This window comes from Mustelus asterias, unplaced genomic scaffold (assembly GCF_964213995.1).
Source record: "Mustelus asterias unplaced genomic scaffold, sMusAst1.hap1.1 HAP1_SCAFFOLD_318, whole genome shotgun sequence".
In the NCBI taxonomy this organism is placed as follows: domain Eukaryota; kingdom Metazoa; phylum Chordata; class Chondrichthyes; order Carcharhiniformes; family Triakidae; genus Mustelus; species Mustelus asterias.
This window is the reverse complement of record NW_027590280.1, coordinates 337,339-481,517: the sequence shown is the minus strand read 5'-3', so window position 1 is coordinate 481,517 and position 144,179 is coordinate 337,339. Positions and strand designations below refer to the sequence as shown.

The following is a 144,179-nucleotide window of genomic DNA, read 5'->3' as shown; positions in this document are numbered from 1 at the left end:
ACTGGGGATTTCCACGTCTTACAGACAAATTCCATGCAAGAGCACCACGTGGGAGATTACTGGTAAAGACTTAAGATGTGTGGAATTAGGAGAAAGATGGCAAGTGATTAGAAACTGATTCCAAGGGGAAGGAAACAGCAGGAGTTTAGTTATGTTTAGAAATTGGTAGTGATTGCCACAGATTTATTCTGGGGCTACTTCTGTTCATGGTCCATCAATGATTTTAAAATGTGCCTAGAAGGAGATTGAACATTGCAAGTGATATCAAGATAGCTACTTTAAACTAAGAAAAGTTCCAGCAAGATGTGTAATGGGCATAAAGGGTCATTAAGCCTATTCAAGGCTTAGTTAGACAGATTTATAACGAGTAAAGGAATCGAGGGCTATGGGGATAAGGCAAGAAAATGGAGTTGGGGATTATCGGATCAGTCATGATCTCACTGAATAGTGGAGCAGACTGGCCAAATGGCCTACTTCTCCTGCGTCTTATGGTCTTATAATACTAACAGGTAGAATTCACTGTCCATAAGTCTGAGGTGATCTATTTTGGTTTGTTCTGGTACTGCAGTTGCAGCAATGGGAATCATATTTCACGTAGAGCAGTTGGAGTTTAAATATGCCGCATAGAAAATTGACCAAAGAACAGGAAACAAGGTCACATTTGCCAGCTACTACAGGGCACATATTGCCCTTATTAGAATATTATCCACCAAAGGGGTGGATAATCTAATAAGGCTCTCAATTTTTGAGTTGTGTGCGCAGTTCTGGTCCCCTCATTACAGAAAGGATGTAATCACATTAGAGAGGGTTCAGAGGAGATTTATGAGGATGTTGCCAGGACTGGAATATTGCAGCTATGAGGAAAGATTGGAGAGACTGGGGTTCTCTTTGGAACAGAGGAGACTGAGGAGAGATTTATTTGAGATGCAGAAGATTGTGAGGGGCCTGGATAGAGTGGATGGGAAGGGCTATTTACATTGGCAGGGAGATCAGTAAGTAGGAGGCAGAGATTCAGAGTGATTGGTAGATTAGAGAGGTGAGGAAACAGCTTTCACCCAGAGGGGTTTGGGGGGGGGGGGGGTCTGGAACTCGCTGTCTGAAAGGGTAGTAGAGGCAGAAATCTTCAACTAATTGTAAAAATGTCTGCACCTGAAGTCCTGTCATTTTGAGGGCTATGAACCCAATGCTGGAAAATGGAACAGGCTGCCTGGTTCCTCTTTTGGTCAGTGCGCACGATGGACAAGTGGCCTCTTATGCTCTAAACATTTCTACGTTTTCTAAATATTGGAATGGGAGGAGTGTGGGGAGTGGCAATCCATTAATTGATCCTTCAGAGAGCCAGCACAGGCTCATTGGGCTGAATGATCACCACCTGTGCTGTAACAATTCTGAATACGAGTCCGACATCCTGTAACATTTCTGTCACCGTGGCAGTAAATTTCTCAGTAACTGAAAATGTAACGTCCAAAATCGACCATCAAAAACAACCAAATGTAATCTCTCTCAATTGAATTGTTTTGGATCTTTACTGAAGGTTTTACTTGAAAGCCTCAGCGTCTGAGGAAAATCTGCTCATGTCCCTGGATCTGTGCATCCAGACCGTGACTGATAGGCTGCATGCTAAGCATGTGTGTTCAAATCCCCTGAATGGAAAAGGAGCACTGCTTCAGCCTCAGTATTGGGGCATGTTTCTTCCAGTTCAAACAGGATTTTGTTTTTATGTAATATATAATAATGTGTAATACATTGGTAAATTTTTACCTGAATGAGAATTAATTTAGCTAAAATTTATACTTAGCTGACTACTGGTTTCACATCTGTAATGGCTTTTGATTTTTGTTGGAAAATTCATAGATTGTGTATTTGAGCGATAACTGGATTTTAAATAAAGCTGTTTTTACTTTGCTTGGTTTTCTTGATTCTGTTTTTTTAACAGATGCACTGTGTTTTGAAAGGTTCTTAACTGCGGTAAGCAGCACCGTGGTTATGTTACTGAACTAGTAATTCCAAGATCAGGATTAATGAAATAACCAGAAAATGCTGCAAAAGCTCAGCAGGTCTGGCAGCATCCACGGACTGAGAAACAGAAGTTCATCTTCTGTGTTCAAGTGATTCTTCAGAGCAGGATTAATGATCTGGAGCATCTGTTCAAGTCTGGTGCAGGACCTGTTCAAACATCAGGGTTTTACAGTGGTAAACCAGTTTATAATGGGAGTCAGATGACACAGACCCAGCTCTGCAGGGTGGTAAGGCTGTGCTTTTGGGGTTGTGATAACCAAGGTGCCTGCTAAATTCACACTCAGCCCCAGACTTCTGAGGGCCAACAGTTGCGGGAAATTGAACTATTCAATTTTTCAATTTCAGTATTTACATGTGAGCTTAGTTACACAGCATGTTCTAAAACCTGAAGAGAGACCCTGTTCTAGTCTCCAATGGGATTGTTTGGTATTGTCACTCGTGTAGAAGACAACCCCTCTCCAATTTTTTTGAGATAGAACAGCCCAAGCAGAAATACCATCTTCAATTTAGAAACTATTACTGCTTCAATCATCTGATGGTAGGGATTTAACTAAGAATTCAATCTGTTTTATTGCCTAATCACCCTCTGCTCATTGAGCCACTGAACTAAACCATCAGTATGTATCTGGAAACTCAACAAAGGCAAACTCAGAGGCTGATGACTGACAGGTAAGGAGAATGTAAAACCTCCATCAATTAAACCTATATCAGTTCAACTTGCTGTCTGCATTTCGGAACAAGGAAGGCTTTAGTGAGGTGAGAATTGATCAGTAATTGAAGTAGGATTGATTATGCTCTGAGACCATCATCTGATTCAACTGTCCCAAAAGTAAAAGTGCAATTAATTTGTTAGGGGGTTGTAACACACGCTGAGGTACTTCCACTGCGAGGTTCAGATGTAACTATAGATTCTGTACCTGAAGTCATGGGGCAAATGGTCATGCAGCCTGAGTTGAAGTACAGTTAGATTTATTGCAGTGCATATAGAATCACTACAGTGCAGAAGGATGCCATTAGGCCCATCAAAGTCTGCACCGACCACAATCCCACCCAGACGTTATCCCCATAACCCCATGCATTTACCCTAGCTAGTCCCCCGACACTAAGGGGCAATTTAGCATAGCCAATTCACCTAACCTGCACATCTTTGGATTGTGGGAGGAAACCGGAGCACCCGAGTAAACTCACGCAGTCACGGGGAGAACAAGCAAACTCCACACAGTTGACCTGGAAGCTGGAATTGAACCCGTATCCCTGGTGCTGTGAGGCAGCAGTGCTAACTACTGTGCTGCCCATAAACCCACCCATGTGCATAATGTTGCACAATTGCCACTTTGTTTAGATTTTCTACACTTGCACCCCTTTTGGGGGGTGATGGAATCACTGTGCCATTCCCAATAGTGTAACTAGCCAGGTGTACCACTTTCAATTTGGTGTGGGCAGCTGACGCCCATGTGATTCATACGTAAATATAAAAGTGGATGTGTGAAACATGTATATAGCGGGGGTGGCTCTCTATTGGAGGACTCCCATCAGGTAACAATTAAGCAGGTGCAATGGGCAATTCAATAGCTGGGCAAGCAGGGAGCGCCGCACTAAGAAACATAGAAAAAACTACAGCACAATACATAGAACAATACAGGCCCTTCAGCCCACAAAGTTGTGCCGAACATGTCCCAACCTTAGCAATTACTAGGCTTACCTATAATCCTCTATCTTACTAAGTTCCATGTACTTACCTAAATGTCGCTTAAAAGATCGTTTCAAATCCGCCTCCACCACCGTTGCTGGCAGCCCATTCCACGCACCCTCTGAGTGAAAAACCTACCCCTGACATCTCTGTACCTACTCCCCAGCACTTTAAACCTGTGTCCTCTTCTGGCAACCATTTCAGCCCTAGGAAAAAGCCTCTGACTATCCACTCTATCAATACCTCTCAACATCTTATACACCTCTATCAGGTCACCCCTCATCCTTCGTCTCTCCAAGGAGAAAAGGCCGAGCTCACTCAACCTATCCTCATAAGGCATGCTCCTCAACCCAGGCAACATCCTTGTAAATCTCCTCTGCACCCTTTCTATGGCTTCCACATCCTGTAATGAGGCGACCAGAACTGAGCACAGTACTCCAAGTGTGGTCTGACCAGGGTCCTATATAGCTGCAACATTATCTCACGACTCCTAAACTCAATTCCTCGATTGATGAAGGCCAGCACACCATATGCCGCCTTAACCACAGCTTCAACCTGCACAGCTGCTTTGAGCGTCCTATGAACTCAGACCCCAAGATCCTTCTGATCTTCCACACTGCCAAGAGTCCTACCATTAATATATTCTGCCATCCTATTTGACCTGCCAAAATGAACCACCTCACTCCACTGGTGACTGACCTCCATGCAGAGGTTGCAAGTGCATCTTTTGCAGTTTGGTCAGTTTGTTTTTCCAATCATTCGTAATTCTCAGCCTCCCTCAAACCTCCCCCTCCATCATTCTCCCCATTCATTAAAATCTATTTTAGACTCAACCCCCAAATCCTATCAACTTTTACTCTGAGGGCAGATTAAAGACATGGACCAGATCCATGGTTCGGGCACACGTTCCTGCAGATTTTTATGGTGTTTGGGGGGGGGGGGGGAGTTTTTCCCAATCAATGGTCACAAGAGAGACCTTGGTGGCCTAGACAGCAATCACAGAGCAGGTTTGCAACTGTGGGGTTCACCCAAGATGGCAAGTGCAGGGACAGAAAAGGGTCATTGACTTCCTTTGGCACAGTGGCATGGGATTGTCTCATGGGCATCAGGTTATAAATCTGAGTGTGTAATTAGGCTGGTAAATGTGTGATCAGCATTTGGACCCCATGATAGTGGAGGCCAAAGCATGTGACAGTTTGGCTTCTGTTAGTGATTGGATGTTGGCACATTGGGCCAACGTGTGTGATGGGGAAGCATGTAGACAATGGGTCAGCTGGCATTTGTTAAGTCATCACATCCTCCTGAAGGATAAACAGGTCCATAAATGGTAAGGTAGCAGCATTAGAATACATCCAACCTGCTGCTACCATAACCAACTCAGTACCACGAGAAGAATTGTGCTGAGCTCAGCAAATCTGTGGAACCTACCTCAATGTGTTTCTTTTCATCCTCCCTCACAGGTACCCACAATCCAGACTTCAGCCACAGGAAACTGATCCTCTGGTACAATGAAACCAGTGACCCAGAGGATGCACCTCGCCTGGCAGCTTGTGGAGCAGTTCAGTTCAGTTTCGAAACAGGGTCACATTCTGGTGGGCACAGCACAGACACCTGAGAGCAGCTAAAGGGGGCTGTGCCAGCTGAGGGCCCAGACCGAACCGAGTGAGGTGTACTTTGTGGGTCAGGTCTCTGCTGAGCCCCACAGTGATGAGGGGGGCACTAAAGGGCAATTTAGTATAGCCAATCCACCCAACATGCATGTCTTTCTGACTGTGGGAGGAAACCCACGCAGACATGGGGAGAACATGCAAACTCCACACAGACAATAACCCAAGACCAGAATTGAACCCAGGTCCCTGGCGCTGTGAGGCAGAAGCGCTAACCACTGTGCCACCCTATCTCTGCACTTACATTTATACTCAGCTGCGTTGAATCTTTTTTGCCACCTGCATGCCACTGTCCAGATCTCTCTGGATGCATGTCAGTTAATTAGTTGCATAGTTGGCCACTGCACTATGTATGACACAGCCCAATTTATCATTTATATTAATTATGTTAATTATATAATTATATGCATTTATATTAATGATTTGGATGAGAATATAGGAGGTATGGTTAGTGAGTTTGCAAATGGCACCAAGATTGGCGGCATAGTGGACAGTGAAGAAAGTTATCTAGGATTGCAACAGGATCTTGATCAATTGGGCCAGTGGGCTGACGAATTGCAGATGGAGTTTAATTTAGATAAATGTGAGATGATGCATTTTGGTAGATTGAACCAGGGCAGGACTTACTCAGTTAATGGTAGGGTGTTGGGGAGAGTTACAGAACAAAGAGATCTAGGGGTACAAATTCATAGCTCCTTGAAAGTGGAGTCACAGGTGCACAGAGTGGTGAAGCAGGCATTTGGCATGCTTGGTTTCATTGGTCAGAACATTGAATACAGGTTCACTAATGTCCTTTAGGGAAGGAAATCTACCGTCCTTATACCGTCTGGCCTACATGTGACTCCAGAGCCACAGCAATGTGGTTGACTCTCAACTGCCCTCTGAAATGGCCTAGCAAGCCACTCAGTTGTAATAATCGCTGCAAAGCCTCAACAAAGAAATGAAACCAGATGGACCAACTCTGGCATCGACCTAGGCACTGGAAAAGACAACAGCAAAAAAACAAACAGCCCTGTCGACTCTTTACTAAAGTCCTCCTTACAAACATCTGGGGGCTAGTGCCAAAATTGGGAGAGCTGTCTCACAGATTAGTCAAGCAACAGCCTGACATAATCATTCTCACGGAATCATACCTTACAGATAACATCCCAGACACCACCATTACCATCCCTGGATATGTCCTGTCCTACCGGCAGGACAGACCCAGCAGAGGTGGCGGCACAGTGATATACAGTCAGGAGGGAGTTACCCTGGGAGTCTTCAACATCGACTCTGGACCCCATGAAATCTCATGGCTTCAGGTTAAACATGGGCAAGGAAACTTTTTACTGGTTACCACGTTCCGTCCTCCTTCGGCTGATGAATCAGTATTCCTCCATGTTGAACAACTCTTGGAGGAAGCACTGAGAGTGGCAAGGGTGCAAAATGTACTCTGGATGGGGGATTTCAACGTCTACCACCAAGAGTGGCTCGGCAGCAACACTACTGATCAAGCTGGTCGGGTCCGAAAGGATATAACTGCCAGACTGGGTCTGCAGCAGGTGGTGAAGGAACCAACAAGAGGAAATAAGATACTTGATCTCATCCTTACCAATCTGCCGGCTGCAAATGCATCTGTCCATGGCAGTATCGGTAAGAGTGACCACCGCACAGTCCTTCTGGAGATGGAAATCCCACCTTCACATTGAGAATACCCTCCATCGTGTTGAGTGGCACTATCACCGTGCTAAATGGGACAGACTTCGAACCGATCTAGCAACTCAAGACTGGGTATCCATGAGGCGCTGTGGGCCATCAACAGCAGCGGAATTGTACTCCAGCACAATCTGGAACCTCATGGCCCGGCATATCCCCCACTCAACCATTACCATCAAACCAGGGGATCAACCCTGGTTCAATGGAGAATGCAGGAGGGCGTGCCAGGAGCAGCACCAGGCATACCTAAAAATGAGGTGTCAACCTGGTGAAGCTACAACACAGGACTACTTGCATGCCAAATGGCAAAAACAGCATGTGATAGACAGAGCTAAGCGATCCCACAACCAACGGATCAGTTCCAAGCTCTGCAGTCCTTCCATATCCAGTCATGAATGGTGGTGGACAATTAAACAACTCCCTGGAGGAGGAGGCTCCACAAATATCCCCATCCTCAATGATGGAGGAGTCCAGCACATCAGTGCAAAAGATAAGGCTGAAGTATTCGCAACAATCTTCAGCCCGATGTGCCAAGTGGATGATCCATCTCGGCCTCCTCCAGTGGTCTCCAGAATCTCAGATGCCAATCTCCAGACAATTCGATTCACTCCATGTGACATGAAGAAACAGTTGGAGGCACTGGATACTGCAAAGGCAATGGGCCCTAATAACATTCCGGCAATAGTACTGAAGACCTGTGCTCCAGAACTTGCTGCTCCCCCAGCCAAGCTCTTCCAGTACAGTTACAACACTTGGGTTTCGCCAGGATCACTCAGCTCCTGAACTCATTACAACCACGGTTCAAACATAGACAAAAGCACTGAATTCCAGAGGTGAGGTGAGAGTGACAGCCCTTGACATTAAGGCCGCATTTGACCGAGTGTGGCAACGAGGAGCCCTAGCAAAACTGGAATCAATGGGTATCAGGGGGCAAACTCTCTGCTGGTTGGAATCATACCTGGTACATTGGAAGATGGTTGTGGTTGTGGAGGGTCAGTCATCTCAGCTCCAGGACATCTCTGCAGGAGTCCCTCAGGGAAGTGTCCTCGGCCCAACCATCTTCAGCTGCTTCATCAATGACCTTCCCTCCGTCATAAGGTCAGAAGTGGGGATGTTCGCCGATGATTGCACAATGTTCAGCACCATTCGCGACTCAGATACTGAAGCAGTTCATGTTCAAATGCAACAAGATCTGGACAATATCCAGGCCTGGACTGACAAGTGGCAAATAACATTCGTGCCACACAAATGCCAGACAATGACCATTACCAATAAGAGACACTCTAACCACCGCCCCTTAACATTCAATGGTGTTACCATCACTGAATCCCCCACTGTCAACATCCTTGGGGTTACCATTGACCAGAAACTCAACTGTACTCACCACATAAACACAGTGGCTACAAGAGTAGGTCAGAGGCTAGGAATATTGCGGCAGAGGCTAGGAATATTGCATCTTCTGACTCCCCAAAGCCTATCCACCATCTACAAGGCACAAGTCAGGAGTGTGATGGAATACTCTCCACTTGCCTGGATGGGTGCAGCTCCAACAACACTCAAGAAGCTCAACACCATCCAGGACAAAGCAGCCCGATTGATTGGCACCACATCTGCAATCATTCAATCCCTCCACCACCGACGCTCAGTAGCAGCAGTGTGTACTATCTACAAGATGCACTGCAGCAATTCACCAAAGATCCTTAGACAGCACCTTCCAAACCCACGACCAGTTCCATCCAGAAGGACAAGGGCAGCAGATACATGGGAACACCACCATCTGCAAGTTCCCCTCCAAGCCACTCACCATCCTGACTTGGAAATAGATCGCCGTTCCTTCGCAGTCGCTGGGTCAAAATCCTGGAGTTCCCTCCCTAACGGCATTGTGGGTCAATCCGCAGAACGTGGACTGCAGCGATTCAAGAAGGCAGCTCACCACCACCTTCTCAAGGGCAACTAGGGATGGGCAATAAATGCTGTCCTAGCCAGCGGCACCCGTGTCCCATGAATGAATTTTAAAAAAAGTTGGGACATCTTGTTGAAGTTGTACAAGACATTGGTAAGGCCACACTTGGAATACTGTGTACAGTTCTGGTCACCCTATTATAGAAAGGATATTATTAAACTAGAAAGAGTGCAGAAAAGATTTACTAGGATGCTACCAGGACTTAATGGTTTGAAATCATAGAAATCCTACAGTACAGAAAGAGGCCATTCGGCCCATCGAGTCTGCACCGACCACAATCCCACCCAGGCCCTACCCCCATATCCACCCACTAATCCCCCTAATCTATGCATCCCAGAACACTAAGGGACAATTTTAGCATGGCCAATCAACCTAACCCGCACATCTTTGGACTGTGGGAGGAAACCGGAGCACCCGGAGGAAACCCACGCAGACACGAGGAGAATGTGCAAACTCCACACAGACAGTGACCCAAGCCGGGAATCGAACCCAGGTCCCTGGAGCTGTGAAGCAGCAGTGCTAACCACTGTGCTACCGTGCCGCCGTTTCCGTTATAAGGAGAGGCTGGATAGACTGGGACTTTTTTCGCTGGATCGTAGGAGGTGATCTTATAGAGGTCCATAAAATAATGAGGGGCATAGATCAGCTAGATAGTCAATATCTTTTCCCAAAGATAGGGGAGTCTAAAACTAAAGGGCATAGGTTTAATGTGAGGGGGGAGAGATACAAAAGGGTCCCGAGGGGCAATTGTTTCACACAGAGGGTGGTGAGTGTCTGGAACAAGCTGCCAGAGGTGGTAGTAGAGGTGGGTACAATTTTGTCATTTAAAAAGCATTTAGACAGTTACATGGGTAAGATGGGTATAGAGGGATATGGGACAAATGTGGGCAATTGGGACTAGTTAAGAGTTAAAAAAGGGGTGGCATGGATAAGTTAGGCCAAAGGGCCTGTTTCCATGCTGTAAACCTCTATGACTCTATGACCCATCTGCCTCCGTAAGAAGTTTAACAACACCAGGTTAAAGTTCAACAGGTTTATTTGGTAGCAAAAGCCACACAAGCTTTCGGAGCCCCAAGCCCCTTCTTCACTACCACCTCTTGTCCCACTCACCTGAAGAAGGGGCTTGGGGCTCCGAAAGCTTGTGTGGCTTTTGCTACCAAATAAACCTGTTGAACTTTAACCTGGTGTTGTTAAACTTCTTACTGTGTTTACCCCAGTCCAATGCCGGCATCTCCACATCATGACTACCATCTGCCTCCACCCTTGAATGTGCGGTTGGTGAGTTATGAGTGAATTGGTCAATGGTGGTATGGTAACTTGGCCACAGAAAGGTTGTTGAACACGTTGTGATATTCAATCTTCTTATAAAGATGTTGAAATCCAGTTACATGGACACAGTTACACAGTTCCCTTGTGGTGAGACTAAACCCTTGAAAGTCCACACTATGATGACATCACTCGCGCATATTCGTACCCACTAAAGACATCAGTAAATACATTACATTGGGAAGATACTGACTCTGTAACAATGGAAAACCAACATTTCTATGCAGCTTCTGCCAGCAACATCACACGTATTGATTCCACTCGACTGCCTCCATCTACTAAAGCTGCAGCTTGCACTGAGGGAAAATTTAGCATGGCCAATGTGCCTAACCACACGTCTTTCTTAGGTGTAGGTGTAATGAGCTGCCTGGTGTATTTGATAGGATTCATTTTCATGGTCCACCGTGTCTACATATGGACAGGCCACCCAAGACACACAAATGTGATGCTCCATCATGCTCTATAGAACATAGAACATAGAAAGCCACAGCACAAACAGGCCCTTCGGCCCACAAGTTGCGCTGATCATATCCCTACCTCTAGGCCTATCTATAGCCCTCAATCCCATTAAATCCCATGTACTCATCCAGAAGTCTCTTAAAAGACCCCAACGAGTTTGCCTCCACCACCACCGACGTCAGCCGATTCCACTCACCCACCACCCTCTGAGTGAAAAACTTACCCCTGACATCTCCTCTGTACCTACCCCCCAGCACCTTAAACCTGTGTCCTCTCGTAGCAACCATTTCAGCCCTTGGAAATAGCCTCTGAGAGTCTACCCTATCCAGACCTCTCAACATCTTGTAAACCTCTATCAGGTCACCTCTCATCCTTCGTCTCTCCAGGGAGAAGAGACCAAACTCCCTCAACCTATCCTCATAAGGCATGCCCCCCAATCCAGGCAACATCCTTGTAAATCTCCTCTGCACCCTTTCAATGGCTTCAACATCTTTCCTGTAATGAGGTGACCAGAACTGCGCACAGTACTCCAAGTGGGGTCTAACCAGGGTCCCATAAAGCTGCAGCATTATCTCCCGACTCCTAAACTCAATCCCTCGATTAATGAAGGCTAGTACGCCATACGCCTTCTTGACCGCATCCTCCACCTGCGAGGCCGATTTAAGAGTCCTATGGACCCGGACCCCAAGGTCCTTCTGATCCTCTACACTGCTAAGAATGGTACCCTTCATATTATACTGCTGCTCCATCCCATTGGATCTGCCAAAATGGATCACTACACACTTATCCGGGTTGAAGTCCATCTGCCACTTCTCCGCCCAGTCTTGCATTCTATCTATGTCTCGCTGCAACTTCTGACATCCCTCCAAACTATCCACAACACCACCTACCTTGGTGTCGTCAGCAAACTTACCAACCCATCCCTCCACTTCCTCATCTATCTTATTCATGACTGCTTCTGAACAACATGAATTGGTCAAATGAATATTGAGTGAGCTGCTTCAACCAGTTTGTGAGCGTATTCTACATACACAGAGGATTCCTTCACTCTCGTGATGATTATACGTGACCTGCATATCAACAGCAATATTATGTCTATGTGCTCCTCCAAGTTCCGCACACATGAGGACGGCCTCAACCGGGATCTTGGGTTCATGTCACACTATCTGTAATCCACGACTTGCCTGGGCTTGCAAAATCTCACTAACTGTCCTGTCTGGAGACAATACACATCTCTTTAACCTGTGCTTGGCCCTCTCTTCACTCACATTGTCTGTACCTTTGAGACTTGATTACCTGTAAAGATTCGCATTCCAACCATTATTTTGTAAATTGAGTTTGTGTCTTTATATGCCCTGTTTGTGAACTGAACTCCCACTCACCTGACGAAGGAGCAGTGCTTCGAAAGCTAGCGGCTTTTGCTACCAAATAAACCTGTTGGACTTTAACCTGGTGTCGTGAGACTTCTTACTGTGTTTACTCCTTCAACAATGCAAGCCTATTTATCAATGTGCCACTCACAGAAGACAGGAACATTTGTTGCATGTCACTATATGATGGTAATCTAGATTCACTGGCATGTTCTGAATCTGTATTCCTTGAACTTTTGAACTTAGTAATGGCACAGTTGAATTCAGCTTTCATGGTGCCATGTATGCCCAAATAGACGCTCAGGAATCTCCTCTGGGCCCAGCTTTCATAGAATCATAGAAGCCCTACAGTACAGAAAGAGGCCGTTTGGCCCATCGAGTCTGCACCGACCACAATCCCACCCAGGCCCTACCCCCACATCCCTACATATTTTACCCACTAATCCCTCTAATCTACGCATCCCAGGACACTAAGGGGCAATTTTAGCATGGCCAATCGGCCTAATCCGCACATCTTTGGACTGTGGGAGGAAACCGGAGCACCCGGAGGAAACCCACGCAGACACGAGGAGAATGTGCAAACTCCACACAGACAGTGACCCAAGCCGGGAATCGAACCCAGGTCCCTGGAGCTGTGAAGCAGCAGTGCTAACCACTGTGCTACCGTGCCAGTGACTGACCATGCTTTCATTAACATTTACGTTGGTTTCCACTGTTTTTGCTGGAATGGCCCTCAACCGCCTAACCTCTTGCATATTTCCCACACTTAGATGGTATTAGATGTTGGAATTTCTTCAAACACCTTAACATTCTGGGCTCAAATTCACCTTTCAAACGGAGCAGCCCAATGAGCTCCCTTCCCTCGATGTGCTGCTTGAGAAATCTGCCAACGGGGCCCCAGTAACATCTACTGTAAGCCCCCTTCACTGGGTGTGTATACATTGGGATGTAACAGTAAGATTAGCTGTATCAGCTTGAGCCAATTGTTCATCGTGTAAACGTGATACTGAAGTGGCGTGGATCAAATTCATCCTGCCAGATAATGCTCATCCTGATCAAATCATTGCCCACAATTGGGCCCAACGCTACCACTTTATCTCTGAAAGGTGCCAAATTAGATTAGCCCGAAAGGGTAAGGTATCTCACAAATCCGAGCACCAGGCTGTTACTGTGTAATTTTGGCCACTAACAGGATAGTACACCAAGCCAGAAAGATGCATCGTAGTATATGAATATAAGAATAATGAAGTACGTGAATTTCAATGCCAAGTCAGTCAGTACCCAGTCATTGCCAGATATGTTGGCCATTTGACCCAATGACTGCAGATTGTAACAATCAGCACACCTGTTTAGCTGTTTGCAACAGGCAGAATACTGACTGTCGTCAAGCAGTCCATGCTTACAAAATTCAGAACATAAAGCCAATGTGATTGGACAGCATTTACTGAACAATCCTAAGTGTGCTGAGAATTACACTAACAACCAATGCAAGAGTATTGCTCACTTACAGTGGACAGTGAGGGAGTGGATATTGAGGGAGTAGACAGTGCGGGACTGATGTATGAGGAGAGATTGACTTGGTTAGGATTGTTTTCGCTGGAGTTCAGACGAATGAGGGTCATAGAGACTTATAAAATTCTAACAGGACTAGACAGGATAGATGCAGGGAAGATATTCCCGATGGTGGGAGAGCCCAGAACCAGGGGTCACAGTCTGAGGATTCAGGGTAGACCATTTAGGACGGAGGTGAGGCGACATTTCTTCACCCAAAGAGTGGTGAGCCTGTGGAATTCATGACCACAGGAAGTAGTTGATGCCAAAACATTGAATGTATTCAAGAGGCGGCTGGATATAGCACTTGGGGCGAATGGGATCAAAGGTTATGGGGAAAAAGCAGGATTAGGCTATTGAGTTGGACGATCAGCCAGGATCATAATGAACAGTGGAACAGGCTCGAAGGGCCAAATGGCCTCCTCCTGCTCCTATCTTCCATATGTTTCTATATCGAGGGAGTAGATACCAAAGGAGTGGATACCGAGGGAGTGGATATCGAGGGAGTGGATACCGAGGGAGTGGATACCGAGGGAGAGGTTACCGAGGGAGTGGATACCGAGGGAGTGGGTATCAAGGAGTGGATACTGAGGGAGTGGATACCGAAGGAGTGGATACTGAGGGAGTGGATACCGAAGGAGTGGATACCCAAGGAGTGGATACCGAAGGAGAGGATACCGAGGGAGAGGATACCGAGGGAGTGGATATCAAGGAGTGGATACCGAGGGAGAGGATATCAAGGAGTGGATACCGAGGGAGTGGATACCGAGGGAGTGGATATCAAGGAGTGGATACCGAGGGAGAGGATACTGAGGGAGAGGATATCAAGGAGTGGATACCAAGGTAGTGGATACCGAGGGAGTGGATACCGAGGGAGTGGATATCAAGGAGTGGATACCGAGGGAGAGGATACTGAGGGAGAGGATATCAAGGAGTGGATACCAAGGTAGTGGATACCGAGGGAGAGGATACCGAGGGAATGGATATCGAGGGAGAAGATACTAAGGGAGTGGATATCGAGGGAGTGGATACCGAGGGAGTGGAAGTGAGGGCATGAATGAACATATGAACATGGAGCAGGATTAGGCCATTCAGCCCCTCGAGCCTGCTCCCTTGGTTATTAAGATCATTTTGATAGTAACCACAAACCCGCAGCCCACCTGTACTCGATAACCTTTCACCCCCTTGCTCTGTCAGCAGGGAATAGAGTCAGAGTAACGGCACACCAACTTTCTACAGTGCCAGCTGCCAAATGGTGAGTTCAAAGGTCGGTCTGAATGTTAATGAATGGGTGAAAGAGTGAATGGAAAGGTGAATTGATAGGTGAGTGGGTGCATGAGTGAGGGAATAGCTGAGGGAATGAGCAAGTGAGTGAGGGATTGGGTGAGGGAATGAGTGAATGCGCGAGTAATGGGTGGGTAGGCAAATGATTGGGCGGATGGGTGGGCAAGCGGGCAAACGAGCGAGTGAATGAATGGGTGAGGGAATGGGGGAGTGGGGCAGTGGAGAGTGGGGCAGTGGAAGAATGGGGGAGTGAGGCAGTGGGTGAATGGGGCAGTGGGGGAACGGGGCAGTGGGGAAGTGAGGCAGTGGGTGAATGGGGCAGTGGGGGAACGGGGCAGTGGTTGAATGGACAAGCAAGTGAATGAGTGACTGAACAGGGAAGCGACAATCCTGCCATCCCAGGAATCAGTCTGGTGAACAAATATTACTCTCCCTCATTGGCAAATATATTATTTCTTAGATAAGGGACCACAATTGCTAACAATAGTCCAGGTGTGGTCTCACCAACACTCTATACAATTGCAGCAAGACATCTTTATTTCTGTACCCCAATCCTCTTGCAATAAAAACCAACATAGCTACCCCATGCCTTCCCAATAGCTTGTTGCATCTGTATGTTAGCTTGCAGTAATTCATGAACATGGGCACCCACAAGAAGTTGGAGCAGATGTAGGCTGTTTGGCCCATTGAGTCCCACATTCAATGAGATTGTGATTGATCTGATGTGATAATCCTCAACTCCACTTTCTTGCTTTATTGCCATAACCAGGGGAGGTGATGGCCTAGTGATATTACCGCTAGACCATTAATCCGGAAACTCAACCAATGTTCTGGGGACTCGGGTTCGAAACCACCCCCGCCCCCCATGGCAGATGGTGAAATTTGAATTTAATAAACAATATCTGGAATTAAGAAACCATAAAACCATTGTTGATTGTCAAAAAAACCCATCTGGATCACCAGTATATTTAGGAAAGGAAATCTGGAGTCACATTTTGGTCTGGCCCAAATGTGACTCAAGCAATGTGGTTGACTGTCAACTGCTTTTGAACAACTCGGGATGGGCAATAAGTGCCAGCCAGCAATGCCTGTGTCCTATGAATAAAAAAAACTTTCATTCCCTTACTGATTAGAACATAAGAGCTAGGAGCAGGAGTAGGCCATCTGGCCCCTCGATCCTGCTCTGCCATTCAATAAGGTCATGGCTGATCTTTTTGTGGACTCAGCTCCACTTACCCGCCCGCTCATCATAACCCTTAATTCCTTTTCTGTTCAAATATTTATTTATCCTTGTCTTAAAAACATTCAACAAGGTAGCCTCAACTGCTTCACTGGACAGGGAATTCCACAGATTCACAACCTGAGGTCGGTGAAGAAGTTCCTCCTCAACTCAGTCTTAAATAGTGGACTCGTCAACATTAAGAGCATTCAAATGGTTATTGGATAAACATATGGATGATATTGGAATAGTGTAGATTAGAGGGGCTATAGATTGGTTCCACTGGTTGGCGCAACATCGAGGGCCGAAGGGCCTGTCCTGCGCTGTAATGTTCTATGTTCTATAAATCTGCTTCCCCTTATTTTGAGGCCATGCCCCCTAGTTCTAGTTTCACCTGCCAGTGGAAACAACTTCCCTGCTTCTATCTTATTTAGTCCCTTCATAATCCTATATGTTTCTATAAAATCTCCCTCATTCTTCTTTTCCAGATGCCCTTTCACCTCCTCCTCAATGATTCATAGAAATCATAGAAACCCTACAGTGCAGAAGGAGGCCATTCGGCCCATCGAGTCTGCACCGACCACAATCCCACCCAGGCCCTACCCCCACATATTTACCCGCTAATCCCTCTAACCTACACATCTCAGGACTCTAAGGGGCAATTTTTAACCTGGCCAATCAACCTAACCCGCACATCTTTGGACTGTGGGAGGAAACCGGAGCACCCGGAGGAAACCCACGCAGACACGAGGAGAATGTGCAAACTCCACACAGACAGTGACCCGAGCCGGGAATCGAACCCGGGACCCTGGAGCTGTGAAGCAGCAGTGCTAACCACTGTGCTACCGTGCCGCCCTATTCTTATTTCCAATGAGTATAGTCCCAGTCTACTCAGTCTCTCCTCATAAGCCAACCCTCTCAACTCCGGAATCAACCGAGTAAAACCAGTCTATCTCAGCCTTGAACATATTTAATGACCCAGCCGCTACAGGCCTCTGGTAAAGAATTCCACAGATTCACTACCTTCAGAAAGAAGAAATTCCTCCTAATCTCTGTCTTAAATGGGCACCCCCTTACTCTGGTCCTAGATTCTCCCACAAGGGGAAAACAACCTCTCAGCATCTACCCTGTCAAGCCCCCTGAGAATTCTATATGTCTCAATAAGATTGCCTCTCATTCTTCTAAACTCCAATGAGTACAATCCCCAACCTACTCAACCTCTCCTCATAAAAAAATCCTTCCATGCCCAGGATCAACCCAGTGAACCTTCTCTGGACTGTTTCCAATGACAGTATATCTTTCCTCAGATAAGGGGACCAAAACTGTTCACAGTATTCCAGGTGTGGTTTAACTAGCGTCTTGTATAGTTTTAACAATACTTCCCTATTTTTATACTCCATTCCCTTTGAAATAAAGGCCAACATTCCATGTGCCTTCCCTATTACCTGCTGAACTTGCTGCTAGCTTTTTGTGATTTATGCACGAGGACCCCCAATCCCTCTGAGCTGCAGCTTTCTGCAGTATTTCTCCATTTAAATAATATTCAGCTCCTTTATTCTTCCTACCAAAGTACACAACTTCACATTTTCCTACATTATATTCCATCTACCAAGTTTTTGCCCATTCACTTAACATGTCTATATCCCTCTATAGACTCTGTTTCACCCTCACCACTTCCTTTCCCACCTATTTTTGTGCCATCCACAAACTTGGCAATAGTACATTCACTTCCCTCATCCAAGTCATTAATATATATTGTCAATAATTGTGGCTCCAGCCACTGATCCTAGTGATACTCCACTAGTTACAGGTTGTTAACCTGAAAATGCCCCTCTTATCCTAACCCTCCCTTCGGACAATAACACTTGCCAATCTCACAGTTTAAAAATTACTCTGCATTTCTGTTGTCCCTACTGTGAGATTACTAAAGGAAGGGGTTTTGGTAAGTGTTAACAATAATGTGGCTTTGGAGGTTACAGTGTTTGGACAGAGACTGCTAATATTTATGAAGAATGTTTAACTTTGGATTGATTTTATGAGCACCTGTTATATTCCAGGCAGCAGCTAATTGTAAACTGCTGTATGAGTGAGTGATTCAGGCTGCACTATATGTCGATATAATCTGTTGCGTGACAATAGGGAGTGAGTGCCTTAATGAGTGATCAGGTGTTGCAGTGTTGGTGCTGAACATTATATTAAAGCAATGCTGTCTCAGAGTGCTTCTCTCAGAGTGTCACAGCAAGCTGCTTCCAGGGTGAAATCTCCATTTTGCTGCTGAATCATTGGCTTTATCCCAGTCTGTAGTCCGCTGCACACACAGCACAAAACGGACGCAGCTATAAGCTGATGCCCCGGGATCACAAGGTATGTTCAGCACTTGCCAATTCCTGACCATTTGTAGAAGAAATCCTTTCTTGGTGCTGAACCAGATGGGGTCTGTGTGAGGTGGAACGTGTACACCTAACCTTGGCATAGGCTGGTAAAGCACCGAGGATGGAGGTGGGAAGGAAGTCTTTTTGATTGTGTTAACAACAAGAAAACAAGAACATGAGAAAAAGCCAATTCTCCTGTAACTCATATGGAGTTACCCCATTCTTCCTCTCTTCCACCATTTGTTGCACTGTGTCACCATCTCTACACCATCCCTCAATCAATGTAAATTTGACAATCATAGAATCTAAACATAGAATCCCTACAGTGCAGAAGGAGGCCATTCAGCCCATCAAGCCTGCACTGACAACAATCCCACCCAGGCCCTATCACCGTAACCCCGTAGATTTACCCTGCCAATCCCCCTGACACTAAGGGGCAATTTAGCATGGCCAATCCACATAACCTGCACATCTTTAGACTGTGGGAGGAAACTGGAACACCCGGAGTAAACTCATGCAGACATGGGGAGAACGTACAAACTCCACAGTCACCCAAGCCGGGAATCAAACCCGGGTCCCTGGCACAGGTTTCTGAGGGAAGGAAGAAACAGTTTTGATCACTGGTTTTGTTTTAAGTTGACTTTAACCAGTCTCCTTTGGTTTAATGTGTCCAGCCCAAGACAAATAACTTGTTTTCATTTATCTTTCTTGATCATTTTCTTCATTCTTTCTCCAGTAATTATATTCTCATCAAGTGATCAGTCAGGACAAGGATTTTCTGCTGTTTGAATAACTCTGGGCACGAAGACTAATCTGACCAGGGATTTTGGGGATTATATAATGTCACTGAGAGAAGGGACTGAGATATTTGATAATCTCTCTCTCTGCGTACCAGGCCTTATAAGGACATTGATGCTGACAGGTCTCCATGTTAATCTTCCTCTGCTGCTGCAGATAATGGTGCTTTCATCCAGTTTGTGAGGTCCACTAAGAAGATGTTCTTTGTCTACCTCGATTTCCCTTCCCATTGACCTTTGATCTCAGTATCAGACTCCCTAAATTGTGACATTACATGTCCAGGAAATCCCAACCATCTCTTCCCCATCTTAGTAGGCTGAATTCTATTGGTCTCAGACTTTACCAGCACCTCTTCATTCACCCAGTGCGACATGTCCAAGATATCCTCATTATTCATCTCAAAAACTGGATTTCTCCGGCGTCGCACACCCTGCGATCACTGCCGGCGAGAATGGAGAATTTGGTGCTCAGCCAAATCTCCATTCGCAGCAGCAGGAGTGGAGAATCCCAGCCGGGGACAAGGTCGGGGAATCCCAGCCGCGGGGCGAGGTTGGAGAATCCCAGCCGGGGACAAGGTCGGGGAATCCCAGCCGCGGGGCGAGGTTGGAGAATCCCAGCCGGGGGCGAGGTCGGAGAATCCCAGCCGGGGGCGAGGTTGGAGAATCCCAGCCGGGGGCGAGGTCGGAGAATCCCAGCCGGGGACAAGGTCGGGGAATTCCAGCCACGGGGCGAGGTCGGAGAATCCCAGCCGCGGGGCGAGGTCGGGGAATTCCAGCCGCGGGGCGAGGTCGGAGAATCCCAGCCGCGGGGCGAGGTTGGAGAATCCCAGCCAGGGGCGAGGTTGGAGAATCCCAGCCAGGGGCGAGGTTGGAGAATCCCAGCCGGGGGCGAGGTTGGAGAATCCCAGCCAGGGGCGAGGTTGGAGAATCCCAGCCGGGGGTGAGGTTGGAGAATCCCAGCCGGGGGCGAGGTTGGAGAATCCCAGCCGGGGGCGAGGTTGGAGAATCCCAGCCGGGGACAAGGTCGGGGAATTCCAGCCACGGGGCGAGGTCGGAGAATCCCAGCCGCGGGGCGAGGTCGGAGAATCCCAGCCGGGGGCGAGGTTGGAGAATCCCAGCCGAGGACAAGGTCGGGGAATTCCAGCCACGGGGCGAGGTCGGAGAATCCCAGCCGCGGGGCGAGGTCGGAGAATCCCAGCCGGGGGCGAGGTTGGAGAATCCCAGCCGAGGACAAGGTCGGGGAATTCCAGCCACGGGGCGAGGTCGGAGAATCCCAGCCGCGGGGCGAGGTCGGAGAATCCCAGCCGGGGGCGAGGTTGGAGAATCCCAGCCGAGGACAAGGTCGGGGAATTCCAGCCACGGGGCGAGGTCGGAGAATCCCAGCCGCGGGGCGAGGTCGGGGAATTCCAGCCGCGGGGCGAGGTCGGGGAATTCCAGCCGCGGGGCGAGGTTGGAGAATCCCAGCCGGGGGCGAGGTCGGAGAATCCCAGCCGGGGACAAGGTCGGGGAATTCCAGCCACGGGGCGAGGTCGGAGAATCCCAGCCGCGGGGCGAGGTCGGGGAATTCCAGCCGCGGGGCGAGGTCGGAGAATCCCAGCCGGGGGCGAGGTTGGAGAATCTCAGCCGGGGGCGAGGTCGGAGAATCCCAGCCGGGGGCGAGGTTGGAGAATCCCAGCCGGGGACAAGGTCGGGGAATTCCAGCCACGGGGCGAGGTCGGAGAATCCCAGCCGCGGGGCGAGGTTGGAGAATCTCAGCCGGGGGCGAGGTTGGAGAATCCCAGCCGGGGGCGAGGTCGGAGAATCCCAGCCGGGGGCGAGGTTGGAGAATCCCAGCCGGGGGCGAGGTTGGAGAATCCCAGCCGGGGGCGAGGTTGGAGAATCCCAGCCGGGGACAAGGTCGGGGAATCCCAGCCGCGGGGCGAGGTCGGAGAATCCCAGCCGGGGGCGAGGTCGGAGAATCCCAGCCGGGGGCGAGGTTGGAGAATCCCAGCCGGGGGCGAGGTCGGAGAATCCCAGCCGGGGACAAGGTCGGGGAATTCCAGCCACGGGGTGAGGTCGGAGAATCCCAGCCGCGGGGCGAGGTCGGAGAATCCCAGCCGGGGGCGAGGTTGGAGAATCCCAGCCGAGGACAAGGTCGGGGAATTCCAGCCACGGGGCGAGGTCGGAGAATCCCAGCCGCGGGGCGAGGTCGGAGAATCCCAGCCGGGGGCGAGGTTGGAGAATCCCAGCCGAGGACAAGGTCGGGGAATTCCAGCCACGGGGCGAGGTCGGAGAATCCCAGCCGCGGGGCGAGGTCGGGGAATTCCAGCCGCGGGGCGAGGTCGGGGAATTCCAGCCGCGGGGCGAGGTTGGAGAATCCCAGCCACAGGGGCGAGGTTGGAGAATTCTGGCCCACAACTCTACAACCTGAATTGCTCTGGGAATTATTCACTGGTTGCCCAACACTTGTTTCCGTGTGTGACGATTGTTCTGAAGTAGCAATCAAGGATTCTCAGCTTGGTTTCATGGCTCACTTTGAGTTGATCTTAACATTCAGGGCTCTGGGCCAAGTGCTGGTAAATGGGATTAAGTGGGAGGTCAGGTGTTTCTCGCGTGTCGGTGCAGACTCGATGGGCTGAAGGGCCTCTTCTGCACTGTATGATGCTATGTTCTCATTGTGCTGATAATGGTGGGGATTGAGAAACCGGACAAAGCTCTTTCTGAAGTCAGAGCCCAAGGATTGAATCGTGTAAAGACCCATCTGAATGGGAATGTTAGACTGTGCGGTTGGAGGGACAGCAGGGACCAGGCTCCTCGCACAGTCTGTATTCACATTGTGTGAATTATTTCCTGTTGCATTAAAAGGGACTCAGCCTGAGCCAGTGTAAAACCACAGCCGGATCAAAACTCTGCGTCATTGCAATTTCAGAAGCTGATAACATTGAGAATCTAATCTCGCTCGAGTGAATGTGTGGAATTAAATAAAAGCTCTTTGAGCAGGCCTACATTTCCAACAATTTCACTTGGACTATTTCTGTCTGCAGCTTTTTCAAAGGTTTTTTGCCTCATTTGTTTTTTTGGAATTCTCTCTGTTGTGTTTTTGAAATGATTACCGCAACATTTCAGTTTGTAAATGGTGTTTAAAATGTCAGATTGTGCAGAGTGTGATCGTGTGTGTCTATCACCACCTGCGGGGAGAGGAGCAGCTGACACTCAAACTGGAGATATCAGTCACATGACTCTCTAATTGGAGAGATAGAGAATCATTGTCAATCCAGGGATTACAGCTAAGTATGATAGCCAGGTAAATGGGTGCTAATGGATTACTGTTAATCATTCTTAGATATGTGAAAACCCAGCTAGAGTAGTTATTGATAAGGAGCGATGATAGGCCATTCTCTTGTCTGGCACAGGATGTGAAGAAAGCATTTCTAAACCCTTTCTCAACACAAACTGTCTTAAATATTAACCCCTTATTAACAAGTTCAGGTTCTGTAGAGAGGCTGACATTGTTAATCACAATCCTCTACTGCTTTCTGTGGTAGAGAATTCCACAGGTTCACCAAGTGAAGCAGTTTCTCTTCATCTCAGTCCTCAATGGCCAACCCTGTCTCCTGAGACTGTGACCCCCTTGTTCCAGACCTCTCCCCGCCACCTCCCCCCCCCACCATCAGTATTCTGTTGGAGAGTTGGCGCAGACCTGATGGGCTGGATGGCCTCTTTCTGCACTGTAGGGATCCTATGATATTAATTCATTCACTATTTCCGTGGCCACCTCCTTTGGGAGGCTGGAATGTGGACTATCAGGCCCTAGAAATGTTATTTTGTGTTAATAATACTAATTTCCTTCAATTCTTCCTTCTCACCAGACCCTTGGTCCTAATTAGGGACAGGCAACAAATACTGACCCAGCCATGGATGCACACATCCCATGAAAGAATAAAGAAAGAAAAGAATTAAAGATTAGCTAATTGTTCTTTTGCAGTTGAGATCATTGTTTTTCCCATTGATATAATTCCAATGTCTGTTCTCGGTGACTTCCCATTTCCATTTCTCAAACCCTTCCACTCTCTGAAGGTGAATTTCTGATCCATTCTAATGACATTTCTTTCTCTTTAGTCTCTCTTTCACTCTCCTACTGTTAATAATTCCTTCATAAATTTCAAGCTTTGTTCTTTGAATAATAGAACAAAGCAAATGGAAATGTCATTTCAACAATACATTAATAGTTTGTAACTTACAAACAATGAACAAGCAGGTATTGGTGATATAAAAACATTGACATATTTATGGCCTAGGCAACCACGCCCGCATCCCATAAAAGCATTAAAAAATATATACAGGAGGACCAACCCTCCCCTCAGGCTTCCTGTTTTTCCTGAAATGTGTTATAGACAGTAAGGAGCTAAAGGCAAAATGAATTGTTTATTGGAAGCACCAACCAGAGCACACTTAAAGTAGCAAAATGCAAACTCTGAGCAGACAATGCTCAGGAAGAAGGAGGAATAGTTTACTGTAAAGATTCTTCCACATTTCATATCACCAGAAGTCAGCTAGAATCTCAGGAATCCCAGGAATGTACAAGAATATGGATCCCCCTTCCCACCACTCCGCACTCTCTAGAACGGATTTAACAGCCCCAGCAAAATAACCACCCAGAGAAGAATTAATGGTTCCATATACTTCCCTCAACAATTTTCAATGTTTTGGCTAAGGCCAAGGAGGCGATCTTACGAAACAAATTCTAAGTCTGGTACAAGCGTGACAATGGGAGAGTTTCTGATCTGTTTTTTGGGGCGAGTCTAAATCTGTTATATCCACTTAGAGTAAAAGAATCAAAAACAGTTCCTCACCTGCAGAGGGAGGGGCGGGGCTTAAATCACCTGAAGCTGTCTGAGAGCAGCAGGGGGCGCCATTTCACATGCCCCTCTGCTGTGACAACAGGCAGTCTGTCACTAAGCATCTGCTGCTCTCAGCCAGTCTCAAACACAGGACCCCCCTCCCCAGCTACTAGGGAGGCCCGCTGCCTATCATGAGCCCCCCCCCCCCCCCCCCCGCCACCTACCTGGACAGATCTACCCCCATGACCTCCCCACCCACTCAGACCAATACCCCCCTCCATTCCCCTACCAATTGTAATGCAGAGTGGCAATGGGCCCTCTCCCCTCCCGATAGCCAGCCCCAACTACTCCCAATGGCCAGCCCAACCCCCTCAAATGGACAGACCGACCCCCCCCCCCCTCCCCGCCAAAGAAAACCAGGCCCCCACCAATGGCCAGGCCAACTCCCCCCATAGCTGGCCCCAAACATTCCCCCTCCCTCCCCCACCAATCCCTAACGCAGAGTGGCAGTGGGTCCCCCCTGCCAATGTCTGGCCCCCTCCAGCAGGCCCACCTCCTCAAGCCCCACCCCATGGCACTGCCACAGTGCCAGACTGGCACTGTCATGGTGTCAGGCTGGCAGTGCCCAACCCCCCCTTGTCCCAAACCTCCCGGGGGACTCAATGGCCTTTGGTTCTACCGGCGATGCCACCATGTCTGGTCCCCGTTGCTGGGGACCAGCTGTGACTCTCACCAGAGAGAACTTCCCCCGGCAAGGTCACACAGGCCAGTGAGCCTGGAGTCGCTAAACACATGTTAATAATATGCAAATTAAATTAATTTATTCAGCCTCACGCCAAAATGGGCACGAGGCTGATCTCGCTGGATATCTGGTACTGATAAGATTGCAAGAGTGAGTCATCAGCATGATGACACAGTGGTTAGCACTGCTGCCTCACAGCGCCAGGGATCCGGGTTTGATTCCCAGCTTGGGTCACTGTCTGTGTGGAGTTTGCACATTCTCCCCGTGTCTGCGTGGGTTTCCTCTGGGTGCTCCAGTTTCCTCCTACCGTCTGAAAGATGTGCTGGTTTGGGTGCATTGGCCATCTTAAATTCCCCCTCAGTACCCGAACAGGCACCGGAGTGTGGTGACTAGGGGATTTTCACAGTAACTTCATTGCAGTGTTAATGAAAACCTACTTGTGACACTAATAATCAATAAATAAAGCAGGTGTGAACCTGATATCTCGGCTTTCATGTGATCTTACCAGCTTGCCCTGCCCATTAGCCAGCAGGGTGCGATGGTAAGATCGCCCCCAAGTATCAGATCAAGCACAAGTTGGGTTGCAATGCCTCATCTTATCAGCTTGGATCTTATTTGGCTCTCTTGGATTCACTTCGAAATAGAATTTGGTTTTTGGAGCAAGCAAGGAGATGGATTAAGGAGTCCATCTAGTCCACTGTACGCATTGGCATTGTAATTTTAAGAATGTAGTAATTTTTATTTTAAATATATATGTTAAAGCTGTCAGCAGGTTAGGGTTAGCAGTCAGCAGACTGAAGTCCAGAAAAGCTGAACTCAAGAGGCAAGGAGAGGAAGTTCAGGAACAAAAGAAGCAGAAACTCAACACAGAACAATGAGCAGAAGGCAAATAGCCAGATGAATTAGTGCTAAATGTTCAGAAACATTAGTCCAACTAGATGGGTGAGAAAGGGACAGAGGGAGAACAGGAAATCGAGAAAAGAGAGGAGGAAATTAGAAGTGTGAAGAGATTGGAAGAGTGAGCAGGAAAGGGAGGGAGAAAGGAAAGGTCAGCGAAGAAGCAAGAAAACAGATGAAAGGAAAATAGAAAAAGGAGAGGAACAGAAAAGATAGTGAATAGAGAGAAAAAATGTTTGAAATAAATGCATGAGCTTCGGAACGTGACAGGGAGGAGAAAATGAAGAGGAATGAGATAAATGTAGGACAGGTGAACAGAAAAACAGTAAAATCAGAGGTGAGAATGAAGTGAAGGTGAAGAGTTTGAGGAGAGGAGGGGTCAGTGGTAGACAGAGGGATCTTGGGGTCATTATTCAGATCCCTGAAGGAGGCAGAGCAGGTGAATGGATAGTTAAGAAGGTATATGGCTCATTTGCTTTTATCAGACGTGGCATAGAGTGTAAGAGCAAGGAGGTAATGTTGGAGCTGTACGGATCATTACGGGCAGCACGGTGGCACAGTGGTTAGCATGGCTGCCTCACAGCGCCAGGGACCCGAGTTTGATTCTCGGCTTGGGTTACTGTCTGTGTGGAGTTTGCACATTCTCCCCGTGTCTGCGTGGGTTTCCTCCGGGTGCTCCAGTTTCCTCCCACAAAAAGAGGCCATTCAGCCCATCATGTCAGCCATCGGCTCTCTAAATCATCATGATGACGGCAGCAATTCTGTGATTCTGTAACGATGTTGGTGAGATAAGTGTTGTACTCAGATCTCTCCAACATTGTTGTTTGGTGTAAAATAGTTAATTTTTCACATTGAATGAATATTTTATTCTTTGTGTTAAAAGTTATCAGCGTACTCCTGTGAATTTGTTCAGTAATGTTTCTCCACAGTTTCTAAAAAAAAGTTAGGATCTTTCAAGCCAGGTTTCACTTTGAGATCTGACATGCTCGGTATTAGCATTGTAACACTGAGAGTCTTTATTTATCTTCTAGTTCAAGAGAGTTTATCAGACTTCTATCTTGCATCAGTCTTTCATTGTAAATGATTTGCTATCATACGGCAGTCCTGATGTCTAATTTGGATTAGCAGCAGTCCTGCACTTTCTGTCTCACTTCATTCATGATCATGTCCAAGGTAAAGATTTGATTTTGATTTGATTTATTATTGTCACATGTATTAGTATAATGAAAAGTATTGTTTCTTTCGCGCTATACAGACAAAGCATACCGTTCATAGAGAAGGAAACAAGAGAGTGCAGAATGTAGTGTTACAGTCACAGCTAGGGTGTAGAGAAAGATCAACTTAATGCGAGGTAGTGTATTCAAAAGTCGGATTGCAGCAGGGAAGAAGCTGTTCTTGAATCGGTTGGTACGTGTCCTCAGACTTTTGTATCTTTTTCCGACGGAAGAAGGTGGGAGAGAATGTCTGGGGTGCGTGTAGTCCTTAATTATGCTGGCTGCTTTGTGAGGCAGCGGGAAGTGTGGACAGAGTCAATGGATGGGAGGTTGGTTTGTGTGATGGATTGGGCTACATTCTTGTCCTTTTGTAGTTCCTTGAGGTCTTGGACAGAGCAGGAGCCATACCAAGCTGTGATACAACCAGAAAGAATGCTTTCTATGGTGCATCTGTAAAAATTGGTGAGAGTCGTAGCTGACATGTCAAATTTCCTCAGTCTTCTGAAAAAGTAGAGGCATTGGTGGGTTTTTTTAACTATAGTGTCGGCATGGGGGGATCAGGACAAGTTGTTGGTGATCTGGACACCTAAAAACTTGAAGCTCTCAACAACCTTTTCTACTTTGTACCCATTGATGTAGACAGGGACATTCTCTCTACTACACTTCCTGAAGTCGATGACAATCTCCTTTGTTTTGTTGACATTGAGGGAGAGATTATTGTCATCGCTCCAGTTCACCAGATTCTCTATCTCATTCCTATACTCTGTCTCGTCATTGTTTGAGATCCAATTCACTACGGTGGTGTCGTCAGCAAACTTGAAAATTGAGTTGGAGGGGAATTTGGAACACTGGGTGACCGAATCCCTCATAACAGTGACTCTGGGAGTGGGAGAGTAAGAGTTGGAGTTGGGTAATTACAGAAATGCAACATAAATAGTTAAAATCTGGCTAAATTGTTGTTAAAAAGTTGACAGGGGAAGGTGTAGTGAGTGTAGTGTGATAGGTTAATAGAATAGATATGTTAATGAGTGATGTATTAGTGACATCAGGCAGTCATGTGTTAGACTTTCTCTTGAGAGGTTAGGACACACTGTTCAGGAGTAACGTACCTGTTTATAAACTAATTTCAAACAAGTACCAGAGTAAAACTACAGTCTGTCTGAGGAAGGTAGGTCACATCTACCCGTAAGCAAGAACCACACCATGAGTCCACACATCATCTGGCTGTACAGTTAATTGTCACCACATTCCTGTAGCGCGATGAGAGCTGGACTGTATCAGCAAATCCTGAGTGTGAAAGTGAGATTCCACGAACAATTCCTCCACCCCATCCTCCAGGTTCAATGGGAGGATGGTCAAACAAACTGGTGTTCTTCTTGAAGCCAATCCCACAAACATTCAGGCAGAACTCCCACCAAAAACTTCCTCTCCATAAGGTCCCATTCTCAACTCCCAGAAGGCCATCTTTCTGGGGAGGACAAAGAAAACATTTCAAAGATTCTCTGAAACTCCCCTTGAAGCGCAGTAGCATTGGTATTAATGATTGGGAGGAGCTTGCTAGCAATCGTTCAAAGTGACGACAATATGTCCATTCTGAAGCATTATGCTTTGAATCACAATGTGTTAACAAAGAGGCAGAATGGAGGCAGAGCAGGAAAGAAAAGGAAGCAAATCCTGCACTCCGGATCCCAATCTCCCGTGGGAAATCCTGTCCCGTGTCCAAAGACCTGTGGATTGAGAATTGGCCTGTTCAGTCACATGAAGACCCATGGCAGCAACAGACAATGCTGAGCAGATGCAACCCTCGAATCGTGGGTCAGCTCTCAATGGTGATCCCCTGGCTTGATGGCAATGGGAGAGTGGGGGATATGCTGAGCCATGAGGTACAGATTGTGGCTGACAAAAGATTCTGCTGCTGCTGGCCCACAGCGCCTCCTGGAGGCCCAGTCTTGAGCTGTGAGATTTGTTTGAAATTTATCCCATTTAACAGAGCCGAACAGTATGATGCACGGTATCCTCAATATAAAGATGGGATTTTGTCTCCTCAAGGACTGTGGTCACTCTTACTGATAGTGTTATGGACAGGTACATCTGCAGCAGGATGTGGACGAGGTCAAATAGGTTTCCCCTCTTTAGGTTCCTCACCATTTGCCACAGGCCCAGCCTGACAGATAGTTCTGTGGCTGCCAAGCCACTCTTGGTGATGGATATTGAAGTCCCCACCCAGAGTACATTCTGCATTCTTGCCACCCTCAGCACTTCTTCCAAATGGTGTTCAACATGGAGGAGTACTGATTCAGCAGCTGAGGGAGGATGGGACATGGTCATCAGCAGGAGGTTTCCTTGCCCGTGTTTGACCTGATGCCATGAAACTTCATGGGGTCCAGAGTCAATGTTGAGGGCTCCCAGGGAAATTCCCTCACGCTGGTATATCACTGTGCCACCACCTTTGCTGGGTCTGTCCTGCCAGTGGACGGGACATACCCAGGGATGGTCATGGTGGTCTCTGCGATTTTATTTGTAAGCTTTGATTCCTTGAGAGTAACTATGTCAGGCTGTTGTTTGATTAATCTGTGAGACAGCTCTCATAATTTTGGCACTAGCCCCCAAATGTTAGTAAAGTCTTTATAGTTTAAAGTTTATTTATTGGTGTCACAAATAGGTTTACATTAACACTGCAATTGAGTTACTGTGAACATCCCTACAGTGCAGGAGGCCATTCTGCCCATCAAGTCTGCACCGACTCTCCGAAAGAGCATCTTAACCAGGCCTAACCCCTTGTCTTATCCCCGTAACCCCATTCATTTGCCATGGTTAACCTACCTCACCATCTTGGGAGACTAAGGGGCAATTTAGCATAGCCAATCCACCTAACCTGCACATCTTTGAACTGTGGGAGCACCGGGAGGGAACCCAAGAAGGCATGGGCAAACGTCAAACTCCACACAGACAGTCACCCAAGACTGGAATCGAACCCAGTGTTGTCATCCAATGCAATTCCTTGACTACTTTCTGCTTCTGTTCTTGGAGCAGAGACTGTTAGTGACACAGAATCATCTTGTCTCATGTGGTAGCTTACCAGTGATGTAACAGTTGAAAAGGTCTTTGTTAGGTTTCACCTCTGGATTCTCAAATCACTGGCAGCGCCGACTTTCAACAAAGTCCTTTATTCACCAGCTATTTCAACACGTGCGCTCAGCCTGTGCTCCCCCGGGAGGGAGGGGGGAAACATTCCCGCGCTCCCTGGGGTGAGGGCGGTGTGTATCACTCCCACGCTCCTGCCACATGACCTTTTTCCTTAAAAGACTGCCACATACCAGATGTGGATTTACCCTCAAACAGCCTCTCCCAATCAAGAGCTGCCAATTTCTGCCTGATCCCAATAAAGTTAGCCTTCCCCCAATCCAACACCTTACCCTTGGGACACCACTCATCCTTTTCCATCACTATCCTAAAGCTAACAGAATTGTGGTCACTATTTGCCACATGTTCCCCAACCAAAACTTTGAAGACCTGACCGGGCTCATTCCCCAGTACCAGGTCCAGTATAGCCCCCTCTCTAGTTGGGCTGTCCACATATTGTTCCAACGAACCCTCCTGTACACATTTTACAAATTCCTCCCCATCCAGAGTCCCTGCCCTCAGCGATTTCCAGTCTATACCAGGGAAATTGAAGTCTCCCACTACAACAACCCTATATTTCCTGCACCTATCCAGTATCTCCTGACATATCCATTCTTCCACTTCCCTTGGGCTGTTGGGGGGCCTGTAGTACACCCCCAACATAGTGACTGCGCCTTTCCTGTTTCTAAGCTCCACCCAGAGTGACTCGCTACACGACTCCTCCGAGTTATCCTCCCTCTGCACCGCTGTAATATGCTCTCCAACCAATACCGCTACTCCCCCACCTCTTTTGGCCCCTCCTCTGTCTCGCCTAAAACACTTGTACCCTGGAATATTCAGCTGCCAGTCCTGTCCCTCTTTCAACCAAGTCTCTGTCACCGCAACCACATCCAAATTCCTCGTGCGCATTAAGGCCCCAAGTTCGTCTGTTTTACCTGCTACGCTCCTTGCATTGAAGTATAAGCACTCCAGACCCCCAGGCTCAGTGAGGTTATCCTCCCCCAGAGTGCTCTCCTTCTTTGCCAGCCTTGTCCCAGCCCCAAGCTCGTCCCCAGCCACCACACTTATAGACCTAATAGTTTGATCCCCACCCCCCTGCCATACTAGTTTAAACCCCCCCGAACTGCATTAGCAAAGCTCCCAGCCAGGATATTTGTGCCCTTCCAACTTAGTTGTGACCCCTCCCTCTTGTACAGGGAAAAATTGGACCTCTCAGGGACAAAAGTGGGGACTTATGCTTGGAGCCCAAAGAGGTAGGGGAGATCCTAAATGAATACTTTGCGTCGGTATTCACAAAGGAGAGGGATGTGTTGACTGGGAGTGTCTCGGAGGGGAGTGTTGAACCGTTGGAGAAAATCTCCATTACAAAGGAGGAAGTGTTAGGTTTGTTAGAGAATATAAAGACTGACAAATCCCCAGGGCCTGATGGAATCTATCCAAGGCTGCTCAGGGAGACGAGAGGTGAAATCGTTGGGCCTCTGACGCAAATCTTTGTCTCGTCACTGGACACAGGTGAGGTCCCAGAGGATTGGAGGATAGCCAATGTGGTCCCGTTATTTAAGAAGGGTAGGAAGGATAACCCGGGTAATTATAGGCCGGTGAGCTTGACGTCCGTGGTGGGGAAGTTGTTGGAGAAGATTCTTAAAGATAGGATGTATGCGCATTTAGAAAGGAATAAACTCATTAACGATAGTCAACATGGTTTTGTGAGAGGGAGGTCATGCCTCACTAACCTGGTGGTGTTTTTTGAAGAAGTGACCAAAATGGTTGACGAAGGAAGGGCCGTGGATGTTGTCTATATGGACTTTAGTAAAGCGTTTGACAAAGTCCCTCATGGTAGGCTAGTGAAAAAGGTTGGATCCCATGGGATAAAGGGGGAGGTGGCTAGATGGGTGGAGAACTGGCTTGGTCATAGAAGACAGAGGGTGGTAGTGGAAGGGTCTTTTTCCGGCTGGAGGCCTGTGACTAGTGGTGTACCGCAGGGCTCTGTATTGGGACCTCTGCTGTTTGTGATTTATATAAATGATCTGGAAGAAGGAGTAACTGGGGTGATCAGTAAGTTTGCGGACGACACAAAACTGGCAGGACTTGCAGATAGTGAGGAACATTGTCAGAGGCTACAGAAGGATATAGATAGGCTGGAAATTTGGGCAAGGAAATGGCAGATGGAGTTCAATCCTGATAAATGCGAAGTGATGCATTTTGGTGGGAATAATGTAGGGAGGAGCTACACGATAAATGGAAGAACCATAAAGGGTGTAGAGACGCAGAGGGACCTGGGTGTGCAAGTCCACAGATCTTTGAAGGTGACGTCACAGGTGGAGAAGGTGGTGAAGAAGGCATATGGCATGCTTGCCTTTATAGGACGGGGCATAGAGTATAAAAGTTGGGGTCTGATGTTGCAGATGTATAGAACGTTGGTTCGGCCGCATTTGGAATACTGCGTCCAGTTCTGGTCGCCACACTACCAGAAGGATGTGGAGGCTTTGGAGAGAGTACAGAGGAGGTTTACCAGGATGTTGCCTGGTATGGAGGGGCTTGGTTATGAGGAGAGATTGGGGAAACTGGGGTTGTTCTCCTTGGAAAGACGGAGGATGAGGGGAGACTTAATAGAGGTGTATAAAATTATGAAAGGCATAGATAGGGTGAACAGTGGGAAGCTTTTCCCCGGGTCGGTGGTGACGTTCACGAGGGGTCATAGGTTCAAGGTGAAGGGGGGGAGGTTTAACACAGATATCAGAAGGACATATTTCACACAGAGGGTCGTGGGGGCCTGGAATGTGTTGCCGGGCAAGGTGGTGGAGGCGGACACACTGGGAACATTTAAGACTTATCTAGACAGCTATATGAACGGAGTGGGAATTGAGGGATACAAAAGAGTGGTCTAGTTTGGACCAGGGAGCGGCGCGGGCTAATTGTTCCTTGTTTCTCGTTTCATGGCTTCATTCTATGATCATCTTGCTGGTGCCAGTACAGAGCGAGACTGTGGATAGTTGGGAACCTGTCTCGGGGGCAGGGAATTCATATGGTGTTCGTGGAAGTGGAAATGACTAGGGTTGGGAAGCATTTTCCGATCAGGGCCATTGTGATCTCCTGGACTCGTTTCGATCGCCTCAGGGGGTCGGAGAGGAATTTCCCAGATTTTTTTTTTCCCCATATTGGCCCTGGGGTTTTTCACTCTGGGTTTTTGCCTCTCCCTGGAGATCACATGGTCTGGAATGGGGGGGTGGGGGTGAGTTAATAGGTTGTAATGAACAAAGCATCGTAGCTGTGAGGGACAGCTCGGTGGATAGGATATTGGTATGTAGATAGGCTGGAAAATTGGGCGGGGATCCTAGATTCAGGATTCAATCCTGGACCGGGGAGCGGCGCGGGCTTGGAGGGCCGAAGGGCCTGTTCCTGTGCTGTATTGTTCTTTGTTCTTTTTTGACCGTTCAGTAGTTTTCATACTAGATTTAGGATCAACGCACATCCCTTTGTATCTGATAGGAACAATCTTTATTCGGACACAGTGATGTGTGTCATTACATATAGGAATCTGTATCAGGGTGTACACTCATTTTGAGCAGGAGACTTGGTCGTCGGTTTAGTATCTGTAACAAACAGAAATGTGTGTCAGAATTGAACAGCTTGTTCCTCCACATTCTCCTGTAGGTGGCAAACTCTCTCCTGATCAAGTTATTTTTTCACAAGCTAGTGCAATGAGTTTTGATTGGCTACACCCTCCCAGGGTTTCTACACCTTCATAGAATCCCTACAGTGCAGAAGGAGGCCATTCAGTCCATCAAGTCTGCACCACTGTCCAACAGAGCATCTTACCCAAGCCCACCACCCACCCTCTCCCCATAACCCCATGATTTACCCCCTACCTACACATCTTGGGACTTGAAGGGGCAATTTAGAATGGCCAATCCACCTAACCAGCATGTCTTTTGGACTATGGGAGGAAACCGGAGCACCTGGAGGAAACCCACGCAGACACGGAGAGAACATGCAAACTCCACACAGACAGTGACCCAAGGCTGGAATGGAACCCGGGTCCCTGGCGCTGTGAAGCAGCAGTGCTAACCACTGTGCTACCGTGTCGCCCTGTTCAGGGTTTCTGCACCTTCGCAGGGTTTCAGCTATTCCCGAGTTCAAAACTGGCCAGTAGTTTAAAAAGGATTAGGGCCGGAGATTGGTGAATGGACAACAAATGCTGTTGATTGAACCATCCTCCCTCACTATCCCGACCCACCTCAACTCCATCCTCCCTCACTATCCCGACCCACCTCAACTCCATCCTCCCTCACTATCCCGACCCACCTCAACTCCATCCTCCCTCACTATCCCGACCCACCTCAACTCCATCCTCCCTCACTATCCCAACCCACCTCAACTCCATCCTCCCTCACTATCCCGACCCACCTCAACTCCATCCTCCCTCACTATCCTATCACTTAATTCCTTGTATATCCAAAAGCCTATCAGTGTCCTTCTTAAATACAGTTCACCATTGAATATCTACAGTTCTCTAGCGCAGAGAATTCCAAAGAATCACAAGTCTTCCAGTGAAGAAATTTCTCCTAATTTCAGTCCTAAATAATTGACCATTTATTCCGATTCCCTGGGCAAGGAAATACATTTTCTTACTGTCCATACTGTCAAACCTCAAGAATTTTGAGTGTTTCAATTAGATCAACACTCATTCTTCTAAATATCAGGGAATATCAGCCTAATCTCCTCAATCTCTCCCCGTAGAACAATCCTCTCAGCCCAAGAACCTATCTAGTGAACCTTTGTTACGTTTGTTCTAGAGTAGGTATGGTCTTCCTTGGGTAAAGACCATCCTTAATCACAGAATCGTAAAACACAAATGTAGAAGAGGCCACCAAAACGTGAGGAACACCTAACCTACCTACCTACCCACATTTACCAGTACTTGGCCCATAGACTTGAATGTTATGACATGCCAAGTGTTTATCCAGATACTTTTTAAAAGATGTGAGGCAACCCGCCTCTCCCACCCTCCCAGGCAGCACATTCCAGACCGTCACCACCCTCTGGGTAAAAAGCATTTTCCTCACTAAGTTATGATCAGCGCAGATCCCTTTGGATTAGGATTAAAAAAATAAATTTATTTTTCCCTAAGCCTCCTGCCCCTCACCTTGAACCTATGTTCCTTCATGACTGACCCTTTAACTAAGCTGCTCCCTATCCACTCTGACCATGTCTCTCATAATCCTGTACATTTCAATCAGGTCGCCCCTCAGTCTTCTCTGCTCCAACGAAAACTCCACAAGCCTATCCACCCCTCTTCATAACTTAAATGTTCTCTCCCAGGCAGCATCCTGGTAAACCTCCTCTGCACCCCCTCCAGTGCAACCACATCCTTCCTACAATGTGGCGACTAGAACTGCACACAATGCTCCAGCTGTGGCCTCATCAAAGTTCTATACAACTCCAACATGACTTCCCTGCTTTTGTAATCTTGGCCTCGATTGATAAAGGCAAGCGTCCCATAAGCCTTTTTCATCACCGTACTAACATGCCCTTCCACCTTCAGACATCTATGGACAAACATGCCAAGGTCCCTTTGTTCCACAGAACTTCCTAGTCTCATTTAGTATTTCCTTGTCAAATTATTCCTTCCAAAGTGTATGACCTCAAACCTTTCAGAGTTAAATTCCACCTGCCACTTATCTGCCCATTTGACCATCGCGTCTATATCTTCGTGTAGCCCAAGACACTCCGCCTCACTGTTAACCACGCGGTCAATCACTGTCATCCAATGTACCGGGTGTGGCCTCACCAATGCCGTGTATAACTGTTGTAAGACTTCTTGAAGAGTCAAGATTCCTTTGCAACAAAAGCTAACATATCATTGGTCTTGCTAGTTGCTCGCTGTACCTGCATGTTAACTTTCTGTGATCCATGTTCCTCTGAGTGTCAGCATCTCCCCGTCTCTCACCATTCAAAAATATTCTGCTTTTTCTTCTCCATGCCACACTTTGCTGCATTGTATTATAACTGTCATGTTCTTGCCCATTCACCCACCCTGTCCCCCTGCAGCCTCACTGCTTACCTTCCATCCTAACTTTGCCTCATTAGCGAACTAGGATACATTACCTTTATCAAAGTTATTAATAGAGATAGTAATTAGCTGAGATCCAAGTATTGCCCCATATGTTTAACCACAGAATACAGGCTGCCATCTCAAATACCCCGTTTATTCCTATTTTATTTATTTATTCCATTAACCAATCCCCAATCCAGACTAATACATTATCCCCAATCTTGCAAGTGCTCATTTTACATAATCGTCTCGTGTGTTGGCTTATTAAACATTTTAAAAAACCCACCCTAGTGTTAACTTGGCTCCTTTACCGGGCACATGATCAGGTCGGACCCAACAGAGAGGCTGCATGGGAAGCTGAGCCAATCGGGAGCAAGGGAATTCATCCTGGGACATGGAGGATCTTCAGTTGGAATGAGGGAGGAGTGGAGAGTATGCATGTATTACAGTTCTGTCAGATCCTTGTGTATATATAAAGTTTATTTATTTATTAGTCACAAGTAAGGCTTACATTAACACTACAATGAAGTTACTGTGAAATTCCCCTCGTCGCCACACTCCGGCGCCTGTTCGGGTCAATGCATCCTAACCAGCACATTTTTTGGACTGTGGGAGGAAACCAGAGCAAATAGAGGAAACCCACGCAGACACGGGGAGAATGTGCAAACTCCACACAGGCAGTGACCCAAGCCAGGAATTGAACCCGGGTCCCTGGCACTGAGACAGCAGTGCTAACCACTGTGCCACCGTGCCGCCCAAATCAATTATTACTTGAAGCCACAAGTCTTCAACTTTACTACACTGGTGACGAGGAAAAAAAACTTTGGTTAGTCATTGGGAGATCACAGTGTGCAGTTAAAGGGGGAGGAGAGTGATCGTCGAAGCTTCAAAGAGATGGGTACATACGTCATAAAGATGTTGTTAATTAGGAAGACACAAAGTCATTTTGACCAGGTTGTCAAATTGGTCAAAAAACATTTTAACCCTGACCTTCAATCACCATGTTGAGGTATAAATTTCATTTTGCACTCCAGGGGCCAGAGAGACTGTCTCTGGGTTCATGGCCAGATTGAGGGGGTTAGCAGAGCATTGCAAATTCACCCAGCATTAGGGAAGATGTTAAGAGACCATTTGGTTTGGGGTATAAAACAGCCTCACAATACAGAAAAAGTTGCTGACAGAGACGAAGATCTCCTTAGTTACCAGAAGGGGTTACACCAGTACACACGTTTATCATCAGTCCGTGCCTTTTTCCAGCGTATGTTGGAAAGCTCATTGTAGCGCCTTCCTAAAGTAGTGGTATACCTGAATGATGTCCTAATTACAGGAACATCTCCTGAGGAACACAGGTCAAACTTAGCGGAAGTTTCGAGGAGACTTAAAGTAGTGAGTGTCTGTTTAAAATGCACTTTCCAAGTGGATGAAGTTACATCCCTGGGTTTCAGGATAGACGCTAAAATTTTACATCCTTTGGAGGATAAGGTTAAAGCCATTAAGGAAGTAGCACAGCCTAAAAATGTATCCGAGTTAAAATCATTTCCAGGAATGGCGAATTATTACAATTTTAGCTCCACTTCAGCAGCTTGTGAAGAAACGTCAGCAATGGAGGTGCAGAAAGGAACAAAAAGAGGCCTTTGCAAAAATAGATCCAACCAAACCATTGGTAATTACTGTGACACATCACCTCATGGAGTGGGGACAGTTTTGTCCCACAAGATGTCAGATGGAGTGGAAAGACCAATTGCATTTTCGTCAAGAACATTATCAGATGCTGAGAGAAAGTATTCCCAGATTAACAAAGAGAATTTGGTGGTGATATATGCAGTGAAAATGTTTCATCAATATGTATATATATGGTAGGCATCTCAGCACAATCATCAAATCACAAACCATTGTCGGGTTTATTTGGAGATGACAAACCAATTGCCTCTGCGAGATGGGCTTTAGTGCTGACTGCCTACAGCATCAACCAGGGACACAGATATCGAATGCGGATGCACTCAGCTGCTTCCTTCTGCCACAGACAGAAACCTCACCACCGCTACCACAGGAAATAGTGTCAGTGCTGCATCCGACAGAGACTTTGCCGTCTCAGCAAATCAAATCAAACTTGGGCTGAGAGGGTCCCAGTGTTATCAAAAATTAAGAGGAAGAATGGCAATACAAACTTAAACCTTATTGGCAGCAAGGGACGGAGATAATGTGAAGATGGTATGTTGTTATGGGGGGGCTTGTGGTACATTGCCACCTCAGGTGCTACAGCTTTTATTACAGGAACTGCACAAAGCACAGCCTGGATAAAGCAGGATGAAAGCACTCGACCAAAGCTACAACCGGGCATCGATAAAGAAACCGAAAGAATAGTCAGCCAGTGCCCGAGTTTACAGCAGAGGAGTTTTGGAGATTTGTTGAGTTAAATGGCCATGTTAGTCCAGCCCCTTACCACCCAGCTTCCAATGGCTTAGCAGAGTGAATGGTACAAACATTCAAATCAGATTGAAAAAGCAAGGTCGCACGCCACTGCCTTTACTTCTGGCAAATTTCTTGTTGTCATACAGAACCATGCCAAATGTGACCACAGGGGTCACACCAGCTGAATTACTGATGGGACGCCACTTACAGACCCGTTTGAATTTGATGTTTCCAGATTTTACGGGGTGGGGGGGCGGTATGCAGGCTAGACTGCATCTGGGCTGTTTCGGATGTGTTGTTGTGCCTTGTCTGCCTATATTTAATGATGTTCCTTTTTGTTTCATTCACAGGTAGAGTAAGGGCGGGGCAAGGAGTGTGGTAGCGTGGCCCCTTTAAGGGGAGGTCCCCGAGGGCCACGTGATTGGGCTAGACCCTATGGAGCCAACCCAATCGGCAGCAAGGGCTCGTGTCCTGGGTTGGGGAGGATCCTCAGTTGGAGTAGAGTGTAGGTAAGTATTACACACCCTTATCTTGTAGATATATATTGTAGTTCATAAATCAATATTGAAGCCACAACGAGTCGCCTTCAACTTTATGGCACTTTCCTTGCCAGCCACTTCCTCCAGAAGAATGCAGAGATTTGTCAAAGAGAATTTCCCTTTAAGAAACCTGTGTGGACTCTCAGTGCCCTTTGACCTGCACCAGTTCACAGCTGTCCAGATTTGAGGGAGCCAGTTCCGGTTACCTGTCCACCCTGAGTTAACTTATCTTGTTGGGGTAGAGGTTTAAACTGACAGGCTGAGTAACACATCCCAATAATTCTCCATTTTGCAGTAAAGTGGACAGAGGCCAGAGAGAGTGCAATGATTCTCCAGAGAAGAGGAGATGGAAAGGAGGGTTCAAGTGATGAAGGGTTTTTGAGAAAGTAATTAAAGGAGAAACAGTTTTTAGTGTGAGGAGAGTTGGTAACGAGAGGATACAGATATCAAATAATAAGAAAGACGACATGGGGAGAGGTGGAGATGTTGTGAGATGAAATTCCCTCCCTCAATGGGCAGTGGAAGTAGATCCAATAAGAACTTTCAAAAAGAACAAAGAACAAAGAATAGTACAGCACAGGAAACAGGCCCTTCGGCCCTCCAAGCCTGTGCCGCTCCTTGGTCCAACGAGACCAATCGTTTGTATCCCTCCATTCCCAGGCTGCTCATGTGACTATCCAGGTAAGTCTTAAACGATGTCAGCGTGCTTGCCTCCACCACCCTACTTGGCAGCGCATTCCAGGCCCCCACCACCCTCTGTGTAAAAAACGTCCCTCTGATATCTGAGTTATACTTCGCCCCTCTCACCTTGAGCCCGTGACCCCTCGTGATCGTCACCTCCGACCTGGGAAAAAGCTTCCCACTGTTCACCCTATCTATACCCTTCATAATCTTGTACACCTCTATTAGATCTCCCCTCATTCTCCGTCTTTCCAAGGAGAACAACCCCAGTCTACCCAATCTCTCCTCATAGCTAAGACCCTCCATACCAGGCAACATCCTGGTAAACCTTCTCTGCACTCTCTCTAAAGCCTCCACGTCCTTCTGGTAGTGCGGCGACCAGAACTGGACGCAGTACTCCAAATGTGGCCTAACCAGCGTTCTATACAGCTGCATCATCAGATTCCAGCTTTTATACTCTATACCCCGTCCTATAAAGGCAAGCATACCATATGCCTTCTTCACCACCTTCTCCACCTGTGTTGCCACCTTCAAGGATTTGTGGACTTGCACACCTAGGTCCCTCTGTGTTTCTATACTCCTGATGACTCTGCCATTTATTGTATAACTCCTCCCTACATTATTTCTTCCAAAATGCATCACTTCGCATTTATCCGGATTAAACTCCATCTGCCACCTCTCCGCCCAATTTTCCAGCCTATCTATATCCTGCTGTATTGCCCGACAATGCTCTTCGCTATCCGCAAGTCCAGCCATCTTCGTGTCATCCGCAAACTTGCTGATTACACCAGTTACACCTTCTTCCAAATCATTTATATATATCACAAATAGCAGAGGTCCCAGTACAGAGCCCTGCGGAACACCACTGGTCACAGACCTCCAGCCGGAAAAAGACCCTTCGACCACTACCCTCTGTCTCCTATGGCCAAGCCAGTTCTCCACCCATCTAGCCACTTCTCCTTGTATCCCATGAGCCTTAACCTTCTTAACCAACCTGCCATGTGGGACTTTGTCAAATGCCTTACTGAAATCCATATAGACGACATCCACGGCCCTTCCTTCATCAACCGTTTTTGTCACTTCCTCAAAAAACTCCACCAAATTTGTAAGGCACGACCTCCCCAAAGGAATTGGATAAACACAGAAGTGTAATATTTCAGGACTGGAGGGAATAAGGAGAGTAACACGATTGAACAGATAGTTGTTTCAAAGCACTGATACTGGCACAATGGGTTGAATTGTCTTCTGTGCTGGAAGATTCTATGAGATGAAGAAGCTGCTGAGCGCTGGATGGTGTTTGCTATGATGCCACAGTGTATACCCGCCTGCCACCTCAGAAGGAACGGGCTCAGTTAGTGTTGGTGGAATCCTCACCCATCCAGAGCACATTCAGTGAAGGGGTGGCAGAGAGGGAAGGGTTTCTGTCAAGAGGAGGTAGATGTTGCTCTTACCGGCCTACCCTCTGTGGTTATGCAACTCACGAGCCATTCGACAGAGTTCACAGGGACCACAGAACAGCATCATCAAGGCATCATCGCAAATGGTTCCCTGTAACATGGAGAATAACATTTATAAATAATCCTACCTTTTAAATACACGTTGCCCCAGAAAGTGTGCAGAATATTGCAAATTCACCAAATCTCTGCCAAAGGCAGTTCTTTCCCAGTCTGCTGGGACAGTTCCTAGTAAGGAGTCTAACGCCGGCGTCTCCACATCGGGACAGTTCCTACCAGTGGCTTTTCAACTAGGGAAAGAATCACAGCCAGGTGGAACCTGTTCTCACCAGTTCTGCAAACACACACTGTCCAGCAGAGGTCGCTGGCTCGCTGCAGTCTGATTTGAAACAGGACTGATTGGCCCATTCGCTTCCTCACGAACCAATCAATCACCCTGAGAATTCCAGGTGTCTTTAAATCATTGATTCAATCAGGTTACTTAAAGCAATCAGCAACAATAGCTGTGCAGTAAGTGCATTTGGCTGTTAGTCATTAATTCATGTTTTACTCAAATGCTCTTAATTTTTCTAATTTTTTCAAAGGACAAATTTGTGAATCAGAAAACCTTTCAATGACAGGCGATGGTCAAATAGGTGCAATTCCTTCAAAGATCAACTTAAAACTGCTAACCTCCTCAAAACATGAGTTAGCAGAAAGCTGTGTGGGCGAGGGACAGCAAGAGAGAGAGGCAGGGACAGAGGGTCTGGGCTGTGCACAGAGTCTGCATTCAAAAGTTACACTTGTGACGTGACATAATATGGAAGCAATATACGATTGGCCGGTCAGTATTTCCTATTTCTCTTCTCTAAAGTAGGGAATTTCAATCAGGGTACATAGAACATGAATATAATCACTGGACAGACGAGGAGCATTACTTAAAATTTAATTAGTAATACAATTCGATGGAGACGGGAGAGGTGCCGGAGGATTGGAGGATTGCGGATGTGGTTCCTATTTTCAAGAAGGGGAATAGGGATAGTCCAGGAAATTACCGACCGGTGATTCTAACCTCAGTGGTTGGTAAGCTGATGGAGAAGATCCTGAGGGACAAGATTTATGAGCATCTAGAGAGGTTTAGCATGCTCAAGAATACTCAGCATGGCTTTGTCAAAGGCAGATCGTGCCTTACGAGCCTGGTGGGGTTCTTTGAAAATGTGACTAAACACATTGACGAAGGGAAGGCGGTAGATGTGGTTTATATGGATTTTAGCAAGGCGTTCGATAAGGTCCCCATGCAAGGCTTCTCGAAAAAGTGAGAGGGCATGGGATCCAAGGGGCTGCTGCCCTGTGGATCCAGAACTGGCTTGCCCAAAGGAGGCAGAGAGTGTGTATAGATGGGTCTTTTTCTAAATGGAGGTCGGTCACCAGTGGTGTGCCCCAGGGATCTGTTCTGGGACCCTTGCTGTTTGTCATTTTCATAAATGACCTGGATGAGGAAGTGGAGGGATGGGTTGGTAAGTTTGCCGACGACACGAAGGTTGGTGGGGTTGTGGATAGTCTGGAGGGATGTCAGAAGTTACAGAGGGACATAGATAGGATGCAAGACTGGGCGGAGAAGTGGCAGATGGACTTCAACCCAGATAAATGCGTAGTGGTCCATTTTGGCAGGTCAAATGGGATGAAGGAGTACAATATAAAGGGAAAGACTCTTAGTACGGTAGAGGATCAGAACGACCTTGGGGTCCGGGTCCATAGGACTCTAAAATCGGCCCCGTAGGTGGAGGAGGTGGTTAAGAAGGCGTATGGTGTGCTGGCCTTTATCAATCGAGGGATTGAGTTTAGGAGTCTGGGGATAATGATGCAGCTATATAAGACCCTCGTCAGACCCCACTTGGAGTACTGTGCTCAGTTCTGGTTGCCTCATTACAGGAAGGATGTGGAAAAGATTGAAACGGTGCAGAGGAGATTTACAAGGATGTTGCCTGGATTGAGTGGCATGCCTTATGAGGATCGGCTGAGGGAGCTCGGTCTTTTCTCCTTGGAGAGACGTAGGATGAGAGGAGACCTAATTGAGGTATATAAGATGTTGAGAGGCATAGGTCGGGTGGACTCTCAGAGGCTTTTTCCCAGGGTGGAAATGGCTGCTACGAGAGATCTGACGAAGGAGCAGTGCTCCGAAAGCTTATGGTATTTGCTACCAAATAAACCTGTTGGACCTTAACCTGGTGTTGTGAGACTTCTTACTGTGCTACGAGAGGACACAGGTATAAGGTGCTGGGGTGTAGGTACAGGGGAAATGTTAGGGGTAAGTTTTTCACACAGAGGGTGGTGGGTGAGTGAAATCGGCTGCCGTCAGTGGTGGTGGAGGCAAACTCAATAGGGCCTTTTAAGAGACTCCTGGATGAGTACATGGGACTTAATAGGATGGAGGGTTATAGGTAGGCCTAAAAGGTAGGGATATGTTCGGCACAACTTGTGGGGCTGAAGGGCCTGTTTTGTGCTGTAGTTTTCTATGTTTCTAATTCATTAAAGTACAATAAAGATGGCAGGGCAGGTGACATGTTGTGACTGTAGAATGTGCGATCCCTGAACCTTGTGGTGATCAGGGGAAATGCAGTTACAGTAAGTGTCTGCAGCTGGTGGAATTTCAGCTCAGAGTCATCAAACTGGAGGCTAAGCGGCAGACAATGAGACAGGGAGGGGAATAGGTACCTGGACACCTTGTTCCAGAAGGCAGTCACACCTCATTGGTTAGGGTCTTCTGATTTAGTCAGTGATGGAGGACAGGAGGACGTGAATGAGGCAAGTAGAAGTGGGGGAGTATCAGTCCTTGCAATTGTCCAACAGGTTTGATGTTCTTTCAACTTGTAGGTATGAGGGCAGGGTCTGCAAGGTGGAAGACTGAATGGACTATGGCACCAGGATACAGGAGGCCTTTCAAGCCATGGAAGTTGATAGGAGTGTAGTGTTGGTAGGGGACAGTATAGTCAGGGGAATAGACAGAGTGGCTCTGTAGCTGAGTGTGAGTGTGAAGATTGTGTTTGCGGGACATGTGCTTTGAGCTGGAGAGGAACCTGCAGTGGGAAGGGGGAAACGATCCAATGGTCTTGGTCCACGTAGGTACCACTGACATCAGCAGAACTAGGAAAGAGGGTCTGCCAAGGGAGTATGAGCAGTAAATTAAAAAGCAGAAGCACAAAGGTTAATCTCTGGATTATTACTGAAGCCACGAGCAAATTGGCATTGGATAAAGAAGATGAGAGAAATTAACCTGTGGCTGAAAGATTGGTGTGGGAGAAATGGGTTTCAATTCATGGGGCACTGGTACCATACTGGGAAAAATGGGAACTGTACCATTGGGATCTTGCTGTGGCCAGTGTTCTTCAAGTGATAACTAGGGTGGTAAAGAGGACCTGAAACTAAATAGTAGGGGTGAGGGATCAATTGAGGGAAGATGTGATAACTTAAATGGAGAGGACAAGGCAAGAGAGAATGGTAGCGATAAGGATATTGATAATCAGGAAGGGACAGTGTGTGCACCAGCAGATAAGGCCAGAGATTGCAAAAATAGTGAAAAGACAGAATTAAAGGTCATGTATCTGAATAAGTGTGACACTGTAACAGATAAATTTGTCAGTGGAAATAGAAATAAATGAGTATGACCTTATCGTCATTTCAGAGATGTGGCTGCAAGGTGACCAAGCCTGGGACCTGAATATTTAAGGGTACTTGACATTGAGTCCAGATATTATTCTGGTAAATCTTCACTGTGCTTCTCCATGTCCTTTGTATCATTCCTATGGTGTGGGTCCCAGAACTGCTCACAGTAACTTCAGAGAGGGGGAGAGTGAGGGAGCTGGGCATAAAACGGTGAGAGCCAGAGACACAGGGACAGAGGATTTGGGCTGTGGACAGTCAGAGTCTGCAATCAGAAATAAAATTTGAGGTGTGACATCGCAAGGAAGCAGGTTGAAGATTGGCTGGTGCGTATTTCCCATTTATCTAAAGCTGGGAGTTAACCTAACATCAACGTTCAGCAAGGTACTGGAATCTATGTGAATGGTGCTGGTCAAAGGGCACTGAGAGTCCACACAGGTTTCTTAAAGGGAAATTCTCTTTGACAAATCTCTGCATTCTTGGAGTCATAGAGGTTTACAGCATGGAAACAGGCCCTTCGGCCCAACTTGTCCATGCCACCTTTTTTTTAAAACCCCTAAGCTAGTCACTTTCTTCTTCTGGAAGTGTCGTAAAGTCAAAGGCGACTCATTGTGGCTTCAATAATTGACTTATGATCAATAATAAATATCTACAAGATAAGGGTGTGTAATACATCCCTACTCTCTGCTCCTCTAGTCAGGGCTGTGTATAGTAAAGAATGACTTCTACCCCCGTGTACTATGTCCTCGAGACATAAAGGTCTGTGTGCTATTAGCCTTTTGGATTATTTTCTGTACCTGTTCGTGAGAATGTACGATGTGTACCCACCTCCCCCCCTCCCCCCCCCCCACCCCCACTTCCCCCCCCACCACAAACTGTGTACAGAGGCAGTGAATGAATGGTCAAACTTAGTGACTAATGTACCCAGAAACCTTAACAAGCTGCTGCTGTAAATTCGGCTTATTCTGAGGGATGAAGTTGATTGATCAGATAGATGAGTTTCTTATTTACTGATGGATTGGGTCAATATGATGAGTCAGTCTGAGAGAGACCAAAAGCTGCAGCTCACCAGGACACGGCTGAAGCAGATACTCAGGCTGAGGAAGCTGATTTCAACCAAACTTTGAAAGTCAATGAAACACAGTTAGCTCTGCTGCCTCACAGCGCCAGGGACCCGGGTTCGATTCACGGTGGCACAGTGGTTAGCTCTGCTGCCTCACAGCGCCAGGGACCCGGGTTCGATTCCCGGTGGCACAGTGGTTAGCTCTGCTGCCTCACAGCGCCAGGGACCCGGGTTCGATTCCCGGTGGCACAGTGGTTAACACTGCTGCCTCACAGCGCCAGGGACCCGGGTTCGATTCACGGTGGCACAGTGGTTAGCTCTGCTGCCTCACAGCGCCAGGGACCCGGGTTCGATTCCCGGTGGCACAGTGGTTAACACTGCTGCCTCACAGAGCCAGGGACCTGGGTTCGATTCCCGGTGGCACAATGGTTAGCACTGCTGCCTCACAGCTCCAGGGACCCGGGTTCAATTCCTGGTGGCACAGTGGTTAGCCACCGCCAGGGATCTGGGTTTGATTCCGGTCTTAGGTCACTGTCTGTGCAGAGTTTGCATGTTCTCCCCATGTCTGCTTGGGTTTCCTTCGGGTGCTCCGGTTTCCTCCCACAGTCCAAAGATATGTGGGTTAGGTTGACTGGCCGTGCTAAATTGACCCTTAGTGTCAGGGGGATTAGCAGGGTAAATGTGTGGGGTTATGGGGATAGGGCCTGGGTGGGATTGTGTTTGGTGCAGACTCGATGGGCCGAATGGCCTCCTTCTCTACTGTAGGGATTCTATAAATCCTTTAAAATCCAAACAGTGCACACTCGGCGATTGGTGGAGGAGGCATACTTGCTGATTGGTGAATGTCGAATGTGGATTTGATGATATTCTGGATATAAAGATCTTTCACTGGCCCAAAGCAGTCCTCTGTCAGATGTTGGTTCATTCCTGTATCAAGGAATCTCAACTCCCCGACTAATTCAATCAAAGGTGGAGATAGTGGAGCAGATTCCAATCCTCCGAGAAATCTAATCAAAGAACAGAACGTGCTGAGCTGCTCCTATCCCCAGCTCGTCAGCTGGTCTGATTGGTCAGTGGGTGTGAGCCAGTCTGATTGGAGTGTCGGTCTGGTCAGTGGGTGTGAGCCAGTCTGATTGGAGTGTCGGTCTGGTCAGTGGGTGTGAGCCAGTCTGATTGGAGTGTCGGTCTGGTCAGTGGGTGTGAGCCAGTCTGATTGGAGTGTCGGTCTGGTCAGTGGGTGTGAGCACTAACACCTCTCCGGGGCGAAAGGGCATTATTGCGCTGGCCCCCAGATTATCGAATGGTTGGAGTGACGTTATAAATGGCAGAGGCTGGGTTGAGGTTAGAGAATGAGGAGTCCTTCACCTACCTCAATGTTATAGGAGAGTCTCATGTGGGTTCTGAGGGCAACGAGACCCCCAGGAGCCAATGGCAGGCAGCAATTCTCTCCATAACTCTGGGCGAGGTGACAGCCCAGGATGGTGGGACAAAAAGTACCGAGAATACCTGTGGGAAGAAACATTCCCCAATCAGTATCCATCATTCCCGAAGCCTTTCGCTTATGTTTCCCCATCCAGAGCAACCCATCCAGAACAACCCAGTGTCAGAGTTTGTTCTTCAAATGCAATGTCAGCAATGAGGTCAGCTCTTTACCTGAGTGTTCATGAAGGGTGGGTGGGGGGAGCGTGCCAGCGTCTCCGGAGGGTGGGTGGGCGGGGGAAGAGGGGGTGGGGTGGGGTGATGCATGCTGGCGTCTCTGGCACTGTGAGGAAAGAAATAACTGGGAAATGTTTCCTGCCTCCCGCTCACTGCTCTCTGTCACAGTTTAAAGATAAGGGGCGCTGTTTTTTCGGTGAGCCGCGAGTCTCAATCTTATGGCGATGTTATAAAACAAGTGCTCAGGCGTGATTCACGCCAGTAGGGGGAGGCGGAACCTAAACCCCCTTGAAGTGGGCTGCAGACACTTGGGGTGCCATTGCACAGATGCCCCAATCTCCCAGTGAACTGCTGACAGCCCCCCCCTCCCCCACCCACCCCCTGCCCCCAGTTGCTTCTCGTAGAAATCAGTCCCTGTGCTGGTCCCTCCTCATCCCTACCCACCCCACCCCTACCTGTTAATCACCCGTCTGCAGTGTTCCCTCCTTTCTGCCAATCATGACTCCTGTAAAGCTCCCCTTTGCCTTCTCCTCTGGCAGGACTCCCTTCTTTCCCTGCGGAGATTCCCCCCATCCCCACCCCCTGTCATTGCTCTACTCTTCCTTCCCAACTCTTATTTTCTATTTTCAAGAAGGGGAATAGGGATAGCCCAGGAAATTACCGACCGGTGAGTCTAATCTCAGTGGTTGGTAAGCTGATGGAGAAGATCCTGAGGGACAAGATTTATGAGCATTTAGGGAGGTTTAGTATGCTCAAGAATACTCAGCATGGCTTTGTCAAAGGCAGATCGTGCCTTACGAGCCTGGTGGTGTTTTTTTCGAAAATGTGACTAAACACATTGACGAAGGGAAAGCGGTAGATGTGGTTTATATGGATTTTAGCAAGGCGTTCGATAAGGTCCCCATCCAAGGCTTTTCGAAAAAGTGAGAGGGCATGGGATCCAAGGGCCTGCTGCCCTGTGGATCCAGAACTGGCTTGTCCAAAGGAGGCAGAGAGTGTGTATAGATGGGTCTTTTTCTAATTGGAGGTCAGTCACCAGTGGTGTGCCCCAGGGATCTGTTCTGGGACCCTTGCTGTTTGTCATTTTCATAAATGACCTGGATGAGGAAGTGGAGGGATGGGTTGGTAAGTTTGTTGACGCCACGAAGGTTGGTGGGGTTGTGGATAGTCTGGAGGGATGTCAGAAGTTACAGAGAGACATAGATAGGATGCAAGACTGGGCGGAGAAGTGGCAGATGGACTTCAACCCAGATAAATGCGTAGTGGTCCATTTTGGCAGGTCCAATGGGATGAAGGAGTACAATATAAAGGGAAAGACTCTTAGTACGGTAGAGGATCAGAACGACCTTGGGGTCCGGGTCCATAGGACTCTAAAATCGGCCCCGTAGGTGGAGGAGGTGGTTAAGAAGGCGTATGGTGTGCTGGCCTTTATCAATCGAGGGATTGAGTTTAGGAGTCCGGGGATAATGATGCAGCTATATAAGACCCTCGTCAGACCCCACTTGGAGTACTGTGCTCAGTTCTGGTCGCCTCATCACAGGAAGGATGTGGAAAAGATTGAAAGGGTGCAGAGGAGATTTACAAGGATGTTGCCTGGATTGAGTGGCATGCCTTATGAGGATAGGCTGAGGGAGCTCGGTCTTTTCTCCTTGGAGAGACGTAGGATGAGAGGAGACCTAATAGAGGTATATAAGATGTTGCGAGGCATAGATCGGGTGGACTCTCAGAGGCTTTTTCCCAGGGTGGAAATGGCTGCTACGAGAGGACACAGGTTTAAGGTGCTAGGGTGTAGGTGCAGGGGAAATGTTAAGGGGAAGTTTTTCACACAGAGGGTGGTGGGCGAGTGGAATCGGCTGCCGTCAGTGGAGGTGGAGGCAAACTCAATAGGGTCTTTTAAGAGACTCCTGGATGAGTACATGGGACTTAATAGGATGGAGGGTCTGATAGGCCTAAAAGGTAGGGATATGTTCGGCACAACTTGTGGGGCCGAAGGGCCTGTTTTGTGCTGTAGCTTTCTATGTTTCTATGTTTCTATGAACTCCCTTGCCTATGCCCTTGGCACAGTTATTGAAACCCAATGGGCAGTGCCATTGTACCTGATGGGCAGTGCCAGGGTTTGTAGTGGGCATGGCTTCACCTGGGGACTTCAATGGCCTCCGATTTCCACCCCACCCCTCACCCCCCCCAAACCCGGAGAGACGATCACGTCTGGTCCCCATTGGTGGAACCATAGTGATTCTGGTCGGTGAGAGATACCGGGAGTATTTAAATTAGCCTTGTGCCGCTTTTGGGCGTGAAATTGATCACGCCGGCAAAACCCGAGACCAGTTCCAGTGTGCCGGAAAGATCACGCCTGAGTGGTTTCTATTTGCAATCTGAGCTGAGGAGGAATGCTTCAGGAATTCTCTTCCCCAGACAGCAGTGGAATCTGGCTCTTTAAATATATTCAAGGCTGTGTTTGGCAGTTCTTTTGTTAACAGGGGATTAGGGGTTTAAAAGGGGTCAGGCAGGAGGTTAAGGCCACAATTGGATCCGCCGTGACCTGTTTGACCGGCGGAGCAGCTCGAGGGGCCGAATGGTGGTCTCCTGTTCCAAGTTCCAATGACATTGGACCCCGTCTTTTCAGGAGCAATTGTCATTGTCAGATTGCTACTCTGCTCTAAAATCCCCCCAATGTGACGCTGCTCTCCATTTGCTCTGGGATCTTCCCAAGCCAGCTTTCCCAGAGTGCATTGTCCCTCCAGGGAGCTCTGTAAAAGCAGTGTCAGCTGGAGAGCGCTCACATCCCCTTCCTGCAGCCCTAGCTGCTGTATGGTCAGGTTAACTGTCCAATGTGAACGGTAGTGAATGGGGAAGTGGATGAACGAGTGAATGGGTAGGTGAGTGAGGTAAGTGGCTAGAAAGTTTATTTATCAGTGTCACAAGTAGCCCTACATTAACATTGCAATGAAGTTACTGTGAAAATCCCCTAGTCACCACACTCGGGCACCTGTTTGGGTACACTGACGGAGAATTTAGCATAGCCAAGGCACCTAACCAGCACATCTTTCAGACTGTGGGAGGAAACCAGAGCACCCGGAGGAAACCCACACAGACATGGAGAACATGCAAACTCCACACAGACAGTGACTCTAGCCGGGAATTGAACCTGGGTCCTTGATGCTGTGAGGCAGCAGTGCTAACCACTGTGCCACCGTGCCACTGAGGTGGCACTCGAGCTTCAGGGGGTGTCCAGGTGGGCCTGGGCTGGGCGGGTAGTTGGGTGATCAGTGCAGATAGTGTCAGGTCTGGACAGTGGGTAGTCAAGTGGTTGGGGGCAAGTTGGGTCGGGACGGGAGGAGGCGGAGGTAATCGGGGGGCGGGGGGGTGTTCAGAGGGTGTGATTGGGTCGGGTTGGGACGGGAGGAGGCGGAGGTAATTGGGGGAGTGGGGTCAGAAGGTGTGGTTGAGGTTGGGGGCAGTTGGGTCTGGTCAGGTCAATGTGGGTAGTTGGTGTGGGAGGGGGTATCAGTGACGGGTATTAGCCAGGTATTAGATGATTTTTTTTGTGGGTAATTATCCCAGTAAGTACATTGGAATTATCCCAAATCTCTGATTCTAATTCAGAGTTTGGAGTCCCGCAGAATTATCCATCAGAAGTTTAAACCTCCTGAAAAATTCCCATATAGGTCAGCACTTCCAAAAGGTCCGGACCTACATCTCTGCCACATGCAGCCTATAATTATCCAAAGACTGGGGAATTTGGGGCATTATGTTCTTTTGTTTGCTCTCCCCTCCTCTCCTGACCTTTGAACCCACCCTGACCTCTGCCCCGATCCTCATCCAGCTCTCTGTCTGACCCCTTCCCACGCTGCTCCTCACCATTGCCCTCCTGCCTCCACACTGCCCCTTGACCTCAGCTTCCTGGGTTACCATACTTACAAACGGGTATATTGTCAGCCAGGTTGCAGAGTCCCGTGCTCCATGAGCCTGATCCAATCAGTGGATGACGTTCAGTCACGGGCTGCTGGGTGACTACACTCATTCCTGTGGACACTTTGAGCTAGCCGTGGTAAAGAGCAGAGAGTGTGTCTGAGCTGCAAAGTGAACACAAATCAGCACAGGGTGAATGGCTAACACTGGAGAGAACCAAACGCTTAACACTGTGATGAACATAGAACATAGAACAGTACAGGCCCTTCGGCCCTCGATGTTGTGCCGAGCTTTGTCCGAAACCAAGATCAAGCTATCCCACTCACTATCATTCTGGTGTGCTCCATGTGCCTATCCAATAACCGCTTGAAAGTTCCTAAAGTGTCCGACTCCACTATCACTGCAGGCAGTCCATTCCACACCCCAACCACTCTCTGAAAGAACCTACCTCGGACATCCCTCCTATATCTCCCACCATGAACCTTATAGTTATGCCCCCTAGTAACAGCGACATTCACCCGAGGAAATAGTCTCTGAACGTCCACTCTATCTATCCCCCTTATCATCTTGTAAACCTCTATTAAGTTGCCTCTCATCCTCCTCCGCTCTAAAGAGCAAAGCCCGAGCTCCCTCAACCTTTCCTCATAAGACCTATCCTCCAATCCAGGCAGCATCCTGGTAAATCTCCTCTGCACTCTTTCCAGCGCTTCCACATGCTTCTTATAGTGAGGTGACCAGAACTGCACACAATATTCCAAATGTGGTCTCACCAAGGTCCTGTACAGTTGCAGCATAACCCCACGGCTCTTAAACTCCAACCCCCTGTTAATAAACGCTAACACACTATAGGCCTTCTTCACAGCTCTATCCACTTGAGTGGCAACCTTCAGAGATCTGTGGATATGAACCCCAAGATCTCTCTGTTCTTCCACATTCCTCAGAACCCTGCCGTTGACCCTGTAATCCGCATTCAAATTTGTCCTACCAAAATGAATCACCTCACACTTATCAGTGTTAAACTCCATCTGCCATTTTTCGGCCCAGCTTTGCATCCTATCAATGTCACTTTGCAGCCTACAACAGCCCTCCACCTCATCTACTACTCCACCAATCTTGGTGTCATCAGCAAATTTACTGATCCACCCTTCAGCCCCCTCCTCCAAGTCATTGATAAAAATCACAAATAGCAGAGGACTCAGCACTGATCCCTGTGGTACACCGCTGGTAACTGGTCTCCAGTCTGAAAATTTTCCATCCACCCTCACCCTCTGTCTTCTATGAGATAGCCAGTTACTTATCCAATCGGCCAAATTTCCCTCCATCCCACACCTCCTTACTTTCTTCATGAGCCTACCATGGGGAACCTTATCAAACGCCTTACTAAAATCCATGTATACGACATCAACTGCTCTCCCTCCATCTACACACTTAGTTACCTTCTCAAAGAATTCAATCAAATTTGTGAGGCAAGACTTACCCTTCACGAATCCGTGCTGACTATCACGGATTAAGCTGCATCTTTCTAAATGGTCATAAATCCTATCCCTCAGGACCTTTTCCATTAACTTACCGACCATTGAAGCAAGACTAACTGGCCTATAATTACCAGGGTCATTCCTATTTCCTTTCTTGAACAGAGGAACAACATTCGCCACTCTCCAGTCCTCTGGCACTATCCCTGTGGACAGTGAGAACCCAAAGATCAAAGCCAAAGGCTCTGCAATCTCATCCCTTGCCTCCCAAAGAATCCTAGGATATATCCTAGGGCGGCACGGTAGCACAGTGGTTAGCACTGCTGCTTCACAGCTCCAGGGACCTGGCTTCGATTCCTGGCTTGGGTCACTGTCTGTGTGGAGTTTGCACATTCTTCTCGTGTCTGCGTGGGTTTCCTCCCACAGTCCAAAGATGTGTGGGTTAGGTTGATTGGCCGTGCTAAAATTGCCCCTTAGTGTCTTGAGATGGGTAGGTTGGAGGGATTAGCGGGTAAGTATGTAGGGATATGGGGGTAGGGTCTGGGTGGGACTGTGTTCGGTGTAGACTCGATGGGCCGAATGGCCTCTTTCTACACTGTAGGGTTTCTATGATCCCATCTGGCCCAGGGGACTTATCGATCCTCATGTTTTTCAAAATTGCTAATACACCTTCCCTCAGAACATCTACCTCCTCCAGCCTATCAGCCTGTGTCCCATTCTCATCCTCAAAAACATGGTCCCTCTCCTTGGTGAACACTGAAGAAAAGTATTCATTCATCGCCTCTCCTATCTCTTCTGACTCCATGCACAAGTTCCCACTATTTTCCTTGACCGGCCCTAACCTCACCCTGGTCATTCTTTTATTTCTCACATAAGAGTAAAAGGCCTTGGGGTTTTCCTTGATCCGACCCGCCAAGGACTTCTCATGCCCCCTCCTAGCTCTCCTAAGCCCTTTTTTTTTAGCTCATTCCTTGCTACCTTGGTACCCTCAAGCAACCCAACTGAACCTTGTTTTCTCATCCTTACATATGCTTCCTTTTTCCTCTTGACAAGACATTCAACCTCTTTTGTGAACCGTGGTTCCCTCACTCGGCCATTTCCTCCCTGCCTGACAGGGACATGCCTATCAAGGACACGCAGTATTTGTTCCTTGAACAAGCTACACTTTTCATTAGTGCCTTTCCCTGACAGTTTCTGTTCCCATCTTATGCTCCCTAATTCTTGCCTAATCGCATCATAATTACCCCTCCCCCAATTATAAACCTTGCCCTGCCATAGGGGCCCTATCCCTCTCCATTACAATAATGAAAGATACCGAATTATGGTCACTATCTCCAAAGTGCTCTCCCACAATAACACTTGGCCCGGTTCATTACCCAGTACCAAGTCCAGTGTGGCCCCACCTCTTGTCGGCCTATCCACATATTGTGTCGGGAAACCCCCCTACACACACTGTACAAAAACTGCCCCAGCCGAACTATTTGACCTATAAAGGTTCCAATCAATGTTTGGAAAGTTAAAGTCACCCATGACAACTACCCTGTGACCTCCACACCTATCCATAATCTGCTTTGCAATTTCTTCCTCCACATCTCTATTACTATTTGGGGGCCTATAGAAAACCCCCAACAACATGACCGCTCCTTTCCTATTTCTAACTTCAGCCCATATTACCTCAGTAGGCAGATCCCCCTCGAACTGCCTTTCAGCAGCTGTTAAACTATCCTTGATTAACAATGCTACTCCACCACCTCTTTTACCACCTTCCCTACTCTTACTGAAACATCTATACCCCGGAACTTCCAACAACCATTCCTGTCCCTGTTCTAACCATGTCTCTGTAATGGCCACAACATCGTAGTCCCAAGTACCAATCCACGCTCCAAGTTCACCTACCTTATTCCGGATGCTCCTTGCATTGAAGTAGACACACTTCAACCCACCTTCCTGTCTGCCGGTACACTCCTGCGACCTTGATACCCTCCTCAGTACCTCACTACACTCAACACTGGCTTCTGGACTACAGCTCGTTTTCCCAACCCCCTGACAAATTAGTTTAATCCCCCCTGAAGAGCCGTATCAAATTTCCCTCCCAGGATATTGGTGCCCCTCTGGTTCAGGTGCAACCCGTCCTGTTTGTACAGGTCCCACCTTCCCCAGAATGTGTTCCAATTATCCATGTAACTGAAACCCTCCCTCCTACACCATCCCTGCAGCCACGTGTTTATCTGCACTCTCTCCCTGTTCCTCAACTCGCTGGCACGTGGCACCGGCAACAAACCAGAGATGACAACATGGTTTGTCCTGGCTCTCAGCTTCCACCCTAGCTCCCTAAATTCCTGTTTTAAATCCCCGTCCCTTCTCTTACCTATGTCATTGGTACCGATGTGTACCACGACTTGTGACTGCTCCCCCTCCCCCTTAAGGATCCTGAAAACACGGTCCGAGACGTCATGGACCCTGGCACTGGGAGGCAACATACCATCCGTGAGTCTCTTTCGCTGCCACAGAACCTCCTATCTGTCCCTCTAACTGTCGAGACCCCAATGACTATTGCTCTCCTGCTCCCCCCCCTTCCCTTCTGAGTCACAGGGACGGACTCAGTGCTGGAGATCCGGTCACCTTGGCTTACCACTGGTAGGTCGTCCCCCCCAACAGTATCCAAAGCACAGTATATTTATTGCCGAGGGGAACGACCACAGGGGATCCCTGCACTGACTGCTTCCTCCCAGCCCCTCTCACCATCACCCATCTATCTTCATTCTTTGGAGTAACTACATCCCTGAAGCTTCTATCTATGACCACCTCTGCCTCCCGAATGATCCGAAGTTCATCCAGCTCCAGCTCCAGATCCCTAACACGGTCTTTAAGGAGCTGGAATTGGGTGCACATCCTGCAGGTGTACTCAGCTGGGACACTATTGGTGTCCCTCACCTCAAACATCCCACAGGAGGAACATTGCACTGCCTGCACTGACATCCCTGCTAACTTCCCTTACTAAGAAACGGAAGAGAGAAAAAAAAAGTTTACCTGCTCTCACTCCGAGTCCTTTTTTTAGGTTAGAGGAGGGGGGAGGGTGGGAGACTCTAAAATCGAGATCAAACCCAAACAACTGAGATTAACCCCAAACAAACTGAGATTAAACCCAAACGAACTGAGATTAAACCCAAACAAACTGAGATTAAACCCAAACAAACTGAGATTAAACCCAAACGAACTGAGATCAAACCCAAACGAACTGAGATTAAACCCAACCAAACTGAGATTAAACCCAAACAAACTGAGATTAAACCCAAACGAACTGAGATCAAACCCAAACAAACTGAGATTAAACCCAGACAAACTGAGATTAAACCCAGACAAACTGAGATTAAACCCAGACAAACTGAGATCAAACCCAGACAAACTGAGATTAAATCCAAACAAACAGATTAAATCCAAACAAACTGAGATTAAAGCCAAACAAATCAGTGTGATAACGCAGCTGTGGTGAACCATAGATGGTTACCACTATGGGTACTTGTACATATGTTACTCTTGTTACTGTTGGGTTAGGGTTGGGGTGTTCCACCTGTTGGCATTGTTCTGTGGTACACTCCGGTTGGCTCCGCCTTCCTATAGGAGTATAAAGGTCACAGCACTTCCTAGTGACCCTTTAGTCTGGGATTGTATTGTTAAGCAGTGTGCTCTATTCTTGTTGCTAATAAAAGCCTTTATTTCCCGGGTACGATCCAGCCTCCCGAGTGAATTAATCACGCATCAATTTTATTAGCAACAATTTTTGTTTTGAAAAAAAAAACATGGAGTAGATGTTAAAACCCGATCGGCTAATCCGCGTGCCGCTGGAGCGTCGAACACTTTCGACCATTGGTTGAAGTGTTTCCAGGATTATATCGACGCCTCAACAGCAGTCCAAAACGATGCCAACAGATTGCGGGTCCTCCACGCAAGGGTGAGCGACACTGTGTATGCAACAATCCGTGATTCCCAAGACTACAAAGAGGCCATCGAAGCTGTACCATAAACCGCCAAATGAGATTCATGCTCGTCACCTACTAGCCACTCGACGGCGGCAGCCCGGCGAAACGACAGGACTGTACCTGCGCGAACTTCAGCAGCTAGCCAGAGCCTGCAATTGCAAGCCAGTGTCGGCGGCCCAGTATACTAACGACTTGATCTGAGATGCGTTCGTGGCGGGAATCGGCTCATCCTATATTCGCCTGCGGCTGCTAGAGCAGGGTAACTTGGACCTAGCTAAGACGGTGGAATTGGCTGATGCGATGGAAACGGCCTCCAGAAGTCTTGAAACTTACCCCACCGACCACGTGGGAACATCATGGCAAGTACAGCCACCGACTCAACTCTACCCAGCGGCTCCTAGGAACTGCTTTCAACCTCGGACCTGACGGCTGCGGCAGCTCCAGGAGGCCCACGGTGCTATTTCTGTGGATTGGCGAAGCACCCTCGCCAGAGATGTCCGGCCAGGATGGTATTTTGCTCCGCTTGTGGAAAGAAAGGGCACTATGCTAAAGTGTGTCGAGCGAAGCCCCCTTCGAAGCCAAGCAGTGCTGCGTGTGACTCCCCAGGATCCGTCTCCTCGTCTCCAGCTTCGTCGAGGTCTTCAACCATGTGCGATTCACGGGCGCCGCCATTCCTGATGACGACGACGCAAGACACATGCGACCTGCGGGTGCCGCCACTTTCAACGCCATCGACCACGTGCGATCCATGGGCGCAGCCATTTTGGTCGACACCGGCCGCAGACGACCAGCAGGGGTCCTCATCATTGACCATCTCAGCTGCCTGCAGTTGCACTTGGGATCCAACAGTGGCATTAATCATCCTGGACCAGGCCAAGCCTCACAGACTCGACAAGTCCATGATGGACATAGAGGTAAATGGACGCCAGGTACATTGTCTGTTTGACAGCGGGAGCACGAAGAGTTTCATTCATCCGGATACCGTGAAACAGTGCGCTCTCCGAGTACAAACTATCAGGCAGACAATCTCTATGGCGCGAGGTCCCGATCTGTTACCGTTCTTGGGAGCTGCGTGGTAACTCTAACGGTGCGGGGCACAGTTTATGAGAACTTCAGGCGCCTCGTGTTACTGCACCTTTGCGCTCCGGTACTCCTGGGACTAGACTTTATGGTCCACCTGAGGAGTGTGACCCTGCAGTACGATGGGCCACTCCCTCCACTTTCAGTGGGAGAACAGCAGCCTCCAAATTGCCCAGCGCGCTCCACGTGCAGTCTCTCGACACTCAAAATTACCCCGCCTTCTTTATTTGAAAATCTCGTGCCAGGCTGCAAGCCCATCGCAACTAAGAGCAGGCATTACAGCGCTGAGGATCGGATCTTTATTCGATCTGAGGTTCAGCGGCTCCTCAGGGAAGGGATCATTCAACCTATCACTAGCCCATGGAGAGTACAAGTCGTGGTGGTCAAGACTGGAGACAAGCCCCGGATGGTCATAGACTATAGTCAGACCATTAATAGGTACACGCAGCTGGACGCGTACCCTCTAACGCGCATATCTGACATGGTCAACCAGGTGGCGCAGTACCGAGTGTTCTCCACCATCGACTTGAAGTCAGCCTACCACCAGCTCCCCATTCGCCCAGAGGACCGCAAATACACGGCCTTTGATGGCCGTCTCTACCACTTCTTAAGGGTCCCTTTTGGCGTCACGAATGGGGTCTCGGTCTTCCAGCGGGAGATGGACCGAATGGTGGACCAAAACGGGCTACGGGCTACCTTCCCGTACCTGGACAACGTCACTATGTGTGGCCATGACCAGCAGGACCACGACGCCAACCTCCTGAAGTTTTTACGCACTGCGTCTCGCCTGAATCTGACCTATAACAGGGAGAAGTGTGTATTCAGCAAGCACCACCTAGCAATCCTTGGATACGTGGTGGAAAACGGGGTCATCGGCCCCGATCCAGACCGTATGTGTCCCCTCCTTGAACTTCCCCTACCCACTAGCATCAAAGCACTGAGAAGATGCTTAGGCTTCTTCTCGTATTATGCACAGTGGGTTCCCAATTATGCGGACAAAGCCCGTCCACTCATAAAGTCTACCTCTTTTCCCCTGGCAGCAGAGGCTCGCTTAGCCTTTGAAGGGATAAAAGCTGACATCGTGAAAGCCACGATGCACGCTGTCGATGAGTCCATCCCCTTCCAGGTGGAGAGTGATGCATCTGATTTCGCCCTGGCCGCCACACTTAACCAGGTGGGCAGGCCCGTCGCCTTTTTCTCTTGCACCCTCCAAGGCCCTGAAATTCGGCACTCCTCTGTGGAAAAAGAGGCTCAGGCCATTGTGGAGGCCGTACGGCATTGGTGCCATTATTTGGCTGGAAAACGATTTACCCTGCTCACCGACCAGCGGTCCGTGGCATTCATGTTCAACAACACGTTAAGGGGTAAAATTAAGAATGATAAAATCTTGAGGTGGAGAATCGAACTCTCCACCTACAACTATGATATCATGTACCATCCGGGGAAGCTCAATGAGCCCTCAGATGCCCTGTCGCGAGGAACATGTGCCAGTGTGCAGGAGGACCGGCTACAGGCCCTCCACAATGATCTCTGCCATCCGGGGATCACTCGGCTCTTCCATTTTGTAAAGGCCTGGAATCTGCCCTACTCCATAGAGAATGTCAGGTCGATAACTCGAAGCTGCCAGGTATGTGCTGAATGCAAGCCGCACTTCTACCGACCTGACAGGGCACACCTCATTAAGGCCACTCGCCCTTTTGAACGACTGAGTGTTGATTTCAAGGGCCCCCTTCCTTCGACAGATCGGAATGTGTACTTCCTCAATGTGGTTGACGAGTACTCCCGATTCCCTTTTGCCATTCCCTGTTCTGACATGTCTGCTGCCACGGTCATCAAAGCCCTGCGGAGTCTTTTTACCCTGTTCGGCTACCCCAGTTATATCCACAGTGATAGGGGTTCGTCGTTTATGAGCGACGACTTGAGGCAATACCTGCTCTCTAAAGGAATTGCCTCAAGTAGGACTACGAGTTACAACCCCAGGGGTAACGGGCAGGTCGAAAGAGAAAACGCTACAGTCTGGAAGGCTGTCTTACTGGCGTTGAGGTCTAAGGGTCTTCCAGTCTCCCGTTGGCAAGAGGTACTTTCTGATGCGCTTCATTCAATCCGGTCCCTCCTGTGTACGGCAACCAATGCTACCCCACATGAGCGGATGTTTACCTTCCCTAGGGAGTCTTCCTCTGGGACCTCACTGCCGTCTTGGTTGACGTACTCAGGACCTGTCCTCCTGCGGCGGCATGTTAGGACCCGCAAGTCCGACCCTTTGGTTGAACAGGTCCATCTCCTCCACGCCAACCCTCAATATGCCTATGTAGCATATCCTGACGGGCGAGAGGACACGGTCTCTATCCAAGATCTGGCGCCTGCAGGGGACCTGGAAACCCCCGTCGCTCCCGCACCCCTGGTTAGGGACCCCTTGCCCTTTATCTCCCCTCCTGACACGGCGTGGGCAGTATTGGGACCTCCACTTAATCCTCTTACTCCCGTGTACAGCTTGCCTGAGTCCAGGAGATTGTCGCCACCTCGAGGTCCACCCGTCCGTGAGGAGCTGGAGGAGTCACTGGACACCGCCTTGGAGAGAGGGACACCATGGTCACCAGAACCGGCGCTACCGCCAGTGCTGCGGAGGTCGCAGAGAAGGTGCAGACCTCTGATACGGCTGAACTTGTGAATATATGGACAGTTCGTACTGTTTTTTTGTCCCACCGGCCTTTGTTTTTAAAGGAGGGGTGAATGTGGTGAACCATAGATGGTTACCACTATGGGTACTTGTACATATGTTACTCTTGTTACTGTTGGGGTTAGGGTTGGGGTGTTCTACCTGTTGGTATTGTTCTGTGGTACACTCCGGTTGGCTCCGCCTTCCTATAGGAGTATAAAGGTCACTGCACTTCCTAGTGACCCTTTAGTCTGGGATTGTATTGTTAAGCAGTATGCTCTATTCTTGTTGCTAATAAAAGCCTTTATTTCCCGGGTACGATCCAGCCTCCCGAGTGAATTAATCGCGCATCAGCAGCTAAACCAACAAACACTTGGTCTCAGATCCTGAAATGATAGGATTTGATCATAGAATTCCTACAGTGCAGAAGGAGGCCATTTGGCCCATCGAGTCTGCACTGACCACAATCCCACCCAGGCCCTATCCCCATAACATGCATTTACCCTATCTAGTCTCCCTAAGGGGCAATTTAGCATGGCCAATCCACCTAACCTGCACATCTTTGGACTGTGGGAGGAAACCGGAGCACCCAGAGGAAACCCACGCAGACACAAGAAGTGCAAACTCCACACAGACAGTGACCCGAGGCTGGAATTGAACACGGGTCCCTGGCGCTGTGAAGCAGCAGTGCTAACCACTGTGCTACCGTGCTGCCTATTTGATTAAATAGGACAAAGTGAAAAATAAACAAGAGTGTTAGTGGACCAATCAAAGGTTGACACAAGTTGGAGTCCACAATGAAGTTTGTGTAACTCTTGTGTGGAGGGGGCTGGTGCAGAGTGGCTCCTGACTGTGCTCAGGCTGGTCCACATCAAAAGAGATTTCCAACACTCTGTCCAATCACAGGCGTTAACAAATGGGCCAGAACCATAAGATCCGTCAACCCAAGAATAAGCTGAGAAATTTACTCTCTCAATGAAAAACATCTGTCAACATTTCCGATGGGTTTTGTAAATGGAGGCATGGAGTACAAAACACTGGTTAAACACCGTTAGATTCTGTGTACAGTTTCAGAAGCTCCATTATAGACAATGGGCAGTGTAGATTCACCAGGATAGTACCTGGACATGAAGCTCGGGTTCTGAGGAGAGAGTTGCATTCCAGGGGCTGTTCCTATTGCAGCAGAGAAGGCCAACAGGAGATTTATTAGTGGTATTTAAAATGATGAAGAGTCTTGATAGATGGAATAGGGAAAGCCTGTCTCTGTGATTGAGGAGTGAGGGCAGAGTGGTTAGTCATTTCAATAGTCACTACACCAAAGAGTTTAGGAGAAATTCCAAAGAGCTGCTGGAATTTGCAATGTTGTTCAAAAAGACCAGTTCATTTTTGGGGGGAAGTTTGATAAGTATTTGAAGCAATGGAAGGCACAAGTATTTATGAAGAGATTAGTTTTGGATTCACACAGGGCTGTGCGGGGAGAGCTGGCAAATTGGTTTTATTTGGCATTGCTCCAGCAGACAGCTGCATTGACACAATGGGCCGAATGGCCTCTGTGTTCTATGCCTCAATGGTTTCATGTTTATATTCTTGCGTGCACAATTGAGGCGTAGGGTCCAGTAGCACATTCCCTGCTTCCTTCTCCATTCCTGTTTATTGAGAGAGGGCAGCTGGTGAATTAAGCAGCTTACTCACATTCACAACCATCGCAGTGACGGACAGAGCGGAGAAAAGTGAGACGGAGGAAGTCCATTATCATGGCTGCAGTTTTCTGCAGCCCACCTTTGCTTTTAATTTACAATGGAATCAGCTAGCAACTTTCACTGTCTCTGTCCAAGTACACGATATGCAAAAAACCCTGAAAATCTTAAATCACTTTGATTAAATCAGCAGCCATCCCTCTTGTCTCCAGACTGGCACTTATTTCCCCGGATTCATGAATCAACCCGGTTTTCCTCTTTGGGCTCCTGGGCACGATATCCTGTCTGTAGTGTAGAGACTAAAACTGAACACCATTGATATATCCCACAGCCAGGCGGAGATAAAGGTTCAGCTCCTGGTGTGCATTGCAGCCTGAGCTGTACACTCCAACATCGCAGCAATCAATCAGATGTCATGGCACAGTGGTTAGCACTGCTGCCTCGTAGCGCCAGGGATCCGGGTTTAATTCCGGCCGTTGGGTAACTGTCCATGTGGAGTTTGCATATTCTTTCCGTGTCTGCGTGGGTTTCCTCCGAGTGCTCCGGTTCCCTCCCACAGTCCAAAGATGTGCGGGTTGGGTTGATTGGCCATGTTAAATTAACCCTAGTGTCAGGGGGATTAGCCGGGTAAATATGAGGGGCTACGCGAATAGGGCCTGAGTGGGACTGATTTTGGTGCAGACTCGATGGGCTGAAAGGCCTCCTTCTGCACTGCAGGATTCTATGATTCTCTGTCTGGAGGAAGACATTCAGACGAGAGAGGAGAGAAAGCAGAACCTACAAACCCCAAATTACAGGAAGAAGAAGAAACATTGCAAAACGTTCTGCAATCGATTACCAGATGATGCAAATGAAAAGGGACCAGTTACCGAAATTCAATAAGGACTGTTTAAACCTTTTACTACAATTTTAACCACAAACCTCCTAAAATAGAAATACATATTTACATTTCTCTCACTCTTTGTTCCAAAGTGTTTTACAGCCACTGATGTCATTTTGAAATGTTGACATTGTAATGTAGGAAGCAGAGCAAGATCCTACAAAGAGCAAAGGGATAATAACCCAGTAATCTGCTTTATATGTTGCTTGAGGCTGGGACATTGGCATTAAAATATTAATACACAGAAGCAGGAATAAAACACACAGAATGGCCAGGGCTGTGAGTACTGGACAGGGCCACACCTCAGCCCGCAGGTCTCCATCACATTCATTAACTTATTGCAGTCTAACTCCCAATTCTACACGTGATCAAACTACAGCAAGTCAAACAATTATTTCATTCCCATTGATATAGGAAGAGAGAGGCCATTGGTCCTGTCATTCAGCCCAATCAGGACTGCTCTGAGCATGAGAATGAACTCTGTTCATATTCTATGCAGGGGTGGGGGGCAGAATTTGACCCACTCTGGCTCCATAGCCCTTCACACCCTCACCAACAAAAATCCATCAGTCTCAGCTTTGAATTATCCGTAGTGTTTTGGGGGAGAGAGCTGCAGATTCCTTTGTATGAGGAAATGCTTCTTGCATGAACTTTGTAACAAAGGGATAACATTTTTTCTGAAAATGTTGCTATCCACTGATATCGATAATTTTAAATAATTATTAAACAACTGTGAGGCTCTTGCTCCAGCAACAGCTGCTCGTGGCACGGTGGTTAGCACTGCTGCCTCACGGCACCAAGGACCTGGGTTCGATTCCCAGCTTGGGTCATTGTCTGTGTGGAGTCTGCATGTTCTCCCCATGTCTGTGTGGGTTTCCTCCGGCTGCTCCAGTTTCCTCCCATAGTCCAAAGATGTGCAGGTTAGGTTGAATGGCTATGCTAAATTGCCCCTTAATGTCAGGGGATTAGCAGGGTAATTCCATGGGTTTATGGGGATAGGGCCTCGGTGGGATTATTGTTGGTGCAGACCCGATGGGCCGAACGGCCTCCTTCAACACTAGGGATTTTATGATTCTAATCAACATCAGTGGGGCCATTTTCATCTGAAGCATCAACTGGCCATGCAAGAGGACTAGGCAGGCAGTGCAGGAATCTCCTGTGGCCATTCCCCTACAAAACCAATATACAACTTTAGATACTTTTTTTTATTGGTACCTTTTGATTTCTGTTCAAAAAAAGCAACTCAAATTAAATCCAATCATGGTCCCCACATGAGGGACAAACACATCCAAGCTGACAGGATGAGGCATTGCACCCCCTCCCGGGCTTGATCTAACTCTTCACCTTGGCCAAAAGGCATAAAGGCTTTGAAAAATTGCATCAGGTAAAGCCTCAGTTTTATCTCATTGGCTCTCCTGATCCTTTACTCTAACCTACCTTAGGGACTCCACTATCGCAGGCGTCAGCACACCCCTAGTGCAATGGGTTAACCTTGTCCCCTGTCTGATCATTGACTCTCCCCTGCCAGGTATACTATTGGAGGAATGGTCTCTCTGGGAGAAAAAAAAGCAGTAAGAAGTCTCACAACACCAGGTTAAAGTCCAACAGGTTTATTTGGTAGCAAAAGCCACTAGCTTTTGAAGCGCTGCTCCTTCGTCAAGTGAGTGGGAGTTCTGTTCACAAACAGGGCATATAAAGACACAAACTCAATTTACAAAATAATGACTTGATGTCTGTGTCGATATGCACGATCTTCTTGGAGATCCTCTCCACTTGGAGCCGACAGTTTGCGGTGTCGATGGTAGCCATGATGTGCATTGGCATCTCCACATCATGACTACCATCGACACCGCAAACTGCCGGCTCCAAGTGGAGAGGATCTCCAAGAGGAACAAAAAGCAACAGCCAAAGTTGTTGCACCACAGTTGGCTTTGTTGCACAAGAGAGGAGTGAAAGGTGTGGGAATGCAATGGTTACAGGGGAGGAGATTGTAACGGGAGGAGATTGTAACGGGAGGAGATTGTAACGGGAGGAGATTGTAACGGGAGGAGATTGGTGTTTCTACGGCCACAAACGAGACTCCAGGATAGTATGTTGCCTCCCTGGTGCTAGGGTCAAGGATGTCTCGGAGCGGTTACAGGGCATTGTGGAGGGTGAACAGCCAGTGGTTGTGGTACACATTGGTACAAACGACATGGGTAGAAAAAGGGATAAGGCCTTAAAAGCAGAATATAAGGAGCTAGGAAGAAAGTTGAAAAGTCCATCCTCAGAGATAGTAACCTCAGGATCACTGCCAGTACCACATGCTAGTCAGAGTAGAAACAGCAAGATCTATTCAGATGAATATGTGGCTGATGAGATGGTGTGAGGGAGAGGGTTTCAGATTCCTGGGACATTGGGACCGCTTCAGGGGGAGGTGGGACCAGTACAAACTGGATGGGTTGCTACAGGACCAGGGCTGATGTCTTAGGGGGGATTATTTGCTCGAGTGGTTGAGGGGGGTTTAAACTAAAATGGCAGAGGGATGGAAACCAACACAAGGAGTCAGAGGCGGGGAATCGAGGACAAGAACAAAGGACAGAAAAGGGAATAAGAAAAGTGTTAGGCAGAGCAATCAAGAGCCAGATTCAAAGAACAAAGAAAATTACAGCACAGAAACAGGCCCTTCGGCCCTCCAGGCCTGCACCGACCATGCTGCCCAACTACCCCCCTACCCTTCCGGGGATCGTATTCAAACAGAATCTCAGTGAAAAATGGTGGGAAGGGGACCAGTAATGTTAAAAAGATGAGCCTAAAGGCTTTGTGCCTTAACACATGGAGCATTCACAATAAGGTGGATGAATTATTTGCGTAACAAGATGTAAATGGGTATGATATATTTGGGATTATGGAGAGATGGCTGCAGGGTGATCAGGGATGGGAACTGAACAACCAGGGGTATTCAGTATTGAGGAAGAACAGACAAAAAGGAAAAGGCAGGGGAGTTGCATTGCTGGTTAAAGAGGAAATTAATACCATACTGAGGAAGGATATTAACTCCGACAATATGGAATTTCAATGGGTAGAGCTAAGAAACACTAAGGGGCAATAAACATTAGTGAGGGTTGAATCTAGACCCCAAGAGGTAGGTTCTTTACGCAGAGAGTGGTTGGGGTGTGGAATGGACTGCCTGCAGTGATAGTGGAGTCAGACACTTTAGAAACATTTAAGCGGTTATTGGATAGGCACATGGAGCACACCAGGATGATAGGGAGTGGGATAGCTTGATCTTGGTTTCAGATAAAGCTTGGCACAACATCGTGGGCCGAAGGGCCTGTTCTGTGCTGTACTGTTCTATGTTCTATGTTAAGCTGTAGTGGTGATGTTGGGAATGACATTAAACAGGAAATTAGAGATGCTTGTGATAAAGAAACATCTGTAATTATGGGTGACTTTAATCTGCATATGACAATACCATAAAGGAGGAATTTCTGGAGTGTATACAGGATGGTTTTCTGGACCAATATGTTGAGGAACCAATTAAAGAACTTGCCATGCCAGACTGGGTATTGTGTAATTAGAAAGGAATAATTAGCAATCATCCCTTGGGGATGAGCAATCACAATATGATAGAATTCTTCATCAAGATGGAGAGTGACGTAGTTGATTCTGAGATTCAGCTCCTTCATCTAAATAAAGGAAACTATTGATGTTATGAGGCACAAGTTGGCTATGGTGGATCGGGAAATGTTATTTAAAGGGATGATGGTGGATAGTTGATGGCAAACATTCAAGGAGCACATGGGTGAATTGCAACAATTGTTTATTCCTGTCCGGCGCAAAAGTAAAACGGGAAAGGTGGCCAAACCATGGCTTACAGGGAAATTAGAGATAGTATTAGATCCAAAGAAGAGGCATACAAATTGGCCAGAAAAAAAACAACAGGCCTGAGGATTGGGAGCAGTTTAGAATTCAGCAAAGGAGGACCAAGGGACTGATTAAGAAGGGGAAAATAGAGAACAAGAGTAAACTTGCAGTGAACATAATAACTGACTAAAATTTTCCAGGAGAGAAAAATTGATGAAGTCAAATGTAGGTCCCAGTGAAACTGGCGTTAGAACATTAGGGCACCAACGCACAAGGTGCCCCGGTCTGACAGTGAACCAGGAAACCCCTCCTACCTGCACCCCCATGGCCATCAGATCCCCCCCCCCCCCCCCCCCCCACCCTCATCATCATTGGCGCATTATCACCACCACCCCCCCCCCCCCCCCCCCCAACCCCCAAATACCAACATGGGTTACCGGCATCAGGACCCTCCCGATGAGTCCCCTGGCTGACCCCCAACGTACCCGCCCCTGCACAATCCCCCCTGCATTTGGCCCACCCCTACTTAGGCCCTGCCCCCTTTGCACTGCCTTGGGATACTTAAGGTGCCAGGTGAGCACTACCCAGCCATGCTCCTGACCACCTCGGGTTTCAAAGGCTCCGATTCTCTCCCCCCCCCACACCCCCCAGCATGGCATCTGGTCTCCGTGACTGCAGAGTAATAGTGGTTCTTGCCGGAATGGCCTTTAATCCTGGTGCCGCTGTGAAGTGAGAACAAGGCTTGTGTCCAGCTTTCTTTGACTGATACCTTTTAAAGAATGCTCAGAATGGCTCCTTCCTTCTGGAGCAATCAGCTTTGGTGGGAAGGGGTAGGAATTGATGCTATCGCTGGTATTGGACACTGAGGGTAGGATCAATGGTCAGTATCGTGTCTAATGGCCCACAATGGGCAGCAGCTGAATCCTGAATTTTTCTCCCTCTATAGCCTCGAGACACAAAGGAAGGGCTGGCTTCAGCTGCGCTACTCTTTGTGGTCTAATCGCTTCATGATAATCCGAAGAGACGCTGATCCCAGCCAAGGTTCAGTGTCTTTTGGGAACACAGGCCATTCAGCCCCTTGAGCCTGAGCCACTATTCAATGAGATCATGGCTGATCTGTGAACTAACTACATATACACTTACCTTTGGCCATAACAATAATCTATCAATCTTCGATTTAAAATCTCACACTAATTACTACTTGTGGAAAGAGATTCAAACTTGGTTAACCCTTTGTGTGTAGAGTTTCCTAATTTCTGAAAAATCTGGCTCTAATTTTAAGAGTATGTCCCTAGTCCCAAGTTCCCAACCAGCAGAAATAACCTCTCTCTCTCTGGCTCTCAGTTCGTTAACAGCTTGGAAACTTTGATTAAGTCATCCCTCAAGCTTCCAGTCTGGGTCTGTGTAACCGGGTATCTCTGGTAAATATACATTCCTTCCTTTAGGTTTGGGAGTCCAGAGCTGCTTGCAGTCTGATCCAAACAGCGTTTTGTGTAATGAAGCTTGACTACCATTGCCCGATACTCCAATCCCCTCTCTACTGATCAAGGTCCCATTAACCATGACCAGTGTACCCAGACCCCGGCCACCACCCCCTCCCCCCAGTCTCTTAGAATTCACTGTTTCTAGATTTTCACCGTATTAGAAAGTGCTCTGTTGCATCCTCTTTACATCAGGTGACAAAGGGAAGAAATTCAGAAACACGTAAACTGGAATATTTCCCAGAAAACATTCAAATGACAAATCCTTAAAATGCAAAACAAAGTAAATCACTCACTTGTCAGATGCAGGATTTATTTCAATGAGCAAGGAATGCGTGATGAGGTTATTTCAACTGTTGGAAAGTGGAAGTAAGAAGGATTCTGACTGATGCAAGGGTACAACCCACAGTGACAATCCCACTCACAAATATTACTGACTGACTCCCAGCCTGGGACTGCGCAATATTCACTTCCAGTGTCTGTTCCCAACGCAGTTACAGAGCAACAGACACCAAAAACAAAACTGAGTGAAACTCGAAACACTGAATGAGACTCTGGGGCGGATTTTCCCATTCTGCCCACCACTGGAATCGGAGCAGGTGAGGGGCAGACCATAGGAAGGCCCGTTAACCTTGGGCGGGATTTTCCAGGTTTGGGCGAGCACGGCCGGAAAATCCTGCCCTCTGAGTGAGACTCGGACTGAAACTCAAACTCGAGTGAGACTCAACCCCGAGTGAAACTCCTGTTCTGGAACAGTAACATGGGATCTTTTGTTTCCGCTCGAGAAGGGGATACTATAAGATCATATGCTGCAGGTGCAAAAGTAGGCCATTTGGTCCATCGAGTCTGTTCCGCCATTCAATGAGATCACGACTGATCTGATCTGATAATCCTCAACTCCACTTGCCCGCTTTGTCCTCATAACCCTTGATTCCCTCACTGATTAAAAACCTGTCTATCTCAGCCTTGAACATACTTTGACCCAGCCTCCACAGCCCTCTGCGGTAAAGAATTCCACAGATTCATTCCCCTCTGAGAGAGGTAATTCTTCATCTGTCTTTAATGGACACCCTCTTACTCTGAGATTATGCCCTTGGTCCTAGAATCTCCTACAAGGGGAAACAACCTCTCAGCATTTACCCTGTCAAGCCCCCTGAGAATTTTATATGTCTCAATAAGGTCGCTTCTCATTCTTCTGAACTCCAATGAGTACAATCCCCAACCTACTCAAACTCTCCTCATAAGAAAATCCCTTCATACTGAGACAAACTTGGCAACAGTACATTCACTTCCCTCATCCAAGTCATTAATATATATTGTCAATAATTGTGGCCCCAGCACTGATCCCAGTGATATTCCATTAGTTACAGGCTACCCTCCTGAAAATGCACCTCTTATCCTAACTCTCTGTCTTTGATCAGTTAGTCAATTGTCTGTCCATGCTAACATACTACCCCCTACACCCTGGGCTTATCTTAGAGTCATAGAGGTCTGTGACTCTTATTAAATAGCCTTTTGTGCAGTGCCTTACCAAACGCTTTTTGGAAATCCAAGTGTATTACATCTACTGGTTCCCCTCTATCTGTCATCCTTGCTACCACCTTGCTTGGTAGAATTGTCTTATATTTTCAGCCACTGAGTAACCCTGCAGGTGATTTCAGCCTTGAGAGGTATAGATCGGAGTGACAACAAGGATCTTCCTTTGTCTCTCAGCAATTCATGAGGGTCCTCATGACCGTTTGGACATGTCTTCCTATAAACCTGTGTCCCCTTGGGTAATATGCTGAACCAATAATGTCCAGAGAATTCTTTAAATTGTATTCCTTATCAGCATTGACATTACTCCGTTTCGGCGCATCATTCCTTGGGTAACTCGTCTTAGAATCCCTTCTGTGCAGAAGGAGGCCATTCAGCCCATCGAGTCTGCACAAACTCTCTGACGGAGTATCTTACGCAGGCCCTCTCCCCTGCTCTATCCCTATAACGCCACACATTTCCCATGGCTAATCAATCTAATCTACATATCTTGGGACACTAAGGACCAATTTAGCATGGCCAATCCATCTAACCCGCACATCTTTGGACTGTGGGAGGAAACTGGAGTACCCGGAGGAAACCCACACAGACACGGAGAGAACATGCAAACTCCACACAGACAGACAGTCTCCTGAGGCCAAAATTGAACCCGGGTCCCTGGCGCTTGTGAGGGCAGCAGTGCTAACCACTGTGCCACTGTACCGCACTTTTTCTTTTAATGTTTCAGGAAAGGTCTCCTGGTATAGTCTGAGCAGAATGAACATCTGTTCTGGTATCAATCTTCAGATTCAGATTTATTTCTTGCCCTCTTCCTAATCAGACTGATTGTGTGAATCTTTCTCTGGAAACTGTCACATCCAGCCCTTTCATACAGTTACCAAAAGAGAAAATGCTGGACAATCTCAGCAGGTCTGGCATCATCTATAAGGCGGGAAAAGAGCTGATGTTTCGAGTCCAGATGACCCTTTGTCAAAGCTTTTATCCTTTCATAGTTATATTGTTCCTCTTGTGTTCTCAAACTCATCATTGTCTTCCAAGGTATGGACGTTTTAGTTTCTTTTTCTCCTCATTTGCTCTTTTTCTCTGTCTCTGATAACTCCTTCCCATCTTCTGTTTTTATTCTGTACGTCTTTTCCCACTGGGCTTTCGACAAGCTCTGCAGCGTGACCCTGATGTGGTTTACTTCCTGCTGTCTGTGAACTCATGTTTGTCCATATCTCCTGCATAGCTTTCTCTCTGTCTGCTGGACATTCTTTCACTGCATTAACCCTGCTGCCTTTCTCTTGTCCACAGTTTGGTATCTGTCTGCTTGTGGCTTCATGCACTCTGATATTGTGAGCCTGTCCCATCTAATCCCAGCAAGTCGTTTTGTACCTGAGGGAATGGAGAGCCTTGGCTGAGCTGATATATCAGTTTGTTCCCTTGAATCTACATTTGCTGGCTACATTTTTAAATTTTGATAAGAAATTGTCAACAGGCCCAGGTCAACAGAGTTCCTTTGGAATTCTTTTCTGTGGATCTGATGATTTGACTGGAGTTGTGTGAAGTTTTGAAAAGTTTAGTCTGGGTTTTTCCTGTCGTTCTCACTCCTCTCAGATATTAAACAAATCTAACCCATTCCCAATTATCCACGCAAGGATGTAGCTGATTCTTTTCTTTTCACGAGTGCCATTTTGAATGCTATGGAATGTCAGGTTGCACTATTGTTTAAACTTCCCAAATGCCGCTTTGACATCTTCATCCTCTCAATTCATCCTGAGCTGGAGCCATGTTTCTCAGTCACCCACAGGGCAGACCCAGCAGAGGTGGCAGCACGGTGGTGTACAGAACAAAAAGCAGAGATGTCTTGCTGCATCTGTACAGGGCATTGGTGAGGCCGCAGCTGGAATACTGTGTGCAGTATTGGTCCCCTTATTTGCGGAAGGATATATTGGCCTTGGAGGGAGTGCAGAGAAGGTTCACCAGGTTGATACCAGAGATGAGGGGTGTTGATTATGAGTTGATTATGGTTTTGTAAGAGGGAAGTCGTGCCTTACAAATTTGGTGGAGTTTTTTGAGGAAGTGACAAAAACGGTTGATGAAGGAAGGGCCGTGGATGTCGTCTATATGGATTTCAGTAAGGCATTTGACAAAGTCCCACATGGCAGGTTGGTTAAGAAGGTTAAGGCTCATGGGATACAAGGAGAAGTGGCTAGATGGGTGGAGAACTGGCTTGGCCATAGGAGACAGAGGGTAGTGGTCGAAGGGTCTTTTTCCGGCTGGAGGTCTGTGACCAGTGGTGTTCCGCAGGGCTCTGTACTGGGACCTCTGCTATTTGTGATATATATAAATGATTTGGAAGAAGGTGTAACTGGTGTAATCGGCAAGTTTGCGGATGACACGAAGATGGCTGGAATTGCGGATAGCGAAGAGCATTGTCGGGCAATACAGCAGGATATAGATAGGCTGGAAAATTGGGCGGAGAGGTGGCAGATGGAGTTTAATCTGGATAAATGTGAAGTGATGCATTTTGGAAGAAATAATATGTAGGGAGGAGTTATACAATAAATGGCAGAGTCATCAGGAGTATAGAAACACAGAGGGACCTAGGTGTGCAAGTCCACAAATCCTTGAAGGTGGCAACACAGGTGGAGAAGGTGGTGAAGAAGGCATATGGTATGCTTGCCTTTATAGGACGGGGTATAGAGTATAAAAGCTGGAGTCTGATGATGCAGCTGTATAGAACGCTGGTTAGGCCACATTTGGAGTACTGCGTCCAGTTCTGGTCGCCGCACTACCAGAAGGACGTGGAGGCATTGGAGAGAGTGCAGAGAAGGTTTACCAGGATGTTGCCTGGTATGGAGGGTCTTAGCTATGAGGAGATTGGGTAGACTGGGGTTGTTCTCCTTGGAAAGACGGAGAATGAGGGGAGATCTAATAGAGGTATACAAGATTATGAAGGGTATAGATAGGGTGAACAGTGGGAAGCTTTTTCCCAGGTCGGAGGTGACGATCACGAGGGGTCACGGGCTCAAGCTGAGAGGGGCGAAGTATAACTCAGACATCAGAGGGACGTTTTTTACACAGAGGGTGGTGGGGGCCTGGAATGCGCTGCCAAGTAGGGTGGTGGACGCAGGCACGCTGACATCGTTTAAGACTTACCTGGATAGTCACATGAGCAGCCTGGGAATGGAGGGATACAAACGATTGGTCTAGTTGGTCCAAGGAGCGGCACAGGCTTGGAGGGCCGAAGGGCCTGTTTCCTGTGCTGTACTGTTCTTTGTTCTTTGAGAGACTGAGCAGATTGGGTTTGTACTCGTTGGAGTTTAGAAGGCTGAGGGGGGATCTTATAGAGACCTATAAGATAATGAAGGGGCTGGATAGGGTAGAGGTGGAGAGATTCTTTCCACTTAGAAAGGAAGCTAGAACTAGAGGGCACAGCCTCAAAATAAAGGGGGGTCAGTTTAGGACAGAGTTGAGGAGGAACTTCTTCTCTCAGAGGTTGGTGAATCTCTGGAATTCTCTGCCCACTGAAGTGGTGGAGGCTACCTCGTTGAATATGTTTAAATCACGGATAGATGGATTCCTGATCGGTAAGGGAATGAGGGGTTATAGGGATCAGGTGGGTAAGTGGAACTGATCCACTTCAGATCAGCCATGATCTTATTGAATGGCGGGGCAGGCTCGAGGGGCTAGATGGCCTACTCCTGCTCCTATTTCTTATGTTCTTATGTTCTTACAGACAGGACCAACTTTCTCTGGGTGTCCTCCATATCAACTCTGGACGAAGTCTCATGGCATCAGGTCAAAGATAGGCAAGAACCCTCCTGCTGGTTACCATGTAACACTGCCCCCTCAGCTGATGACTCAGTACTCCTCCATGTTGAACACCACTTGGAGGAAGCACTGAGGGTGGGAGACTTTAATGTCCATCACCAAGAGTGGCTTGGTAGCTCCACCACAAACCGAGCTGGCCGGGTCCTAAAGGACATAACTGCTAGACTGGGTCTGCAGCAAGTGGTGCGGGAACCAACAAGACAGAAAATCGAACTTGACTTCGTCCTCACCAACATGCCTACTGCAGTATCTGACCATGGCACAGTCCTTGTGGACTTGAAGTCCCATCTTCACATTGAGGATACCCTCCATTGTGTTGTGTGGCATTACCACCGTGCTAAATGGGATAGACTTTGAACAGTCTCAAGAGCAACTCAAGACTGGTGATGGACGTTAAACACTGGAGGAGGAGGCTCCACAAATACCCCCATCCTCGATGATAAAGGAGCCCAGCACATAAGTGCAAAAGATGACGCTTCGTAGCAATCTTCAGCCAGAAGTGTCAAGTGGATAATCCATCCAGTGGTCCCCAGCATCTTAGATGTCAGTCTTCAATCAAGTTGAATCACTCCACGTGATATCAACAGATGGTTGGAGGCACTGGATACTGGAAATACAATGGGCCCTGACAACATTCTGGCAATAGTACTGAAGACTTGTGCTCCAGAACTTGCTGCTCCCGAGCCAAGCTCTTCCAGTACAGTTATGACACTGGCATCTACCCAACAATGTAAAAAATTAGCCAGGTATATCCTGTACACAAAAAGCATAACAAATCCAACCCGGCCAATTACTGTCTAATCAGTCCAAATTTAATAATCAAAAAAGTGATGGAAAGGGTCATTTACAGTGCTATCAAATTACACTCGCTTAATAATAACTTGCTCACAGACGCTCAGTTTGGGGGGAAACTGGAGCACCCAGAGGAAACACACCCAGACATAGGGAGAATGTACAAACTCCACACAGACAGTGACCCGAGGCCAGGAATTGAACCCGGGTCCTTGGCGCTCTGAGGCAGCAGTGCTAACCACTGTGCCGCCCCTAGGTCATCTCTCTCTATTGTGCTAAACCATCATTAACTAACATAGCCACCCCTCTATACTTTCCTCGCTTCCTGTCCTTTCTAAATATCCCGTACCCTTTAATATTCAGTTCCCAATCCATGTCCTCCTGCAGCCATGTCTCCATAATGGCTATTAAATCACACTTATTTCTATATGCACGCTCAGTTCACTTCAGTTTGTTTTGAAAGTTAAGTGAATTAGATACAGAACTTTTAGTTTTATCGTTCTATTATTTTTATGACCTCTAGTCTAATCTGTTGATTTAAAGTCAGATTAGTACTCTCTATCCCTTCCTGCCATGGTTTATTTTTCATTTCCTGTAACGACAAAACATTTCCTGTTTTGCCTTTTCTCTGCTCGTTGACTTACCACATCTTTCCAAATTTGATCCTTTGCCCCCACTATTTAATTTAAAACTTTCTCTCTCTCTCTACTTCTCTAGTTATGCAGCTTGCAAGAACACTGGTTCCAGCATGGTTCAGCTATAGACCGTCCCAATGGTACAGATCTCACTTTCCAGTACTGGTGCCTGTGTCCCACGAACCGGAACTCACTTCTCTCACACCAGTCTTTGAGCCACGCATTCACCTCTCTACTCTGATTTGTCCTATTTCAATTTGCACATGGCTCACTAATAGTCCAGAAGTTATGAACTTCTGCTTCTTAATTTGTTGTCAAGCTCCTCAATGGACTATTCAGGAGCTCCTTCTTTGTCCTGCCGATGTATGGTACCTACATGGACCACAACAACTGGATCCTCTCCAAAGAAACAAATTACTGCGGATGCTGGAATTTGAAACCAAAAGAGAAAACGCTGGAAAATCTCAGCAGGTCTGGCAGCATCTATAAGGAGAGAAAAGAGCTGATGTTTCGAGTCCATCTGGCCAGACCTGCTGAGATTTTCCAGCATTTTCTCTTTTGGATCCTCCCCTCTCCCACTGCAAGTTCCTCTCCAGCCCGGAGCAGTTCCAAACCCTGGCACCAAGTCTCACTCCCTCTGACTACACTGTCACCTACTGCCACTTTTTACTCCCATCATTTGAATGGCTTCCTGTACCACAATGTCATGGTCACTTTGCTCATCCACCCTGCAGCCCCCACTTTCATCCAAACAAGCTGAAAGATATCTCAAACCTGTTGGCCAATTGCAAGGGCTGAGGCTCCTGCCCTTTGGGTTCCCTGACTTGCAGTCAGGGCCTCACTTGCAGTCACATTCTGCTGTCCCTGACCACTGAACAAATCAGAAGACCCTATCCCAAGGGGTATGACCGCCTGCTGGAACAAAGTGTCCAGGAAACTCATTCATAGACCACTGCTGTCATCATGCTGTGCTTTGCCATTGAAATAACACATTGGGCACATGAAGCTGAAGCTTTCTTTATATGTATTTCACAGTTTACACCATGAACCACGACTGATACATCGTTGTTTGGCACCTGATTGTAGTGCAATAGTGAGTAATGAAGCAGTCTCGATATACTTGTGCATGACAGTAAATTCCTAACTCTTTATGAATAGTATGACAATGACACAGAGTCTGGCTGATGTTGAAGCTTGTATTGCAGTTCTGCTTTGGAGTCTGAGTGTTGAGACTGAGCAGAGTACAAACCCTGCATGATGCCTTTAAGTAGCAAATCTTTGTGCTGATTAGTGCCACACAGCACAAGGCATCTCACTGAGACCTTCCAAGATGGAAATAGCATCCTGCAGCAATATGCATCTTATCCAGGTGATTATCTCCTCACCACCTCGCTGGTTGTGATACTCTGGCGAGCAATCTGTCCCACACCAAGTTGGCGTGCTGCCCTATTGGATACCATGCACCATTTAGACTCTTTGGATTGCCAATAGTGCCTAGGCTAACAAAACCAATGGAACTCAGAGTTATAAGAATAATATTAATGAGAATAATGATTTAATAAAGTTTGTTAAACAACATCTGAGCCTTGCTAGAAGAAAAGCCATACTATGGAGTAATCCATCACACCATCCATCTCTAATATCCATCACTTTATTCATCCCCAATATTCATCTCTCCACATCCATTCCCAAGATCCATCACATGATCATCCATCCCCAATATTCACCTCTCCATCCATCCCCATATCCACCTCTTCATTTTCATTTCATTTTTAACTGTTCTTTACCTTTTATTTTATTGTTTTATTATCCCCCCTTTCCTTACCTTTTCTCACCCTTTGCTTCCTCTCCCCTCCCCCCTTTTCTCAATTTTACCTCTCTCCCACCCATTTCCCCCACATCTTCATCTGTCAGAACTTATCCTCTGATTTCAGCTTCTCTGCCGTTTGCCCATTCACACCTTCTATTCTCTCTATGGACTGCAGCCTTTCCCCTTGTTTTTGTGGCTATGACTCATCTTTCATTCCCTCATCCTAGAGTATAAATATCTCCCACTTTGTATGCCTTTCAGCTTTGACAAAGGGTCGTCTGGACTCGAAACATCAGCATTTTTCTCTCCTCACAGATGTTGCCAGACTTGCTGAGATATTCCAGCATTTTCTCTTTTGGTCCCATATCCACCTCTCCATCCATCCCCAATATCCATCACCCCTTCAACCCCCAGAATTCATTTCACTTTCCATGCCAATAACCTCATTCTGAATGTCTTTCTTACCCACCATCCCCATTGCTCACCTTGTTCAATCTCCAGTATCCCCCAATCTATCCCAGTATCCGTCTTATTCAAACCCCGGAATCCTGTTATCCATGTCCTCTATATCCATCTTACCTCCCATCCAGCATTTAAAACCATATACTCAATGTAATTTTTGTGTTTTAACCTTGTGATGGCGTGTTTCCTGGGTATTAGAACTAAGTAAGAAGTTTAACAACACCAGGTTAAAGTCCAACAGGTTTATTTGGTAGCAAAAGTCACATAAGCTTTCGGAGCTGCAAGCCCCTTCTTCAGGTGAGTGGGAATTCTGTTCACAAACAGAGCATATAAAGAGCATATATGCTCTGTTTGTGAACAGAATTCCCACTCACCTGAAGAAGGGGCTTGCAGCTCCGAAAGCTTATGTGGCTTTTGCTACCAAATAAACCTGTTGGACTTTAACCTGGTGTTGTTAAACTTCTTACTGTGTTTACCCCAGTCCAACGCCGGCATCTCCACATCATTATTAGAACTAAAGCAGTATTTACTGTAGAGTGCCCAGAGCTCTGGTTCTGACTTTATCTGTGATGACTCTGAGAAGTCAGAGTTCATTTCACTTCACTCAAATAACACAACAGATTCTGACAACGTCAAATAAGAGCAATAAACACCGGAGATAGAGCAAGGATTGCTTGACCTATGGAGTACATCCAGATGTTTCTCATTTTGTTTCAGGACATTTAGTGTTGTACTGGTTTGTTTTCTTGGACAACATCTGGACTTTGTTCAGATTCAATAATATTCTCAGAAACATACATCCTTGAGCCTGTTTTCTGTAACAGAAGAGATTAAGGATGTTTTTAAATCATTACCTAAAATTATATAGGGATGGAACAAATCAGATAAAAACTGACTCCTTCTGGTGTTTAGGAGGACAGAGATATAAGATTTAATAATAGACATTTTGGAAGAAGTGTTCCTATAAAGGGAGTTTGGAAGTTGTGAAATGTACAATTGGAGTTAGTGACTGATGCAGAAACCATGTCGCCATTTAAGAGCAGGTTAGGTGAGCAAGTGGAGGATATAGACATAGGAAAAAAGGTAGGTTCATTAGATTAGGATACTGCTCAGGTGGAGGATAAACACCAGCAATGGACTGTTTGGGCTGATCCTATCTTTCCATATCATAATTCTGATGTAATTCTATCAACCAAGGGCATGAATGATTAATCCCAGCCTGGTTCTCTGGTGTGTTGGTGTTAGGAAGATAGGGGTGGTAGATTTGTCTGATGGACTCTGATAAATCACGTACCACGTTTTCAGGTTCAATGGCCTTGACTTTCCAATTGAGGCAAGTTTCAACCCACCAACAGACGAACGTGCATTCCTGTCTCAGACCCATCTTAGGTCATGGATGTACTCAATGCAGCCTTCTGGTCGGTCCTGAACTCAGACTGCACCAGTCTCCTGACATCTGAAAGTCAGGAGGAAGCAGACAGCAACCAAGCTGCCGGACAGACTTCAGACTTTTAAAATTCCACACACTATCACTAAATAGATTTCTCAGAGGTCATGCGATCAGATGTCCTATGGTCAGACATTACATGGTCAAATATTACGTAATTAGGAAGTCACATGATTCTCACTCCAGCAATCCCTCCAATAGAGTTGGCAATTACCCAACTGCCCAGATCCCTCTGCAATACACCCTCCAACTGCAAGTCATGGGAATCAGGATTGTACAGTCTGGCCATATTTCCTGCATTTAAGTTGGCCTTGCCTGTATTTGTTGGGTGGCACAAGGCAGAGTGCACCCCTACATGCTTTCCTAGCACTGTCTGCTCTGCTGGGATCTTCTGTGGCAACATTTCTCCTGGTCTGCAGGTTTAGCAATTAACTGTCCTTCAGTGGCTAGGTTTCCTCATTGCATTGTGTGGTGAAGGTGGCTGATGATCTTAGCACACAGTGGGAAAGAGAGAAATGTGTGGCAGATTGCGTAACCTCACCCTCCAAGCCAGATTGCAACAATCACTTTTCAGATATGAACCCCTCTCAATAATTTGTTACTGTCATCATTTAATATCAACCTCCAGCCTTCCATCAGTATGGAACTGATTAGAGTTATAGAATCATCATACCCCCCACCCAGTCTCTCTCCAAAACCAGAACTGGAATTAAATTAGCTTTCCACCAGAGATCACAAAATGCACTGAGCAAACTCTGCAGCTGGGCCCATTCTGCTAACTGCTGACACACACACAGTGCTTCCTGACATCAGTCCTGAATTTAAGTTAGCTTGCCCTTTGTGTGCCCTTGCTCTGAGGCTGTGGTTTCACTTTAACCTTAAATAGTGTTCAAGAATAACATTTTCTGCTAAAATAAAAGCAAATACTGTAGATGCTGGAAATTTGAGTTAAAAACAGAAAAAGTTGGAAAACGTTCTCTCTCTGTGGAGATAGAACAGAATTACTGTTCTAAGTCTAATATGACTCTTCAGCAGAACATTTTGGGTGGGATTTTCTGACCCCATTCACCTTGAAAGCAGAAAATCCTGCCCGAACTCAATGGACCTCACTCACTATGATTCCCGTGGCAGGCGGATTGGGTAAATTTGCCCCTTTCTGTCTCATTTACAAGCTTCCTTTTGTTGATGCAGGCTCCTCTCATTCACCCCCTTTCAAGGCTCAAGAGTCCAAACATTTTCCAACCTCGTCTCCAATCTCAGATATTTCAAATAATCTCAAACTTCAAACCATGTTTCTCCCATCATCTCTGGTCCAGACTGAGTGCACTGGCTTCCTCAAGCATCAGATTCAAAATCCTGATCTGAATTTATAAATCCCCATGGTCTCCCTCAACACACCCCAAAAATCTCTGGCCTGCTGAGCCCTGCGCTTTTCTGACCTCTCGAGAATCTGCTCTTTTGATCTGCTCTATCGTTATCAGCAAGCCTTTCCGTGAATCTTTGAACTGAGTGAGAGGGTGAGGAACAATAGCAACCTGACTGAGAATGTCTAACTGTGGGTGTATCAGGCCTGTGTCCTCAGTACATTCCTCTTCAGTGGTGAGGCCTGGACATCAGGCAGGAGAAAAGTAAGTTTCACCTTCGTTCTCTCAGACATATCCCTGGCATTTCCTGACAGGACAAGATAGTCTTGTTTTCATGTTGTAGGATGGCCAATATCATTATTGTAAACTAACTTTATTAGGAACAGAACATGGACACAATTGCAGGACTACAGCCTGCACCTACAGCCTGGTTACAGCTTACATTTACACAGAAACATAGAAAATAGGAGCAGGGAAGGCCATTTGGAAAAGGTGGTGAAGAAAGCATATGGCATGCTTGCCTTCATTGAACGGGGCATCGAGTACAAAAGTTGGCAAATTATGTTAGTGATCTATAATGTTGGTTAGGCCACATTTGGAATACTGTGTCCAATTCTGGTCACCACGCTACCAGAAGGACGTGGAGTCTTTGGAGGGAGTACAGAAAAGGTTTACCAGGATGTCGCCTGGTACGGAGGGTATTAGCTATGAGGAGAGATTGAATGAACTGGAATTGTTCTCCCTGGAAAGATGGAGGCTGAGGGGCGACCTGATAGAAGTTCATAAAATTATGAGGGGTATAGATAGGGTGAACAGTTGGAAGCTTTTCCCTGGGGCAGAAATGATAATTACAAGGGGGCACAAGTTCAAGATAAGGGGGGAAAGGTTCAGTGGAGATGTGCGGGAGAAGTTTTTTTATGTGGAGATGCCGGTGTTGGACTGGGGTAAGCACAGTAAGAAGTCTCACAACACCAGGTTAAAGTCCATCAGGTTTATTTGATAGCACAAGCTTTTGGAGCACTGCCCCTTCATCAGGTGAGTGGGAGTTATGTTCACAAATAAGGCATATATAGACACAAACTCAATTTACAAGATAATGGTTGGAATGCGAGTCTTTACAGGTAATCAAGTTTTAAAGGTACAGACAATGTGAGTGGAGAAAGTGTATATTGTCTCCAGCCAGGACAGTTAGTGAGATTTTGCAAACCCAGGCAAGTCGTGAAGATTACAGATAGTGTGACATGGACCTAAGATCCCGGTTGAGGCTGTCCTCATGCGTGTGGAATTTGGCTATCAGTTTCTGCTCAGCGATTCTGCGTAGAATCTTGGGTTCACGTCACACTATCTGTAACCCCCACAATTTGCCTGGGCTTGCAAAATCTCACTAACTCTCCTGGCTGAAGACAATACACATCTCTTTAACCTGTGCTTAACGCTCTCTCCACTCACATTGTCTGTACCTGTAAAGACTTGATTACCTGTAAAGACTCGCATTCCAACCATTATATGGTAAATTGAGTTTGTGTCTATATATGCCCTGTTTGTGAACACAACTCCCACTCACCTGATGAAGGGGCAGTGCTCCGAAAGCTTGTTCTATCAAATAAACCCGTTGGACTTTAACCTGGTGTTGTGAGACTTCTTACGAAGTTTTTTTACACAGAGGGTGGTGGGGGCCTGGAATGCACTGCCACGTGAGGTGGTTGAGGCAGTTATGTTAGCCACATTTAAGATGTATCTTGATAGGCATATGAACAAACGGGGAATAGAGGATGTAAGCGGTTGGTTTAGATAGGTAAACATGATTGGCGCAGGCTTGGAGGGCCGAAGGGCCTGTTCTTGTGCTGTACTGTTCTTTGTTCTTTTCTTTGATCCCATTCGCCCCAAGTGCTATATCTAATTCCTTCTTGAAAACATACAACGTTTTGGCCTCAACTACTTTCCGTGGCAGCAAATTCCACAGACTCGATGGACAAGAGCTGATGCAAAGAGGGATGCACAGGTGCACTTCATGCACAGGTTCGAACAAGAGTTCTTCACCGCACGGGACCTTCAACCGATGCTATACACTAGATACATCGATGACATTTTCTTCCTTTGGACTCATGGTGAACAATCACTGAAACAACTATATGATGACATCAACAAGTTCCATCCCACCATCAGACTCACCATGGACTACTCTCCGGAATCGGTTGCATTCTTGGACACACGCATCTCCATTAAGGACGGTCACCTCAGCACCTCACTGTTCCGCAAGCCCACGGATAACCGCACGATGCTCCACTTCTCCAGCTTCCATCCTAAACACGTTAAAGAAGCCATCCCCTACGGACAAGCCCTCCGTATACACAGGATCTGCTCGGATGAGGAGGATCGCAACAGACACCTCCAGACGCTGAAAGATGCCCTCATAAGAACAGGATATAGCGCTCGACTCATTGATCAACAGTTCCAACGCGCCACAGCGAAAAACCGCACCGACCTCCTCAGAAGACAAACACGGGACACAGTGGACAGAGTACCCTTCGTCGTCCAGTACTTCCCCGGAGCGGAGAAGCTACGGCATCTCCTCCGGAGCCTTCAACATGTCATTGATGAAGACGAACATCTCGCCATGGCCATCCCCACACCCCCACTTCTTGCCTTCAAACAACCGCACAACCTCAAACAGACCATTGTCCGCAGCAAACTACCCAGCCTTCAGGAGAACAGTGACCATGACACCACACAACCCTGCCACAGCAACCTCTGCAAGACGTGCCGGATCATCGACACAGATGCCATCATCTCACGTGAGAACACCATCCACCAGGTACACGGTACATACTCTTGCAACTCGGCCAACGTTGTCTACCTGATACGCTGCAAGAAAGGATGTCCCGAGGCATGGTACATTGGGGAAACTATGCAGACGCTGCGACAACGGATGAATGAACACCGCTCGACAATCACCAGGCAAGACTGTTCTCTTCCTGTTGGGGAACACTTCAGCGGTCACGGGCATTCAGCCTCTGATATTCGGGTAAGCGTTCTCCAAGGCGGCCTTCGCGACACACGACGGCGCAGAGTCGCTGAGCAGAAACTGATAGCCAAGTTCTGCACACACGAGGACAGCCTCAACCGGGATATTGGGTTCATGTCACACTATCTGTAACCCCCACAGCTTGCCTGGACCTGCAGAGTTTCACTGGCTGTCTTGTCTGGAGACAATACACATCTTTTTAAGAACATAAGAACATAAGAAATAGGAGCAGGAGTAGGCCATCTGGCCCTTCGAGCCTGCCCCGCCATTCAACAAGATCATGGCTGATCTGAAGCGAATCAGTTCCACTTACCCGCCTGCTCCCCATATCCCCTAATTCCCTTATCGATCAGAAAACTATCTAACCGTGATTTAAACATATTCAACGAGGAAGCCTCCACCACTTCAATGGGCAGAGAATTCCAGAGATTCACTACCCTCTGAGAGAAGAAGTTCCCCCTCAACTCTGTTCTGAACCGCCCCCCCTTATTTTGAGTCTGTGCCCTCTAGTTCTGGTTTCCCTTCTAAGTGGAAAGAATCTCTCCACCTCTACCCTATCCAGCCCCTTCATTATCTTATATGTCTCTATAAGATCACCCCTCATCCTTCTAAACTCCAACGAGTACAGACCCAATCTGTTTAATCTCTCCTCATAAGCTACACCCCTCATCTCCGGTATCAACCTGGTGAACCTTCTCTGCACTCCCTCCAAGGCCAATATATCCTTTCGCAAATAAGGGGACCAAAACTGCACACAGTACTCCAGTTGCCTTGTACAGTTGCAGCAAGACCTCCCTGCTTTTATATTCTATCCCCCTCGCGATAAAGGCCAACATTCCATTCGCCTTCTTGATCACCTGCTGCACCTGCAGACTGAGTTTTTGCGATTCGTGCACAAGTACCCCCAGGTCCCTCTGCACAGTCGCACGATGTAATTTTTCTCCATTTAAATAATACTCCAATTTACTATTATTTCTTCCAAAGTGGATAACCTCACATTTGCTAACGTTATATTCCATCTGCCAGATCTTCGCCCACTCGCTCAGCCTATCCAAATCTCTCTGCAGACTTTCCGCGTCCTCCACGCAATTCGCTTTCCCACTCACCTTCGTGTCATCAGCAAACTTGAATACCCTAGATTCAGTCCCCTCCTCCAGATCATCTATGTAAATGGTAAACAATTGAGGCCCCAGCACCGATCCCTGCGGCACGCCACTGGTCACCAACTGCCAACCAGAAAAGCACCCATTTATCCCAACTCTCTGCTTCCTGTTAGATAGCCAATCCCCAATCCACGCCAACACCTTACCCCTAACTCCTTGTACCCCAATCTTCTGCAGCAACCTTTTGTGAGGCACCTTATCGAACGCCTTCTGGAAATCTAAAAACACCACATCCACCGGTTCACCTCTGTCAACCGCACTAGTGACATCTTCATAAAAGTCCAGTAGATTCGTCAAACACGACTTTCCCTTCATGAATTCATGCTGCGTCTGCTTGATCGAACCATTCTTATTCAGGTGCTCTGTTATTTCCTCTTTAATAATGGACTCCAGCATCTTCCCAACTACGGACGTTAAGCTAACCGGCCTGTAGTTACCCGCCTTTTGTCTACTTCCTTTTTTAAACAGCGGCGTAACAGTAGCTGTTTTCCAGTCAGCCGGCACTACCCCAGAGTCCAGCGAATTTTGATAAATTACTACTAACGCATCTGCTATTACCTCAGCCATTTCTTTCAGTACCCTGGGATGCATTCCATCCGGGCCCGGGGACTTGTCTACCATCAGTCCTATTAGTCTACCAAGCACCACCTCCTTAGTAACAGTAATTGTATTAAGGACCTCCCCTCCCACCAACTCTCGATCTCTAATATTCGCCTGTCTTGATGCTCTCTCCACTCACGTTGTTTTGTTTCTTAAAGACTTGATTAGCTGTAAGTATTCGCATTCCAACCATTATTCATGTAAATTGAGTTTGTGTCTTTATATGCCCTGTTTGTGAACAGAATTCCCACTCACCTGAAGAAGGGGCTTGGAGCTCCGAAAGCTTGTGTGGCTTTTGCTACCAAATAAACCTGTTGGACTTTAACCTGGTGTTGTTAAAACTCTTACTGTGTTTACCCCAGTCCAACGCTGGCATCTCCACAGCAAAGAGGGATAGCAGCAAGCACACTGAGTTCTCTGGAAATATCTTTGCTTGAAAGCCTTTTCCAAACACTCTGACCACTCTCTGAATGATGAAATTTCTCATCTCTACTCTGTATCCTCAGACTGTGACTCCTGGTTCTGGACACCCCCACCATCAGGAACATCCTTCCTGCATCTACCCTGTCTAGTCCTATTAGAATTTTATAGGTTTCCATTCGATTCCTCCCTCATTCTTCTGAACTCCAGTGAATACAATCCCAACTGACTCAATATCTCCTCATACGTCAGTCCAGCCATCCCAGGAATCAGTCTGGTAAGTTTTCTCTGCACTCCCTCCATAACAAGAACATCCTTCCTCAGATAAGGAGACCAAAACTGCACACATTATTCCAGGTGTGGCCTCACAAAGGCCCTGTATAATTGCAACAACACATCCCTGCTCCTGGACTTGGATCCTCTCGCTATGAGGCCAACATACCATTTGCCTTCTTTACTGTCTGCTGCACCTGCATGCTTACCTTCAGCGACTGACGTACGAGGCCACCCAGGTCTTGTTGCACATTCCCCTCTCTTAGGAGATCTGGAATGTACTATCTGACGTCTAACTCCCAGGTCAGGTGGCCCAATGAAGTACAGAGTGCACCATATTATATCTAATACTTGAGTACACTGCCACAATCACTCTAATATAACAAAGGCCACCAACTCAGAGGTCCTGGAGTGTGCTAATTCCATCAGCGAATTCATTGCTAGCTCAATAACACCTGTGCTGGCTCAGCCAAACTCATTGGATGGATGATGGCCATATACCTAATGACCTCTTGTACGATGAACCGGCCACTGGGTTAGGATCTCCGGGACATCCCAATCTCAGCTATAACGACAACTGCAAGTAAGATATGAAGATGGTAGATATTGACAATGACAGCTGGCAGCCAGTCACTGATGTTTGGGGGTAAATTGGAAAAGGTGAAGAAAAACGGAAAGCTCAGCTGGCCAAGATGGCACAGAGAAAACAGAAGCCAACAAATGACTGTCTTTCTCTGCAGTAAATGTCACAAAGATGGCAATGCTAGAGTGGGGCTCCCGAGCCACAGCAGCTGACGGTAACAGTGTTCACTATGATGCAAACTATCACCTTACAACACATTGGCTGCCATTGAGTTCCTCAGGGTAGTGTCCTCAGCCCACCCATTTACAGCTGCTTCATCAATGAATGACCTTCCTTCCATCATGGGCGGCACGGTGGCACAGTGGTTAGCACTGTTGCCTCACAACACCAGGGACCCGCGTTTAATTCTAGCCTTGGGTGACTGTGTGGAGTTTGCACGTTCTCCCCGAGTCTGTTTGGGTTTCCTCCCACACTCCAAAGATGTGCAGGTTAGATTGATTGGCCATGCTAAATTGCCCTTAGTGTCAGGGAGATTAGCAGGGTAAATATGTGGGGTTTCGGGGATAGAGTCTGGGTGGGATTGTGGTCGGTGCAGACTCGATGGGCCGAATGGCCTCTTTCTGTACTGTAGGGTTTCTATGATTCTATGATCCCCATTTTGAAAAGCCTCCTGAAAACCTATCCCTTCCATTAGATGGGTGGATGGAGCTATTACTCGGGTGGATGGAGCTATTACAAGGGGGCATAACTATAGGGTTCGTGGTGGGAGATACAGGAAGGATATCAGAGGTAGGTTTGTTACGCAGAGAGTGGTTGGGGTGTGGAATGGACTGCCTGCAGTGATAGTGGAGTCAGACACTTTAGGAACATTTAAGCGGTTATTGGATAGGCACATGGAGCACACCAGGATGATAGGGAGTGGGATAGCTTGATCTTGGTTTCAGATAAAGCTCGGCACAACATCGTGGGCCGAAGGGCCTGTTCTGTGCTGTACTGTTCTATGTTCTAGATTTTTCCACCACTTCCCAAAACAATTCCATCAACATCTGTCTCCACCATCTCCTCCCTCAGGCACTCAAACAAACTGAAAATTGTTGTAAAATTATTAAATCTATAAATAAGCAAATCATTTATTAAAAATAATAATCCTCTGAGCAATTGGAGTAAGACTCTCGCCATTTCTGACAATCTGTCATCACAGTTCCTGCAGGAGATCAGGGTCATCCTGTGGAATTCTGTTCTGAGACTTTTTTTGACATGTTTATTGAAAATTCTCTTATATTTCGCATAGCAAACAAACACAAATACAGATCCACACATTGCTCTTGTGTATATTCCAACCCGACTGGGCACAGGGCTCCCTGTGGCCAGGGGACAAGCCCCTGGTACCCCCGGCACACACCCTGCCCAAGTCCAGTCTAATTGCACCGGTAATGACGGTAATAATATAAAAACAAAAAGGCAGAGGAATGCTGCTGGAGAACCAACTGAGCGCCCAAGCAGCCCAGGCTACAAACTAGCGAGCGGAGAAAGGAAAGAGGGAAAGAGAGACAACGAAAAAGAGAGAAGAGAGTGAGAGGGAAAAGAGAAAAGTTCTCACTTTGCTCCCCACACCTCGGCAGAGCGGGCAGGCGTACTCAGGTAAAGGGCTAGGGCGTGTCCACCAATTGGGGGGGAAGGGGGGGGGTTCTATGGGAGCACCCGGGGTCCTGGGGCCATCGGGTATCTATTCCCCTGGCTTCAACTGCAGCGCCCCAACATGCGCTATAAATGGTTGCCAGGTCTTATGGAACCCAGTAGTGGATCCATGTAGTGTGCACCTCATCTTCTCTAGCTTAATGGTATCTACCACCTCCTTCACCCACTGTGAGTGCGGCGGGGGGGGGGTACCTGATTTCCACCTAAACAGGATTAGTTGTCTTGCCAGGAGTGCAGTGAAAGCTACAAAATCCGCTTGGAATTTCGGCAGCGGCGGATTTAAAGGCACCACCACAAACAGGGCAGCCTGGGGGGATGCACTTATGTCCCGATCTAGCGTTGCTGCAATCGTCTCAAATATCGATGTCCAGTAGTTATACAGTGATGGGCAAGCCCAGAACATGTGTAAGAGGGTGGCAGGAGCTTGCCAGCACCGTTCACAAATGGGGCTTGTACCTGGGTACGTTCTAAAGAGTCTCTGTTCTGTGACTTTAACTTACATTGAAGCCCTGTTCACCTCATCCATATCATCTAACACTTTACACATGTTAATAAACTCTCACTATGCTACTAAGTCATTTCAATCATTCTTCACCCCTTTGTATGTGGGATCATTTGTGTTTGCTATATTTCAGTGCCAAGTAACATTCATGCCATACAATGTGCTAGGTAAAGATAATTACCAACAAGGGAGAATCAAATAATCTCCCCTTAACATTCACTGGCATTACCATCACTGAACCCCCACAATCAACATCCTGGGAGTTACCATTGACCAGAAACTGAACTGAACTAGCCATATATAACTACTGGCAACCAGAGCAGGTCAAAGGCTGGGTATTCTGCTAGGAGTAACTCACCTTCTGACTCCCCAAACCCTGTCCACCATCTACAAGACATAAGTCAGGAGTGTAATGCAATACTCTCTTCTTAAGTGGATGGGTGCAGCTCCAACAACACTCAAAAAGCTCCACCATCTGGCACAAAGCAACCCACTTGATTAATATCCCTTCCACCACCTTAAATATGCACTGCCACCACTACGATGCACAGTGGCAGCCATGTGTACCATTTACAAGATGCATTGCAGCAACTCACCAATCCTCCATCTACAGCATCTTCCGAACCCATGACTTCTACCACCTAGAAGGAAGAGTGGTAGATGCATGAGAACACCATCAGCTGGAGGTTCCCCTCTAAACCACTCACCATCCTGACAATGTGCTTACACCACATGGACTGCAGCGGTTCAAGACGGTGGCTCACAATACCTTCTTCGGGTAATTAGGGATGGGCAATTAATACTGACCTAGCTAGCAGCGCCCACAACCCGCAAAAGAATAAAACTGGTATGAGAAGTGTTACATATTGACCAGTAGCTAAGAGAAAAGTAATGGGATGCCACACCAGTGGGTTGTAGTGAAACATGATGCAGGTTAATTAAGGTGTTGCTTAATCCAGGTCTAAGATTGAACAGCCAGAAAAGGCCAGGAATCCCTCTGTTTATGTCACTACGGATATGATGACATTATCTAAGTCATTTTTATTAATGACATAGAGGAGGGGGCTGAAGGGTGGATCAGTAAATTTGCTGATGACACCAAGATTGGTGGAGTAGTGGATGAGGTGGAGGGCTGTTGTAGGCTGCAAAGAGACATAGATAGGATGCAAAGCTGGGCTGAAAAATGGCAAATGGAGTTTAACCCTGATAAATGTGAGGTGATTCATTTTGGTAGGACTAATTTAAATGTGGATTACAGGGTCAAAGGTAGGGTTCTGAAGACTGTGGAGGAACAGAGAGATCTTGGGGTCCATATCCACAGATCTCTAAAGGTTGCCACTCAAGTGGATAGAGCTGTGAAGAAGGCCTATAGTGTGTTAGCTTTTATTAACAGGGGGTTGGAGTTTAAGAGCCGTGGGGTTATGCTGCAACTGTACAGGACCTTGGTGAGACCACATTTGGAATATTGTGTGCAGTTCTGGTCACCTCAGTATAAGAAGGATGTGGAAGCGCTGGGAAGAGTGCAGAGGAGATTTACCAGGATGCTGCCTGGTTTGGAGTGTCGGTCTTATGAGGAAAGGTTGAGGGAGCTAGGGCTGTTCTCTCTGGAGCGGAGGAGGCTGAGGGGAGACTTAATAGAGGTTTATAAAATGATGAAGGGGATAGATAGAGTGAACGTTCAAAGACTATTTCCTCGGGTGGATGGAGCTATTACAAGGGGGCATAACTATAGGGTTCATGGTGGGAGATATAGGAAGGATATCAGAGGTAGGTTCTTTACGCAGAGAGTGGTTGGGGTGTGGAATGGACTGCCTGCAGTGATAGCGAAGTCAGACACTTTAGGAACATTTAAGCGGTTATTGGGTAGGCACATGGAGCACACCAGGATGATGGGGAGTGGGATAGCTTGATCTTGGTTTCAGATAAAGCTCGGCACAACATCGTGGGCCTAAGGGCCTGATCTGTGCTGTACTGTTCTATGTTTTCTATTATACCAGAAGAGGTGTAATAACTTTAACTAGGTAACAAGAAGATTGTGAAATTCAGGCTCATTCCAGATATTTAAGAGCATAATGTAGGTTTGACAATTTGGTATAGTATTCAGGGTACTGCGCTGTTGGAGCTGCTGTCTTTCAGCTGAAGTGTTAATTTGAGGTTCTGCTTGCTCTCATAGCTGTTTAGCTCGTATCTGATTGTGGGATCTTGTTGTGCAAAAATTGGGAACACTGTGCTGAAAAAATAACAGTAGAAGCAAAGATGGCAGAAGTAATGGATATATGGAAAAGCTTAGAGAGGAAAAGTTGCCTGGTCTGGAGGCTTGCATCCCAGGTTGCTAGTGTGAGTGGAGATAGAAGGGCTTGTCATAATCTTCCAAACTTCCCAGATACAGCAGAGGTGTCAGTGAATTGGAAAGTGGTAAAAGTAATATCCTTACTGAAGAAAAAGTTTAAGGACAAAATCCCGTTAACTACAGGTCAACCAGTTGGGGAAGATTTTAGAAACAATATTCAGGGGGAAAATATAACAGAATGAACAAAGAACAGTACAGCACAGGAAACAGGCCCTTCAGCCCTCCAAATGTTTGAGTTATTTAATGAGAACCACCACGGTTTAGTAAAAGACAGATCATGTTTGATTAATCTAACAATTTTTTGATGAAGTTACAGAAAATGTTGATGGAGGGAATACAGTGGGTGGTATCGATATGGACTTCAAGATGTTTGAGAAGGTATCACATAAAAGACCGGTTAACAAAATTGAGACTTATGCAATAGGATTGCAACAGCACATTGCAACAGGACATTGTGGGAGGCGAGGGAGGAAATTGCTGGTACCCTAGCCGAGATACTTGAATCATTGATGAGTCACGGGTGAGGTACCTGAAGATTGGAGAGTGGCAAATGTTGTGCCTTTGTTTAAAAAGGGCTGCAGGGAAAAGCCTGGGAACTACAGGCCAGTGAGCCTCACATCTGTGGTGGGTAAATTGTTGGAAGGTATTTTGAGAGACAGGATCTACAGGCATTTAGAAATGCAAGGACTGATTAGGGACAGTCAGCATGGCTTTGTGAGTGGAAAATCATGTCTCACAAATTTGATTTGAGTTTTTTGAAGGTGAAACCAAGAAGGCAGATGAGGACAGTGTAGTTGATGTTGTCTACATGGACCTTAGCAAGGCCTTTCATAAGGTACTGCATGGTAGCTTGTTGCATAAGGTTAAATCTCACGGGATCCAGGGTGAGGTATCTAAATGGATACAAAATTGGCTTCTGCCTGGTTGTAGAGAGTTGTTTTTCAAACTGGAGGCCTGTGACCAGCTGTGTGCCTCAGGGTCAGTGCGGGGTCCACTGTTATTTGTCATTTATATTAATGATTTGGATGACAATATAGGAGGCATGGTTAGTAAGTTTGCAGATGACACTAAGACTGGTGGCATGGTGGACAGTGAAGAAAGTTATCTCCAATTGCAACGGGATCTTGATCAATGGGCGGCACGGTAGCACAGTGGTTAGCACTGCTGCTTCACAGCTCCAGGGACCTGGGTTCGATTCCTGGCTTGGGTCACTGTCTGTGTGGAGTTTGCATATTCTCCTCGTGTCTGCATGGGTTTCCTCTGGGTGCTCTGGTTTCCTCCCACAGTCCAAAGATGTGTGGGTTAGGTTGATTGGCTATGCTAAAAATTGCCCCTTAGTGTCCTGAGATGTGTAGGTTAGAGGGATTAGCAGGTAAATATGTAGGGATATGGGGGTGGGGTCTGGGTGGGATTGTGGTCGGTGCAGACTCGATGGGCCAAATGGCCTCTTTCTGCACTGTAGGGTTTCTATGATTCTATGAATTGGGCCAGTGGGCCGACGAATGGCAGGTGGAGTTTAATTTAGACAAATGCAAGGTGATGCATTTTGGTAGATTGAACCAGGCAGGACTTACTCAGTTAATGGTAGGGCGTTGGAGAGAATTACAGAACAAAGAGATCAAGGTACATGTTCATAGCTTCTTGAAAGTGGAGTCACAGGTGGACAGAGTGGTGAAGAAGACATTCGGCATGCTTGGTTTCATCGGTCAGAACAATGAATACAGGAGTTGGGACATCTTGTTAAAGTTGTACAAGACATTGGTAAGGCCACACTTGGAATACTGTGTGCAATTCTGGTCACCCTATTGTAGAAAGCATATTATTAAACTAGAAAGAGTGCAGAAAAGATTTACTAGGATGCTATCGGGACTTGATGGATTGAGTTATAAGGAGAGGCTGGATAGACTGGGACTTTTTTCTCTGCAGCGTAGGAGGCTGAGGGGTGATCTTATAGAGGTCTATAAAATAATGAGAGGCACAGATCAGCTAGATAGTCAATATCATTTCCCAAAGGTAGGGGAGTCTAAAACTAGAGGGCATAGGTTTAAGGTGAGAGATACAAAAGTGTCCAGAGGGGCAATTTTTTCACACAGAGGGTGGTGAGTGTCTGGAACAAGCTGCCACAGGTAGTAGTAGAGGCAGGTACAATTTTGTCTTTTCAAAAGCATTTAGTTACATGGGTACGATGGGTATAGAGGGATATGGGCCAAATGTGGGCAATTGGAACTAGCTTAGGGGTTTACAAAAAAAGGGGGCCTGGACAAGTTGGGCCGAAGGGCCTATTTTCATGCTGTAAACCTCTATGACTCTATGATTGGATAAAACAATTAGCTGAATGATAGAAAACAGGAGATGGTAGGCACTGGGATTGTCCAGTGGTCAATGCTCAGACCATTTTTGATATACAGACTTGGATACTGGATCAGAAAACTTCTAGAATTTCTAGGTTTATTGACGATATGATCATTGTGGTCACCAATAACCCAGGAGAAATGAACATCCCAACATGACACAACAAAAGAAACCAATGCACAAAATTTCACATTTTATAACTTTTACTTTAACCATCAAACCAAAATCAACTTAAATTAAACAAGTTAACCAGCAAATTGTTTTCAATAGAAACCAATAGCCATACAACAAAGATAAATCTTAGGATTTACTGGCAGTCTGCTTAGCACAGATATGGCACCACATCCTTCAGAACTTCATTGTCCTCCAGTACAATTCTACTCCCCTTCGGCACTCAGGATTTCATCCTCAATTTGCCTCTCGCAGCTTTACCCCAAATTCGGTTACCACCAGAAGTGCGTTCTCCTGCAGAACTTTCTGAGCTCAGTTTGAGAGAGTGCTGATGGCGTAGATTCTCTATGCTCAACTTCATTCAGTACATGGTAAGGCTGGCCTGGTTAAAACTGAAGCAGCAGGATGAACTTTATTTCACTATCCCAGCTGCCAAACCCAGCCTTCAGTTCTACATATTTTTGCAGTTGACACACACCTTCAAAGCCATTGTCCTGCCCGGACCACAGGCTGAAACCTGACCACACCATCCTCACACCTTTCCCAGAAACAGAAGGTTTTGGGTTCCCTTTCAGTTAGGGACTGTCAGTACAGGGGTTTTGAAACTAAACCTAGGGCAGGGAACAGCTTGGACACATTTCTGTGGTCTCACACAAACTGGATTTCATCACAATACCAAACTTGGATGTGTGGTTGAGAATGAAGCCTGCAACAGGACATAGATGATCTAGTAGAGTGGACTGACAAGTGACAGATGGAATACAAGGCAGTGGGAAGTGATGCATTTTGGCAGATGGAATCGGGAGGCAATATAGACATAATGGCACAGTTCTAACGAGTGCGCAGTAACAGAGGGACCCAAGAGCTCATGCAAATGGATCTTTAAAAGGTGACAGGACACTGACAGAGCAGTTAGCAAAGCATATAGGATCTTGGGCTTCATGAATAAGAGCCATTGAGTACAGATGCAGGGAGATTATAAAGCTTGGATTAAGACACAACTACAGTGTTGCATCCAGTTCTGGTCAGCACACTTTGGGAAAGATTGAGGTTCCTGGAGCGGGTGCAGAGGAGGTTTATCAGAATGGTTTCTAAGAAGAGAGATTTTAACTACAAAAAGCTGGGATTATTCCCCTTGGAGCAAAGGAGATTGAGGAGAGATTTCCCGGAAGTATACACGATTATGACAGGTTTGGATCAGGTGGACAAGGAATAGCTATTACATTTGGTGATGGTGCAAGAACTGTACGGCACAAATTCATTCAGGGGGATGTGAGGAAGACTTGTTTTTAAACGCAGCAAGAGAATAGTCTGGAGTTCCCTGCCTATGGGAGTGTTAGAATCAGAGACAATTAATGATTTCCAAAAGGAAATTGGATGGATACTTGGAGACACATACACAGCTATAGGGATACAGTGACTGACTGGAATGTTCAATGAGGATGACGTCAACGTGATGTCCAAATGGACTCTGTGCAATGACTCCATGACTGCATGACGACATAGGATAAGCATGAGCAGTGGTCAAAAGAGAGTTGAAGTTTGGGGAAATGTTCGGGGTCAAAGAAGCTGTGGGCTCTCTCAACAAACATGGAGTGTAGATATACGAGGTGCGTAGTGTGCAAGGTGATTGTAGAGATAGAGTGGGACAAGGCTGCAGAGGGAATTCAATGCATCAGTGAGCCAATGGAGACTGGCAAAGTTCGGGATGATAGAAGAACAAGCAACGATGCAGAGTTTAGAATATGCTGGGGTGTATATAAGGTGCAACCAGGTGGCCAATGAGGAGCAAAACATCAAAGCTGTGCATCCTTGTTTTAGCCTGAATGCTGCATAAATACAGCTCCTCAAACTGGTTACACTGTAACTGGTCAGAGGGCTTCTCCAAGTGTGATCTTTGCTACCCCCTTGACTGACAGAATGTGAATGGATCAACTGCCTTCACCAGTGGAACCACTGGTATGATGTCCCGAGGCATGGTACATTGGGGAAACTATGCAGACGCTGCGACAACGGATGAATGAACACCGCTCGACAATCACCAGGCAAGACTGTTCTCTTCCTGTTGGGGAGCACTTCAGCGGTCACGGGCATTCGGCCTCTGATATTCGGGTAAGCGTTCTCCAAGGCGGCCTTCGCGACACACGACAGCGCAGAGTCGCTGAGCAGAAACTGATAGCCAAGTTCCGCACACACGAGGACGGCCTCAACCGGGATATTGGGTTCATGTCACACTATTTGTAACTCCCACAGTTGCGTGGACCTGCAGAATTTCACTGGCTGTCTTGTCTGGAGACAATACACATCTTTTTGGCCTGTCTTGATGCTCTCTCCACTCACATTGTTTCGTTTCTTAAAGACTTGATTAGTTGTAAGTATTCGCATTCCAACCATTATTCATGTAAATTGAGTCTGTGTCTTTATAAGCTCTGTTTGTGAACAGAATTCCCACTCACCTGAAGAAGGGGCTTAGAGCTCCGAAAGCTTGTGTGGCTTTTGCTACCAAATAAACCTGTTGGACTTTAACCTGGTGTTGTTAAACTTCTTACTATGAAACCCCTGCCAGAGATGTTAGACATCCAGTGCACACAGGTTTGTCTTCATGTTGCATCCTTATTATTTCTGTGGAGAACTGTCAGTTCATTCATTCACTGAGTGTTGCTGGAAATGTTACTCCACCGGCTTCCTGATGCAATGTCTGTGTTTACCCTTTATTCCAACTCACCATCCAAAATGACACAACCTCCTCGGAATTGAGGCAAATCGCTGCTCTGATTTGATCTCTGGGTTCTATGATGTTCTATTGCTGCGGCAAATCAGAGCAAGAGCCAGAGTGATGGCAGCTCACAATCGAATGACAGGTTGCAGCAGGTCAGAGGCAGTAAGAGTTATATAACTTCATCAACCTGAGGCAATGGGCTTCATTCAGCTGGCCCACCTCAGGATGACTAATATGATTCAGCTTTCTTCAAATAAGTTTTAAATCAAAGGAGATTTAAATAGAAAAAATTTATTCATCTAACAGAAGTTTCATTGCCTTTTTTAAAGTACATTTTCTGTGTATAACAGACATACTCAGCCCTGCAGGATATGCTCCATGTGAACTTCTAGTCAGACTGCTGTACCTTCATTCACTTCCTTACTGACAGGCTGGGCTTTCTCTGCAGCTGCTGCTTTCTGCTTCTGCCGTTCAGCAGCACGTAGTTTCTGGACCTCTTGGAACACCTGAAACAAAGCAAGCAGCAGCAAAGTGTGAGACTGCGTGCATATTCAGCTTGTCCTCACGCTTATTATTCATTACAGTTTTTAACCTCTTGACTTCCACTGTTTGCATTCTCGACTTGGAGCAGCTGTGCTCCGTTCTCTGCTTCTGTCAGTCCAGACAGGGTTTTCTGCATTGCTCAGACTGGTCCTAATGAATGACTTCCACTAAAACTCAAATCATTTCAATAAGAACAAAACAACACATAGCTGCTGGAGAGCACGTGGTCCCTTGAGCCTGCGCTGTCATTCCATGAGATCATGGCTGATTGGGTCATGCCCCCAACTCCACTTTCCTGTTTGTTCCCCATAATCCTTGATGCCTCTATCATTGAAGAATTTGTCTCAAATAATTCAATGGATCTTATAGAGGTCTATAAAATAATGAGGGGCACCGATCAGCTAGATAGTCAATATCTTTTCCCAACAGTAGGGGAGTCTAAAACTAGAGGGCGTAGGTTTAAGGTGAGAGGGGAGAGATACAAAAGTGTCCAGAAGGGCAATTTTTTCACACAGAGGGTGGTGAGTGTCTGGAACAAGCTGCCAGGGGTAGTAGTAGAGGTGGGTACAATTTTGTCTTTTAAAAAGCATTTAGACAGTTACATGGGTAAGATGGGTATAGAGGGATATGGGCCAAATGCAGGCAATTGGGATTAGTTTAGGGGATTTAAAAAAAAGGGCAGCATGGACAAGTTGGGCCGAAGGGCCTGTTTCCATGCTGTAAATCTCTGTGACTCTATGACCCTGTCTCCGCTGCTGTTTGGAGTAGAGAATTCCAAAGATTCACAGTGCTGGGAGAAGAAATTCCTCATTTCTTTTGTTCTTATTGAAATGATTTGAGTTTTAGTGGAAGTCATTCATTAGGACCAGTCTGAGCAATGCAGAAAACACTGTCTGGATTGACAGAAGCAGAGAACGGAGCACAGCTGCTCCAAGTCGAGAATGCAAACAGTGGAAGTCAAGAGGTTAAAAACTGTAATGAATAATAAGAGTGAGGACAATTTCCATCTTAAATGGACTAGAAACTCTGCCCCTCAGTTCTAGATTCCCCCAGGAATAGAAACATCCTCTAAGCATCTATCCTGTCAAGTCCCCTCAGAATATTATATGTTTCAATAAGATCATCTTTCATTCTTCTAAATTCCAATGAGTTTAGGCCCAATCTGCTCAATCTTTCCCATTCATCCCAGGAACCAGCCTAGGGAACCTTCTCTGAACAGCTGCCAATGCAAGGAAACCCTTCATAAGGACATCAAAACTGGCGTGGTCTTATTAATACCATTACCAATACCTTCCTACTTTTATACCCAATCTTCCTTGCAATAAAGGCCAGCATTCCATTTGCCTTTGTAATGACCTGCTATTCCTGTATGCTAATTTTCATGTACAAGGAGACCCAGATCGTTCCGTACTGCAGCATTCTCTCTCCATTTAAATTAGTTTTTCTATTCTTCCCTGCAAAGTGGATAACTACACATTTTCCTGCATTATATACCATTTGCCATTATTTTCCCCACCTCACTTAACCTATCCATATCCCTTTGCAAGGTTCCTCAATTTCCTTCCCTACCTGCAAATTTGGCTACAATATACTCAGTCCCATCATCCAACTCATTAATACAGATTGCAAATAGATGAGGCACCAGCAGGGATCCCTGTGGCAACCAAATAAGTAGTTTGCCAATCTAAAAATGACCCACTATCTCATTGTTAGTTAGCCAGTCCTCTATCCATGCTAACATATCACCCGCAACATCCATGTGGTCTTATCATGTGGCACCTTTTCAAATGCCTTTTGGGAACCAAAATAAACTACATCTACTACTTCCCCTTTATCCACCCTGCTTGTTATGTCCTCAAATAACTCCAGTAAATTTGTCAAACAGTTTCCCTTTCACAAAACGATGCTGACTCTGATATCATGATTTTCTAAATGTCCTGTTAATATTCTCTCAATGGATTTCAGCATTTTCTTAATAACAGATGTTAGGCTAACTGGTTGTTTCTTGCTTTCTGTCTCCCTCCTTTCTTGAAGTATTCATGGCTTTCCAATGCTTTGGGACTTTGCTTGAATTTAGAAAGATTTGGAAGATTAAAAAACACCCACTGTGCAGCATAGTGCTGCCCCTGCTCTGAAGACCCTAGGCCATCAGGTCCAGGGAACCTGAATTTTTTCCCCCAGTGATCATGATGGATTCCTCTTTTGCTCCTGATTTTTTTTACTATTATTGGGATGCTTTTAGTGTCCTCAATCGACTGTGAAGAGATACAAAATTTTGTTCAAAGTCTCTGCTCTGTCCCTGCTTTTCATTATTACATTAGATCCTCTTCCTTTTTTCCTGTTTCAACATTTCTTGATAGTTCACTCATGCATTATTTTCTCCAAGTATTTCTTTGTTGCCTTCTAAAATTTCCCAATCTTCAGCCTCATCACTAATCTTTGCAGTACACCTTTTCTTCAAATTTGATACAATTCTTAACTTCATTAGTTATCCTCAATTCTCAAAGATTATATTCCAATAAATATATCCTGAATATCTGTCACCACTTATCTACTCTTACCTGTTAATCTATTTTCCCAGTCTATCTTAGCCCAACCTGTCTTCATACTTCTGTAATTTTCTTTACATTTAAGACAACAATTTCAGAATCAAGTTTCTCAGCCTCAAACAACATGAAATGCTATTATGTTATGATCACTCTTCCCTGGAGAATAATTTACCATAAGAACATTAATTAATACTTATTACAAGATCTAAAAAGCTGTTCCCTGGTTCGTTCTACAATAAATTGTATTAAGAACTAGCCTCAATACACTATAAACTTCCTCAAGGCTATCTTTGATGATTTGATCCATCTAATTTATAAGATGATAAGAATTTATGAGTTGCCCACGATTATAGCAGTGCCTATCCTTCAAGGCTCAATTATTTCTGCTTTTATACTTTATCCTACAGTGAAGTGTTTGGGGAGCTCCAGATGGTTCCCACCAGTGACTTATATTTTTTACTATTTCGTATTGCCACACGAACTGATTCTACATTTTGATCTTCTGAGCCAAGATCATTTCTCAACGCTTTGCCGATTTCATCCTTTATTAACAGATAGACCCCACTTCCTTTTTCTTTCTGCCTATCCTTTTAAAATTCAAATTTTCCCTCACTTGCACCCTGAACCCAACTATTAATTTAAAGCCCTAAGTATAGCCCAGGACATTAGAATCATCCCAACATTTCAGTTCCCTCTTTCCCCAGTACTGGTGCCAGTGTTCCATGAATGAAAACTGAATTCTCTCGCACCAATCATTCAACTCTCCGATTTTATTCACTGTATGCCAATTTACTTGTGGCTCAGGCAGCAATCCAGAGATTATATTTGTATTTCTGCTTTTAATTTAGGCCCTCGTTGTTCATAGTCTGTCAGCAGCACATCTCCCAAAGTCCTATGTTGTTGATATCTATGTGGACAAGAACAACTGGTCTTTTTCCTCCAACTCCCACATCAGAACTGCATTGCATTTTCAACATTTCACAATACCTTTTCATTCAAACCTTTTATAGCAAGTATTCCGCCAAGATCCCATAAATTCCACTTTCTTTATTACAGCGTTTATTTATAGGGAGAGCTGGCAAATTATTCTGAATGAGCTCACCTTCATTCCTTTCTGTGTGGTCTATAATCAGAGTACTTCACCTCTTCCCTTTTGTTGAGCTACAGTCCCATTGTCACCAGACCTCACCCAAGTGATCGTTCTTCATTCACAGGACATTTCTAAGCTGGCTATTCAACCATAGGGGCATCAGAGCCAAGTGTGATTCCTTCTGCACTCAATATCAAGATTTGTACTCTCTGGTGTGAGGGAGAAGGTGGGGAATGGGAGTAACTAGTTTCCTCCTGGAAAGAACTCCCAGGATGGGCCAACTGGCTTCTCTCCAGCTGTAACAATTCCCTGATAAAAATACCTGACATCCTTGCAGTTTAACAACATCTTCCATTGATATAGCACCTTTAAATGTAGCACAATGTTCCAATGCATTTCATTAGAGCAACCAACATACAACATGTGACATTGAGACAGAGATATTAAGACCAGTGATTAAAAGGATATTAAAAAAGGGAGTGCCTTAAAGGAACAGAGTGGGGTTGCGAAGTTTAAGGATGGAATTCCAGAGTTTAGGGCTTAGTTCTACAGCAGGAAGACAGGACTGAAGTAGTACAATGAACAAAAGGTTGAGATTATACCATTGAACTGAAAAACTAGGTTCAACCTGAAAGCTGTGTAAAGCACCAATATTACACAGCTACTGATACCTGTTCAGGTTTTCCATCATATCACTAATGCTGACAGAATGCCAATGGCTACCCTCAGCCTCAGTGTTAGCTCAGCCAGTGGTCACTGACAAGTGGCCAAGTGGAAATCCATTGAGCTGTCAATCAAAGCCTATTTCAAAGCTCTGCACTATGAAATTGAAAGAGATCAAAAGGTTTTCAATGGAATAGAGAAGATTTCAAAGTTTTCAGCTTTCTAGGAAGGCTCAGAAACTTCAAATAAAAGCCATGTGAATATATTGGGGCTGAGTGAACAGCAGTGGATTGGCCTGTGAAATTGACATCTCCTGTGTCAGAGGATTTCAAAGGGGTCTGCTCACACTTGCAGCTTCTGACAGGGGGTCGCATGTTAGACCATTTGGGATGGAGATGGGAAGGTGTTTCTTCACCCAGGGAGTGGTGCGCCTGTGGAATTCTATGCCATGGAGGGTGCCTGAGGCTGGGGCATTGAATGTTTTCAGGAGAGAGTTGGATGTGGCTCTTGGGGCAGAGGGGATCGGATGATGTAGGGGAGCGTGGGATCAGGCTGTTGGGTTGGATGATGAGCTATGGCCATGGTTGGTGACGGAGTAGGCTCGAGGGACTGGATGGCCTCTTCCCGCTCCTATTTTCTATATTTTTCTATGAAATCCCTGCTGCAGAATAGATTGCTGCTATGATTTAAAAGCCTGTCAGCTGTCCATGGAGCATGGAGATTAAAGTGACTGGCAGGAATGAAGATGTTAGTCAGAGCTGCCTGATAGCACCATGCTAAAGGTGATTTTCAGGTCTGCCAGAGCTATAAGGACAGTCCAGCCACAAGACCCCCTCCTGGGGAAGAGTGGCGAGGTCAACCCCTTGCCTCCAGCCCGAGCCTACCTAAACCCCAGGACCCTTCTTCTGCAGCCTGACAGTGGCAGAGGGGCAAATGGCCACTGGATCTAGCATCTTGGGGTCCAGCACAGCAGGTCCACGAAGGTCATTACCAGCACCAAAACTCACCCAGTGCATTTCCTGCTGGAGGAGCAGGTGAATGGTGGGGTGCTGGTGAATGGGCTGTCAAGCCCCCTAATACAATTAGCAGGTTTGCATAATAATTCCCACTATGGACAGGAACCCGATAGGGGCTGGCCAGAAGGGTTGGGTGAATCCCACTCATTGCCCGCAGGAATTCCAATTTTTGGCTGACGCCCATTCAGTGGGGCATCAGGATTCCCACAGCTGTCTGATGAGGTCAGTGAATTTCCCCCCCCTAATATCTTTTGTCCTAGCCAGAAACCATTGCTTGCCTTGCTATCGGCACCATCTCGCCCTCTCCCCGATGACTGTCTTGAGGCTGAACAAACTGTTTGCTTAACTGGAAACCAATGTTTGCAACTTTGGTGCCACACTTGCTCGAGGGAGTTTTTGACCACATAACCACCTAATTAAGACTGCCTATTTACACCTTAAGCACTGCCTCGGCTCACTTGCTGCTGAAACTTGGAATCTATGCCTTTGCTACCTCCAGATTTGATGATTCCATTGCATCTCTGAACAACCTGCCACATTTTTCCATCTGTAAACTTCAGGTCATCTAAAACTCTGCTGCCAGTTTTCTAATTTGCACCAAGTCCCATTCATCCATCATTCCACAGCTTGCTGACCTACAGCCAAGCAAAGCCTCCACTTTAAAAGTATCTTCATTTTCAAATCCCTCCATACTTTTATGTATCCCCATCTCTAATCTCCTCCAGCCCTATGAAAACCTCCAAGGTTCTGTCATTTGCTCTTGGGGCTAAAGGGATCAAGGGATGGAGGGGACCAAGATATTGAATTTGATAATCAGCCATGATCATAATGAATGGTGGAGCAGGCTTGAAGGGCCAAATGGTCTACTCTTAAGACCATAAGACATAGGAGCGGAAGTAAGGCCATTCGGCCCATCGAGTCCACTCCACCATTCAATCATGGTTGATTTCAACTCCATTTACCCGCTCTCTCCCCATAGCCCTTAATTCCTCGAGAAATCAAGAATTTATCAATTTCTGTCTTGAAGACGCTCAACGTCTCGGCCTCCACAGCCCTCTGTGGCAATGAATTCCACAGACCCACCACTCTCTGGCTGAAGAAATTTCTCCTCATCTCTGTTCTAAAGTGACTCCCTTTTATTCTAAGGCTGTGCCTCCGCGTCCTAGTCTCCCCTGTTAATGGAAACAACTTCCCTACGTCCATCCTATCTAAGCCGTTCATTATCTTGTAAGTTTCTATCAGATCTCCCCTCAACCTCCTAAACTCCAATGAATATAATCCCACGATCCTCAGACGTTCATCGTATGTCAGGCCTACCATTCCTGGGATCATCCGTGTGAATCTCCGCTGGACCCGCTCCAGTGCCAGTATGTCCTTCCTGAGGTGTGGGGCCCAAAATTGCTCACAGTACTCCAAATGGGGCCTAACCAGTGCTTTATAAAGCCTCAGAAGTACATCCCTGCTTTTGTATTCCAAGCCTCGAGATAAATGACAACATTACATTTGCTTTCTTAATTACGGACTCAACCTGCAAGTTTACCTTTAGAGAATCCTGGACTAGGACTCCCAAGTCCCTTTGCACTTTAGCATTATGAATTTTGTCACCGTTTAGAAAATAGTCCATGCCTCTATTCTTTTTTCCAAAGTGTACGACCTCGCACTTGCCCACGTTGAATTTCATCAGCCACTTCTTGGACCACTCTCCTAAACTGTCTAAATCTTTCTGCAGCCTCCCCACCTCCTCAATACTACCTGCCCCTCCACCTATCTTTGTACCATCGGCAAACTTGGCCAGAATGCCCCCAGTCCCGTCATCTAGATCGTTAATATATAAAGAGAACAGCTGTGGCCCCAACACTGAACCCTGCGGGACACCACTTGTCACCGGTTGCCATTCTGAGAAAGAACCTTTTATCCCAACTCTCTGCCTTCTGTCTGACAGCCAATCGTCAATCCATGTTAGTACCTTGCCTCGAATACCATGGGCCCTTATTTTACTCAGCAGTCTCCCGTGAGGCACCTTGTCAAAGGCCTTTTGGAAGTCAAGATAGATAACATCCATTGGCTCTCCTTGGTCTAACCTATTTGTTATCTCTTCAAAGAACTCTAACAGGTTTGTCAGGCACGACCTCCCCTTACTAAATCCATGCTGACTTGTCTTAATCCGACCCTGCACTTCCAAGAATTTAGAAATCTCATCCTTAACGATGGATTCTAGAATTTTGCCAACAACTGAGGTTAGGCTAATTGGCCTATATACTCTTGCTTCTAGTTTTTATGTTACGAGCCACTCTATCACAGCCTCATCACAACTCAGCCTTGGGCGGCACAGTGGCACAATGGTTAACACTGCTGCCTCACACGTCAGGGACTTGGGTTTGAATCTAGCCTCGGGTAACTGTCTGTGTGGGTTTCTTCCCACACTCCAAAGATGTGTAGGTTAGGGTCTATTTGGCATAGCCAATCAATCTAAGTGTCAGGGGGATTAGCAGGGTAAATACAGGGGATAGGGCTGGGTGGGATTGCTGTTGGTCCAACAACTAACATCCACACATGGATGGGGAACAGAAGATTAATTTTTCCCTTCCTTGTCCAGGGAGTTGAGGCTAATTGCAGCTCTCCAGATTTTATTTCACGTTTACCCAACTCCTATCCTGTTGAGTGGTCACACTGAGCTCAGCTGGTTGATCTTCTTACCCTTATGCATAAAGCTTTTTTGGCAGCCCATCGCTGAGTCACCTTCCTGTAATACTCCGGAGGGAAGGTGTACTGAATGCCCAGCTCGGTGCAAACATTCTCAAACACATCGTAGCGCGTTCGTCGGAGATACTTCAACAGTTTCTTCCGCCTGTCGATTGCCATTAGCATGTAACGTTTGTGGGTCCTATCCTGTTTAAGAATAAACATGTCTGATTACCTTAGAAAGATGTATTTTATTGTAGCTACCAGATGACCCAGTGAATCACATCATACTGTGCTACACTGAGGTCAGTTGGATCCATGTTTGCGTGTGCGGGTTGGGAGGAAATCAAGGACCAAGTGATGCTGAGTGGGAGTAAAAATACAAAACAATCAAACTGCAGGACTGTGTGCCCTTGTTTTAATCAGTGTGTGATGGGATGTTAATATACAACTTTATTTAAAAAGTTAAAATACAGAAACAATGGGTCTCACCCAATCAATAACAAGTTTTAGATTGGCACAAAGGAAAAGAATACAAGGAAAGAACAGAAAATTAGGCTAGGGAATTCCTTTTCAGTTAGCACAGACCAAAGGGCCTCTCCAACCCTTAGGTTCCTCCAAGTTGGCACAATCTTTAAAATCCATCAACACTTTTTGTAAAAAGTAAAGCTCCCTCCTCCTGTCCCCATCAAACACTCCCAGGACAGGTACAGCATGGGGTTAGATACGGAGTAAATCTCCCTCTATACTGTCCCCATCAAACAGTCCCAGGATTGGTACAGCACAAGGTTAGATAAAGCTTGTATGCTGCTCCAAAGGTTATTTTCACTCGGTGAGACAATAAAGATCCCAGATTAAGATGACGACATGAAGGATAAATGAGAACATTTCAGTTAAAGTTACTTTAATGTGAGGTTTGAATGTGGAATTTTCTGCTGTAAACGGTTACTGAAACAGTCAATAACCTAGTTGATGAAGTCCTGAAAAGAGAAATATTATAGAGTATGGAGACTGAGAATGAGTATGATTAGTCTGGATGGGATGTTAGAGGCCATGAGGAGTGAACAGCAATGGGTGACTAGAATAGGTGATGAAGGCTCAACTACTTAAAACTGTACCCTTGATCTGGTGGGACTACATGCCTCATTTACATTGGTCTTTACGTCGGTTTTCCCGCAGACCTCGAGGAGGAGAATTGTAAAATGAACCCCAATCTACTGTATGTCCCCATTGCCCATGGGCCTAATGAGAACTGATAATACAACCAACTTTAGTTTATGCAACGTCTTGCACGACCATAGGATATCTCAGAGCACCTGAAGATTAAATTTGAAACTGAGTCGATGCGGTAAAGTAGGAATTGCAGCAGTCAATTTGCACACAGCAAGCTCCCATAAACAGCAATAGAATAATGATCAACAATGTTGACTGAGGGATAAATATTGGACAGGAAATGGGGACATCACGCCTGTTTGAAATAGAACCATGGGATCTTTTGCACTTGGTAAATGTAAGAGTGGGGTTAATCTCTCATCCTAATGGTGGCCCCTCTGGCATGTAGCATGCCTTCTATACTGTACTGGAGTGTCAGTTTGGAGTTTCTGCTCAAGTACTGGAGTGGGATGATTCCATGAGTCAACACAAATGTGCTTCAGAATTTCAGTGAAGGACATACAGTAAAGCCATTGCTGTGCTCAGCAGAATGTGGTGGGTTTCATATTCAAAGTGCTATCGGCTGGAGCATAACTGGCCCTGATTGAGAGAGGAACTATCAGCCAACATTTCTGTAAACAATGGATTATGATTCATGTGAAAGTCACACCACATGAGGCAGTTGAGCCAAATAGCAAAAGTTCAAAGGAAATCTAGATGGAGAAAAGGAATACAATGTCACAGAATCATGGAATGATTGTAGCTCAAAGAATAAAGAACAGTACTGCACAGGAATAGGCCCTTCGGCCCACAAGCCTGCGCCAACACATGCTACCTTTCTAAACTGAAGACCTTTTGCCTCATATCCCTCTATTCCCTGCCATAGTGGCACAGTGGTGAGCACTGCTGCTTCACAGCGCCGGGGACCCAGTTGCAATTCTCAGCTTGGGTCACTGTCTGTGGAGTTTGCACATTCTCCCCGTGTCTGCATGGGTTTCCTCCGGGTGCTCCAGATTCCTCCCACAATCCGAAAAATGTGCTGGTTAGGTGCATTGTCCATGCTAAATTCTCCCTCAGGATACCTGAACAGGCGCCTGAGTGTGGCGACTGGCGGATTTTCACAGTAACTTCATTGCAATGTTAATGTAAGCCTACTTGTGATTAATAAATAAACTTTAACTATTCACGTATCTGTCAAGATGACTCTTAAACGTTGCTATTGTATCTGCTTTTACCACCTCCCCTGCATATTCCAGGCACTTACCACCCTGTGTATAAAAGATTTGCCTCTTACATCTCCTTTAAACTTTCCCCCTTTTACCTTAAACTTATGTCTCCTAGGAATTAACATTTCTACCCTGAGAAAAAGATTCTGACTATCCATGCCTCTCACAATTTTGTAAACTTCTATCAAGTCGCCCCAATAGCCTCTGAATTTCAAGTGAAAACAAACCAGGTTTGTCCAATCTCCCCTCGTAGCTAATACCCTCCAAACCAGGCAACATCCTGGTAAACCTTTTCTGTACCTTCTCCAAAACCTCCGCATCCTTTATGGTAGTGTGGCGACCAGAACTGTATGCAACATTCCAAATTTGGTCTAACTAAAGTTCTGTACAGCTGCAACATGACTTGCCAATGTTTATACTCGAAAGGAGTATTTTTATACTCAGAAGGAGGTTATACTAATCGAGTTAGATGAAGTAGAGTGTGTGATGCTCGTGTACCTTTAAGATATTTTATTAATTCATGTTCACAGCCTGAGGTGATATCATTGTTGGGAGGAGAAATAAAAACTGTGGGCAGGTTGGCTGACAGGGAGACATTTTCAATTTCAGTTTGGAGCTGCAGATTTAAGCTTTTGGTTTTAGAAGGGACAGCAAGCTAAAAGGAAGTATTTTCCCTCTCTCCCTGTTTTTCTTTCTTTGGGAATTCTATAGCTTTCCTGAAGGGTGAAAATCTGTTGTTGTTGGGGCTGGACCAGAGTGTCTCTGATGTTTTGGGAAGTTGTCTTGTCTTCAAATTGTTCTGAGTCTCAAGAGCATTTGACTGCAGAATTCAACTAACGGCCTCGATCTCAGTATCACGAGGATTAGTCTGGTGCTGTGTTAAACCTGTGAACAGGGTCTTTTGTCTGAGATTGATTTGATTGGAACACTGTACATATCTTTGTTAAGGGTTATACATTATCATGATTGTTTGTTTCTAGTTTGTAATTGATAAAGGTTCTTGCTAATTTTCTTAGTTTACATATTAACTATATTTTTAAATAAACTTTGCTTGATAATAGCTCCCTAGTGGGTCACTTGAATCATACCTGAAGTGAAACATCTCATGCTTATCCTAGCCAAGTTCAAGGTGCAAAATTTATGATTCAGGCGGGCTTCATAAAACAGTCTGGAGTTTCTAACCTGAACCATAACAGGTAGGACAAGGTTCTCATGGAATATAAACACCAGTATGAGCAGAAGATCTGAATGGCCTGTTCCTACATTGTAAAATTCTATTTAATACTACAGTGGCCTGACAATCATTATCAGAGATAACGAGCAAAGTGATGTTCATTTGTAATCCCTGCCACAGTCAAATATCACCATTGCCTGTTTTCACACAAAGCGCGGACATCCAGCTGACAATCTGGAGTATCATTGTCACCTACACAATCGGTGGAAAGGAGAGGGAAAGAGGCAGAAAAGGAGAATGTGGAGATTGTGTCACAGCCTGTGCCAGTGCTCAGTCACTAGGCATTGCGATGGAGCAAGCCTACAGGAAATTGTTCATTCAGCAATTAAAACCTACATCCGTTAGTAAAAGGGACAAAATTGCAAAATGTAATGTAGTAACAAAAAGTAACTGAAAACAGACAAACCATTGTTTAACCGGGGACACTGTCAGCCCCAGTTCAATGAGAGTTCTCTCACTTGAGTCAAATGTGAGAATTTGAGTCCTAATCTCGGATTCCAACACAATCCAGATCATTGCGCCAGTGCTTTACAGAGCAACAGCTTCCTGGACCCTGTGGCAGAGCAATAGTGCTCAGAGTCCCTACGGCAGGGCTCCGATGTCCCTGCTCCCTGTGGCAGGGCTATGGTGCTTAGGGTCCTTGCGGCAGAGCTATGGTGCTCAGGGTTCCTGCAGCAGGGCTCTGGTGTCCCTGGCTCTTCCAGATGTAGAGTTCGAGGGGAGCTGGCCTCACACAATACCCACACTTACATTACCCACAACAGTCACAGGACAGGGATCAAGACTTGAAATCGTGTCTCATTATTATTCCTCGACTCAGATGAGAATGGCTGACCTGTTGTGGAATCAAAATTAGGCTGTTTCTTACCTGTTGTGACTCAGTTTGATAAGTGACAAACCTACCCACTGACCAAGGAGCTGCACAGTTCACTCGGCAAAGATTCAGCAGCTCAGTGAACTGAAAGCACTGACAGGGTGCAGTGCAGCTCAGCCCTGTGCCTCTTAACAACATCCCCTTCTCCCAACAGCTCTGTTCACACAGGGTTCCATTGGGTGAGGGTGGGGGGCACAGAGCATGGAGTGCAGCTGGAATTGGAATTGTGACATGGAGCAATCTCAGAAATGTCTCTCAATGTACACTTTCCCAGTGCAATGTTAAAATGCCACTCAGTGTGTGGGCTGTCTGTGCATTCTATGACACTCACCTTCCTGTGTACCTGCAGATGCTCTTGGTAATTGCGAATTTTTGCTGTTAAGATGGCAACTGTGAAGAGAGAGAGAGAGATGGTTAGACTGCAATAATCTAACACGTACCAACTGTACCTCCAAACAGAACCATCTTAGGCATTAGAGAGCCCCCATCATTCTTTTTACATCCACTTGCGCACATTGTAAAGAATCTAGTCTAATGATTTAGTAACAATAGAGAAGTCGGTGGAGTGGTAGAGCTGAGTGTTGTCAGGGGTTTATGGTGCTTGTGGATGATGTATCCAAGGTGAGAAATAGGAGGGCGCCAAGGATAGATCTAAGCCAGCATGGATTTCTGAAGCGAAAATTGTGTTTAATTTGCTGGAATCTTTTGAAGAGGTAATAGAGGGGTCTGATGGGAACAATGTTGTTGATGGAGTTTGCACAATTTCCAAAAGGTGTGATACAAAAACACACAATCTCACAAGGTGAGAATCGGCCTAATTTTGATTCCACTACAGGTCAGCCACTCTTATCTGAGTCAAGGAATAATAATCAGCCATGATTTCAAGTATTGATCCCTGTTCAGTGACTGTTGTGGGTAATGTAAGTATGGGTATTGTGTGAGACACGGGAGCCAAGTTATCGTTCATGGATTAAAAGAGACGATGGCTACATGGATACAGAATTGGCCGAGGGACAACAAACAGTACTGGAAGCAGAGATGATGAATGATTTCACAATGAAACTGGATGGGGACTTGAAGGAAATACACTTGTAGTATGAGGACAGAGCGGAGAAATGGGGTCAACTGGATTGCTACACGCAGAACTAGCATTGACACAATGGGCCAGATGGTCTCCTTCTGTGTTGTAAATGACTGAGTCTATGGTGCTAGAAATCCAAGGACAACTTTTTGACATGTCTGTGGGTCAAAGCACATCTAGACTGTGCTGTTCTGGAGTGATATAGTAACCTTGGAAAAATTCCAGAGGAGGCAGATAGAATGATTCCAAATTTAAACAACCTCAACTTCTCTGATAGGCTTATCTATTTAGAGTAGCACCAACATCGATGCGACCCGATAGATGTCTATAAAATAAATGGAAAGACTAGTACTCCCATTGATTCTAGTTTAATAGATTGGGGAGGACCAGGGACATGTGTTTAAACTGTCTAAGAGTTGGAATTGACTGGGTGTGGGCTATTCTTCATTTCCTCAGCTACTAGTGAGGGTGTGGACTGTGTTACCAGCTCTCTGTACACCTTCCAGAAGGAGTTGGATTTGTTCTAAACTGGGGCAGAGATCACATCATATAGAAGCTTAGAGTCTTTACAGAGAACACATGATCTCCATGACTGGTTTTGATTGCCTAATGGGGTGGACAGAAATTAACGCCCCGAGTATTTGTTCCATTCTTGGCACTGGGCATTCTCTCAGTTCCTCTCCTCTCCCAGCAGACTACATGTCTGGGATGGAAGAGTTTAATTATCATGCTCTAATTATCAGAATGTGGACAAATCTGGTTTCCTTGTACCTGTCAGTTCTGCTACAAAACAGCCTCTTGTTCTAGAAAATATTTATGCAGATACTTAACTCAGGAATTAAAGATTAGAGGGAATGGAGTAATATTAACTGAACACAAGGGGACCATGTAATGGGAAAGCAAACTCACTTTGCACTTCTGTGGAGCCAACGTCACTGGGACTCCTCTGCACCTTCTCCACCAACTGGCTAGTTTTCAGTTTCAGCTTCTCTTTCTGAAAGTGAGTCATTTACTGAGGTCAGTTCAGTGTGAACACGAAGGAGGTCAATTTTAACAGGATGAGAGACCTCCCCATTCTAGTGTCCCACATTAATATTACTGATAGCCTGGATCTGTGTTAGTGAATAGTTACGGAAAGGGAGCTGAACCCACCAGACCACACCCACATCCAGATCCTCTGACTGGCACTGCATGTCATAGAAATCATAGAAACCCTACAGTGCAGAAGGAGGCCATTCGGCCCATCGAGTCTGCACCGACCACAATCCCACCCAGGCCCTATCCCCACATATTTTACCCGCTAATCCCTCTAACCTACACATCCCAGGACTCTAAGGGGCAATTTTTTAACCTGGCCAATCAACCTAACCCGCACATCTTTGGACTGTGGGAGGAATCAAAATTAGGATGATCCTCTTTCTTATCTAGACAGCTATATCTTATCTAGACAGCTATATCTTATCTAGACAGCTATATGACCGGAGTGGGAATGGAGGGATACAAAAGAGTGGTCTAGTTTGGACCAGGGAGCGGCCCGGGCTAATTGTTCCTTGTTTCTCGTTTCAAGGCTTCATTCTATGATCATCTTGCTGGTGCCAGTACAGAGCGAGACTGCGGATAGTTGGGAACCTGTCTCGGGGGCAGGGAATTCATATGGTGTTCATGGAAGTGGAAATGACTAGGGTTGGGAAGCATTTTCCGATCAGGGCCATTGTGATCTCCTGGACTCGTTTCGATCGCCTCAGGGGGTCGGAGAGGAATTTCCCAGATTTTTTTTTTTCCCCATATTGGCCCTGGGGTTTTTCACTCTGGGTTTTCGCCTCTCCCTGGGGATCACATGGTCTGGAATAGGGGGGTGGGGGTGAGTTAATAGGTTGTAATGAACAAAGCATCGTAGCTGTGAGGGACAGCTCGGTGGATAGGATATTGGTATGTAGATAGGCTGGAAAATTGGGCGGGGATCCTGGATTCAGGATTCAATCCTGGACCGGGGAGCGGCGCGGGCTTGGAGGGCCGAAGGGCCTGTTCCTGTGCTGTATTGCTCTTTGTTCTTTGTTCTTTGTGTCTGCGTGGGTTTCCTCCGGGTGCTCCGGTTTCCTCCCACAGTCCAAAGATGTGCAGGTTAGGTTGATTGGCCAGGTTAAAAATTGCCCCTTAGAGTCCTGGGATGCGTAGGTTAGAGGGATTAGCGGGTAAAATATGTGGGGGTAGGGCCTGGGTGGGATTGTGGTCGGTGCAGACTCGATGGGCCGAATGGCCTCCTTCTGCACTGTAGGGTTTCTATGATTTCTATGATTTTCTATGAAACCGGAGCACCCGGAGGAAACCCACGCAGACACGAGGAGAATGTGCAAACTCCACACAGACAGTGACCCGAGACGGGAATTGAACCCAGGACCCTGGAGCTGTGAAGCAGCAGTGCTAACCACTGTGCTACCGATGTCCCCCAGCTCTGCAACCAGTTAGAGCTTCATTTCTAATCTTCCCAACTCGGATGCAGTAAATGGAAACTCTCGGGCACGACAGCGAGGAGCCACACCACCTGACCAACAGCGTAGAGCTGTCCCACCCAGCAGCAGCTCGGAGCTGTGACTTGTCTCCCTGGTCCCCATGTTCGCTATTAACACAGTCAATGGTTCTCTCTCTTTAGGTTCTGATGAAAGGTCAGAGTCCTGAAACATTAACTGTCTCTCAACAGATGCTGCCTGACCTGCTGAGTAATTCCAGCACTTTTAGTGTTTATTATAATGAGATATTACATCAGTTTGATCAAAGAGGTAGGTCTGAAAGAGTGTCTTAAAGGAAGAACGTCAGGCAGAGATGGAGAAGTGTAGCAAGGGAATCCCAGAGCCTGGGGCCATGGCCACCAATGGCAGAGTGATTAGGAATGCACGAGAGACCAGAATTCGAGGAGCATACATTTCTCAGTGTTGTTGAGCTGAAGGAGTTTACAGCGATGGGGAAAGGAAAGGCCTTGGAGGGATTTAAAAACAAGGATTAAAATTTTAAAATCAAGACCTGGCTTGAGCAGGAGCCAATGTTGGTCAGTTAACATTCATAATGCAGAGGTGGTGGTCTGGAAGTCTTAAAGCACATCAAGGTAGATTAATCCCCATGATCAGGTGAAGTGTATCCCAGGACATTGTGGGAGGAAATTGCGGGTCCCCGAGCAGAGATATTTGAATCATCGATAGTCACTGACCCAATTGATCAAGATCCCGTTGCAATCCAAGATAACCTTCTTCACTGTCCACTATGCCACCAATCTTGGTATCATCTGCAAACTTACTAACCATGCCCCCTATATTCTCATCCAAATCATTAATATAAATGACAAATAACAGTGGGCCCAGCACTGATCCCTGAGGCACACACTGGTCACAGACCTCCAGTTTGAAAAACAACCCTCTACAACCACCTTCTGTCATCAAGCCAATTTTGTATCCATTTAGCTACCTCACCTTGTTTCCATGAGATTTAACCTTATGCAACAACCTACCATGCGGTAACTTGTCAAAGGCCTTGCTAAAATCCATGAAGACAACATCAACTGCACTGCCCTCATCTACCTTCTTGGTTACCTTTCAAAAAACTCAATTAAATTTATGAGACATGATTTTCCACTCACAAAGCCATGCTGACTGTCCCTAATCAGCCCTTGCGTCTCTAAATGCCTGTAGATCCCGTCTCAAAATACCTTGCAACAGCATCAAGCCAATTTTGTATCCATTTAGCCACTGGAAGATTGGAGGGTGGCAAATGTTGTGCTTTTGTTTAAGAAGGGCTGCAGGGAAAAGCCTGGGAACTACAGGCCACTGAGCCTCGCATCTGTGGTGGGTAAGTTGCTGCAAGGTATTTTGAGAGACAGTGAAGGAGGTTATCTCGGATTGCAACGGGATCTTGATCAATTGGGCCAGTGTGCTGACGAATGGCAGATGGAGTTTAATTTAGATAAATGCGAGGTGATTTGGTAGATTGAACCAGGGCAGGACTTACTCAGTTAATGGTAGGGTGTTGGGGAGTTATAGAACAAAGAGATCTCGGGGTACATGTTCATAGCTCCTTGAAAGTGGAGTCACAGGTGGACAGAGAGGTGAAGGAGGCATTCGGCATGCTTGGTTTCTTTGTTCAGGACATTGAATACAGGAGTTGGGACATCTTGTTGAAGTTGTACAAGACATTGGTAAGGCCACACTTGAAATACTGTGTACAGTTCTGGTCACCCTATTATAGAAAGCATATTATTAAACTAGAAAGAGTGCAGAAAAGATTTACTAGGATGCCACCGGGACTTGATGGATTGAGTTATAAGGAGAGGCTGGATAGACTGGGACTTTTTTCTCTGCAGCGTAGGAGGCTGAGGGGTGATCTTATAGAGGTCTATAAAATAATGAGGGGCATAGATCAGCGAGATAGTCAATATCTTTTCCCAAAGGTAGGGGAGTCTAAAACTAGAGGGCATAGATTTAAGGTGAGAGGGGAGAGATACAAAAGTGTCCAGATGGGCAACTTTTTCACACAGAGGGTGGTGAGTGTCTGGAACAAGCTGCCAGAGTCGTAAAGGCGGGTACAATTTTGTCTTTTCAAAAGCATTTAGACAGTTACATGGGTAAGATGGGTATGGAGGGATATGGGTCAAGTGCGGGCAATTGGGACTAGCTTAGGGGTTTAAAAAAAAAGACGGCATGGACGAGTTGGGCCCAAGGGCCTGTTTCCATGCTGTAAACGTCTATGACTCTATAACACAGGAGTGACAGGGGAAGGGGACTGCGAGTAAGGCACAGGCGGCAAAGTTTTGGATGATTCAGCTTTACAGAGGGTCGAATGTGGGAGACCTGCCAGAAATGCATTGTAATAATCGAGGCTCGATGTAATAAAGCTTTGGATAAGGGTTTCAGCAGCAGATGAGCTGGGACAGAGGTCAAGTCAAACAACGTTATGGAGGTGAAAACTGTCAGTCTTGAGAGATGGCACATGAGAGTTCGGGAGCTCATTTTGAAATCAAATGTGACAGCAATTTGGAAAGAGAGTGGTTTTATCTCAGACTGTCGCCAGGGAGAGGGATTGTCAGTGAATTTAGAAAGGAGTTTGGAAAGCGAGCAGAAAACAATGTTCCCAATATTTAATCTGTCATTATCACCATCTCCTCAAAAAAACTCTTGCACCGACCATTCTTACCACCATCCCATCTCCAATCTTCCTTTCCTCTCTGAAACCCTTGCTCCCAGCTTTCCTGTTTGAATCCCTCCGCCCACAGTACTAAAACATTCTTAGTCACAAATGACATCCTGCGTAACTGCGACAAAGGTAAACCTCATCTTTCTTGTTCAGTCTGCAGGCTTTGACCACATCATTTACCACCCATACTTCTGCACTCTCATCCAGCTCAGTGAGTCCAGTCCTACCTGCTCCCAATCTTAATTAATTGCAGCCAGAGTCTCGTTTCCAAAGGCTTCTTTTCCCATTCCTACACTGTTACCTCTGAAGAATCAATCCACCTCATCAACATACTGCCCCTTAGTAACATCATCCAAAACTAGAGTGTTCAGCTACAGGTCTACCTCACCACCATCTCTCTCCTCCACTGTTGCAAAGTTACCCAGCCACTGACTCACATCCAGGATAGGTTCAGCAGGAATTTCCTCCAATTTAATATTGAGAAGATTTCTGTGCCTGATTGAAACTCCAGTCCTTAACTATTTATTCCATCCTTCCCCCTGGGAAAAGTCAGAGATAAACCAGACTCTTCAAAATCTTGGTGTTAGATTTGACCAGGTGATGAGCTTCTGACACACAACTCCCACTCTCCATCACTAAGTCCACCAATTCCACCATTGAAATCTTCCCCGATTTTGACCCTGCTGCTGAAACCCTCAATCGTGTCATTGTTATCTCCAGACTGGACCATTCTTGAACAACAATTTTAATCACTCCTCCACCTGGTGGCTGTCCCTTGAACTGCCCGGGCACTAAGTTCTGGAATTCCTCCCTGGACCTAACACTTTAAGAGATTCTTTTCAAACCTACCTCACTGAGGAAGTTTTTGGTAATCTGTTCTAACACTAAATTGCGGCTTGATGTCAGATTTTGCAACACTCTTGTGAAGCATCTTAGGATCCTTCATTATGTTAAGGTTGGAAAGGGAAAGTATCGATGCAGAAAGAAACAGGAGCTGATTACAAGATCAGAAAAAGATGCTGTTGGAAAGCCAGAGGTCAGCATAATGTTTTGCTTCAATAAAACCCAATCTGAAAAGGTGGATGACTTACACGTGTTGCCATTTCCAGTGACAGCAGCCTTCGAACCACGTCATTGGTCCTGTAAAAATCATATCACAGGTTAGGTGTTCAGGATGGTATAACATAGGATATAGCGATTTATATAAAATATATATCAAAGTCTAAAGTGGGGATGTTGCTGACAATTGTAGTGTTCAGGAACATTTGGGACTCCCCAAGATACTGAAGCAGTTTGTGTCATAATACAGCAAGATCTGGAAAAACATTCAGGCTTGGGCTAAATACCAAGTATAACATTCTTGCCACACAAGTGCCAGGCAATGATCATCTCCAACCCCAGAGAGAATCTTCCTATGACATTCAAATAGCAATATCCACTATCATCGCTGAAAAGAAGCTTAATTGCACCAACCATACAAAAGACCACAAGAACAGGGGTTACGGGAATAGGGCCTGGGTAGGATTGTGGTCGGTGCAGACTCAATGGGCCAAATGACTTCCTTCTGCACTGTAGGGATTCTATAACAAGTTAGAAGCTGGGAATTCTGCAGCAAATAACTCACCTCCTGACTCCCCAAAGCTTGTCCACCATCTACAAGACACAATTCAGGAGTGTGCTGGAATACTCTCCATTTGCCTGGATAAGTGCAGCTCCGACAACTCAAGAAGCCCAACACCATCCAGGACGAAGCAGCCCGCTCAATAGGCATCTATTCCATCACTGATACAAAATGGCAGCTGTGTGTACCACAGACAAGTTGCACTGCAGCAACTTACCAAACCTCCATCAACATGAGTCAGAGTTTTACAGCACAAAAAGAGGCCCTTCAGCCCATCGTGTCACACCAGCCACCCATGTTTTCTAACCTTCCAAACCCAGAATCTCAACCACCAAGATGGACAAGGGCAACAGATACATGAGAACGATACCAGCTGCAAGTTCTCCTCCAAGCTACACACTAGGAAATACATCACTGTTCCTTCACTGGGTCAAAATCCTGGAACTCCCTCCCTAATAGCACTGTGGGTGTACCTACACCACATGGTCTGTGGTGGTTCAAGAAGGCAGCTCACCACCACCTTCTCAAGCACAATAAATGATGGCCTAGTCAGTGATAAATGCAGCCCATGAAAGAAGCAGTAGAAACCGGTCCATAATGATGTTTATGTTCGAGCCTCCTCCCATCTTTCCTCATTTAAATCTACAATCCTCATCTTAGAATAGAACCACAGAATTCCGACAGTGCAGGAGGCCATTTGACCCATCGACTCTGCACTGACTCTCCTTCTGTTCCCTTTTCCCTCATCTACTGGTCTAGCTTCCCCATATATAAGAGTCATAGAGATATACAGCACGGAAACAGGCCCTTTGGCCCAACTCATCCATGCTGGCCAGATTTCTTAAACTGAACTAATGTCATTGCCTACATTTGGCCCACATCCCTCTAAGCCTTTCCCATGTATCTGTCCAAATGTCTTGTACCCATCTCTACCACCTCCTCTGGCAGCTCATTCCATACACGCACCACCCTGTATGTGAAAAAGTTGCCCCTCAGGTCCCTTTAAATTTTTCCCCTCTCGTCTTAAAACCTATGCCCTCTAGTTTTGGATTCCCCTACTCTGGGGAAAAGTCATTTGCTATTCACCTTATCTATGCCCCTTGTGATTTTATAAGCCTCTAGAAGGTCACCCCTCATCCTCCCACGCTCCAGGGAAAAAAGTACATGTATCTATATTATTCACTTAACCACTCGCTGCGATAGTGAGTTCCACATTCTCACTACCCTCTTGCAAAATCTTGCATCATTATAAAAAACCTGTATTTATGTCACCTCCCATTCTTTGAAATAAAAGTGGCCCAGCCTGTCACTTCTTTCCTGATATGCATATCCAAGCATTTCTTGTATCATCCCTGTAAATCTTCCCTGCACCCTCTATACCTCTGTTATAATTCTGTGACTAGAACTACACGCTGTGTTCTAAATGTGATCGATCCAAGGTTTCATGCAGGTTTAGCCTAACTTCCCTATTTTTCAATTCTATCCCTCTCGAAATAAAATCTGGTTGCGGCCCAACTTTTAGTGATAGATGTATTTTACTCTGAGATCCATGTTCCTCTACTCCACCCAGACTCTCAGACTCTAATAAGTGACCTCTCTATTCTTCCCCCAAAACGAACTACCGCACATTACTGTGTGCTGAACTTTATTTGCCAATTATTTGCCCATTTTTCACGTTTATTAATATCCTCCTGTAATTTGTTCCTCCTCAGTATTGACTATTCTCCTGCAACGTGATGTCGGCCACACATTTTAAAATTGTTTTCGATTCCAAAGTCTAAATTGTTAATATAAATTGTGAGCAGCAGTGATCCCATACTGACGCCTGAAAGCTTGCTCCCATCATTTCCCTGCACCTCTTGCCCAGCTGAACTAATCATCTCAAACAAGTGTTGGGAGGTTACTCAACAGGTCAAGATACTAAATACCCACACACTCTCTCCAATGGCCCGCCCACCCATTCCCCCGGCAACATCGCCCTCACAGGAAACTACACCTTTTGACAAGGTATCTCGCAAAAGTACGTGGATAAGTTAAAAGCCCATGGTGTTGGAGGTAATGTATTGCAACAGATAGAGAATTGACATAATGGACAGAAAACAGTGAGTGGGGATTAGGAGTTATTTTTCAGGTTGGCAACCTGTAACCAGTGGAGTTCCACAGGAATCGGTGTTGGGACCCTAACTGTTTACAATATATATTAATGATTTGGGAGGATGGAAGCAAATATACCATAGCAAAATTTGCAGAAAATAGGTGGACAGGCAAGCTGCGAGAGGGGTACGAACAGTTTATAAATACAGATATTGAAATGTTAAGAGGGCAAAATGTGGGTAAATGTGAAGTTGTTCATTTTGGAAAGGAGAACAAAAGAGTATTATTTAAATGGAGAAAAACTGCAGAAAGCTGAAACACAAAGGGATTTGGGGGTACTTGTGCACAAAACACAGAAGCCAGCAAACAGGTGCAGCAGGTAATTGGGAAAGCTAATGGAATGTTAGCCCTTATTTCAAGGGGGTTGGTGTATAAGAGTGGGGAAGTCTTGCTGCAACTGTACAAGTACTGGAGAGACCACATCTGGAGCACAGTGAGCAGTTTTGGTCTCCTTATTTAAGGAAAGATATTATTTGATTGGAAGCAGTTCAGAGAGGGTTCACCAGGATGATCCCCGGTATGGAGGGATTGCCTTATGAGGAAAGATTAAACAGGTTGGGACTCTACTCATTGGAATTGAGGAGAATGGGAGGTGATGTCATTGAAACATATAGGATCCTTAAGGGCTTGACAAGGTAAACGCTGAGAGGATGTTTCCCCTCATGGGAGCGTCTAGGACCAGACGGCATTGTCTCAGAATAAAAGGACACCAATTTAAGACTGAGATGAGGAGGAATTTCTTCTCTCAAAGGATCGAGTCTTTGGAACTCCTTGCCACAGAGAACTGTGGGGGTAGAATGTTTGTGTATATTTAAAGCTGAGATAGATAAATTTTTGATCAGTAAGGGAATCAAGGTTACAGGAAAAGGGCAGGAAAGTGGACGTGAGGAATGTCGTCAGATCAGCCATCAGCCTTTTGAATGGCAGAGCAGGCTCGAGGGGCTGAATGGTCTACTCCTGTTCCTATTTCTTATGGTCTCTCTTTCTCTCTATACCCAAAACTCATTCCCACTGGTAACCATCATCTCTCCAGCCCCCATTCTTACTTTCCCTTGGGATCATCCTATGCCTTTTTGTCATCATACATCCCGTCTCCAACACTCCAGGTCAATATGTCATAGAGCAGAGGTTGCCAAACTGTGGGTCGTGGCAATTGGCGTTGCCAGCTCTGAGGCAGCAATGGTGACTGTTGTGCAAAGACTTGGCTGTGACAGTCTTGAGATTGACTGCAAGGCCCTTTGTGTGCACATAATGCTTTATGCCAGTGGATGTGGTCTTACGAAATGAGCTCTCAGGCCCACTGCTGTCACCAGCAGAGAATGCAAAATGGTAGGTATCAGAGCTTTATCTAGTTTGTCTTTGCCCCTGCCATTTGAATTCCCTCCCTCCACTGCCAACTTCCACTCTGTACCAAGTGGCAAGCATTAAAAAGGGATCACAGCAGGCAAAGCTTGGAAAACACAGCACTAGAACTAACAATTAAGATTTAGTAGTGAATGTGTCAGATTTAGTTATGATGTGGAGATGCCGGCGTTGGACTGGGGTAAGCACAGTAAGAAGTCTCACAACATCAGGTTAAAGTCCAACAGGTTTATTTGGTAGCAAATACCATAAGCTTTCGGAGCACAGCTCCTTCGTCAGATGGAGTGGATATCTGTTCTCCAACAGTGCACAGTGCATTCTAATTAGTATTCTGTAACTTGATTTCTGTGTCTGTGCACTGTTGGAGAACAGATATCCACTCCATCTGACGAAGGAGCTGTGCTCCAAAAGCTTATGGTATTTGCTACCAAATAAACCTGTTGGACTTTAACCTGGTGTTGTGAGACTTCTTACTCAGATTTAGTTAACAGCCTTCCAGTCTGTGAACATATAATCGAGCTCAACATAGTGTTTAAAGGGAAGAAACAAAAACTAACTACCAGGATTAAGTTTGACAAGGGCAATGAAACAGAAACTGTCCACAAGAAACTGGGCGAATCTGTACGCGGGAAAATGAGATCTGAGCAGTTCAGAGGAGAACTGAATTTGATATGGGACCAGTTTAGACCCCAAAGGGGAAGGAACTCAACTGGCAGAAAAAAACACTACCACCTCAGCAAAGACAGTTAAGGATAGGCACTTGTCATGGCAACAAAGCACTCTCCAGTCAAGTAATTAACGTATAGTTCTACAAGAAACGTGGCAGCCAATTCTTGCACAGTTTGCCTGGTATGGAGGGTCTTAGCTATGAGGAGAGATTGGGTAGACTGGGGTTGTTCTCCTTGGAAAGACGGAGAATGAGGGGAGATCTAATAGAGGTGTACAAGATTATGAAGGGTATAGATAGGGTGAACAGTGGGAAGCTTTTTCCCAGGTCGGAGGTGACGATCACGAGGGGTCACGGGCTCAAGCTGAGAGGGGCGAAGTATAACTCAGATATCAGAGGGACGTTTTTTACACAGAGGGTGGTGGGGGCCTGGAATGCGCTGCCAAGTAGGGTGGTGGAGGCAGGCATGCTGACATCGTTTAAGACTTACCTGGATAGTCACATGAGCAGCCTGGGAATGGAGGGATACAAACGATTGGTCTAGTTGGACCAAGGAGCGGCACAGGCTTGGAGGGCCGAAGGGCCTGTAAGCTCCCACTAACGGGAATATAATCATGATCAGGTAACAATCTTTTGATTGAGGGATTAATACTGGCTACTGGACCCTGGGATAATACCCCATTTTATTTCAAAATACTGTCATAGGATCTTTTATATCAACCTGAGAGGGCAGAGAGAGATCTTCAAAAAATAGTAAGAAATGAGGAAGAGTGGGCCATTCGACCCCTCAAGCCTTCTCCAGCATTCAGTAAGACCATGGCTGTTCTGATTGTGGCCTCAACATAATTTTCCTGCCTGTCCCCATAACCTTGTCGATCAAAAATCGGTATAACTCTGCCTTAAACAATGACCCAGCCCCCACTGCTCCCTGGAGAAGAGAATTCCACAGACTAACAATCCTCCAAGATTATCTTCATCTTAAAGGGACACACTTATTTTTGAACTGTTCCTCCTGGTTCTACATTCCCCAGAGGAGAGGAAACACATTCACAGCATTCACCCTAGGTCCTCTCAGAATCTTGTATCTTTCAATAAGATCAACTCATGTTCTTCCAAGCTCCAAAGAAAATAGGTCCTGTTCAACGTATCCTCATAAGACAACCCTTTCATAGAAGAAATCATAGAAACCCTACAGTGCAGAAGGAGGCCATTCGGCCCATCGAGTCTGCACCGACCACCATCCCACCCAGGCCCTACCCCCACATATTTACCCACTAATCCCGCTAACCTACGAATCTCAGGGCAATTTTAACCTGGCCAATCAACCTAACCCGCACATCTTTGGACTGTGGGAGGAAACCGGAGCACCCGGAGGAAACCCACGCAGACACGAGGAGAATGTGCAAACTCCACACAGACAGTGACCCGAGCCGGGAATCGAACCCGGGACCCTGGAGCTGTGAAGCAGCAGTGCTAACCACTGTGCTACCGTGCCGCCCATCCCAGGACTCCACCTAATGAACCTTGTCTGAACTGCTTCCAGTGCAAGTATATCGCTCCTTAAGTGAAGAGAGAACTGTACTCCAGGTCTGGTCTTCGCAATGTCCTGTGCCTCCAGTCTGCTGAATGGGTCAACTCAGTAATTTCAGTACACTGTAAGGACTAATTGGATGTTCAAGACATCTGAACTCAAACTAGGTGTGTTCAACACCAATGAGAGGCAAGATATTTGTATGCGGGGCTGACTCCCCTGCAAAGGAGTCAGCTACAGAATACTGGAGTTCAGTATCCGGCTCAGTGCCCCGCAGCGTCCGGTCCCAAGCCCTCCAGTATCCCCTCCCCTGCAACAGCAGGATCTGTGGAGAAATGGCAAATAGGAAACTTTGTAGATGGGGCATTAATGAAGCTCCAGTATTTGACGGTTGAACAGTCAGGAAACTCTGGGTACATACTTATTCATTAATTCCAAGTCTTTGTAGTCCATCTTCAGCATGCTCGGTGACAGATCATCCAGCTGGCTGGGAAATTCTGCAATGAGGTTAAAGCACATTTATAAACATGATGGCGTTGCGACTTCATAGAATCATACAGCACAGGCAGCCTTTTGGCTCATTCAGCCTTTGTCAGCTCCTTGAGAGCTACCTACTAACCTGCCCCCACCCCCAACTCCTGCAAACCATTCCTCCTCCTGAATTTATTATTGAATCTGTTTCCACAACCTCTTGGGCAGTGCATTGAGTGTTTTCAAAAGGACATCCAACGTAAACCTAAACTGGAGGGGCATGAATATCCTAGCTGGGAGTTTTGCTCGTGTGGTTCGGGTGGATTTAAGCTAATGTGGCAGGGGGGTGGGGATCAGAACAATAGGTCAATAAGCATAGAGGCTGGGGACAAGGTTGGGGCCAAGCCAAGGCTATCTAAGAGGAAGAGCATTCTGGGGGAGGATGACCTCAGTGGGCCTGGAGGTCTGGAGTGCATCTGCTTCAATACAAGGAGCGTCAAGGCCAAGACAGATGAGCTTAGAGCCTTAATGCTTGTGCGGAACTTGGAAGTGTTTGCAGTGACTTGGTTAAAAGGACAGGACTGGCAGCTGAATATTCCGGGGTAGAAGTGTTTTAGGCGAGACAGAGGAGGGGCTAGGAGAGGTGGGGGAGTAGCAATGCTGGTTAGGGAGCATATTACAGCGGTACAGAGGGTGGACAATTTGGAAGGGTCAGGTAACGAGTCACTGTGGGTGGAGCTCAGTAACAGGAAAGGTGCAATCACTATGCTGGGGGTATACTACAGGCCACCCAACAGCCCACGGGAAGTTGAGGAACGGATATGTAAGGAGATTCTGGACAGGTGCAGAAAAAATAGGGTTGTTGGAGTGGGAGACTTTAATTTCCCTCACATAGACTGGAAATCGCTTCGGGCTGGGGGCCTGGACGGGGAAGAATTTATAAAATGCGTACAGGAAGGTTCTTTGGAACAATATGTTGACAGTCCAACTAGAGAGGAGGCTATACTGGACCTAGTACTGGGGAATGAGCCCGGTCAGGTCATCAAAGTTTCAGTGGGGGAACATGTGGCAAATAGTGACCACAATTCTGTAAACTTTAGGATAGTAATGGAAAAAGATGCGTGTTGTCCTATGGGAAAGGTGCTGAACTGGGGGAAGGCTAACTACAGCCGGATTAGGCAAGATTTGGTGGCTGTTGATTGGGAGAGGCTGTTTGAGGGTAAATCCACATCTGGCATGTGGGAGCCTTTTAAGGAGCAGTTGATAGGACTGCAGGACAGGCATGTGCCTGTAAAGAGGAAGGATAGGAAAGGTATGATTCGAGAGCCGTGGATAACCAGTGAAACTGTGGGTCTAATCAAAAAGAAAAAAGAGGCATACATGAGGTCCAGGTAGCTAAAAACAGATGGACCACTGGAGGAATACAGAGAAAGTAGAAAAGAACTCAAACAGGGAGTTAGAAGGGCAAAAAGGGGTCACGAAATGTCCTTGGCAGATAGGATTAAGGAGAATCCTAAGGCATTTTATGCATACGTTAGGAACAAGAGGGTTGTTAGGGAAAGAATCGGACCTCTCAGGGACAAAGGAGGGGAATTATGCTTAGAACCAAAGGAAGTAGATGAGATCCGAAACGAATACTTTGCATCAGTATTCACAAAGGAGAGGGACATGTTAACTGGTATTGTCTCAGAGAGATGTGTTGACCCGTTAGAAAAAATCTCAATTATAAGGGAGGAAGTGTTAGGTTTTTTAGGAAGCATTAAGACAGACAAATCCCCAGGGCCGGATGGCATCTATCCTAGACTCCTCAGGGAGGCAAGAGATGAAATTGTTGGGCCTCTAACAGAAATCTTTGTCTCTTCACTGGACACAGGTGAGGTTCCAGAGGATTGGAGGATAGCAAATGTGGTCCCGTTATTTAAGAAGGGTATCAAGGATAACCCGGATAATTATAGGCCGGTGAACTTGACGTCCGTGGTAGGGAAATTGTTGGAGAAGATTCTTAGAAATAGGATATATGCGCATTTAGAACTGAATAATCTCATTAGCGATAGACAGCATGGTTTTGTATGAGGGAGGTCATGCCTCACAAATTTGGTTGAGTTTTTTTGAGGTGGTGACAAAAACGATTGACGAGGGAACGGCCGTGGATGTCGTCTATATGGATTTTAGTAAAGCGTTTGACAAGGTCCCTCATGGCAGGCTGGTGCAAAAGGTTAAATCTCACGGGATAAAAAGTGAGCTAGCTAGATGGGTGGTGAACTGGCTTAGCCATAGAAGACAGAGGGTAGCAGTGGAGGGGTCTTTTTCTGGTTGGAGGTCTGTGACTAGTGGAGTTCTGCAGGGTCTGTACTGGGACCTCTGCTCTTTGTGATATATATAAATGATTTGGAGGAAGGTGTAGCTGGTGTGATCAGTAAGTTTGCAGACGACACGAAGATTGCTGGAGTTGCGGATAGTGATGAACATTGTCAGAGAATACAGCAGGATATAGATAGACTGGAACATTGGGCGGAGAAATGGCAGATGGAATTTAATCCAGATAAATGCGAAGTGATGCATTTCGGTAGATCTAATGTAAGGGGGAGCTATACAATAAATGGCAGAACCATCAGGAGCATAGACACACAGAGGGACCTGGGTGTACAAGTCCACAGATCCTTAAAGGTGGCAGCACAGGTGGAGAGGGTGGTCAAGAAGGCATATGGCATGCTTGCCTTTATTGGATGGGCATAGAATATAAAAGTTGGCATATGATGTTGCAGCTGTATAGAACGTTGGTTAGGCCACATTTGGAATACTGCGTCCAGTTCTGGTCGCCACACTACCAGAAGGATGTGGAGGCTTTGGAGAGAGTACAGAGAAAGTTTACCAGGATGTTGCCTGGTATGGAGGATCTTAGCTCTGGGGAGAGATTGGGTAAACTGGGGATGTTCTCCCTGGAAAGACAGAGGCTGAGGGGCGACCTAATAGAGGTGTATAAAATTATGAAGGGCATAGATAGGGTGAACAGTGGGAAGATTTTTCCCAGGTCGGAGGTGACGAACACAAGGGGTCACAGGTTCAAGGTGAGGGGGGCAAGGTTCAACACAGATGTCAGGGGGATGTATTTTACACAGAGGGTGTTGGGTGCCTGCAATGCACTGCCAAGCAAGGTGATTGAAGCGGACACGCTGGGATCATTTAAGACTTATCTAGATAGCCACATGAACAGACTGGGAATAGAGGGATACAAACGAATGGTCTCGTTGGGCACATGAGCGGTGCAGGCTTGGAGGGCCGAAGGGCCTGTTCCTGTGCTGTATTGTTCTTTGTAATTAAGGACCCCCACACACCCCGGACATTCTCTCTTCCATCTTCTTCCGTCGGGAAAAAGATACAAAAGTCTGAGGTCACGTACCAAATGACTCAAGAACAACTTCTTCCGTCCTGCCATCAGACTTTTGAATGGACCTATCTTGCATTAAGTTGATCTTTCTCTCCACCCTAGCTATGACTATAACACTACATTCTGCACTCTCTCGTTTCCTTCTCTATGAACGGTATGCTTTGCCTGTATAGAGCGCAAGAAACAATACTTTTCACTGTATGTTAATACATGTAACAATAATAAATCAAATCAAAAATCTCCAGCCTTCTTGCAGCAGACTCCTGCTGGGGTGGAGCTCCACTCACTAGCTGCACTCAGAAAGCAGCCTCAGAGAGCTGTGTATCCCAGGACGCTGTGGGAGGCGAGGAAGGAAACTGCGGGTCCTCTGCAGAGATATTTGAATCATCGACAGCCACAGGTGAGTGCCTGAGGATTGGAGAGTGGCAAATGTTGTGCTTCTGTTTAAAAAGAGCTACAGGGAAAAGCCTGGGAACCACAGGCTGGTGAACCTCACATCTGTGGTGGGTAAGTTGTTGGAAGGTAATTTGAGAGACAGGATCTACAGGCATTTAGAGACGCAAGGACTGATTAGGGACTGTCAGCATGGCTTTGTGAGTGGAAAATCATGTCTCACAAATTTGATTGAGCTTTTTGAAGGGGTAACCAAGAAGATTACATGGGCTTTTAGCAAGGCCTTTGACCAGACACCATGTTAGGTTGTTGCATAATGTTAAATCTCACGGGATCCAGGGTGAGGTAGCCAAATGGATACAAAATTGGCTGGATGACAGAAGACAGAGGGTGGTTGTAGAGGCTTTTTTTTCAAACTGGGGGCCTGTGACCAGCTGTGTGCCTCAGGGATCGATGCTGGGCCCACTGTTATTTGTCATTTATATTAATGATTTGGATGAGAATATAGGAGGCATGGTTAGTAAGTTTGTAGATGACACCAAGATTGGTGGCATTGTGGACAGTGAAGGTTATCTACGATTGCAATGAGATCTTGATCAATTGGGCCAGTGGCTGATGAATGGCAGATGGAATTTAATTTAGATAAGCGCGACGTGATGCATTTTGGTAGATTGAACTAGGGCAGGACTTAGTTAATGGTAGGGTGTTGGGGAGTTATAGAACAAAGAGATCTAGGGGTACAGGTTCATAGCTCCTTGAAAGTGGAGTCACAGATGGATAGAATGGTGAAGGCGGCATTCGGCATGCTTGGTTTCATTGGTCAGAACATTGAATACAGGAGTTGGGATGTCTTGTTGAAGTTGTATAAGACATTGGTACGGCCACACTTGGAATATGTGTACAGTTCTGGTCACCCTATTATAGAAAGGATATTATTAAACTAGAAAGAATGCAGAAAATATTTACTATGTTACTATTGGGACTTAATGGTTTGTGTTATAAGGAGAGGCTGGATAAACTGGGACTCTTTTCCCTGGAGCGTAGGAGACTTTGGGACGATATTATAGAGGTCTATAAAATAATGAGGGCATAGATCAGTTACATAGTCAACATCTTTTCCCAAAGGTGGGGAGTCTAAAACTAGAGGGTATAGGTTTAAAGTGAGAGGGGAGAAATACAAAAGGTCCAGAGGGGCAATTCTTTCACACAGAGGGTGGTGAGTGTCTGGAACAAGCTGCCAGAGGCAGTAGTAGAGGTGGGTACAATTTTGTATCTTAAAAAGCATTTAGACAGTTACTTGGGTAAGATGGGTATAGAAGGATATGGACCAAATGCGGGCAATTCGGACTAGCTTAGTGGTTAAAAAAAGGGCGGCATGGGCTAGTTGGGCCGACAGGCCTGTTTCCAAGCTGTAAACCTCTATGACTCTGACATATACAATCCTCACAGGAGAGTGTCCAGTCGTCCTGCCATTCCCAGCTCCTACATACACTTTCCACTGTGGGAAGGTGAAGGGGGTGTGGTTAACTGTGTAGTGACTATACATTGGCATCAGGGCCCAATTTTCTCCTTTGAGTAGAGCCTGATGATAGGTTTCTAACATAGCCAGGCTCAGAACTGTCCAGCTGAGATTTTAAGCTATCCCTGATTCTAGGCACTCAGATTGATCCCAATGACACCCAGTTCTACATTAATTCAATTATCAACATGTTTCTGTTGCTACACACATGGTTCTGTACAGCGGGAACACTAGATGATCTCTGGGTAAACGCACTGTCCATTCGACGTCTGTACATACCTCGTGTTTTCTTTGAGAGACTGGCATAATTGTGTACAATCTGCACCAAACTGGCACCTAAGGGAAGACACAGTTAACAGTCAACAAGGGTCAGATGCTGCCTATCCTTCTATTACACAATGCTAACCTGGATGCAAAATGCAAGTTGCTCAGCATAGCAAGATAATCGATGTGTGCCTTTCCAAAAGGACAAGCCCAATACTGCATCTTTATGTCCTTTGAATGTGTAAAGATGTTGACACGTGGCAAGGTTCCAGATCAATATTAGCTTGTTTTGATCTGCTGTAGCCAGGTAGTATATAAAATACAACACAAATAGGTACCTAATCATTGCAGATATAATGCATTCTGACAACCTTTATATGTAATAACACTATTCAGGAAGATTCATTTCTCATATCCAGTTTATACAGCCTAGTGTGTTGGCTCAACCTTGTGGCAAAAATCAGTAACAGCAGGTACTGAAAGAACAGCTTCTTCTTTAATGTTCTTTTATGGATGTCTTGTCTCCGCTCCATAGAACCATGGAAAAGTTACAGCACAGACATAGGTCATACAGCCCATCTTGTCCATGCCAGCCCGAAGACACCCAGATGCCATTCCTAATCCCACCTTCTTGCACCCGGCCCATAGCCTTGTAGCTTACAGTACTTTAGATGAAGCTCTTTTTAAACTTTTTAAAAGAGTTTAGGGTCCTTGCCTTCACCACCAACTCAGACAGTGAATTCCAGACACCCACCACCCTTTGCGTAAAAAAAGGTTCTTCCTCATGTCCCCTCTACACCTTCTGCCACGTATCTTAAATCTATATCCGCTGGTTCTTGAATTCTCTGCCAAGGGAAACGGTAAAAAGTCTCAGCAGGTTAAAGTCCAATATGTGTATTTGGAATCACGAGCTTTCGGAGCACTGCCCCTTCATCAGGTGAGTGACTCACACTGTTCTGTATTAAATTACTGCCGTCACTTGTCTGTCCATTTAGCATATGTCCTGTTACAGTCAACTGGTATCATCCTCATTGTTAGCCACTCCCCCAAGTTTGGTATCATCAGCAAATTTTGAAATGTTATTCTGTATTCCAAAATCCAACTCTATATATGACTGTATATATCAAAAGCAATGGTTTTAGCACTGACCATTAGAGAACATCACAGTCCACCATCCTCCAGGCTGAAAAATCATTTACCATAACTCTGTTTTTCCCGTCCTTAAGACATTTTAAAAATCCACGTTGGTGTCAACACTCTGATTCCAGGGGTCTCAATTTTCTTAACCAATCTCTTATGTGATACTTCGTCAATTGTTTTCTTAAAATCCAGACGGACAACACCTACTGCATTCACTTCATTAACTTCTCTGTTAGGTCATCAAAAAAATCAATTTGATTCATCACGCATGATCTTCCTTTTAGAACCTGGCTATCCTTAATTAACATAAACCTCTCCCAAGTACCTGGGATTTTTTTCATTAAAACCTGATAAACTAATCAGTCTGTAGAATGTTCTCCCACCCTTTCCAGAACAAGGCTGTCACATTTCCTACTTTCTAATTTCCCGGCAGCTCTCCCCAGCAGGGAGAAGTATAGCTGCTTCCACCTTCCTCACCAAGATGGGATGCAAGCTATCAGGACCAAATGACTTATCCATTCTAAGCAGTCAGCCTTTCCAGCACATTCCACCTATTAATTTGCTTCCCATTCATTTCTTCTATCATCCATACTTTGACAATATGCTGTCAGCATCCGCTTCCTTAGCTAACAGCAATATAACACCAAGTCTTGCCCTGTTTCTCTATCACTAAAGGAGCCATGATGTGGAGATGCCGGCGTTGGACGGGGGTAAACACAGTAAGAGTTTTAACAACACCTGTTGGACTTTAACCTGTTGTTAAAACTCTTACTAAAGGAGCCACCATGTTTCTTATTACCTGCTTACTATTAAATGGTGGTGGATGATTTTCAGATTAACTGGCATTCTATTCTGATATCATTTCAACATCAATGACATTTTTTGACAATGCGATTTCCGGGCACACTGCATCTTGTACGAGTTCTACATTCTAAATGACAACAACTGCGACATGGTAGCACAGTGGTTAGCACTGCTGCCTCATAGCGCCAGGGACCTGGGTTCAATTCTGGCCTCAGGTCACTGTGTGGAGTTTGCACATTCTCCCCGTGTTGCGTGGGTTTCCACCGGGGGCTCTGGTTTCCTCCCACAGTCCAAAGATGTGCGAGTTAGGTGGATTGGCCATGCTAAATCGTCTTTAGTGTCAGGGGAACTAACAGGGTTGTGGGTATAGTGTCTGCGTAGGATTGTAGGCGGTGCAGACTCGATGGGCCTAATGGCCTCCTTCTGCACTTTATGATGCTACTTAATAGCTCACAGTAATAGACACATTTCCCTTATTGCTATTTAGACATCGAGCAGTAAATTCCACTCGTGGGGAATGGACTCTGCAGTTCCATAGACAGATTCCAATGTCAGGATTTTGGGGGGAGCAATGTCAGGAGATTGTTTACCTGGGGATACAACATCTCACAAAAAGGGGGTACCCAGTGCCCTCGGGGGGGGGGGGGGACCCACGGGGCCGCATCCTCAAGCCCCCCGCCCCCGCCTCTCCATGGCAGTGAGCTGCTGTCAGGCCCCAAGCCGGGGTTCCCGCATCCAGCGGGCGGGCTCTCAGTCCCGGGCTGGGCTCCTCTCTCAGGGTCGATGACTCCTCTCCTCCCCCCAGCCCCGCTCACCAGGCCGCCCCAGGGCTGCTGCTGCTGCTGCTCCTGCCGCCCGGCTTCCCGGCACCGAGAAAGCGCGAGGCCCAGGGCCCAACAACCGCCACAGCGCCCGGCCCAGCATCTCCGTCATCAACCCGCACCCGCTGCGTCATCACGCAGCGCCCAGCACTGCCACATAGCAACCAGCAAGCTAGCAACAAGGACATCCCATAGTAACAGCAACAAGCCTCATCTCCTTGATTTGATTACTGTTGATTTGATTTATTATTGTCACATGTATTAACATACAGTGAAAAGTATTGTTTCTTGCGCGCTATACAGAGCATACCGTTCATAGAGAAGGAAACGAGAGAGTGCAGAATGTAGTGTTACAGTCATAGCTGGGGTGCAGAGAAAGATCAACTTAATGCGAGGTAAGTGTATTCAAAAGTCTGACAGCAGCAGGGAAGGAGCTGTTCTTGAGTCGGTTGGTACGTGACCTCAGACTTTTGTAACTTTTTCCCGAAGGAAGAAGGTGGAAGAGAGAATGTCCGGGGTGTGTGGGGTCCTTAATTATGCTGGCTGCTTTGCCGAGGCAGCGGGAAGTGTAGACAGAGTCAATGGATGGGAGGTTGGTTTGCGTGATGGATTGGGCTACATTCATGACCTTTTGTAGTTCCTGGCGGTCTTGGGCAGAGCAGGAGCCATACCAAGCTGTGATACAACCAGAAAGAATGCTTTCTATGGTGCATCTGTAAAAGTTGGTGAAAGTTGTTGCAGACATGCCAAATTTCCTTAGTCTTTTGAGAAAGTAGAGGCGTTGGTGGGCTTCCTTAACTTTAGTGTTCGCATGGAGGGACCAGGACAGGTTGTTGGTGATCTGGACATGTAAAAACTTGAAGCTCTCGACCCTTTCTACTTCATCTCCATTGATGTAGACAGGGGCATGCCTACCACTACGCTTCCTGAAGTCAATGACAATCTCCTTTGTTTTGTTGATGTTAAAGGAGAGATTATTGTTGTCACACCAGCTCACCAAATTCTCTATCTCTTTCCTGTATTACGTCTCATCATTGTTTGAGATCTGCCCCACAAAGTTTTATTTATTTATTAGTCACAAGTAGGCTTACATTCACACTCTAATGAAGATACTGTGAAAATCCCCTAATCGCCACACTCCGGCAGCTGTTCGCATACACTGAGGGAGAATTTAATATGGTCAATGCACCTAACCGGCACATCTTTGGACTGTGGGAGGAAACCTGAGCACCCGGAGGAAACGCACACAGACACAGGGAGTATGTGCAAAATCCACACAGACAGTGATCCAAGCCGGGAATTGAACCCAGCACCCAGTGCCACTGTGTCGCCCTACAATGGTGGTGTCATCAGCAAACTTGAAAATTGTCATTGGATGAGGAGGATCGCAACAAACACCTCCAAACGCTGAAAGATGCCCTCATAAGAACAGGATATGGCGCTCGACTCATCGATCGACAGTTCTGATGTGCCACAGCGAAAAACCGCACCGACCTCCTCAGAAGACAAACACAGGACACGGTGGACAGAGTACCCTTCGTCGTCCAGTACTTCCCCGGGGCGGAGAAGCAACGGCATCTCCTCTGGAGCCTTCAACATGTCATTGATGAAGATGAAAATCTCGCCAAGGCCATCCCCACACCCCCACTTCTTGCCTTCAAACAACCGCACAACCTCAAACAGACCATTGTCTGCAGCAAACTACCCAGCCTTCAGGAGAACAGTGACCACGACACCACACAACCCTGCCACAGCAACCTCTGCAAGACGTGCCGGATCATCGACACGGATGCCATCATCTCACGTGAGAACACCATCTACCAGGTACACGGTACCTACTCTTGCAACTCGGCCAACGTTGTCTACCTGATACGCTGCAGGAAAGGATGTCCCGAGGCATGGTACATTGGGGAAACCGTGCAGACGCTACGACAACGGATGAATGAACACCGCTCGACAATCACCAGGCAAGACTGTTCTCTTCCTGTTGGGGAGCACTTCAGCGGTCACGGGCATTCAGCCTCTGATCTTCGGGTAAGCGTTCTCCAAGGTGGCCTTCACGACACACGACAGCGCAGAGTCACGGGGCAGAAACTGATAGCCAAGTTCCGCACACATGAGTTTGGCCTAAACTGGGATGTTGGGTTTATGTCACACTATCAGTAACCCCCACAGCTTGCCTCCTGGACTTGCAGAATCTCACTGGCTGTCCTGTCTGGAGACAATGCACATCTCTTTAACCTGTGCTTAATGCTCCCTCCACTCACATTGTCTGTATCTTTAAGACCTGGTTGGCTGTAGAGATTCGCATTCTAATCAGTATTCTGTAACTTGATTTTGTGTCTCTGTGCCCTGTTTGAGAGCAGATTTCCACTCCATCTGATGAAGGAGCAGCGCTCCGAAAGCTAATGGTATTTGCTACCAAATAAACCTGTTGGACTTTAACCTGGTGTTGTTAAAACTCTGACTGTGTTTACCCCAGTCCAACGCCGGCATCTCCACATCTTGGAAGGGCAACCACGGAAGGCGCTTCATTTCCTTTTAAGGGCAATATGAAAATAGATGTTTTATCAGAATTATTCTTAGTGAAGAGGGACAGTGAAACATTTCTCAGAATGATATAGAAAGATTGAAGGAGCTTGATGCAGAAAATCCTCAGCAAAGTGACAATGTGGTGCTTGGAACTCAGTATGTAGACTGTAAGATGTGGTATTTGGTGTGGGCTGGCAGCCTGTGCGAGTTTGCAGATATAATTACCTGCAGAAGTGAAGCCATGATCATGCAGGTAGTTTGCCCAGGATGAGGCTAGCCTGTTGCACTTCAGGTGTGCTGACACTTGCGATGACCCAAATGCGGGATACTTGATTGCAAAATTTGTGGTAGTGGAGGACTGTGTTTTTTTACTGGTTTACTAATCAAAAATAGAACTGTGTTTGATTGTTCCCATGATGTGGAGATGCCGGCGTTGGACTGGGGTAAACGCAGTAAGAAGTCTCACAACACCAGGTTAAAGTCCAACAGGTTTATTTGGTAGCAAAAGCCACTAGCTTTCGGAGCACAGCTCCTTCATCAGATGGAGTGGAAATCTGCTCTCAAACAGGGCACAGAGACACAAAATCAAGTTACAGAATACTGATTAGAATGCGAATCTCTACAGCCAACCAGGTCTTAAAGATACAGACAATGTGAGTGGAGGGAGCATTAAGCACAGGTTAAAGAGATGTGCATTGTCTCCAGACAGGACAGCCAGTGAGATTCTGCAAGTCCAGGAGGCAAGCTGTGGGGATTAATGATAGTGTGACATAAACCCAACATCCCAGTTTAGGCCGTCCTCATGTGTGTGGAACTTGGCTATCAGTTTCTGCTTAGCGACTCTGCGCTGTCGTGTGTCGTGAAGGCCACCTTGGAGAACGCTTACCCGAAGATCAGAGGCTGAATGCCCGTGACCGCTGAAGTGCTCCCCAACAGGAAGAGAACAGTCTTGCCTGGTGATTGTCGAGCGGTGTTCATTCATCCGTTGTCGTAGCGTGTGCATGGTTTCCCCAATGTACCATGCCTCTGGACATCCTTTCCTGCAGCGTATCAGGTAGACAACGTTGGCCGAGTTGCAAGAGTAGGTACCGTGTACCTGGTAGATGGTGTTCTCACGTGAGATGATGGCATCCGTGTCGATGATCCGGCACATCTTGCAGAGGTTGCTGTGGCAGGGTTGTGTGGTGTCGTGGTCACTGTTCTCCTGAAGGCTGGGTAGTTTGCTGCGGACAATGGTCTGTTTGAGGTTGTGCGGTTGTTTGAAGGCAAGAAGTGGGGGTGTGGGGAGGGCCTTGGCGAGATTTTCATCTCAAACTCAATGTTCAATCTATCTGTAACCCCCACGACTTGCCTGGGCTTGCAAAATCTCACTAACTGTCCTGGCTGGAGACAATACACATCTCTTTAACCTGTGCTTAACCCTCTCCCCACTCACACTGTCTGTACCTTTAAGACTTGATTACCTGTAAAGACTCGCATTCCAACCATTATTTTGTAAATTGAGTTTGTGTCTTTATATGCCCTGTTTGTGAACAGAACTCCTACTTACCTGATGAAGGAGCAGCGCTCCGAAAGCTAGTGGCTTGTGCTACCAAATAAACCTGTTGGACTTTAACCTGGTGTTGTGAGATTTCGTACTTTGATTGTTCAAACAGAGGGAGCTGTTTGTCGAGGAGCAGCTTTCTAAAAATGTGTTCCCCCCTTTAGATTTGAATATTGTAAAAAAAAGCGTTTTGCTTTAATTTTAAATGTCTTTTGCACTTTTTGTCATTTTTCATTCGCACTGCTGTCTTACTGCAGATATTTCCTCTCTGCTTGAATGGCATTGTATGATTTTCATCTTAAGCTACAGAAACACATTTTGAGATGGAGATGCTTTTGACCTTTTAAAATTTATTCATCCAGAAATAAATGATCCCCCATTGCAGCAGCCAGCTGCTTCTCAGGTGACTTTTGGCTTTTAACACCCTGTCCTCTATCATGGAGGTCTCTGAGGTCAGAGAGCAGGAGAGCCTGGACCTATCTCTGGATGAGCTGACGAAGGCCCTCAATTCCTTTGAGGAGAGTAAAACTCCTGGAAGCAATCATAGAAATCATAGAAACCCTACAGTACAGAAAGAGGCCATTCGGCCCATCGAGTCTGCACCGACCACAATCCCACCCAGGCCCTACCCCCATATGCCTATATATTTACCCACTAATCCCTCTAACCTACACATCTCAGGACACTAAGGGCAATTTTTAGCATGGCCAATCAACCTAACCCGCACATCTTTGGACTGTGGGAGGAAACCGGAGCACCCGGAGGAAACCCACGCAGACACGAGGAGAATGTGCAAACTCCACACAGACAGTGACCCGAGCCGGGAATCGAACCCAGGTCCCTGGAGCTGTGAAGCAGCAGTGCTAACCACTGTGCTACCATGCCGCCCCAATGTTGCATTTAGCTCTGTGGGCCTGGATCGGCCCGGACCTGGAGGGATACGAGAGTATGGTTTTGGACGGGAGAATGTCAGAATCCATGAGGAATGGCCTTATCTACAAGCGGAAGGGATAAAGGGAGATAATTAGAAATTGGTGACCCATTTCACTGTTGAATATGGATGATAAAGTTCTGTTCAAAGTCATCAGGTCTGATCTGGAGTTGGTGATGCACCCTGACCAGACCTGTGCTGTACCCGGCAGGAAGATCTCTGATAGTCTCGCACTACTCAGGCATCCGATCGCCTGTGTGCGGGACAGAGGTGTGGACGCCTGCCTCATCAGCCTGGACCAGGAGAAGGTGTTTGACAGAATATTGCACACCTACATGATGGATGTTCTTTCCAAAATGGGGTTTGGGGATGGAATCCGCAGTTCAATCCACTGCCCGACACAACCATCAGCAGCACAGTTTCAATCAACGGGGATGGGAATCAGAAAGCTTTCTAATTATATCTTGAGTTAGGCAGGGCTGGCCACTCTCGCTGCTCCTGTTTGTGTGTTGTACAGAACCCTTTGCTGAGTCCATCAGGAAGGATTCGGGTATAAAAGGAGTGACCATCCCAGGCAGTGAAGGCACTCAGGTCAAAGCCTCCCTGCACATGGACAATGTCATCACCTTCTGCTTAGATCTGCTGCCAGTCTGCAGGCTGATCAACATCTGTGACTAGTTCAAACTGGCCTTGGGTGTCAAGGTAATTCATGACAGGAATGAGGCCGTGTTCTTTAGGAAATGGAATGACCGATCATTTGTCCCCTTCATGGTCAAGTCAGACTGTCCGAAGGTGCTGGGGATATGGTTTGGAGGGACCAGTGAGTTTGTTAGATACTGGAAGGAGCAGGTCGTTATAATGAAACAAAAACTGGGTATGGGAGTGACAAGTCCATCGGACAGTGGTCTGCTTGCAACATCCTAGAGGCCGAGGGAAAAGGCGATGGTGGCTCCTGTCGGATGGTTCCCTGAGCAGACCGTGAAAGTCATTTGGCAAAATGTCTCATCACCAGAACTTTCAAACAAGCACCAAGACCTAGCGTGGCTGCTGGTGAGAAAGGTCTCCCCTTCAGATCTTTCTTACACACCTGGAGTCTCACTCCATCCACACGTTACCCTCGAGGTGGCAGTGTTGGGGAAGAGACTGTTGTCCACCTCCTTGTGGAACTCTGTGCTCCAGAAGCTCTTCCCAGGTTCTGGAGAGAGATCATAGATCATAGAAACCCTACAGTGCAGAAGGAGGCCATTCGGCCCATCGAGTCTGCACCGACCACAATCCCACCCAGGCCCTACCCCCACATATTTACCTGCTAATCCCTCTAACCTACGCATCTCAGGACTCTAAGGGGCAATTTTTAACCTGGCCAATCAACCTAACCCGCACATCTTTGGACTGTGAGAGGAAACCGGAGCACCCGGAGGAAACCCACGCAGACACGAGGAGAATGTGCAAACTCCACACAGACAGTGACCCGAGCATCGAACCTTGGACCCTGGAGCTGTGAAGCAGCAGTGCTAACCACTGTGCTACCGTGCAGTGGCTTTTGTTGAAGTTCATCCCAAGCAGCTCCGTGACGCAGGACTCTGTGCTCTACGGGCTGTTCCCAGGGACGGGGACTCTGTGTCTATGGACTGTTCCCAGGGACGGGGACTCTGTGCTCTGCAGGCTGTTCCCAGGGACGGGGACTCTGCGCTCTACAGGCTGTTCCCAGGGGCGGGGACTCTGTGCTCTACAGGCTGTTCCCAGGGACGGGGACTCTGTGCTCTACAGGCTGTTCCCAGGGACGGGGACTCTGTGCTCTACAGGCTGTTCCCAGGGACGGGGACTCTGTGCTCTACAGGCTGTTCCCAGAGACGGGGACTCTGTGCTCTACAGGCTGTTCCCAGGGACGGGGACTCTGTGCTCTACAGGCTGTTCCCAGGGACGGGGACTCTGTGCTCTACAGGCTGTTCCCAGGGACGGGGACTCTGCGCTCTACAGGCTGTTCCCAGGGACGGGGACTCTGTGCTCTATGGGCTGTTCCCAGGGACGGGGACTCTGCGCTCTACGGGCTGTTCCCAGGGACGGGGACTCTGTGCTCTACGGGCTGTTCCCAGGGATGGGGACTCTGTGCTCTACAGGCTGTTCCCAGGGACGGGGACTCTGCGCTCTACAGGCTGTTCCCAGGGACGGGGACTCTGTGCTCTACGGGCTGTTCCCAGGGACGGGGACTCTGTGCTCCACAGGCTGTTCCCAGGGACGGGGACTCTGCGCTCTACAGGCTGTTCCCAGGGACGGGGACTCTGTGCTCTACGGGCTGTTCCCAGGGACGGGGACTCTGTGCTCTACGGGCTGTTCGCAGGGACGGGGACTCTGTGCTCTATGGGCCGTTCCCAGGGACGGGGACTCTGTGCTCTACGGGCTGTTCGCAGGGACGGGGACTCTGTGCTCTACGGGCTGTTCCCAGGGACGGGGACTCTGTGCTCTACGGGCTGTTCGCAGGGACGGGGACTCTGTGCTGTATGGGCTGTTCCCAGAGGCGGGGACTCTGCGCTCTATGGGCCGTTCCCAGGGGCGGGGACTCTGTGCTCTACGGGCTGTTCGCAGGGACGGGGACTCTGTGCTCTATGGGCCGTTCCCAGGGGCGGGGACTCTGTGCTCTACGGGCTGTTCCCAGGGACGGGGACTCTGTGCTCTACGGGCTGTTCGCAGGGGCGGGGACTCTGTGCTCTACGGGCTGTTCCCAGAGGCGGGGACTCTGCGCTCTATGGGCCGTTCCCAGGGGCGGGGACTCTGTGCTCTACGGGCTGTTCCCAGAGGCGGGGACTCTGTGCTCTATGGGCTGTTCCCAGAGGCGGGGACTCTGCGCTCTATGGGCCGTTCCCAGGGGCGGGGACTCTGTGCTCTACAGGCTGTTCCCAGGAATGAGGACTCTGTCTTCCACGGGCTGTTCCCAGGGACAGCGACTCTGCGCTCTACGGGCTGTTCCCAGGGACGCAGGACTTTGCGCTCTACGGGCTGTTCCCAGGGACAGCGACTCTGTGCTCTACGGGCTGTTCCCAGGGACGGGGACTCTGTGCTCTATGGGCTGTTCCCAGGGACAGGGACTCTGTGTCTATGGGCTGTTCCCAGGGACGGGGACTCTGTGCTTTATGGGTCCTCTGAGAGACACAGGACTCTCCGCTCTACAGGCTGTTCCCAAGGACGGGGACTCTGTGCTCTGTGGGCTGTTCCCCGGGACGGGGACTCTGTGCTCTACAGGCTGTTCCCAGGGACGGGGACTCTGTGCTCTACGGGCTGTTCCCAGAGACGGGGACTCTGTGCTCTACAGGCTGTTCCCCGGGACGGGGACTCTGTGCTCTACAGGCTGTTCCCAGGGACGGGGACTCTGTGCTCTACGGGCTGTTCCCAGAGACGGGGACTCTGTGCTCTACGGGCTGTTCCCAGAGACGGGGACTCTGTGCTCTATGGGCTGTTCCCAGGGACGGGGACTCTGTGCTCTATGGGCTGTTCCCAGAGACGGGGACTCTGTGCTCTACAGGCTGTTCCCAGGGACAGGGACTCTGTGCTCTACGGGCTGTTCCCAGGGACGGGGACTCTGTGCTCTATGGGCTGTTCCCAGAGACGGGGACTCTGTGCTCTACAGGCTGTTCCCAGGGACGGGGACTCTGCGCTCTACGGGCTGTTCCCAGGGACGGGGACTCTGTGCTCTATGGGCTGTTCCCAGGGACGGGGACTCTGTGCTCTACGGGCTGTTCCCAGGGACGGGGACTCTGTGCTCTACGGGCTGTTCCCAGGGACGGGGACTCTGTGCTCTACGGGCTGTTCCCAGGGACGGGGACTCTGTGCTCTACGGGCTGTTCCCAGGGACGGGGACTCTGTGCTCTACGGGCTGTTCCCAGGGACAGGGACTCTGCTCTACGGGCTGTTCCCAGGGACGGGGACTCTGTGCTCTACGGGCTGTTCCCAGGGACGGGGACTCTGTGCTCTATGGGCTGTTCCCAGGGACGGGGACTCTGTGCTCTATGGGCTGTTCCCAGGGACGGGGACTCTGTGCTCTACGGGCTGTTCCCAGGGACGGGGACTCTGCACTCTGAGGGCTGTTCTCTGGGACGGGGACTCTGCGCTCTACAGGCTGTTCCCAGGGACACAGGAATCTGTGCTCGATGGATTGCTCCCAGGTACATCCACTGAGACAAACATCAGCTGTTGCTGGAGAATCACCAACTGGGTGGAAGATGCTCTTTTTCTGCCCGAAACATCTTGACCTTTGTTAAGAAGATCCTTGTGGATTCCTGTGGATTCAAGCTGTTGATATTTACAGTCTGCAGGGGCTCCCCAGCACTGCATATTCTGATGTGACTTTCAAGAATGTGGCTCCCTGAATCAAGTTGCTGAAAGTGTTTCGGGAGAAGAGAGATCTGCCAGAGAACATTCAAAGTAGAGCCTCTCTTTACTCTGCTGTCTCAGCAGGATCGTGTGGTGACTGTGCACCCCTACAATCCTCATGTTCCTGTTATAAATCTGCTCACCTTCCTCACCAGATATCGCAGCAAGATTGGCAACTGCTTGGTGGTCAAGGACGCTTTTGGAATCTGGACTGGCACACACTCGGTCAAGGTGACACTTAATATGGATGGCAAGCGTGTAATCCTCCACCCTCCCTCCAGCCTTGTGATTGGGGGAAGTCGTGGCTATCTCATCTACGCCAACAAGCATGGGTGAACACAGTGAAATATAATGTTAAACATTCAATATAAAATGGTCACCTATCTACACTCGAGCCTATATTCACCCTTGCCCACTAAGTGCCGATGCTTTCTTAATCTTCCTCACACTCCCACCCTCGAGGTGTCTCCCCAGGATCCACAGCTGAGGTTGAGGCGGCCTGCTGATTTCCACACCCTGTTGCCTGAGATGATCTTGGTGGGTGATCCTGGGGGGCCGGGACCTTCAGGGTCCAGGCCTGCTTTCGGGCAGCACAGATGTTGGACAGCTGCCCTCCTCGGTGTGAGGGGCTGGAGGTGTGTCGCTCACAGGGAGTCGGTGTCAGATGGGCTGGGGATGCCCAGGGTCCCCTGGCTGGAGGGCACCAGGCTGTATTCCTGCCGATCTTTTTCCCTGTGTGTTCCCAGGGGCCCCTTTGTTACTCCATGGGATGGAGGAGCAGCTGGAGTGAGATCCAGACTCCCCACAATCCTCTGGCACTGACACTTGTGGATTCCCACCATAGAGTCATAGAGGTTTACAGCATGGAAACAGGCCCTTTGGCCCAACTTGTCCATGCCGCTCTTTTTTTTTTAAACCCCTAAACTAATCCGAATTGCCCGCATTTGGCCCATATCCCTCTATACCCATCGTACCCATATAACTATCTAAATGCTTTTTAAAAGATAAAATTGTACCCGCCTCTACTACTACCTCTGGCAGCTTGTTCCAGACACTCACCACCCTCTGTGTGAAAAAATTGCCCCTCTGGACACTTTTGTATCTCTCCCCTCTCACCTTAAACCTATGCCCTCTAGTTTTAGACTCCCCTACCTTTGGGAAAAGATATTGACTATCTACCTTGTCTATGCCCCTCATTATTTTATAGACCTCTGTAAGGTCATCCGTCAGCCTCCTACGCTCCAGAGAAAAAAGTCCCAGTCTATTCAGCCTCTCCTTGTAACTCAATCCATCAAGTCCCGGTAGCATCCTAGTAAATCTTTTCTGCACTCTTTCTAGTTTAATAATATCCTTTCTATAGTAGGGTGACCAGAATTGCACACAGTATTCCAAGTGTGGCCTTACCAATGTCTTGTACAACTTCAACAAGACGTCCCAACTCCTGTATTCAATGTTCTGACCGATGAAACCAAGCACACGGAATGCCTTCTTCACCACTCCGTCCACCTGTGACTCCACTTTCAAGGAGCTATGAACATGTATCCCGAGATCTCTTTGTTCTGTAACTCTCCCCAACGCCCTACCATTAACTGAGTAAGTCCTGCCCTGATTCAATCTACCAAAATGCATTACCTCGCATTTATCTAAATTAAACTCCATCTGCCATTCGTCAGCCCACTGGCCCAATTGATCAAGATCCCGCTGCAATTGGAGATAACTTTCTTCACTGTCCACCATGGCACCAATCTTGGTCATCTGCAAACTTACTAACCATGCCCCCTGTATTCTCATCCAAATCATTAATATAAATGACAAATAACAGTGGGCCCAGCACTGATCCCTGAGGCACACCGCTGGTCACAGGCCTCCAGTTTGAAAAACAACTCTCTACAACCACCCTGTGGCTTCTGTCAAGAAGTTAATTTTGTATCCATTTAGATACCTCACCCTGGATCCCGTGAGATTTAACTTTATGCAACAACCTACCATGCGGTACCTTGTCAAAGGCCTTGCTAAAGTCCATGTAGACAACATCAACTGCACTGCCCTCATCTACCTTCTTGGCTACCCCTTCAAAAAACGCAATTAAATTTGTGAGACACAATTTTCCAGTGCCAGCACCGTGCAGTTGGAGCCGGCACCATGGAGCTCATGTGCTGAGCCAAGGTGCAGACATCTGCCATGGAGTGCATGCCCTGTGCCAAGGTCTCCACTGTGGGCGCCACCCTCGCAGTGTTAGTCTCGGTGCGCTGCAGTGACAGCAGCATCTCCTCAGTCAGGAGGCGATGGGACTCCGAGGAGGGATGCTGCCATCCCTTCCTGATACTTGCGACTCTGCCATTGCAGTTCCAACAGCTGTGGAATGACCGGGCCCAGGGGCACATCATCGGCCTGGGCCTCAGCAGAATCCTGGGCTCCGGCATCCCTCCGAGTGCCGGTTCCCTGGGACCTCCCTGCCTCCGCCTTATGTGGATCTTCAGCTGTGAGGTGTTCACCAGTGAGTGACCCAGAATCCCGTCTACTTAATGAATCCACCGAGGTGTGAGTATCTGCGCTCGTGCCGGGTGCGGGTGACAGCTGTGACGCCTCTTCAATGGTGGAGCTGGAGAAGTCCCCCTCTGAACTGCTCGAGTCCAGTGGGTCCAGGGGGCGTGAGGATGGTCTGGCCTGTTCCACTGGTCGTGCTGCAAGAGAAGGGAGGCAGCATCAGTGCAGCACAGGGGATATGGGGGGAGTATTGGTTACTCACTTGAAACTTGAGGAATGGCAGCATGTGTTGAGGATTCTCACGTTTCTCTGCTGCTCCCACTTCACCAGCAGCTCAGACGCGCTCTTCCTCCTCCACGGCCAACTCGAGGGCTCGCTCCTCAAAATGTGTGAGGGTTCAGAGCTCGGGCATGACTCTAGCTGGCTGCACCTGCTCACGCCTGTTGTGGTTGAGTTTGTCCTGCAC

The 144,179-nt window shown here is 47.0% G+C and overlaps 1 protein-coding gene and 1 non-coding gene across 7 annotated transcripts; one reads left to right on the top strand and one right to left on the bottom strand.

Moving 5' to 3' along the window:
- Positions 1-33,680: 33,680 nt before the first annotated feature.
- On the bottom strand, positions 33,681-131,998 carry mrps15 (mitochondrial ribosomal protein S15). Of its 6 annotated transcripts, XM_078204373.1 has the most exons (13): positions 131,847-131,998; positions 129,103-129,159; positions 123,474-123,549; positions 116,809-116,857; positions 111,449-111,533; positions 109,790-109,848; positions 104,988-105,179; positions 96,836-96,935; positions 89,434-89,478; positions 51,629-51,783; positions 47,421-47,557; positions 41,347-41,443; positions 33,687-33,801 (listed from the first exon to the last, which is right to left on the bottom strand). In XM_078204373.1, exons 1-10 carry the CDS (start codon positions 131,962-131,964, stop codon positions 51,728-51,730), a joined length of 837 nt encoding a protein of 278 aa, XP_078060499.1. In that variant the 5' UTR covers positions 131,965-131,998; the 3' UTR covers positions 33,687-33,801; positions 41,347-41,443; positions 47,421-47,557; positions 51,629-51,727. The 6 variants fall into 6 exon arrangements, with proteins under 6 accessions (XP_078060503.1, XP_078060499.1, XP_078060500.1 ...); XM_078204374.1 differs by lacking the exon at positions 47,421-47,557; XM_078204376.1 differs by lacking the exon at positions 89,434-89,478.
- A 2,603-nt stretch (positions 131,999-134,601) lies between these two features.
- LOC144486349 (U1 spliceosomal RNA) lies at positions 134,602-134,765 on the top strand. Its single transcript, XR_013496250.1, has one exon. It is a non-coding gene; the product is annotated as a U1 spliceosomal RNA (small nuclear RNA).
- Positions 134,766-144,179: the final 9,414 nt, after the last annotated feature.

Coding starts and splice junctions, on each gene's coding strand:
- mrps15 (XM_078204373.1), bottom strand. CDS start 131,964: ATGACGGAGATGCTGGGCCGGGCGCTGTGGCGGTTGTTGGGCCCTGGG. Junction 116,858..123,473: donor GACTTGGAATTAATGAATAA/GTATGTACCCAG, acceptor TGATTTTTACAG/GACCAATGACGTGGTTCGAA. Junction 105,180..109,789: donor ATCTGCAGGTACACAGGAAG/GTGAGTGTCATA, acceptor ATTCTTAAACAG/GATAGGACCCACAAACGTTA.